Source organism: Sarcophilus harrisii, chromosome 1 (genome assembly GCF_902635505.1).
Source record: "Sarcophilus harrisii chromosome 1, mSarHar1.11, whole genome shotgun sequence".
NCBI lineage: Eukaryota > Metazoa > Chordata > Mammalia > Dasyuromorphia > Dasyuridae > Sarcophilus > Sarcophilus harrisii.
The window spans coordinates 308,466,184-308,610,362 of record NC_045426.1 but is presented as its reverse complement, the minus strand read 5'-3'; the positions used below and the strand labels follow the sequence as shown (position 1 = coordinate 308,610,362).

At 35.0% G+C, this 144,179-nt stretch overlaps 1 long non-coding RNA gene across 1 annotated transcript; it reads left to right on the top strand.

The window, feature by feature from the left end:
• Positions 1-89,461: 89,461 nt before the first annotated feature.
• Positions 89,462-135,969, top strand: LOC116420331. Its single transcript, XR_004230621.1, has 3 exons — positions 89,462-89,575; positions 128,491-128,687; positions 135,421-135,969. It is a non-coding gene; the product is annotated as an uncharacterized LOC116420331 (long non-coding RNA).
• The last annotated feature ends 8,210 nt before the right edge of the window (positions 135,970-144,179 follow it).

Genomic DNA, 144,179 nt, shown 5'->3' with positions numbered 1-144,179 from the left:
TTTAGATAACTTCTAATATTTCTTACACTTATAGGTTTTTGATTTAAATTCTGAATATCTAACTTGATTTAGAATGCCACCCTCATCAATCCCCTTACATTCCCTTTACTTCTTATTAGTAGGATTATATTAATTCTGTTGGGATCTCCAGTGCCTAGCCTAGTGACTGACACATAGTAGGTTCTTAATAAAAAGTTGGGGTTTTTTTGATTTATTGATTTATTAATCATTCTAGACAAGTAGTCATCCAGCCTCCGCTTGAGCTCTTACAGTAACAAGAAATCCATTCCAATCCAAAAGTATCTCAATTCCATTAAAAAAGCATTTTTTTTAAATAGATGTTTTTTTTCTTTACATCATAAGCATTTCCAGGGGGGGAAAAAAAAAACAACTCCCTTCCCCCCAATTCTCCTTATATACTTCCCTTATAACTAAGAAAATTAATAGGAAAAACCATCTTCTGTAGAAATGGAATGGTCTGAGAGAGTTCTCAACATTCTGACCCACTAGATCCTTGCTTCTCTGTTTTGGAGAGGGTGACATGCTTGGCCTTTTATTCCCTAGACTCACTGATTTGTTTTTCACTTACTCAGAGTTTGGTGATTTTTTTTCATTTAGTGTTGTAGTCATTGTGTAAGCACATGTGGCATCAAGAGCTGTCCATTACACTTTTGGACAGTTCTATTTGTCAGGAAGTCCTTCCTCATATTGAGATAAGATCTGGCTCCCTGTAACTTCCATTCATTGCTCCAAGTTCTGCCATCTGAAGCCATGCAGAACAAGACTAATCCCTCTTCCACATGACAGCCTTTCAAATTTACTAGCCTTCTAATCCTTAATTGGTGGAATTACAGGTTTTGTGACAAGTCTGAAATGAAGAACTTTAGGTGAGAGAGGCTAGAATCTGGGGCACATTATTTGCAGCTCTAAAATCATACCATAGACAGCTGTCTATTTCACTATAGGTAAAGTCAACTTCATTCCTTGGAGGTGTGTGGTATCACATATGTAAATAGAGTACAAATAAGCATATTAGCCAAGAGAAATCAGGAATGCTATGTGTCTCCCCCTCTGCCCATGATCATTCTTTTTTATGTATTTATTTTTTTGAAAGTTAAATCAATTAAATTTATTTAATTTTTTAAATAAATTAATTCAATCAATTTTAATTAAATAAATAACTTTAAAATAAATCAATTAAAACTGAAAAAGGAAAAAAGTCATTATCATGTGCACAGCAGAATATAAAAGAAGGTTTAAAATATGAAACAATAAGTTTCCATTTCAAGAAAGAGTATATAACAAATACTACACATTATGTTCAAAACTGTCCATCTTTGCTTCCTTGTAGTTTTCTTTTGATCTTTGCTGTATACTCTTTACTTTATTCTTTTCTTCCTCCCCTTTCCCCCAAGCAGGCTACAGTTAAATGTGTATATATATATATATATATATATATATATATATATATGAAATTTGTGTATGTGTATATATAAACATATATATTTACATATTCCTATGTATATACACAGATATCTGTAATCATGGCTGATTGATTGATTATTGTTCTTCATTCTCAAAGAGGACCAAAATGCATCACTATTTAGACAAGTTCGTGTGTTCAGCTGTGGCTGATCAGAATACTATGGGCTTGGAATGTTCTATCACAGATAGGGCAGAAATAGTCTTCATGAACATTTGGGATGGATTCTCTAACTTTGTGCATTTCACTTTTCTTCTGAGCTAATTCAGTTCTGCTTTGCATATAGAGTACATCCATAGCACCTTCTCTGATGAGGTTGCCATGCTGAGTAGTCCTGTGCCAGTGTCTCCCCTGTCATATAAACAATTCTAAAGTTCTAAACGGATACCTTGAGAGTGTCCTTGTATTGCTTTTTCTGATCACCTTATGAGATCTTGCCCTGTGTGAGTTCTCCAGAAAATAGTCTTTTTGGCAAGGGTGCATTAGACATTTAAACAATGTAGCCAGCCCAATGGAGTTGTGTTCTCTTCAGTAGAGTTTGAATGCTTGACAGTTTAGCTCCAGAAAGTACTTTAGTGTCTGGTATCTTATCCTACCAGGTAATCTTCAGAATCTTCCTAAGACAATTCAAATGGGAGTCATCCATTTTCCTGGCATGGTATATTGTCCAGATTTCACAGGCATACAACAATGAGATCAGCACACCATTTCTGTAGACTTTTAGTTTGGGGACCCATTTAATATCTCTACTCTCCCAACTTTCCTTTGGAGTCTCCCAGATACTGAGTCAGCTCTATCAATGCATGTGTCAACCTTATTATCAATGTGTACATACCTGGAAAGCATACCATCAAGATAAGTCAAATTATCTATAGTACTCAAAACTTCTCCATTTGCTATAATGATTCCATAAATGGAGAATGTGGTGATGGCTGATAAAAGCACTTGTGTTTTCTTGGGATTAATTGTTAGGCCAAAATTAGCACAAGTAGCAGAGAATCAATCTATATTTTATAATATCTCAGCTTAGGGGGCTGCATTGCACAATCATCTACAAACAAAAATCCTGCACCAACACTTCCTCCATTTTAGTTTTGGCTTGAAGGCTTTTCAAGTTGAAGAATTTACTATCATTGCAGTACCTGACTTTGATTCCATGTTTGTTCCCATTGAAGGTGTTTGACAAACATGGCTGAAAACATCATGCTAAAAATAAAAATTCACCACGCCATTGGTGACTAGGAAAGCTCAGGAGCATTATCCATTGCCCAGAATCCAGGCAAGCATAACATCATGAAATTAATATACAATACAGATGAACTTTAGGCAACCAAATTTTGACATAATTTTCCATAAGTCATCATGACTGACAGTGTTAAAGGCTTTGGTCATCTGACATTTCCACAAATGTCTCTGTTCTGTTCCTGCATTTTTTTGGAGTTGTCAGACATAAAACACTATATCAACTGTTCCTCTGCCCCTTCTGAAGCTACACTAGCTTTCAGGTAGATGACCTTCTTCCAGGTGCAGGATCAGCCTATTAAGGAGGACTTGGGCAAGAATATTGCCAGCAATAACTAAGAGAGAAATCCCTTGTGATTGTCATGGAACAATATATTCTCTTTACCTTTATAGAGATGGATAATGACAGCAACCTTGAATTTCTGGGGCATAACTTCCTGTTGCCATATAATCTGGAAAATTTCAGTCAGTTTTTATATGAGCAATGAACCACTCATCTTGTAAATCTCAAATAGAAAAAAAATCAGCACCAAGTGCTTTGCCACATGAAAGTAGCTTAATGTAATTCAAAACTTCTTCTTTAGTTGGAACTTCAGCTAGGGAATGATTGGTTTAAACTTGAGGTAAATGATCATGACTTCAGTATTGATTGATGTTGGTCTGCTGAGAACACTATGGAACTGTTCATCCCATCTCTTTAAGGTCATGTCCTCATCCCTAATCAATGTGATTCCATCAGCATTGAGTAATTGAAATGCAGTATAAGTTTTTGCCCCATAAGTAGCCGTTAGAGCATCATAAAAACACTTTGGATTGTTACTATCAGTATAAAACTGAATTTCATCTGCCTACTGGGCCATCTCTTTAAGTTTTGTTTGTACTTTACTTTTAATGGAATTGAATACTACCATCTTAGAGATGGATAAATTATACTGCTGGTATTCACTCTGTGGAGTTCTCATTTTTCATTTAACAGCTTCTGAATTTCCCCATCATTTTAGTCAGACCAGTCTTGATATTTGTGAGTGTTCTAACCCAAATGCAGTGATGTACCCCAAATCTCTGAAAGCTCCTCACTCCTTTTCTGTTCCAGTGCTGCCAACTCTGTGTTGGCTCATGCCCCAAATTAGCAACAAGCTATTCTCTTTTTTTTTTTTTTTTTTTTTTTTTTTATTTAATAGCCTTTAATTTTCCCAGGATATAATACATTTAACTTTTACAGCATTAACAATTCCAAACCTCGGTTCCAATTTTTTCACCTTTCCACCCCCACCCCTCCCTAAAATGGCGGGATGACCAGTGATGTTAAAATATTAAAATATAACTTAGATACACAATAAGTTCCATGACCAAAAATTATTTTGCTGTACAAAAAGAATCAGATTCCTGACTTATTTAAAAATTGGCTTGTGAAGGAAATCAAAAAGATGGGTTGTATAAATATAGGGACTGGGAATTTAAAATGTAAAGGTTTTAGTCATCTCCCGGGTTCTTTTTCTGGGTATAGCTAGTTCAGTTCATTACCTCCATTAGAAATGATTTGGTCCGTTTTAAGGGATGGCCTTTAACCATCAGGACTTTAATCATTAAATATTGTTGTTGAATATAATGATCCCTGGTCCTCTCATTTCCTTAGCATCAGTTCGTGTAAGTCTCCAGGCCCTTTGAAATCAACCCCGGTTGGTTTTCTTCAGAACAGTAAATATTTCCATTTTTCCATAACCACAATTTTATTCAGCCATTCTCCAACTGATGGACATCCATTTAGTTTTCCAGTTTCCTAACCACAAAAAGGGCTGCCACAAACATTGTTTAATAAGGTCCCTTTCCCTTCTTTATAATCCTTTGGGATATAATCCGTAGTAACCTGCTGGATCAAAGGGTATGCACAGTTTGGATAACCGGGCATGGTTCCAAACTACTTCTTAAAATGGTTGGGGATTCGTTCCCTCCCCAATGAATCAATGTCCCAGTTTTCCCACATCCCTCCAACAATCATCTTTTTTTCCTGTCATCTTAGCCCTCGCAGGTGTGTAGTGGTTCTTAATTGCTTAATTTTTGCATTTCCGATTAATAATGACTTGGAGCATCTTTTCATATGACTAGAAATAGTTTCCAATTTCCTTCATCGAGGGTTGTCTTTCATATCCTTTTGACCATTTTCCAATTGGAGAATGGGCCTGATTTTTATAAATTAAGTTAATTTCTTCTATATTTTTGGGAAATAGGTTTTATCCAGAACCTTGACTGTAAAAATATTTTCCCAGTTTTTGCTTCCCTTCTAATCTTTGTTCCATTAGTTTGTTTGGGCGAAAAACTTTTTGTTTGGTATAATCAAATTTTTTATTTTGTGATCGAATGATCTCAGTTCTCTTTGGTCATCCTTCCCCTTCCACAGGTCCCCAGAGGTAAACTATCCTTATGTTCCTCTAATTTTTAATAATTTATTCTTTATACCTGGGTCTGAACCCATTTTGACCTTATCTTTTTCATGCCTTAATATGGATCAAACCCTAGTTTCTGCCATATTGGTTTCCAATTTTCCCAACATTTTAATCCAAAGGTAAGTTTTATCCCGTTGGGATCTTTTTCGGTTTAAAATTGGTTGCCATTTTGTTGACTGTTTTTATCCTTGAACCTTAATCTATTCCACTGGATTCAATTTTTCCTAGCCAAAATACCAAATAAAGTTTTGGTAAACTTGCCCCTATGGTATAGTTTTTAGATCTTGGACAGCTAAGCCACCATTTTGATTTTTTTTTTTTATTAATTCCCTTGAAATTTTTGACCTTTTTGTTTTTCCATATGAACTTTTGTTTGTTTTTTTTCCTAGGTCATTAAAATAGTTTTTTGGGAATCTGATTGGTATAGCCTTTAAAAAATAGATTAGTTTTAGGGTAATATTGTCATCTTTATTATTTGCTCCGCCCTATCCAAGAGCATTTAATATTTTTCCAATTGGTTGATCAGACTTTTGGGTGGAAAAGTGGTCTGTAATTTTTGCTCATAAAGTTTCCTTGATTTTCCCTTGGCAGATAGATTCTAAAATTTTTATATTATGGTGTTACTTTAAATGGAATTTCTTTTGTAACCTACTGTTGGATTTTTTGGATATATAAGAATCCATACTTTGGGTTTTATTTTTAAAGCAAACTTTGCTAAATTGTATTAATTTCTAAAACTTTACAGAATCCTTTTCTAAGATTCCATCGTCATCGGCAAAATTTAATTTGGCTTCTCATTGCCTATTCTTTTCCTTTAATTCTTTTCAGCTCTTTTCCCTTATTAGGTTTCCAAATACAATATTAAATAAGTAACGGTGATAGTGGGGCCCTTGTTTCACTCCAGATTCCAAGGAATGGTTGCAGTTTGTCTCCATTACATATGATGCTTCTGATGGGTTTTGGGTAGATGGGTTGATTATTTTAAGGAAAAAGTCCATTTATTCCTATACTCTCAAGTTTTTAATGGAATGGATGTTGGATTTTCCAAATGCTTTTTCTCATCTAAAAGAGAATTATTGGTTTTTGTTAATTTGGTTATTCTGGCCAATTATATTGATAGTTTTTCCCTAATATTGAACCAAGCCCTCTTCCTTTTATAAATCCACTTTGATCCTGGTGTAATTATCTTGAGATGATTTTTCAGTCTTTTTTTAATATCTTATTTTAAGATTTTTGGCCATCAATATTCAAAAGGGAGATTGGTTTAATTTTTTTTCTGTTTTCCAAATACCTGGTTTGGTATCAGTACTTATGCCCGTGCAAGAAGGGGTTTTGGGTTTCCTTCATTTCCTATTTTATCAAATAATTTTAATATAGCATTTGGGCCTTGTTCTTTAAATGTTTGAAAATTACATTAAATCCATCTGGTCCCTGGGGATTTTTTCTTAGGGAGGTTTTTGGCCTGTTCTTTTCTTTTTTTCCAAATGGGACTATTCAAGCAATTTACTTCTTCCTCTGTTAGTCTGGGAAGTCTGTATTTTTGGGGTAGTCATCCATTTCATTAGGTTATCGAATTTATTGGAGTTGGACAAAATAACTCCTTATTTTTCTAATTTCCTCTTCATTTGGTGGAAAAGTTCTCCTTTCATTTTAAAGACTACTAATTTCATTTTTCCTCCCTCCTTTTCTAATCAGATTTACCAAAGGGCTTTCTATTTTATTGGCTTTTTTAAAGAACCAACTCTTAGTTTTTATTAAAGTTCAATTTGGTTTTTTTACTTTCAATATTTTTAATTTCTCCTTTTTTTTAGAATTTAATTTAGTATTTGATTGGGGGTTTTTAAATTTGGTCTTTTTTTTAGTTTTTTAGTTGCAAGCCCAATTCATTAATCTTTTTCTTTCTCTGTTTTATTCAAGTAAGCCTCTGGGAATAAAATTTTTTGTTTCTTTGGCTGCATCCCACAAATTTTGGTATGATGTCTCCATTTGGTCATTATTCCTTAGTGAAATTATTAATTGTATCTATAATTTGCTGCTTCACCCAATCATTCTTTAAAGATGAGATTGTTTGGTTTCCAATTACTTTTTTGGTCTATTTCCCCTAACTTTTGTTGAATGTAGTTTTTATTGCATCCTTGATCTGAAAAAGGGATTTACTATTTCTTGCTTTCTTGCATTTAATTTTGAGGTCTTTATGTCCTAATATTAAGGTCAATTTTGAATTGGGTTCCATGAACTGCTGGAAGAAAGTAATTTTCTAACTCCATTCAATTTTCTCCAAAGATCCAACAACCTAATTTTTCTAATATTATATTTACCTTTAATTTCTTTTCTTATTTGTTTTGTGGTTTGATTTGTCTAATTCCGAGAGTGCAAGGTTGAAGATCTCCTTTATTACAGTTTTGTTGTTATTTCTTCTTGCAACTCTCTTAACTTTCCTTTGGGTTGGGCCATAACCTTTATATATGTTTAATTATTGATATTGCTTCGTTGTTTACCTTTGGTTGGAGGATGGGGTTCCTTCCTTATCTCTTTTAATTAGATCAATTTTTACTTTTGTTGATCTGGGTTTCCTAACCCTTTTTGACTTCACCTGAAGCCTTAATAGATTTTGCTCCAGCCACTTTTACTTCCATATCATCCCCGTTTTAAATGTTTTCTTGTAAACAACATATTGTAGGGTTCTGACTTTTGATCCAGTCTGCTATCTGCCTCCTCTTTTATGGGGAGTTCATCCCTTCACATTTACAGGTTAGAATTATTAAATCTGTATTTCCTGCCATCCTAATAAACCCCGGATTTACTTTAATTCTTGCCTCCCCCCTTTTCCCTTTTAAACTTTGTCCCCTCTTGTATCCACGTCTTATCCTCTTTATAATCCCTCCCTCCCCCTTTTGAGTCTTTTCCCCTTCCTTCCCATTACTCTTTTCTTTTCCCTTTTCCTTCCCCCCTTTTAATAAGGCGAAGAATTTTTCTAAAACAAATGTCTTGTTTTTTTCTTTTGGGCCAACTCGATGAGGTAAGATTTCACACAATGTTCCTCCCCCCTCTCTTAAAATTCCCCAGATATGATAAGTTTCAAGCCCTTTGTGGGATGTGGTTTTCTTTTTTCCCCTCCTTCCCACCTTATTCTGCCATCATCCCCTTTTCCATATCTACTTCCCTTTTTTATTTTATCAATTTAAATCAAATTATACCATATTCTTTTGTATTCCACAACAAAATACAATTCCTCAAAAATTTTTCCTTTTTCTGCATCTCTTTGGTTTCATTCTTGGAATCAAATTTTTTGTTTTAGTTCTGGTTTTTTTCTTTCAGAAACAAATGGAATTCATTTGTTTCATTAAATTCCATCTTTCTTCCCTGGAAAAGAAAATGCTCAGCTTAGGCTGGGTAGTTTTATTCTTGGTGCATCTCAAGGTTCTTGTCCTTTGGAATTCATATTCCAAGGGCCCCTTTCCTTTTAATTAAAGAGGCAGCCAGATCTTGGGTGATCCTTATTTGGCACCCTTTGGTATTTAAATGGTTTTTTGGCTGTTTGTAAAATTTTTTCCTTTCTTTGGTTCAAATTTTCCCAAATATTCCTTGGGGTTTTTATTTTAGGGTTTCTTTCAAGAAGGTTTCAATGAATTCTTTTCTAACCTATTTTACCTTCTGATTTTTACACCCGGGCAGTTCTTCTTTTGATGATTTTTGTAAAATAGATTAGGCTCTTTTTTTTCATCATGGTTTTAGAAAGCCAAATAATCCCGGGTTTTCTCCTGATCTATTTTCCCAAGTCTTCGTTTTTGGAAGTAGATAATTTGGTTTTTTCCAGTTTGTCATTTTTTTGTTTTGCTTTGACTTTGATTCTTGCTTCTAAATGAATCATTAGTTTCAATTTGTTCAAATTTTTTTAAAGAATTATTTTTTCAATAGCTTTTTTACTTCTTTTTATATTCCAATTGGTTTTGAATGTATTGTTTTTGGTCTGTGGGTTTTTCCATTTCACTAATTTTTTAGTGAATTATTTTTTTTTTCCAATTCCACAGATCCTACTTTCTTGGGTGTTCTTTGTCTTTTCCAATTCAGGGATCCTCCTTTTTTGAGTTCTTTGTCTTTTTCCAATTCCACAAACTTACTTTAGTGAATTCTTTATTTTTTTCCAATTCACAATTTACCCTTTCCTGGATTTTTTTTTTTTTTCCAATTATAATTTTTGCCCACTTCCTGGAATTTTTTAACTTTTCCAATTGTATTTTGGAAGTTTTTTGCTCTCGTAAGGCTTTCTTTCCTTTCCCATTTATCTTCTAACTCTCTTTGAACTTTTAATGGTCTCTTCTATGAGAGCATTATTAAAGGAGACAAATCTGATTTTTTTTGCTGTTTGAGGTCCTCTTGGTTTGTTGACCCTCTTTTTCTGCCGAACTGTGGATTGTTCTTTTTCTCTTTTTATTCATGTTTTAAAGCCTTTGGGTAGGTCTCCTGGCAAGGGGTTCCAACTTCCTCCCAGAGCAGGGAAAGATGTAAACCTATTTCTGGCTCCAGGTATGGGAATTTCCTCTGAGTGAGGTTTCCCTTCCCCAACAGGAGGGTGGATTCAGCACTGGCCAGCTATCAAACTCTTATTAGGGCTGAGTGGATTATCGGTTGCCCCCGGCTGGGAACTAATGGTGAAAGTGTCACTGCCCAGGCCGGGAGCCCCTCTTGGGGACTGTGAGTATTTGCCCGGCTGAGCCAGACCCGGAAACCCAACCCCACAAACCTGCCCGGCGTCTCTGCCAACAAACGGTTTCCCTAAAAGCTCTATGGCCCAACCGAGCTCCCCCCTGCGAATTGGAGGTAAACCGGCTCGTCCTCCCCTGCCGCGGGATCACAACTGCCCCGGGAAAGGCCTTACTGGGGTTGGGGATCCGTTTGTGTTGAGATCTGTGCCTTCACCCTTGGTTTGAGACTCCTCGGAACCCTAATTTTTCCCAGTCTGCGCCCGATCTCCCCTGGCCCCGGAACCAACCTTTTTCAGACTCCAATTTTTTTCGGCCGGTGAGTTGTTCTCCTTTTATCTTTACAATTTAACGTCAAGATTATTTTTTGGGAAGTGAATAATTTTAAAAGAGGGGGAAAGATCTTAGGGACGCGTGTGTCTTCTCCGCCATCCTTGGCCCCCAAAACAAAACCTTTCTCAGAGACTCTAATCTGTTGACATTAATTCTTCTGGCAATCTTTTTGCCTTGGGGCAGCCACTTTTGTGGAATGTGAATATTCAGCTTGGAATGAATAAGTCTATGATCAGTCGAGCATTCTGCACCATATATTGCCTTCATTGTTCTCACATACTATTTCTTCTCCTTACAATCACATAGTCTATTATATGCCATTGTTGTTGGGAGGGTGAATTCATGAAGTTTTATTGCATTCAGATAAGCAAAATGCAGTGTTGATCATGAGATGCACAAGTTTTCAGCAGCTGTTTGTATTTCCAACTCCATTTCTTCCAAGGACTCCCTGCTGTGTCTGGTAGGCTGAGCCTACTCTAGCACTAAAGTTATCCAAAATTAATATTTTGTCCTCTTTTGGCACTTTGATGATAAATTCTCTAGGTTTTCATAAATTTTTTCTCTGACCTCATCAGTATTTATTATGGTGGGAACATAGAACTGATTATTGTGGTATGGTATTTTCCAGCAAGTGGAAATCACACCATCATGTTGCTTCTTTTAAAAGACACTGAAATTGGAGTTCCTTATTTGCAGAGGTTCCTTCAGTCTTCCCAGACTCAAATGCCAGATTCCTCATACTGTTTGAGGAGTGAAAAATTATTGGGGCGGGTGCTCTCAACTCAGCTAGTCTCAGGGCTCTCTTCTTGCTGTTTCAGAGGAACTAGCCTGGAGGTTTTTACACTCCAAGGGCCCAAACCTCCCTCCTGCTATCTTTCTTTAGAAATTGTCCCAGGAGGACCACAGCTCTACCCCAATTCTCATTCGTTTTTAACCACTCTATTTTCACATTGAGGAACAATTTTTCCTTGTTTGTGGGGAAAATCTTGAGAGTTTTAAATCTTTTGACCCACCCCACCATTTTCCCAGAATCCTTTTGCAGTCATTCTTATGATATAAACTCTGTGTGTATGCGTGTGTGTGTGTGTGTGTCTGTGTGTCTGTGTGTCTGTGTGTCTGTGTCTGTGTCTGTGTATCTGTGTGTCTGTGTAGTGACAGGGACAAGACAGAGACAGATAGAATGAGTGAGAAATAGTTGTCTCCAAATCACTTTCAAAAGAAGAATGCAGTGTACCCCTGTAGGGTTAATGTTTACTTGTCTAACAGAACTCACTAAACAGTGCCCTCAGGCTTTGCCTATCTGTTAAAAATTCAAATGAAATTTGGAAACTAAAATATGAGCTGATTTTCTTTCTCTCTTCCTCAGTGTTAATGCTTCTCCCCTTCCCCCCTTTTTTTCGGAAAAACTTGCATCTTGAAAGTGTCATGACACATTGCAGTTACTGAAAACAGTCTCAGGAATGATTTTCAAGGGTGGATTCAGTTAGGGAAGACATTGGTCTCAAAGCGTAATCCCAGACAACAATGGTTATGAAGGGATTTAGTGGAAGAAAGTTATGGGAGAGGGAGGAATCCACTTTTCAATTGAAGCCTACTTAGGTCTTAACAATATCAAATTTTTAATGACAGCATAATATAATTGAAAAGATATTGACTAGGAAGTTTGAAGTCTAGGCTTCTCCTTTCATTCTATGACAAGTAGTATAAATATATGTGACTTTTGATGAGCCATTTAACATCTGAGTCCCAGTTTCTTATTTTGTCAAATGTTATACACTGCAGAGTTGAGGGCAAAAACTAGTTGATATAAATGGAGATAGAACCATTTTGTAAAATATAGAGCTTTAAATAAATGTAAGAGATTAACTACCTTCCTATCAATGAAGTTTCTGATATTTAAAATTCCAAATTTTGTTTTTCTCTCCTTTAAGTTTTCAACTTGCTTCAATTTTAACTTTTAACTTGCTTAAGAAAGTTTTGCTATTGAACTCAAAGTATGGGAAAAATGAATAATTCCATATCAGTATATTAATGGATTCATGTTTTCATTGGTCTGGGTATTCTATCAAAAGAGGTTAAAGTCCATCTATAGTATTTTATCATATGATTCTTGTCCCAGTGTTTCTATAAACATATATTTAAAGCTAGAGGAGATTTTAGAAGCCAAACTTAGCTCCTCAGCAGTTCATTGAAATCATTCTCCTGGTGATTGTTGGCCTATATAATGCCTAGCCTTCAAGCCTAACATCTCTATCTGACTGCATTTCCAGAGAAAGACTATAGTCTTCACTGTATGGGAATACATCAACTAAGGACTCTGACAAAGAGAGACAGACAGACAGAGACAGACCCATTTTATACAAATAGATAATATTTTTTTTTCAATATTACAAAGGCTTTATTATGTTTGTTGATCTCCTGTAGCATATCTTTGCAATCCTGGTAGCTTCTTGGAACCACACAGATAGTCTATTATTTTACTGTAAACGGATAGATGATAGATAATACAGACATAGAAATAAACAAATAGACAGATCATTGACATCCATAGAAAATTGGCTAGGTGCTGTGATACATGTGATCCATATTACTACTTGGCTCTTTCCTTAATTTTGGGGATATAACTAATGATTTGAGAAGAATCTTTTAATTTTCTCAGTGGGAAAGACTGATGATAGTGTTGACTCCAAAATATGCCAGCTATGTGTCAAATAAATGATTAGATAGAACAATGTAGGTATTTATTTCTCTGACTTTCACTTATTCTCTCTGTCTTCTCCCTCTCTATCTGTCTCTCTCTCTCTTTCTGTCTCTTTGTTTCTGTCGGTCTGTCTGTCTCTGCTTCTGTCTCTATCTCTGTTTCTTTGTCTCTCCCTCCCTCCCTTCCTCCTTTCTCTCTGTGTCTCTGTCTCTCTGTCTGTCTCTGTCTGTCTCTCTGTGTCTCTGTCTCAGTCACTCCCTCTCTCTTTCACACACACACACACACACACACACACACACACACATATCCCAGAATTCCTCATAGCTTTATATCATTAGTCCAGATTGGCATACAAAGTCCCTGGGAGAAGCAAAATTTTAAACCTCTAAACTCTTCATATTAAGGTATACAAAACTTTAATAGCTCTTCATCAGTAATAAACATTTATGAGGCACCTGTTGTGGGCCAAGCATAGTTTTAAGCATGATGGTGAAAAGACAAAAAAATTGAAAAGTCCTTTTATGAAAGAGAAATTATTAGTAATCTAGTTATGCTTTAAATAGCATTATCTAAATGAAAAATATCCAAGTGTGAGATATCCCAGCAAGAATAGCTCCAATTTCCTGCCTGAATGATAACTAAGGAATAGACTCTTTAATATCATCTTGATAACATTTTTATAGGTTCATGTTGGCCCATCAGATTGCAATTTGTCACCTGCTATCTAACAATTTTCTAATTCTTCATCACTTTATAATATAAAGCAGGAGACATAGGGAATGTAAGATTTTATTTTTTTAATTAACAATAGAAAAGGAGCTCCGACTTTCTAGTCATTCCAAATGATTTTTGCCAGCTTGAATAAGAATGGGGGCAATAATCCAATATGCATCTTAGATTTACCTCATTTTATTTTTCTAACAATGCATTCATGAAAGAATAAATAAAGCAAGCTATCCAAAATCTTTTTTTTCCCACACAAATGTCAAATGATGGTAGTATTTTGATTTCTGGGCATAATAGAAAGTCTAAAATTTTGTGGAACCAGCCGTATTAATGTTGATGGAATCCTGTCTGACCTCTAGGAAATGTCCACCTTCTTACATTGTAACTTTGTCACATGTCCTTGAGATAGTCCTTCAGGAACTTCTATTTGCCAGTGATTGTTCCCAAAAGACACATAAGCCAAAAGATGCTTAACTACTTGCAATTCTCAAGGCATAGTTAACGTGGCCCTAGAGAATGAAAATCAGCCTAAAAGAGGTAGAGATTATTTATTGAGCCTCTTCTGGGATACCCCAAGTCACAGCTAAGGATCTTCCTTGGTAAGGTAATGTAGAATCACCCATCCAATTCAGACACATGAGCCATGCCTTGCTAAATTGTGAGTTTAGATATTTGGATTAAGGTCATGAAAATAAGGAAGTTAACAGTATTAACCACAGTATTTTAAACTATATAATAAACGAGTTCAAAGTATTACCATTCACCATCCCTTTGGAAGCTAACACTATCATGAATGCGATGTTCCATTGCCCACCTTGTTCCAGGTCCTGTGAGTTTGGGTTCTAAGCTGGATTTTCCTCCAACAGGCTTAGCATATCTCCTAAATTGCATGCTACTAGTCAGATTTTCTTCAGTTTATCCCAATACTTTGGTCAGAAGCAGGTAGTTGGGTCGGAATTGTTAGTGAAACAATGACATGTGAAAGCATTCAAATGAAGGCAGAAAATGTCCTGCAGCCAGTAAGTTAGAACTGCAGTTATCCTTCTAAACATTTTAGAGATTTATAGATTGTTTACTTATTGCTTCCTATATATTTTTTAAAAATTTTCTTCAATTCTGGAAATTTATTTTTGTTTTCTACCATATTTTTTTCTTTTAAAATATACATCTTATTGATGTTTTAAACATTTTGCTCTTTCTTCTCAATATCTGCTCCATTGCAAGTAGAACCCTTCTATGCAAAAACAAAAAACAAAACAAAACAAAACACAACAAACAAAACAAACAAACAAACAAACAAAAAAACCCTAAGCATTTTAATATATTAGTCATATCTTATAGCATATGTCTCAGTCCTCACCCATAGCCCATCTTTTTGCTGAGAGGAAGGGGGGACTTTCAAGGTTACTCCTCTGATATTAAGATCAGACATTGCTTTGATTAGATTTATGTTTTCCCTTTACATTATTGCAGCTATTGTGTTGTTTCTGTTTACTACATTCATGGTTTACACATGCCTTCCTAACTTTCTCTGAATCCTTAATATTTTCTTATTCTTATGGTTAAGTTGTATTCCACTGCATTCAAATATTACAATTTATTCAGTTATTACTCAAACAATGAACACCCTCTATGCTTTCAATTCTTTGCTGCTAGAAGTACTGCCATTAGTATTTTCCCAATAAGCCTTTCCTTATGCCTTTGACCTCCTAGGGAATATGTCTAATAATTCTATTGCTGCGTTATAAGAAATATAGTCTTTAGTGGCTTTTCAAGTATAGTTCTAAATTGCTTTTCAGAATTATTGGACCAATTTAGAGCCCTACCAACAGTACAATTGAGTCTTTTCACAGCCTCACTAACAATTACTATTTATGTATTTTTTCACTTAGTTTTTGGTCAGTTTGAGATATATATGAATTTTAAAATTTGTATGTCTGATATCATTAGTGATTTGGAGCATATTTCATTTGGCTTTTGATTGCACATGTTTCTTTTTTTTTCTTTTTGAAAGTTGCTTGTTTATCTCTTTTGACCACTTATGTACATTTATAGGTATGTATATGTATGTGTACTATATATAAAAATATTTTATATGTATACATATATATGTAAAATCAATACCATATATATCTCAGGAATAAGACCTTTGTTGAAAATAATTTCCATGAAAGTTATCATCTAATCCACTCCCTTTAGGTTTTAGATTTTCTTTTCATTCTAGCTACAATAACTATTTGCATAAAAACTTTTAAATTATAGTTAATATTATTTTTATTTTATTTGTTGTAATTTGTTATAATTAACCTTATTCCTCATTTGACAGAATTTTTTTTGACCATAGTTGTATAAGGTACTTCTTTGAATTCTCCTCTATTATTTTTAACAATGTTTTGATCATTTGTATTTATTTAGATTTTATTCATATATGGCACTCAATGCCATACCACTTTTATGCTATAAGATATGCTGGCTTAAAAATATCTATGACAGGGCAGTTAGATGGCACCAGCCCAGAAGTCAAAAGGACCTGTATTCAAATCCAGCCTCAGACACTTAATACTTAGTAGCTGTGTAACCCTGATCAAGTAATCTAACCCCAATTTTCTTGCCAAAATAAATAAATTTAAAAAAAAAGATCTTATGCCAAACTTCTTTTCAGTTGTCTTAATAATTTTTACTTAATAAAAAGTCATTACTCTGTAGTTTAAATTCTGTTTTGATAACCCAGTTTCTGGTGTTTGATTGCTTCTGGGTCTTGTTTATCTAATCTTTCATAAATCAACTATGCCAGAGATTTTTAAAAGCTAATGTTTCACAATATAGTTTGAGATCTGATAATTCTTGATTCTTTTCCTTTCCAATTTTGCTATTTTCCTAGGAATTCTTGACCTTAGATCTCCAAAATGAATTTTGTTATTTATTTTGTCTCATTCTATAAAGAAACACAATAATAAATTCGTTACCATTGCATTAAATCTGTAATAAATTTAAACAGTATCTTTAAATTCCATATATTTATTTGACCCAGTCATGAACGCTATATGCCTTTATAGTTGTATTCATGTGAGTGATAAGGACATCATAGAAGGATAATTCCCAGAAATTTTATACATTTTGTTGTTATTTTGTATGGAATTTTCTTTTAATTTTTTTCCTTCTAATCATGTTAGTAAAGGCTTTTAATTTTGTGGGTTTATTTCACAACCCACTACTTTACTAAAATTATAATTCTTTCAATTAGTATTTTATTTGAATCTATAATTATATAAGTAAACCTTCATATCATTTACAAATAGAGACATTTTTGCCTTTTTCTTTATTTATGATTGCTACCCTTGACTCCCCACTCTCATCTCTCATATTCAATCTTTTTACAAGTTTTATGGATTCAACCTTCACTACATTTTTCATATCTGCATTCCTTTCCCCCCAACTCTGACACTATCTCCACCCTGGTTCAGGTCCTCATCACTTCATACCTGGGCTATTATAATGGCCTGTCTTAAGTCTTACCCATTCCAATTCATTTATTCTCCTCTTGGATGTCAAAGTGATCTTAAAATACAGGTCTTACCACATCACTTCTATACTCAATAAATTTAAAAGCATCTAGGAAGAAACAATTCAAGTAGATAGAGCCATAATCAGGATAACACAAGATATAGCAGCTTCTACATTGAAGGATCAAAGGACTTGGATATGACATTCTGGAGTTAGGATTACAAGCCAGGATCATCTATACAGCAAAACTGAGTGTAATCCTTCAGGTGAAAAGTTAGATATTTAATGAAATAGAGGACTTCCAAGCATTCTTGATAAAAAGACCAGAGATGAATAGAAAATTTGATTTTCAAATACAGGTCTCAGGATAAGCATAAAGGGACAATCAGGAAAGGGAAATCATAAGCAACTTGATAATGTTAATCCATTTATATTCCTATATGGGAGGAATGTAATATATAAGAATTGTCTCATTATTAGGGGAATTAGAAGACATATATATAGACAAAGCATATAGGTAGGAGTTGAATGTGAAGGGATAATATCTTAAAAAATAAAATTAGTGAGTCAAAGTGGGTGTCTACTAGAAGAAAGAAAAAGGGAGAGGTGGAATGGTGTAAATAATCTGTCATAAAAGATACAAGAAAAAGCTTTTAAAATGAAAGGAAAGAGGTGAAGATAATGTAAATAAGTGAACTTAACTTCAACCAGAATTAGCTTAAAGAGGAAATAGCTCATATGAGTACAGAAATACATCTTAACTCTGCAGGAAAGTAAAAGGGTAAGAAGATATGAGAAGAGGGGAGAGTGAGAGAAAAAAGGAGGACATATTGGGAAGGGAGTGGTCAGAAGCAAAACACTTTTGAGGGGGATTAGGATAAAAGGAGAGAGCAAACAAAATAAATGGAGGAGGAATACAACTAGCAATTATAATTGTGAAAAGAATTTTGAAGCATGTTTATCTGATAAAGGCCTCATTTCTCAAACATATAGGAAATTGAGTCAAATTTATAAAAAATAACAGCCGTTCCCCAATTGATAAATTATCAAAAGAAACTGATCACACTATTTATAGGCATATAAAAGAAATACTCTAATTCATTACTGATTGGAGAAATGCAAATTAAAACATTTCTGATATTCGACCTCATACCTATTAGATTGACAAATGGGTCAAGGAAGGAAAATGGCAAATGTTAAAAGAAATGTGAGAAAAATGAGACATTAATGCATTGTTGATGGAATTGTGAAATGATTCAACCATTCTGTAGAAAAATTTGGAACTATGCTTAAGTCATGTACCTCTTTATCTAAAAATACCACTACTAAACATGTATCCCCAAATCATTTTTTAAAGGGAAAGGAGAAGAACTTATATGTACAAAAATATTTATAGAGACTCTTTTCTCCGGCTACAAAATTGGAAATTGAGGGGATGTCCATCAATTGGGAATGATTGAATAAGCTGTAGTATGTGATAGATTATTATTGTGATGGAATACTATTGTTCTATAAGAAATGATGAGCAGGATGCTCTTAGAAAAACCTCAGAAGTCCTCCATGAGCTTATTCAAAATGAAATGTACTGTGTGCAAAGCAACAGCAATGTTGTGGAATCATCAACTGTGAAAGACTTTGATATTCTTAGCAATACAATGATCCAAATTTACTTTGAAGGACTTAAAATGAAAAATGCTATCCAGACCCCCAAAAAAGAATTGATTGTTTCTGAATACAGATTAAAACTTTTTTTTTTGCTTTACTTTTCTTAAGAATTTTTTTTTTAATTTGGGGGGCAAGGAAGGAAGATTTATGTGTTTTTTGTTGTTTTTGTTTTTGCAACATGACATATATGGAAATGTTTTGTATAACATCAGATGTGCTTTCTTAATGAGAGAAAGGAAGAGAATCTGAAACTCAAAGTTTAAAAAAAATGTTAAAAAAATTTGTTTTATATGTGATTGGGAAAAATAAAATATTAAATAAAAACAGCAATTGCTAATGATTAGAACTCAAGTATCATTTGACCAGATAATGTCAATTAGTTTTCACAAAGATATATTTAATGAGAAGATAAAGTTAAAAAAGAAGTACCAACATTTCTGTCTACAACTAAGGGCATAATTTCCCCCTTACCACATTTGTACCTTAGGGAGAGTGGAATCAAATTTAAATCAAGTGTTGCAAATTTATTTCCAAATGTAAATTAGCTGATAGACAGTTTCTCCCTTTCTTGTAGAACCCAGAATCTTGATGATGGGATCAATCTATTGCTGAACTAGATTGCTGGATATAAACTTTGGCATGGATTCTGATTCCCCCAGCTCTGGGAGCTCATTCTGAAGCTCACAAATTTACCAGGTAGTTCATCCAATTTCCAATACTTTATCCAAAAAGATATGAAAGAAAAAAAAAAAAAACAATGGGTACACAACTAACAGTAGAGCTATGTATTTCTAGGTGATATGTAGACTTAATTGGAGAGATTTTTTTCTTTGCTTGAGTGACCTCTGGCAGAATATTCCAATATACTAAGTCTTTCTTCCCTTGAAGGTTTGAATAATCCTTATTTAATGTAATTCATGGTACTATTGTATAGAGAAAATATTTCCCTTTGTTTTTACCAGATAGTAGCTATCTAATCTCATCAATTAACATTGGCAAATGAGTTAGATTGCCCAAGTATTCATGTTTTACCCTTTTCAAGTAATACATACTTTTCTAGGAGCCTAATGTATATAGGTTTTTAACCCAAAGGAATGTTCCTAATGGTGGAATTTCATACAATAACAGGGATTTAGGGGTTGTTTGTGTGGCAACCTTCTTATTACAATGGACAGGAGATCTCCTACATTATCTATGTGCAAAGGTCCCTCTGAAAATGACCATTAGGCCACATGAGCCAAATAGCTCATTAAAACCAACACAAACATTTTCCAAGATTTTCCTTGAACAGATTTGGAGAGTTAATGCTCTGGCCATGTTACTGATAGTGCTGATTAATACATAAGTAACTTACCAATAATTTACAATGTGTTAGCACCAACCAGATCATACATTTCAATAGGATAGTTTATTAAGTGGTTGCACATCATTTAGATCTGAGTACAGCTTAGTGTGAATGGTGTGTTAGACAGTTATAATTTGTCAACAACTGCTTTCCATGTCTTTCTTTTAAATGTTGCACATTTTATTATAAATGGCCTACTAAACATATCTATAACTCTGATAACTCCATTCACTTTGTTAGTAATGGCTTCTCAAACAGTTATAACATAACAATAACCATGATGTAGATAAATATTTCATAAGGAATGCATTGTTATTTATTTATCATTTATAACATGTGTTCCCAAAGCATTACAGAATATTTATTAAACATTTATAGATAATTTTATGCTACTACTAGCACATAATATCAATACATTATTAATTCCCAGAATTACTGATGGATTAAGCTTAAAATAAAACATTGCCAACTGGGGTTTTTATATAGTCTTTCTGGGGGGGGAAAGGGAGGATAAGAAGAAAAGAGTTATTTTGAAGTTCCAAACTTTTGTGAAAGCACTAGTCCTTTGGAGAGGTTTTTATTTGTTTAAATTATGGTTTGGGGGTTTGAGCATCCTCTTAGCCATCCAGAACAAATGCACATTGATGAAAAGTGGATTAAAGAAATCCGGGCTCTTAAATCAGCTACTTCCCAGAAGCTTCTGTCTTCAGAACTGCCTGCAGTTGTACATTAACCTCATCAGACTGAATTCGTTTTTCCTTCTCCATCAGCTCTTATAGCAAGTCAGGGAGTAGCTTTTCTTGGAGTGAGAGTTTGATATCAAGGCCATCCCACCTAGTCACCATTTCTATTTGGCCTCAATTGCTTTTCTCTTCTGGCTTCTGGCATCTCTACTCTAGTGCCTTCATTACTAATGTTGTTTAAAACACACAAAGTTTCTTCTAAAACTTGAGGCTTTTTCCACCAAGGTGGCCATTTTCTCTAATGAAGTTGTCTGGGGAGGAAAACCTTTGCTCTTGAATTGTTTCGAGTGAAGGTGGGTGGGTTCTGAGATCATCTCTTATGTCTGTAGATACTGTTACAGTGGTATAAAAATAACATTCATTTTTCTTTAACTCATCATCCAACTACATCAAACCCTCCCTTGTAATAAATGAAAACATCTAACCCAACAGTTCGTGATCCATTACTTTTGTTTTTGTTACACGTTTTTAATTCAATTAAAATTATATGCAATAAATGTTGGAACATTGTGAAATTAATCTTTTGAACAGAAAATAATTTTTTTACATTTATGGAAAAAACAAGCATTTCTATAACATAGTACAATAAAAAAGATGATTATACATGAAACTCCAAATCTATTATGCACAATTTGCTATTCCTTTCAAATATATAACAAAATCGTTACGTGAAAATGATGTTATGGAAGCAGCTGTTGGCATAGGGGATATAGTGGTGGGCCTTGTTTCAGGAAGATCTGAGTTCAAATCTAGAATCCAATACTACTTACTACCTTGTGACCTTAGGCAGATCATTCTTTTTGCCTAAGTTTCCTGAACTTAAAATAGGCATAGTAGTAGCACTTACCTTACAGAGTAGTTGTGAGATTATAAAAAGTACTTACCACAGTGTCTGATACATAGTAGGTGCTATATAAATGCTTATTTTCTTTTCTGCTTGTGTCATAATCTTACAGACTAGTGAAGCTTATGGCCCCCTTCATAGAATTTTTAAAAAATAGATAAAATAAAATTATAGATGCAAACAATTATGTTGAAATACAGCTGCCAAAATGTGTTTTTAAAAATTCACCAATCCCGGTTAGATTTTCAATCCTCTTTTAATATTCTAATCAAAACCACCAAGTGCAGTGACAGTTTTTGACAGCATATAATACAGTCCATATCTATTCTATTAAAAGGAAGGAGGAATGTTTCACTAACAGTTCTCTAGGACTCAAGTTGTTCATTACAATTTATGAGAGCCTGAATACTAGCTTGGTCATGCAGAATAAGTAGCATTTGACCTAGAGTCAGAAAGATCTACATTTAAATCTAGCTTTAAACACTTAATAGCTTTGTGACCTTGGCCAAATCACTTGAATTTAGTTCCCATAATATGGAGATAATAATGTACTTACTAAAGTTATTATAAAGATTAAAAAAGGTATTTGCAAAGCACTTTGTCAATCAACACATCATCATCATCATCATCAATTATCATCACTTTTGTCCTCTAGGTTGTTATAGTAAATATAAACTTTTTTCTTGGTTCTGATTTTTTCATTTTGTATCACTTTGTGAAAATGTTTCCACATTTCTCCGAATTCTTTTTAATCCTTATTTCTTATATTAACAGCAATAGTTCATAGTAGTCATATATCACAATATTATAGTCATTTCTCTACTAAATTTCTACTGCAATGTTTTTATGTATATTTCTTTTTCTATTTGGGGTTCTCTATCACTGGCAGCATTTGCCAATAATAGATCCATCCATCACTTTTGTGACCATGCTTTATTAACTGATAGATTCTGACAGAGCACTGGATTTAAAGTTGGGAGCTATGAGTTCAAATCCTGTTTGTATTACTTCCACTATCACATAAAGAATGAAAAGAGGTTTTAGAAATCATTTAATCCAACTCTACTATTTTTTTTTCCCTATGAAACTTTCTATGAGGTAAAATGATTTGCCCAAGATCACCCAGATAGTGAATAGGGGAATAAGGGTTCCAACAAAAGTTTTCTGATTCCTAAGTCATTGCTTTTTCCATCTTCTTATCATATTAGTTCTTCTTTAATAGTGAAGCAATGCATTTTGATTCACTTTATAAATTTTGTAAAAAAACAATAACAAGCTATTCCTATTATAATTATTAGAGAAAGACTATGGGGATCAGAATCAAGTATGTTAAGAAATATACCTTGGTTTCTCCTCTTATTACTGATATTTTTTTTTCTTTAACTTTGGAGGAATTATGGGAGAGTTCCTTTTGGTGAAGGATATTATGACTTTTGGAGATGATAGCATTCAATTTAGTTTTTTGAAAAAAAAAGATTCTTTTTTTTTATTTTGCATAATTTTATTTTATTTTAAAATTGGTATCATTTGCTAAATTGGTATGAATTCTTTTCAACTCAGGCAACTATTTATCACAACAAAATATAAAAGAAAGAAAAAGAAGCTTATCTAAATTAACCAGTACATCAGTCAAGTTAAAATGCAGGCATCTCTGGGTCTAATGGCCAGCACAATGGAATATTAGACCTTTCTGGCCTTTACAACTCCTCAAATCTCTCCCAAATAGTAATTATAAACATGTACACATATGACACACACACACACACACACACACAAGCAATATCAATTGTGTTCAGTCTAAGATGCCAAGTAACCTAACAAGAAAAGCTAATAAACTCACAATTGAGAATGCTAATCCTTAACCCCTAAAATCTCCTAAATCCACTCAACACCATCTCTACTACCAGTAAATGATTTTCTGGAAGGGCTACATATGCTGAACCACAGATTCACCACAAAACTAAATGCTTCCCTCTTTCCTCCAACCCCACCCTCCCTGTTCCTGGATAGTAAAATGTAGGAGCTTGTTTCTGGTTGCTATGGCGCTGGAGGGAGCTAGGGCATGACACCAGTGATTATGGCATTCCATTAAGCCCAAGGGAAAAGGACTGCCATGGCACCAGGGCCAGTTCTAGAATATCAGAAGTCACTTAGAAAAGAGTGAAAACAGTGAGATGTGTGTTGCCCAGCATGGTAGGAGGCTGAAATAGCTCAGCCCTTGAGATAACAGACATCCTAGGAGTAATCAGAAAATGAGTATAAGGCAATAAATGGAGGGGGAGAGGACATTTTTCTCAGGAAAAAAGAAAACTCAATTAAAGTCCTTAAGCATAAGTAGAGAAACCAATGGAGAAAGTATGAATAAAAAGAGGACATAGGGCCTCCAGATTAACAAAATGATTCCAGACATCATCCAGAATATCTATTCTGGATAAATATAATAGCTGATGAGCTAAACAATCCCATGAATTCTTGAGAAAACATGGATCTACAGCATTATCATCTCTGATGGTTTAAAATAGATGTAAGTATTGTGTAGGGAAAGTTTATATGGCCTGCATTGCAGAAATAGCAGAATAGAAAAACTTTAATCCACATTGCATTCCTCACCAAAGAAATGAAAGACAGAAGAAAGGATTAGGAATTCAAATACACACAAGCCAAGAACAACCTGGAAGAAGAGAAATAAAAGCTGTCTGCTTCCTGTCTGACTTGGGGAAAATCATTTATCCTATCCAAGCTTTAATTTGAGATTGGTTAATGCTGTGATAGTGATTTTACAGATCAAGAACCTAGCCATGGAAATATATCATACCAACAATTTACACAGAATTATAAGCCATCTCTCACACTCTTTATCTCTGTCTCTTTAGTGTTTGTCTTTTTTTATGGCTAACACTATAGATCACTTTTTGACTTCTTATTTCCCCATTATTTGTCTTCTAGATATCTCAGATGTCATCCTCAACTTCTCAGTCTCTCATCCCTCATAATCAATCTGCCATGAAGTTCTTTGAATTTTATAGCCCTGATTTTTGCCCCTTATTTTCTCCAAGGAGACAAAAGTCATAGTCTTTCATCTCCCTGGTACATCTATATATAGCTCCTCAAACATAGATTATTTCAATATACTTCTGGTCTGTTTCTAGTTTCAGATCTCTCCCCATTTTAATCCTTCCTCCATCCATTTCAAGGTAATTTTCCTAAAGAACAGTTCTGACCAAGTTATCTATGTTGTTCCCTATTCAATAGATTCTAGTGACTCTAGATATTACCTTTAAGGTAAAATAAAAATCCCCTGGCTTTTAAGGCCCTTTGTACTATGTCCCATTTCTACATTTTCCAGATTATTATATCCTAATACACTTCACAATCTAGTGACAATGGTCTCCTTGCTGTTTCCCACACAGGTTACTCATCTCCCAACCATGTGCATTTTTACTGATTTTGCTCCATGATTAGAATTTTCTCCCAGTTCCTCCTCTATCTCCTGGATTCCCTGACTTTTAAATTGCATCCTCCCCAAGAAGGTTTTTTCACATTTCCCCTTTTTGCTACAGGATTCCCTTTAAGATTGTCTAAACTTATTTTTTGAGTATTTTGTTTGCATGTAATTGTTTATCTGTTATTTCTGCTGTTGTTTGTTAGCTTCATGAGTGGAAGAAGTTTGTTTATTTCTTTTGCCTTTGCATACACCACATTTAGCAAGGTACCTGGTATGGGACAGATAAGTTAATAAATACTTATTGGTTCAACTAGACTTCATAGAGCTTGAGGTCAAGGATGGATCCCTGTAGCAGTGCATTAGAGACTCTCTCCCATTACAATTCAAGATGACATACACCTGTTAAAGTCTAAAGTTTAGTTAATTAACCATTCAGATGAATCATATAATCTGGTTTAAAAAGCTATAATATTGGCCACCATCTGTTAAAAATAAATAAATAACTAGATAAACAAATAAATTGATTATTAGTCTACCATGAAGGTATCTGAATCTACTAAACTCAGTATCTTCACATATTATTTCCTTTCCCCCTATAATTTCAAAGAGAAGATAAATCTCTCTCTCTCTCTCTCTCTCTCTCTCTCTCTCTCTCTCTCTCTCTCTCTCTCTCCCTCCCTCCCTCCCTTTACTTTATTTTTCTAGAGGGTTTTTTTTTAAAGGGAATAACATCTGTATGAGAAAAACAACAGAAACAAGAAAAACACTTTCATTAATCTTGCTCCTTCATTCCAAAGTCAAACCTGCAGCTTCATTGATTATTTACTTTCTTCACTACTCACTTATACCTCAAGTCCTTGTAGCTTTCTAAAACTATACTAAAACATTTCTTTCTAAGGATATTAATGAATTCCTTATTGTTAAATCCAATGACCTTTTTTTGTTTACTTCTTTGACTTCTCTGCATCTTTGGACACTGTTGATTACCTTCTATTTTTTTCATAGCTTCTTCTTTCTTGTCTTTTGTGACATTGAACTATTGATGTCTTTTTGTAATACTCTGACTTCTTTTCTATCTCTCCTCTGCTGGATCATGCTCTTGTCCTTTCCTTTATAATAATTTAGCAGTGCCCTGTATGCTCATGATACTTCAATGTTGGTGAATTGAATTGAATGATTGTTCCCTCTCAAAAAAATTCTGTCCTTGGTCTTTTATTCTCCTTAAATTTATTTTACATTATAGTCAAAGAGACTAGCCTCTGATCCCTGTTTTCATCTTCTCCTCTTTCATGACTTTGTTAATGATTTTTTTCCTTCCTAGAATAGATTTCTTTCTTCCATCTCTTAATAGAATTATAGAGTTAGAGGTGTAAGAGACATTAGATATCATCCAGTTCCAACCTCCTGTGAACTGTTAAGGACAAGAAAGGTTATTGACTTTACCAGGGTCACACAGCTGGTGATTATCTGAAGGAGGAGACAGCTCTTGGTCTTTTTGAGTTCAGGTCATCACTCTCTCCATTGCCCCACACTCATTCTGCCTTCAAGATGGAATTTGGTTGCTATCTCCTTCATCCTTGGATTTCTCCTAGCCCCTTTTTCATATTTCTCCTGTCTTATATTTATATAATGTGTTTTTCCCTTCCTTCACCATCAGAGTATAATATTTTTAAAAACAGAATGTGTCATGTCATTCTGTAATTCCCAGGACTTACTTTACTTTACTTACTTAATTTACAAATCATATACCCTCAATATATGTTTGTTGAAATGGATCAAAAATCAAATAAAATTATAATACATGAAACTGAATCAAGGAAAATCCCAAAATAGTAAAAATCTGTTCCAAGCAGGACTACCAAATGATTGATATTAACATTTTTATGTCAAAAATGTATTCTTTTTTTGACCAAAGGCCATCATAAGACCTAAAGTGCAATAAAGGGCACATGATGTGATCTTTAGAATAAATTAAAAAGATTATAAGTGCTAACCTTCATAAAGTGGTTTTATGGTGGTAAAGCACTTTATTCTCACAACAACCCAATGAGGTTGATAATAAAAATATTATCACCTCCATTTAAAATATGATGATATTGAGACTCAGATCATTGAAGGCATTTGTCTAGCAAGATCATGAGTTGAGGAAGACCAGATCTTGTGATTACCTGGTACTTTTTTCAGTATACCACATAAGAGAACAAATTGTAAGGTTCTAAGTATGAGAAAAAATAAGAACTTTTAATTTTCTTTCATATAATAAATAATTGGGATAATGAATATTGACAGTAATCTAATTTTGATTGTACTCAAAACTGATCCAAGTAGGTGGATCCTAAGTAGATCTGCTAAGCAGATGATCCTAAGTAATTTTTGGTAGTGGTACATTATGTTTGCTAGATATATATATATATATATATATATATATATATATATTAAACCAAAAACAAAGATACCAGGAGGTAGGAAGATTATTTCCACTAGAGATCCATTCACTTCACAGTTAGCAATGAAAAAAAAAAAAAAAAAACAGGCCCTTACTTCATTCTGGATTAAAAGCCCAGGATTTAGACTTGCATTGCTGTCAAGAAAGGTTTGACAAATGGAAAGAAAACCAGTTTGAAATGGAAAAGTTACTCTCTCTCCTCCCCAGCCCTGATAGCAATAGGATATTCTCTGACAAGTGGAGAAATTTGATGGTAGGAAACATGAACACCAAGTCATCAACTCTGCAGGAAAATGGTTTGAGGCCAACACATTTCTGCCTTCACTTTGCTGATTTAAGAATACAAAGTCTGAATGAACTTTGAAAATGAAATCAAAGACCTGAGACAGCCGGTTATTCCTCGTGAGTGACTGACTCAGGCACTATTGGTGAGACAGCGGCATATCAACTCATTTAATTTTTTACTATGCATGAAAGGGAAGACAGGAGTATCAATTACTTCCTCCATCTTAGTTTGACTGACTTGACTGCTGGTGTTAATGTCAGGAAGAGGGAAATTTGACTGAACAATCAATAAAATGAGATTGGCGAAGTTTAAAATTCATTACTGTTGATTCAAGTTCCTCCCAACGAAGTTTTTAAAGCTGATAATTCGATGCTATTTCCTGGAAGGCACAGTTTAAAGGAGAAAAGGGAACCTCTGATTCATATTTAGCTAACTGTAAGGGATATCTCCAGTACTAATTCTGACATTATTGTTACCTTCATGGTGCAGTGATTATTTTTTCCCTTGAATTGTTCCAATGATATTTTATTCCAGAGTTTTGGAAGCAGAACCTTAAATTAATTAAGATTTGGCATGGAAGCTGCTTAATTTCCTGTTCTTAGAATGCAAGGAATTCAGGAGAGGGATGAAAACGAGGCAGAAATTCATGCATAATACATTCCTGGTACCCCTTGGTGAGTGACCATTACACTGATGGGTGTTATTTAGTTTAAAAAAAAATCAGTGCCTAGTGCCAAGATTCTGGCATTTTCAAATACTCATTAGTGCTATCCTCTGGGGCTTAAGATAACGGTTATTAAGGAATGAAGCCCCAAGAGACAGGCTGAAACCATGGCCGCTAACAAGTGACAGAAGTTCAGGTGTTGCCAGTTGAGTCACTTATGGAAGAGGCACATGGCTAAATTAGCTTTCAAAGTCTTAAGCTGAACATGTAAGGCCCACAAATGTCATGTGGCATATTCTCTGGAGGTTAAATTTAGGTTTTCCCCAGCTCAGGCTGCCAATTTTAAAGGAAGGGAAATGTCAACTAGTGTAGAGTTGAAGTGGAGGGTATATGTTGCTTGTGCTGATCCCACTGACACTGACATTAACTGTCTCTGGAAATAAAAACCATGGATCTGCTTCAGCTGTCCCCAAACTTCCTGGGATTGCTTGTTAGGTCTTCAGTTTGCTCCAGCACAACACCAATTTGCTCCAGTTGACTTGACAGGCCTAGGTTCACTGCCACCCATTTGCCTGATGATAATTTAGTATATTTAGATGCAACCTTGGATGTGTTGGCATATGAGAGGAGAAAGGGAGAAAGGAAGGGAGAGAGAGGTGGGGTGGAGGGAGGGAGGGGGAGCCAGAGAAACAGAGACAGAGACAAAGTAAGACAGACAGCAGAAAGAGACAAAGAGACAGAAAGAGAGAGAGAAACAGACAGAGAGAAGGAGGAAGGAAAAGAAAAGGAGGAAGAGAGGGAGGGAGGGAAGAAGAAATAGAGGAGGGGAAGTGAGAGAGAGACAGGAACAGAGAGAGAAGGAGGAAAAAAAGGGAGGAAGAGAGGGAGGGAGGAAGAAATAGAGGAGGGGAAGAGAGAGAGACAGACAGAGGAAGGGAGGGAGTAAAAGAGAAGGAAGGAGGGAGGAAGAGAGAGAAAAGGAGGGAAAGAGAGAAGAGGGAGGGGGGAGACAGACAGAAAGAGACAAAAATAGAGAGAGGGAGTGAGGAAAAGAAATGAGGGAGAGAGGGAAACAGAAAGGAAGATATAAAGGAGGGAGAGAGAGAGAGAGATACACACAGAGACAAGACAGAGAGGGAAGGAGGGAGAAAAAGAAGGAGGGAGGGAGGAGGAAGGGAGAGAGGGAGAGAGAGAGAGAGAGAGAGAGAGAGAGAGAGAGAGAGAGAAGAAAGAATTACTGCTCATTGGACCATAAGTACTGCAGGAGAATAAATATATTCAGAGCTTCTGATGCTTCAGAATATTGGAGAGTCAGAGTATAAGAATAAGCAAAGTTTGGAGCTATTTCCTCTTGCAATCTTTTTTTTTTCAAAATATGTATCTTCAATGACAAAACTGTCTTGAGATTAGGTTCCAAAATATAAACTCAATGAAAAGGCAAATTGTAGGTGATGATATTGCTTTATCCTCTGCCCCCATCAAAAGGGTGTGAGGAACCTTTCCCTGAGAAGCCAGGAATTAAATCAGATTACACTTAGTTGATTCAATAAATGGGAAATTTCTATTAACTGGATTGTCTGACTATACTTAGCTCTAGGGGAAAACTGATGACAAGGAAATAGGAGAAAAAAGTGATTTATTTGAAAGGCTAACTTCCAGAATATTCATCCTAATTTTTTACACTCTGTCCATCTCCATTTGTAGTATTGGACAATGGAGAAATGTGGATACACATTCAGTATCATTAATGAGCCAGACAGAGTAGGTTATCAGTGATTTCATTGAAGCGATAGAATTACTAAATCCCTTTGCAAGACTGGTATCCCTTTTCTTCTTGGTCAGGGTAAAAAGGGTGACTTTCTTTCAGATCTTCCTTCTTCAGAGAAAGGGTTTTCCTTTTCAAACTGCGTGCAACAAGAATGGCAGAAGATGATCTGAAAGAGAGAGTACACTATTGCATTGTTAGTGAAGTTGTGAATTAGTACAACCATTCATTAATGATGAAATTGCACAAATAAAATGAATGAAATATTCATATCTTTTGACACAGAGATTCTTCTGTGAGGCCTTTAAATAGACTTGCAGCCAACTGGAACTAAGTGGGAGAACCAGTTGTTAAATTTTCAGTATGAACATTTATAGTTTGAAAATTTTAAAAATGATACATATCAAACCTTGATTTATTGTTTTTCTGATTATCTAGACTTGCAAAGGTAATGGAGACATTTAATAAAGATTAAATTTAAAAATGTGTTGTTTGTATTTTTTCTTCTGTTTTTTTTAAAACATTTGCCATCCCTTACTTACATAATCCAAGGACATCCCTGTACACTATGTGTACACTAGAATTCTTGCAATTACAGTTTTTATGGTAGCTAGGACTTGGAAGCAAAGTAGATGCCCATTTACTGGGGAATAGTTAAACAAAATCTGACATTTGAATGTAATAAAATACTACTATTTTGTGTACATTAAAATGATGATAACTGTGATGAATACAGAGAATCATGGAAAGATTTACATGAAGTGAGGTAAACTGCGGTAAGCAGAGCCAGGAAAGCAATGTACACAGTGTCTATAACAATGCAATTGAAAGAACAACTACCTAAAATAATTCAAAATGAATGTTATAAAATTATAAGCTTAATTCCAAAAAAGAGATATAAGAAGATACCCACATTCACAGAGTGGGAGGAAGGTTCATAAATATAAAACATATTACATACATCAATGTATTGATCAATTTTGTTGATTTCTCTTTTTTCTTTTAAAGGATGGCTTTTTGTGAGGAGAAATATGAGGATAAATCCTAACTGATATAAAAACAAAAAGGTAATCACATCTATTAAAATGATTTTTAAAACTAAAGTGAAAGTATGCTTATCTACATTTTGCTCTCTTATAACCTGGGGATTTTTGTGACTTCATTGTAAGAGAAATCTGATCCCAAATGTTTCCTTTCTCCCTCTACAATGTTTATTCTCAATTAAATTTTTCCCACTCCCCCACTTAATAATACTTAATTTTTTTCAATTACATGTTAAGTTAGTTTTCAACATTTACTTTTATAAGATTTTGAGTTCCAATTTATTCCCTCCTTTTTTCCTTTCTCCCCTCCCCAATGGAACAAGCAATCTGATATGTACTATATATGTACAATCTTAATAATCATATAGTGAAAGAACAATCAGAACAACAGAGAAAAACCATAAGAAAGAAAAGAAAGAGTGAAAATAATATGCTTTGATCTGCATTTGGCCTCCATAGTTCTTTCTCTGACTGTGGGTAGCATTTTCCATTATGAGACTTTTGGAATGGTCTTTGATCAATGTATTGCTGAGAAGAACTAAGTCTATCACCATTGATCATTGCACATTACTATTATTCTGTACAATATTATACTGGTTCTTCTTACTTCACTCTGAATCAGTTCATGTGAGATTTTTCTAGGTTTTTTCTGAAATCTATCTGTTCATAACTTTTTAGGGCACCATAGTTCAATTAAATGGTTTTTTGGAATATAGCCTGTTTGAATTGATAAAGAATACAAATTGACTTTATAAAACTATAAAATCTTAAGAAAACTAAATCTATTCTGAGTTTTGTCTTTTATTCTTTTTCAATATCACTATTAGCATTCAAGTAAATAAAATTGGCACAGATTCTGATGTTCACCTAAATGTTAATGCATTGTCGCACACATATTAAGAAACACTTAAAGAATATTATTTAGAAAAATATTTTTTTAAAGGGCCACAATCTTCTGGTGAAAAAGATAGAGGGTAGGTAGGAACTAGGGCTTATTTTCCCATCTTTCTAGTTCTCCATTAAGAAAAGAGAAAAGCAAAAACAAGATGAACCAAAGGCTAATGGATCTGCATCCTCCCAAGTAAGTTTTGAGGGAAGTCTTTAAGGCCGCCTCACCAACTGCCATAGTCCTGAATGGCCACTGGCCACTGGCCAGTTCTAAAATTCAAGTTGCAGCTTTCTTAGATCTTTCCACTTTAATCCAGGGAACTACTCTGTCTGAATATAACTTAGCTCACCTGATAATGGTTGCATTCAGTATATGGTTTCTGACTAGGCTGCTATTCTAGTGTCAACATTGGTCAAAAATACCATCCGCTAAAGTCTTTCTCTCTACATTTCATTTACTTGTTTTACTTTTAGTTGTTGTTGTTGTTCATATAGTGTCCCTTCAGGGACACAACCTGATGCCCTTTAAATAATTTACCCTCAGTTCAAACTCAAAGTTTTCTTAGAATCTAGAAAATAGTGGAGAAAGGTATACTGCCCACCAGCCAAGAGCTTTGCTTCTGCCTCTCCTTGCTTATGTCCAAGCCTGTCAGGAAAAGCTCTAACAAATAGACTAGCCATGTTCAGAACAATAACCAGAAAAATCCTCAACTGTCAACAAAAATTTCATTATAATCACTGGACTCTCTTTATAATGAGAAAAAAAAAAACAAAATCAGTCATTTTAAGAAAGATTTTCTTTTTTTTTTTTTAATTTAATAGCCTTTTATTTACAGGATATATGCAAGGGTAACTTTACAGCATTAACGATTGCCAAACCTCTTGTTCCAATTTTTCACCTCTTACCCCCAACCCCCTCCCCCAGATGGCAGGATGACCAGTAGATGTTAAGTACATTAAAATAATAAATTAGATACACAATAAGTATACACGACCAAAACGTTATTTTGCTATACAAAAAGAATCAGGCTCTGACATATTGTACAATTAGCTTGTGAAGGAAAAAAAAATGCATGTGGGCATAAATATAGGGATTGGGAATTAAATGTATTGGTTTTTAGTCATCTCCCAGAGTTCTTTCTCTGGGCGTAGCTGGTTCAGTTCATTACTGCTCCATTGAAAATGATTTGGTTGATCTCGTTGCTGAGGATGGCCAGGTCCATCAGAACTGGTCATCATATAGTATTGTTGTTGAAGTATATAACGATCTCCTGGTCCTGCTCATTTCACTCATCATCAGTTCGTGTAAGTCTCTCCAGGCCTTTCTGAAATCATCCTGTTGGTCATTTCTTACAGAACAGTAATATTCCATAATATTCATATGCCACAATATATTCAGCCATTCTCCAACTGATAGACATCCATTCAGTTTCCAGTTTCTAGCCATTACAAAAAAGGCTGCCACAAACATTCGTGCACTAACAGGTCCCTTTCCCTTCTTTATAATCTCTTTGGGATATAAGCCCAGTAGTAAAACTGCTGGATCAAACGGTATGCACAGTTTGATAACTTTTTGAGCATAGTTCCAAACTACTCTCCAGAATGGTTGGATTCATTCACAACTCCACCAACAATGCATCAATGTCCCAGTTTTCCATCCCCTCCACCAATTATCATTATTTTTTCCTGTCATCTTAGCCAATCTGACAGGTGTGTAGTGGTATCTTAGAGGTGTCTTAATTTGCATTTCTCTGATTAATAATGACTTGGAGCATCTTTTCATATGACTAGAAATAGTTTCAATTTCTTCATTTGAGAATTGTCTGTTCATATCCTTTGACCATTTTTCAATTGGAGAATGGCTTGATTTTTTATAAATTAGAGTTAATTCTCTATATATTTTGGAAATGAGGCCTTTATCAGAACCTTTGACTGTAAAAATATTTTCCCAGTTTATTGCTTCCCTTCTAATCTTGTCTGCATTAGTTTTGTTTGTACAAAACTTTTCAGTTTGAGTATAATCGAAATTTTCTATTTTGTGATCAGTAATGATCTCTAGTTCTTCTTTGGTCATAAGACCTCCCCTTCCACAGGTCTGAGAGGTAAACTATCCTGTGTTCCTCTAATTTATTAATAATTTCATTCTTTATGCCTAGGTCATGAACCTATTTTGACCTTATCTTGGTGTATGGTGTTAAGTGTGGATCAATGCCTAGTTTCTGCCATATTAGTTTCCAATTTTCCCAGCAATTTTTATCAAACAGTAAGTTCTTATCCCAAAAGCTGGGGTCTTTGGGTTTGTCAAAGACTAGGTTGCTATATTTGTTTACTGTTTTATCCCTTGAACCTAACCTATTCCACTGATCAACTAATCTATTCCTTAGCCAATACCAAATAGTTTTGGTAACTGCTGCTCTATAATATAATTTTAGATCTGGTACAGCTAAGCCACCTTCATTTGATTTTTTTTCATTAATTCCTTGAAATTCTTGACCTTTTGTTTTCCATATGAATTTTGTTGTTATTTTTTCTAGGTCATTAAAATAGTTTTTTGGGAGTCTGATTGGTATAGCGCTAAATAAATAGATTAGTTTAGGTAATATTGTCATCTTTATTATATTTGCTCGCCCTATCCAAGAGCATTTAATATTTTTCCAATTGGTTAGATCAGACTTAATTTGTGTGAAAAGTGGACTGTAATTTTGCTCATAAAGTTTCTGATTTTCCCTTGGCAGATAGATTCCTAAATATTTTATATTATCAGTAGTTACTTTAAATGGAATTTCTTTTTGTAACTCTGACTGTTGGATTTTGTTAGTATAAGAATGCTGATGACTTATGTGGGTTTATTTTATAACCAGCAACTTTGCTAAAGTTGTGGATTATTTCTAATAAATTTTTAGTAGAATCTCTGGGGTTCTCCAAGTATACCATAATATCGTCGGCAAAGAGTGATAATTTGGTTTCTTCATTGCCTATTCTTATTCCTTAATCTCTTTCTCAGCTCTTATTGCCAAAGCTAGCATTTCTAATACAATATTAAATAGTAACGGTGATAGTGGGCAACCTTGTTTCACTCCAGATCTTATTGGGAATGGTTGCAGTTTGTCTCCATTACATATGATGCTTACTGATGGTTTTAAATAGATGCTGCTGATTATTTTAAGGAAAAGTCCATTTATTCCTATACTCTCAAGTGTTTTTAATAGGAATGGATGTTGAATTTTGTCAAATGCTTTTTCTGCATCTATTGAGATGAGCATATGGTTTTTGTTAGTTTGCTTATTGATATAGTCAATTATGCTAATAGTTTTCCTAATATTGAACCAGCCCTGCATTCCTGGTATAAATCCTACTTGATCATAGTATATTATCCTGGGGATGATTTTCTGTAGTCTTTTTGCTAATATCTTATTTAAGATTTTAGCATCAATATTCATTAGGGAGATTGGTCTATAATTTTCTTTCTCTGTTTTCAACCTACCTGGTTGAGGTATCAGGACCATGTCTGTGTCATAGAAGGAATTTGGTAGGACTCCTTCATTCCCTATTTTATCAAATAATTTATATAGCATTGGGGCCAATTGTTCTTTAAATGTTTGGTAGAATTCACATGTAAATCCATTTAGTCCTGGAGATTTTTTCTTAGGGAGTTGTTTAATTGCCTGTTCTATTTCTTTTTCTGAAATGGGACTATTCAAGCAATTTACTTCCTCCTCAGTTAGTCTGGGACGTCTATATTTTTGGAAGTAGTCATCCATTTCACTTAGGTTATCAAATTTATTGGCATAAAGTTGAGCAAAATAACTCTTTATTATTTCTCTAATTTCCTCTTCATTGGTGGAAAGTTCTCCCTTTTCATTTTTAAGACTACTAATTTCATTTTCCTCCCTCCTTTTTCTAATCAGATTTACCAAAGGCTTATCTATTTTATTGGCTTTTTCAGAGAACCAACTCTTAATTTTATTAATTAGTTCAATAGTTTTTTTACTTTCAATATTTTTAATTTCTCCTTTTAATTTTAGAATTTCAAATTTAGTATTTGATTGGGGTTTTTAATTTGGTCTTTTTTAGTTGCAAGCCCAATTCATTAATCTTTTCTTTCTCTGTTTTATTCAAGTAAGCCTCTAAGGATATAAAATTCCCTCTTATTACCGCTTTGGCTGCATCCCACAAATTTTGGTATGATGTCTCATCATTGTCATTATCTTAGTGAAATTATTAATTGTATCTATAATTTGCTGCTTCACCCAATCATTCTTTAAGATGAGATTGTTTAGTTTCAATTACTTTTTGGTCTATTTCCCCTAACTTTTTGTTGAATGTAGTTTTTATTGAATCATGATCTGAAAAGAAAGCATTTACTATTTCTGCTTTCTTGCATTTAATTTTGAGAGTCTTTATGTCCTAATATATGGTCAATTTTGAATAGGTTCCATGAACTGCTGAAAAGAAAGTGTATTCCCTTCTATCGCCATTCAATTTTCTCCAAAGATCCAACATACCTAATTTTTGTAATATTCTATTTACTTCTTTAATTTCTTTCTTATTTGTTTTGTGGTTTGATTTGTCTAATTCTGAGAGTGCAAGGTTGAGATCTCCTACTATTACAGTTTGTTGTCTATTTCTTCTTGCAACTCTTAACTTCTCCTTTAGGAAGTTGAGTGCCATACCACTTGGTGCATATATGTTTAATACTGATATTGCTTCGTTGTTTATGCTACCCTTTAGCAGGATGTAGTTTCCTTCCTTATCTCTTTTAATTAGATCGATTTTTACTTTTGCTTGATCTGAGATAAGGATGGCTGCACTCTTTTTGACTTCACCTGAAGCATAATAGATTTTGCTCCAACCTTTTACCTTTACTCTATATGTATCCCCTGCTTTAAATGTGTTTCTTGTAAACAACATATTGTAGGGTTCTGACTTTTGATCCAGTCTGCTATCTGCCTCCTCTTTATGGGGGAGTTCATCCCATTCACATTTATGGTTAGAATTACTAAATCTGTATTTCCTGCCATCCTAATAACCCCAGATTGTGCTTTACTTATTCTTGCCTCCCCAACCCTCTTTCCCCTTTTAAACTTATGTACCCTCTTGTATCACGATACTTATCCTCTTTATAATCCCTCCCTCCCCCTTTGAGTCTTTCCCCCTTCCTTCCCTTATTACTCTTTTTCTTTTCCCTTTTCCTCTCCCCCGTTTTTAATGAGGCGAGAGAATTTTCTCTAAAACAAATGTCAATTATTTTTTCTTTGAGCCAACTCTGATGAGAGTAAGATTCACACAGTGTTCCTCCCCCTCTCTAAATTCCCTCAGATATGATAAGTTTCCTTAGCCTCGTTATGGGATGTGGTTTCCCTCTTTTATCCCTCCTTCCCACCTTATTAAGCCATCATCCCTTTTCCATATCTACTTCCCTTTTTTATGTTATATCAGTACAATCAAATTATACATGTATTCTTTTTGTATATCCACAACAGAAATACAGTTCTCAAGAGTTATTTTTACCTTTTCTGCATCTCTTGAGTTCTCTGCTTGGAGATCAAATTTTTTGTTTAGTTCTGGTTTTTTCTTCAGAAACAAATCGAATTCATTTGTTTCATTAAATGTCCATCTTCTTCCCTGGAAGAAAATGCTCAGCTTAGCTGGGTAGTTTATTCTTGGCTGCATCTCAAGTTCTTGTGCCTTTGGAATATCATATTCAGGCCCTTCTTTCCTTTAATGTAGAGGCAGCCAGATCTTGGGTGATCCTTATTGTGGCACCTCAGTATTTAAATGTTTTTTTTTGGCTGCTTGTAAAATTTTTCCTTAATCTGAAAGTTCTGAAATTTTGCCACAATATTCCTTGGGGTTTTTATTTTAGGGTTTCTTTCAGAAGGTGTTCGATGAATTCTTTCAATGCCTCTTTTACCTTCTGATTCTATTACATCTGGGCAGTTCTCTTTGATGATTTCTTGTAAAATAGTATCTAGGCTCTTTTTTCATCATAGTTTTCAGAAAGTCAATAATCCTCAGATTATCTCTCCTAGATCTATTTTCCAAGTCTGTTGTTTTGCAAGTAGATAATTCATGGTTTTTCAGTTTGTAATTTTTTGTTTTTGCTGACTGATTCTTGCTGTCTCAATGAATCATTAGTTTCTATTTGTTCAGTTCTAATTTTTAAAAATTATTTTCTTCATTAGCTTTTTTACTTCTTTCTGTATATGTCAATTGAGTTTTGAATGTATTGTTTTGGTCTGTGGAATTTTTCCATTTCACTAATTTTTTTTTTAGTGAATTATTTTCTTTTCAATTCACAGATCCTACTTTCTTGCGTGTTCTTTGTCTTTCCAATTCACGGATCCTACTTTCTTGTGAGTTCTTTGTCTTTTCCAATTCACAAATCCTACTTTCTAGTGAATTCTTTATTTTTTCCAATTCACAATTCTTACTTTCCTGAGATTTTTTAATTTTTCCAATTCGTATTTCAGGAAGTTGTTGCTCTCTTTTAAGGCTTCTCTTTCCTTTCCCCATTTATCTTCTAACTCTCTTTTGAGACTTTTAATGGTCTCTTCTATGAGAGCATCATGTAAAGGAATGTTTTAAAGCCTTTAGGGTAGGTCTCCTAGGCAAGGGGGTTACCAGCTTCCTCTGCAGAGCAGGGAAAGATGTAAACCGATTTCCGGCTCTGAGGTATGGGAGTGCTCTGAGTGAGAGTTTTCCCTTCCCCCAACAGGAAGTGGATTCAGCCCTGGCCGAGCTATCAAACTGCTTAGTAGGGCTGAGTGGGTTAGCGATTGCCCTCGGCTAGAGACTAAGGGGTGAAAGTGTCACTGCCCCAGGCCAGAGCCTCTTGTGCTGTGAGTATTAGCAGCTAACCGCAGACCACAGACCGCAGACCACAGACCGCCCGGAACTCTGCCCCAGTGTCTCTGCCCAATGCAAATCGGCCCTGGAAAAGCTCTATGGCCCCAAGCCGAGCTCCCCACTGCGTAGATTGGAGGCTAACCGGGCTGCGTCCTCCTGCCGTGCAGGATCACAACTGCTCAAGGAAAAGCCCGTGCTGCGGGTTGGGGCTCTGCGCTTGTGCTGAGATCTGTGCCTTCACCCTCGGTTTGAGACTCTCCTCGGAACCTAATTTCTCTCCCGTCTCGCTGATCCCCCTGGCCCCAGAACCAACCTTTTGGCGAGACTGCAGATTTTCTTGGCCGGTGAGTTGTTCTACTTCTTATCTTTACGAATTGTAGCAGTCAAGACTATTTTTGAGGCTCGATATAATATTGATAAAGAGGGTAAGAGAAGAGCTTAGAAAGTCGTGTGTGTCTTCTCTGCCATCTTGCCTCCGCCCCCTCAGGGACTTTCTATGTGAATGATCTAACCACCCTCATTAAAAAGTTTATGGATATCTGTTAAGTATGTATAAGGCAATAATAACACTTCTCAGAGTAGATGTGACTTGTGGGACACTATTCATCTTACCCTCTTTCCCCTACCCTCATCTGGTATCCCTAAGGTTAGAACATATAAATTTAGATGTCTGAGATATTATGGGGAAATAAAATCAGAGGTTGGACGATCTTTGTGTGGCCTGATTTCACTCTTCAGTCACATACCACATTTCTGCCATGGAATCATGATCCATTCCATCCCTTCATCACCACTTAAGAATATACACCAAGCTTTGGAGATCCCTATATATCTGCCTCACTGTAGCCCTGGCCCTCTTAGGATGATGATGGCAGGGAAGAAGAGGTTCTTGGGGATAAGAGCAAAGACAAGTCCCAAGAAACATATTCATAGGATGATAAATACTTTAGATATCATTGAGTCCAAGTTTCTCATTTTCCAGATAAAGAAGCTAAGATTCCAAGAGGTTAGGTCACATAGTAATAAATGCTAGAGCCTGATTCAAACACAAATTCTCTTATTACAAATCTATCTTCTTTCCATTATTTAAATGTTGACAATCCAAACAATTTCTAGCACCCCTAATTTCCTTGTTCCATAGCTCAATAGTTATCCTTTTCGAAACCAGCTTCATATATCCATATTCTATAAGTCTTTGTCCTGGTCATAATGTTTCTCTCTGTAAAGGACCTGATACTCTCAATTTATTTTATATCATGGTCTATACAATTCTGAGCTACCTCCTCACACCTCACAGATTGGCTGAGATGACAGGAAAAGACAATGGTAAATATTGGAGGGAATGTGGGGAAACTGGAACACCATTGATGGTAGAGTTGTGAAATGATCCAACCAATCTGGAGAGCAATTTGGGCCTATATCCAAAGGGCTATCAAACTATGCGTACCTTTTGATTTAGCAGTCTCACTATTGTCTGTATCCTAGAGAGATCTTAAAAAAGAGAAAAGGACCCATAAGTACAAATATTTGTAGCAGCTCTCTTTGTAGTAGAAAGGAATTATTAGTTGGGAAATAGCTGAATAAGTTATGGTATATGAATGTAATAGAATATTATTATTCTATAAGAAATGATGAACAAGATCATTTCCAAAAAGTCTGAACTTACATAAACTAATGCTGCATAAAGTGAATAGATCTAAGAGACCATTGTAAACAGTAACAACAAGATTTTGTGATGATCAAGTGTGATAGACTTGGCTCTTCTCAACAATATGGGGATTCAAGGCAAATTTAAGGGACTTGTGGTGGAGAGAGTCATCTGTATTCAGAGAGCGGACTATGGGAAATGAATGTCTATCACAACATAGTATTTTCACCTTTTTTTGTTATTGTTTGCTTGTTGTTTTTTTTTCTTTCTCATTTTTCCTCTTTCAATCTGATTTCTCTTGTGCAGCGTGATAACTATGGAAATATATTTAGAAGAATGGCACATGTTTAATCTATTTTGGATTACTTGCTGTCTAGAGAAGGTAAAAGGTGGGAAATGAGGGAGAAAGATTTGGAATAAAAGGTTTTGAAAGGGTGAATGTTAAAAACTATCTTTTCATGTATTTTGAAAAATAAAAGCTAATATAAAATGGGAGTTGAAAACTATCTTCACATATATTTGAAAAAATAAAATATCATGGAGAAAAATTAAAATATTTTATGGTCTATATTTGCAATTTCATTGACACAGGGTACTATTTTGTAAAGAAAAGTATTACACAAATGTGTAAAATTCTCCACAGATATTGAAGCATAGTGTAGTGGAAAGGCAGCTAGATGGAATAGTGAATAGAGAACTGAGCCTTCAGTCAGGAAGGGTCATCTTCTGGAATTTAAATGCTGGCTCCAGCATTTATTTGATTTGTTACCCTGGGCATATCATTTAACTCTGCTTGCCTCACTTTTCTATAAAATGATCTGGAAAAGGAAATGGCAAATTACTTTAGGATCTTTGCCAAGAAAATCCTTAGTGGGGTTATGTGGACATGATTGAAACAACTGAACAAAAGTGTAGTAGAAAGACCACTGAACTTGAAATCAGGAGAGAATTAGTCCAAATCTCATGGCTGAGAGGTCTTAGTTATAAAATCACCCTCATGATGTCAATGGTCTTCTTTGAGAACAAAGAACTAACAATAACAAAGCTATGAAGCAATTCACTTAATCTTTCTATTCACTTGTAAAATAGAGATAGTAATTTCTATCTCTTTTGTTTCTTTTATATATATATATATATATATATATTATTTTCTCCAATTACATGTTAAAACACTTTTAAAAACATTTTTAAAAGTTTTCAGTTCCAAATTCTAGCCCTCTTTCTCTCCCTTTGCCTTCTCTCTGAGAAGGTAAGTAGTCAGACAAAAGTTTTATATATATATGGAATAATGTAAAAAATTTCTATATTAGTCATTTTGCATAAGAAGACTCATAAGTCCTACCTCTTAGGGGTTCTAGTGAGGATCAAAAGAGGTAACATGAGAAATAATAGCATAGCCATTGTAATAAACTATTACTATGATTTATTACTCTATTCCACTTACCTATTCCAATGACCCTGGTATAAGGACAGTACCTATTCACAGTTCGCTGAGAGCCTGCAATTATTTCCAATCATCAGTCTCCCTCCTTTTCAAGTCTAACAGATTCTGGATCTCACTATGAATGAATACTCCACATATTTCTGGGAGTTATTCATCAAGCTGGCAGTATCCCAACCAGACTCACCAATTGATTGCCTCATTCTCTGGGTATGAACTAAGCATAATGTTGCAACATATCTGGCCCCATATACAGTTCAGAATCTTGCATTCTCTGATCTTTCTTTTCCATGCACAAGTTGGTCTTATATCTGTCTTTTTTCTACATATCCAAATCTTATTCATCCTTCAAAACCAAACTTAAAAGTATCTTCTTCATGAAGTCTTCCCTGTCTTACAATCTTCACTGATTTATTACTAAGTATTTATAGTCCTTGTTCTGAATTATGTTTTTGAGGTTCTTCATTCTCTTATCCAATCTTGAATGGACCTCTCCTCAAGAAGCTTCACTGATCCAACTTGTCTCTAAAATAAAACAGCAACTCCTTTGGAGTTTAGAAGTCTATATTATCTCACTTCAGGGTATCTCTTCTGGATGATTACATGTCATTTTCTCTGATAATCCCCATGGTCTACTCAAACTGGTCTGTTTGAGGTAGACTTTATATGCAACAGTTCCTCTCCCATCTAGAAGTTAGATGGCTGGCAGAGTTGATAGAGCACTGAACCGGAGCTAGGAAGATTCAAGTTCAAATACTTACTAGATATGTGATCTTGGGCAAGTCACTTAAATCCTATTTTCCTCAGTTTTCTCAGCTCCAAAATGAGGGAAATAATAGCACTCACCTCGGAGGGTTGTGAAGATCAAATGAATTATTTGTAAAAAGCATTTAGCCTAGAGCCTAGCACATACTATGTGCTATATAATTGTTATTCCTTTCCCTTTCCCAAAAAGGGACCTTTTTCTCCCCTGCCTGGTTTCAACTCCATGGAACAAGATGTCTTTCCCAGGATAAACTCATCACTTCTAAGCGCACCACCATGTGATTTAGGGCAGTTCCAATGGCCTTGTGATGGAGAGAACCATCTGAACCTAGGGAGAGGACTGAGGGGAACTAAGTATGGATCACAACATAGCATTTTCACTCCTTCTTTTGTTATGTGCTTCCATTTTGTTTTTTTCTCTCTCTCTCTCTTTGATCTGATTTTTCTTATGGAAATGTGTATAGAAGAATTGTACATGTTTAACATATATTGGATTACTTGTTGTCTAGGGGAGAGGGTGGAAGGGAAAGGAGGGAGAAAAATATTTGGAACACAAGGTTTCACAAGGATGAATGTTGAAAACTATCTTTGCATATGTTTTGTAAATTAAAAGCTTTAATAAAGAAATAAAACACCACCATGCTGCTGACTCAATCCTCAAAGTTCTCTGCTAGGAGGTCTGGAAGACACAGGAGCAAACTTATTCTAAGTCCTTCATTGTGGAGGAAAAAAGTCAGACAGATTGTGAGATCACTCCATTTGGCATCTATTGCCCTCATTTCCACCAAATAAGATGCTCTCATGCCAGTACCTGTGGAATCCTGTCCCCTCCCCTTCCCTAATCTTGTTAATATCCTGCCTCCTTTTGTGTATTGTCTCTCTCTTTGTTATAACTTCCTTGAGACCAGAGACTCTATTTATTAGTTCTATCCTCCACCCTTAGCACAGTACCGGGCACTAAATAAATGTTTACTGAATTGTATAGGCTTGCCTTCCACTCCTGGACTGATCACTTCCTCTTGGAAACCCTCACTCGCTTAAAGGTTAAATTCAAGTACCAGCTCCTTGAAAGCTGATTTCCTTTGTCATTAATGTTCCACCAGAAACTACTTTATATTTATTTCATATATATATATATATATATATATATATATATTATTTAACTATCTTAAAATTTCCACAAGTTAAATTTATCACAAATACCTTGAACTATTTTTCATTTGAAAGACGTCAAAATTATCATTCTATTCTCCTTCCTCTGAATGTCCATGTTTCATAAATATACACATGCATGCATACACACATGTATATATGTATATTTACACATGTTTATATCCTTCACTAAAATCCTTTTGTTAAAATGTATTTTTAATTTAAATTAATATAAAATTAAAATTTTAAAATGTAAAATAATTTTTAAAATTAATTTTTAAAAAATTAATGACAATAGCATTTATAGCACTTTAAAGTTTGCAAAGTGCTTTACAAATATTATCTCCTCTTATCCTTGCAATGAGCCTAGGAGTTAAGTAATAGTATCATCATTTTACAAATGTGGAAACTGAGACAAAGTAGTTAAGTGACTTGTCCAAAATCTTACAACTAGTAACTTTCTAAGGTGGAATTTGAAGTCAGATCCTCCCAATTCCATGGCTAAGACTATCCATTGTGCCACTTAGCATTTATTTTATCTCCCATCTACAACTTGAAACGTTTGTAACAAAGTTTAAAAAAAAACGTTCCCATGTTTAACACTTCATTAAAGTCCTATTCTAACACTTCAAAATAGCACGGAAGTAACCTGGACTTCTTAGCCTCCATACTGGATGAGCTGAAGTTCTGATCCATTCTATTAATCTGCAAAAACCTTGAGCCAAGACTCCAGTGGCCAAGTGTATGTCCAACATCTGCGAATCAGTATAAATAATTCAAAGAGCCTCACCCTCCAATGAGAACCTATTTTCTTTTAAATTCCCGACTTTTAGGACATTATGAAGGCTGCCACCTAAAGTGGCTCCAGTTTGCATAGTGGAAAGGTATACCTCTAGAGCTAGATAAAATGATGGAACCTTAAAGTGTGAAATGAGTGTGTAGTGTGTGTGTGTATAAAACATGTGTGTATTAAACACATGATCATGGTTTTAGTAAATATAGGAAAAAACAAAACAGACAAACAAACAAAAACAAAACAAAACAAAAACAAACAAAAAAACAGAGAAAAAAAATTAGAAACAAAAACAAAAGACTCCTGACTTTAGTTATGGTTCAATGGAAAAGGTTCTGACTTGAAAGTTATGGAACATGAGTTCAAGTGCTGCCTTTGATACTTATGCCCTATGTGATATGGACAAATACTTAGCCTCTGAATTAAAAGTGTCTTGAGAGTAGAAACTGTTGCATTTTTGTCTTATTATTCCTGATCAACTCTAGCAAAGTGCCCAGAACATAGCAGGTAATTAATAAGAGCTTGGGGAATTGAATTGTTGCATCCCTATTCTTTTCTACTCTATTTTGTTGACTTTGTTGCAAGGACTAATGGGGATAATAGAAATGAAAGGAATCTACAAAGTTAAGTAGTTCAAGGTTTGATTATTGTTTAGAGCTAAGGAGGAAGCTAGTTTTATTAGGTGGGCCAGTAGGCATGGTCATAGTGCAGAGTTGCTGAAAGCAGAAAAGAAATCCCTATAATTCCAGGATGATGAAACTGTTCCTTAAAAGGGCAACCCCATTTTCATTTCCAGGTAAGATGTGTGGAGACTGTCCTCTTGTTTCCTGTGCTCATCCAAGGCAATGGCAATGATTAGTCAGTGAAAAAAAATCTTACATCACATTAGGTGCAGCAGCAGGCTTGGGAAGGACAATAATTTATTCCCTTAGAAACTCTTGACTATAACAGAGACAAGAGTGAGAGGAGAGCGAGTGAGAGAGGGAGAGGTTTGGAAACACCCTCTTGGAGAAGGGCACATTGTTCCACTCTTTCCTAGCATCTTTTGATTGAATTTTAGGTTTTGTGAGAAATTGGCAAGATAATGGTGACCCTGTGAATCCTTCCAGTGACAACCTTCCAGGGGAAATTCAGCACCCCTGGTGAATCCTCCTCCTGGCAGATCTTGAGGAGTCTGGGCTAGTTTTTATACTGCAGTTTGACTCTGAGTTCCTGGCTGCACAAATGCAGAGCTCTGCCAGCTCAAATATGCCAGTGAAAGCCCAAAGTTGGTGGGATCATGGATTTGATAGCAGAAGGGAACTTAGAGGTCATCTTGTCTAACTCTATCATTTTATATCCTTTGATGGGGGGACAAAGCTGTGGAAAGGTCATTGAACTTGGAAAGGGATAACTTGGGTCAGAGGACTGTCTGTGACACTAAAATGTAAGACCTTGGATGAGACTTTTAATTACAACAAGCCTTATTTTCCCTTTGTGTAAGAATGGGAATAAATGATATTTGCATGATCTGCTTTGCAGGCAAAGAATCAGAGGGACCAGTATATAGAAAGTATTTTCTAACGAGAAAGCCCTAGAAAATGTAGGGACTTATTCCATTCAAAATGTAAGGTATATCTAATTTGATATAATTGCCAGAGAGTGATTTTAACAGAGCGGAGAAGGGAGAGATAGATAGGAGCAGAGCTGCAATTAACCATTTTTTTTGTTACTTAGTCAATTATCAGAAAGAATACTTGGGATGAGTGACAGGAATCATATTCTCAGTTTGGGGGGGAGGGTGACAGAGGATGGCTCAAGCTAAAATATAGGAATTCACCCCAGTCTGCCATCTGGTAGCTCATTTAACTAATTTTTCTTGATAACTAGGCACAAAACTAGATTCCAGTTGCTCAAGAATTGCAAAAGCTGTCAGTACCCCTGAAATTGGGTGCCCTGAGGCAAAGCCCTAGGTGTCCCATCCTATTTATGGCCCAAGGCAGGGGAACATTAGATTCCTATGGGGTTGGTGGAATGAGGTACCATAGAGGAGGGGGGAAAGGTACAGAAAGGGGATACCGAAGATTCTGCACCCTGAAGACCAACTTCATCTTTTTTTTTTTTTTTTTTGCAGAGGAATGTTCTTGGCTAAGAGGCAAGTGGTAAATTTGGTTAACTTTCCTTTGGGGACAAGGAAATTGAAGCCCCCTAAAGACTCTCAACATTTAGGGGCTTATTAGGGAAAAAATCCCTGGAGGCTGATCATGCTTCTGTACTAGTTTCTCCCACAAGACCTCATTGTCTCCTGAGAACTCTTGACTATTTATCCCTTAAGCTGTAGCAATGCTGGCACCTTGATATTGAGAAAAAACACTCAAGGCCTTTAAGTTTGAGAAGGCCGGATTTCTAACTGCATCTGATGGATTGGCTGTCTTAGCTCCATGTATCCTCCTCAGGGACCTGAGCTGGCAAGCTTGTAGGGGTCACAGTGGTCCTTAACATGCTGTGAGAATTCAATGTATCCTGTGCTGATGACTCAGCTGCCAGAAGGCACTTTCTGAATGCACAATTGGTCCAGTATTTCATGCTTTTCTCCTTTCTGAAGGCTTCTGAGTTTAGAATGCCACAAAGTGAGAGTCTCATATTCATGTGACTGTGTGTTTGCATGTGTGTTTGGGTAGTAATATAGGTATTTGTGTGGAAATGTCTATTTGTATGAGTATTTGTTATATGTTTTAGGGAGTGTTTGTATACATTTTAATGCTTTTCACAGATGGGGTGGACCTTGAAAGTAGTAGGCTATAAATCTAAATGATTAAGATCACCAGGAAAAGACCTTTTCCCAGAGATCACTTCCCACCCAGGTGCCATAGTGCCAGAAATTCCACTATTATAGATTAATTCCTTTAGATTAGACTCCTCTGAGAGGACTGAACAGAGATCTAGACTTAGAATTCAGAAGGTTTGGGTTCAAATAATGTTCCTTATACTTCCTAGCTATATGACTATGGGCAAGTCACTTAAACTCTCTAAGCCTTAGATACAGAATTATAAAATGGGATATTTTACATAGGTTCTGAGGCCCCTTTTAGCTCTAGTTCAATGCTCCTACAAATTCCTTTTACTCCTGCTTAAAGATTAATGCATTATGATAATTGTGGAAAATGTATAGAAGAATAGTACATGTTTAACATATATTATATCACTTGCGGTCTACGAGAGAGGGGAGGGAAAATGGAGGGAAAAATTTGGGAAAAAAAGTTTTTCAAGGGTTAATATTGAAAATTATCTATGCATATGTTTTGAAAATGAAAAGCTTTAATAATAAAAAGATTAATGCATTATCATACTATGGTATAGATGAGTTTCAGATCATTATGAGCATGCTACCTGAGAACCAAAGGTCGAAGAATTATAGGAGTGGGATGTCACTAAGGGGAGAACAAGGAATGAAAAGCACTGACAGAAAGCAAGCATGAGTGTCAAAGACCAACTTCTCCAGCTCCACAATTTTCTGCAAGACCAGCCCTAAATATTCTGATATCTTTAAGTCTCACTATCACTTCTCTCACTGTTTTGTCCAAGATTTACAGCCCGCAACTAATATTCAGAGAGATGGGGGAGTCTATGATTAGAAGATAGGGCTGGCAAGAGCAAGAGAGATGTAAAGGCACCCTCAGCCTTACCAACACTATGTACTTAGCTCACAGTGGCCAAGGTGAATAAAGTCACTTATAATTATAATCCAGGTGGCTCTGAGACAGGTTAAGTTCTAGTGAAGGAAAAGTGACTTTTTTTTAAATTATAAATTGAGTCACAAATTCATAGATCTTTTGAGTGCTGACAAAAAGAATCTATTGGGTGTCTAAGCAATAAAGGAAGCTCACAGTGATTTTGCTCAGCCTGTGTGACATATTGTGTAGTTTGCTAGACCCATCTGTTTAGTCAGGCATTAGCCTTATGATAGGGGAGGATGGGCCATTTCAGAACTAGGTAATAAGTACTTAAATGTTGTTCTTTGCTCTGGGCTCATGGGCCCAGAGGCTTACCTAAGGGCACATTGAAAAACATAAGCGATAATCATTGTCATGTGTGTTCCCTCTCACCTTTAATATTTGAAAGATAGAAACTCAAAGTGTTGATACCATCATTGCCTTGGGGTTTTGTTTGTTGGGCTTTTGGGGAGGGGGAAGAGTATCGGTTTTTTTCCAAGAATTACCTTTTTAATGCACTTTTGGCTGCTGATAAAGATCTTTAGACCCTTTGACACAGTATTATAGATTTGATAATTTGGGATATTTAAAATATAAAGTTGCTATATGATAGCCATCCCCAAAAGTCCTCTCAGTCCTACTCTCTTCCACAAACTGATATCTGTCTTGGTGGCAGGTGACAATGACTCTCTGTGATGCCGAGGGATTTATTTAATGAATGAATGTACCTTAAATGTGGTGGCTCTCCATAAGTATTGAATTCAATTGTTTTGCACTGGACATTCACAGCCTTTCCTGAATTATAGCTGAGGGAACTCAAATTCTCCTTCCAATCAGACATTGGGGCTATGTGAAGTAATATACTTAATGGGAGCAAAAAGTGAAGTTAGAATCAGGAAAGAAGTGAGTTCAAATTCTAGTTGTGAAACATAATGCTTGTGTGACTATGGTCAAATCACTTAATCTCACTAAATGTCAGTTTCCTTATCTTTAATATAAAAGCAGTAACACCTAAAGTGCTTATTCCACAGGGTGATCATCTTTGTCATCTTAAGTAATATTTATGTAAAATACTTTGCAAATGCTAAAATATCAGCTATTTATTTTTAGAAGTTTTTTTTTTTTTTTTTGAGCCAAATTGATATTGCTAAAGCCTGGGTCCTTTTTTTCCCTCCCCCAAGGAAACAAATGTTTCTTTTTCCTTTATCTACCTCAGTTTCTTTATATGTAAAATAAGGACGTTGTACTAGATGCTCTTTAAGGTCCCTCCCAACTCTAGCTCTATGATCTATGACCTTACCTTTTCACATTGATTCCATATTAATCTCTTTCATGAACATAAACTTTTAATACAATGGGCACTTTGCTGTTCCTGGTATTATAGCATTCCATTGTCCATCTCTTTTTTCCCCCACAAGGTATCATTAATGCCTGAAAAGCCCTCCTTCCTCACTACGTCATTCCTTCATGGCATCCCTAGATCCCTTTAAAATTCAGTTTGAAAGCCACTTCCTATATGAAATCATACAGCAAAATCTGAGTTCAAATTCCACCTTAGAAACTTACTCTCTCTGATCTTAAGCAAGTCCCATGCCCAAAACCTCATTTACTTCACCTATAAAATGCTTGGTCTCTAAGATCTTTTTCAGCTCTAAAACTAGTATTTCACCACTTAAAAGGATTGTATATCTATTTTTGTATTGTATTTATTCCTCTGCATGCATGTGTATTTTTTCCATTCTATCCCTCCTCACCAATAAATGTAAGCTTCTTACAAGGACAGTTTTATTTTCATCTTTGTTTCTCTAACACATAACACAGAGCCTGGAATATAATAGGCACTTAATAAAGACTTGTTGAAAGCATGAATCCTTTGTATAGAATAAAGACATCAACAAGTTAGTAAACTACAATAAACTAATTAATAAGCATCTCTTCTATTTGCAGGCACTGTTTTAAGTACCATGAGAAATTTGACTATCTCCCTGGGGGTTGAAGATAATAGAAAACAAGGATAAACTAAATAGAATTGTTATCCTCTGTCTCTGACTCTGTTTCTGTCTTTCTATGTCTCTCTGTCTCTGTCTCTTTGTCTCTCTCCTTCTCTGTCTCTGCCTTTGTCTCGCTGCTCTGTCTTTGTCTCTGTTTCTCCTTCTATCTCTTTCTCTCTGTGTCTTTGTGCCTTTCTCTATGTGTCTCTCTCTGTCACTGTGTGTGTGTGTGTGTGTGTATGTGTGTGTGTGTGGGGTGTATGTCTTTGTGCCTTTCTCTATGTGTCTCTCTCTGTCACTGTGTGTGTGTGTGTGTGTGTATGTGTGTGTGTGGGGTGTGTGTGTGTGTGTGTGTGTGTGTGTGTGTTTCTATGTCTCTTTGAGAAGCAGAGAAACTTTCCCTGGTAGAAGTATATTGGCCATCCATGAGCCTGATTCTACTGATCTACTCCACAGAAATTTTCATCTGCTCTGCTAACATTGTCTGATTCATTCCTCCATAGGAAAACAGATAGCCCCTAGCTCTAGAAAGTACTGTATTGATGATACCTATAGTATAAGTAGTTGATTAGCTTTAGGCTTATTGTAGCCAAGAATTTCTAAGATCAAGGGATCCATCAATCTCAACCTTCTCAGCAGTGAGCAACATGCACCAAGCCTAGGTGCAGTTATTATTCTTAAATAGATTACAATCTAGTTATATAAGATAGGTTCCACTTTATATGAGGAGTGGTACATGAGTAGTCCAGACAGTAGGCTCTATAGAACTTTAGGGGAGAGAGTTCTGGCACAGAAATATAGATCACCATAGGCAAAGAAGACAGGGAAAGCCTAAGCCTTTCAAGTCAGGGAGAGGGAAAGGAGAACAATGGCAAGAAAACACAAGACATGTTCACTTTGTATTGATTCATTTTGTGTATGTTCACTTAATCCCATTAAGTCAGTTTGTCAATATTTATCAAGCACCTGTGATGTACAAGCCACTTAGTGGGTCTAAAAACAATTTCCCCTAAAAGGAAATATAATTCTCCTTTTAATTCTGTAAAGGAGAGAAAGAGAGAGAGAGAGAGAGAGAGAGAGAGAGAGAGAGAGAGAGAGAGAGAGAGAGAGAGAACAAGAACGGAAAATACCCTAAATAAACATCCTTCTAACTCTCATCTAGTCCCAGGCTCATTTACTGACAGTTTATGATGTAGGTAATATATCCCATTCTTTTTCAAATTCAGAATACTGAGCCTAGTGACTATGAGCAAGAGAATGTTCCTAATTTGTGAGGAGCTTCCTGATGTAAAAGCAGTATTATCATGCAGTGGGAGCTTGAGGAACTGGGCACCGTCATATTTTAAATAATTCTCAGTTTGAACAATAGCCCAGAAAACAGTAAGCCCTGTCTTTTAACATAAGTCAGTCAGGCAGCAAGGAATCAAGGGGGAGGTGGTCCTATAGGCTATCAGAGCTGTGCTGAGGTGGGGCATGGATCAGGGGGAGATACACCAGCTTTATCTGTATGAGCCAAATTGGCTTCCGTGGTGGGGAAATGATGTGTTCAGTTGAGCTGACAGGTCGCAAAAGAAGCCTTTTGATATGACGGGAAAATAACTCCTGTGTTTAACCTCCCTATACAGAGATGATAATACTTCAGAGCAGAATAGGCATCCTAACTGTGGCTCAGAACAAGAGTATCAGTGACATTAAGCCACCTCAAATAAAGCTGCCTAAGGTGGAACCAAATCAGGATGCTGTGCCAAGTGTGTGAGAGGCAGCTGGAGGAGGGAAGAGATCACTGACCTTACAGACACAAGACCTAATTTGGGGCAGTATTTGTAACATGACTGGGGTGTTATTTGGTGCCGGAGATCCTAGGTTCAAGATTTCAATCATTGTAATGTTGGTAAAGTCTCTAAACTTGCTTCAGCCTCATTTTTTTTCACCTATAAAATGGACTCAAGTCCTTTTAAGTTCCAGATCTATAATATTATCCTTATGCTATTTAATTTTTGGTTTAACTCTCCCCAGGGGGATTTGTATGTTAATAGGGATCAAAATGTGACTCCAACTAAAACTCTTAAACTGAAAGGTTAATTCATAATTAGTTAGGGCAATGGACTTACAATGTGTAAGGTCTGGGTTCAAATCTTACTTCTGATGTTTATTAATTATGCGACCCAAGACAAGTCATTTTACAGCTCTGTGGCTGAGTTTCCTCATATGTAAAATGAGGAAACTGGTTGATTATCTCTAAAATCCTTTCCAACTATGAGCCTAATCCTGGAATTTTAGGTCTCAGCAATCAGCTAAATTTCTTTATTTGGGGAGGTGGTGCTGAGGAGCATTGTTAAGGAAACCTTCAATGAATCCCTTTAAATCCACAACACAGACTGCTGACTGCAGTCTCTTTTGTAGTGAATGATCATTTTGTGTGTATCTCTGTGATTCTGTATGTGTTGGTATGTGTGTCCATGTAAAATATTAGGCCATTCCCAATTACAATATGGAAAAATCCAAACTTTTTTTTAAAAAATAGCTTTTTATTTTAGTTTTTAAATATTTTCTTTTTTTTTTTTTTAAAAAAAAAGCTTTTTATTTTCAAAATATATGCAAAGATAGTTTTCAACATTCATCCTTGTGAAACCTTATGTTCCAAATTTTTCTCCTTCTTCCCCCATCCTCCCTCCTAAACAGCAAGCAATCCAGTATATGTTAAACATGCAGTTCTTCTATACCTGGTTCTAAAATTATCATACTACATAAGAAAAATCAGATCAAAAAGGAGAAAGAAAAAAAATGCAAGTAAACAGTAACAAAAAAAAAAACCATAAAAATATTAGGTTGTGATCTACATTCAGTCCTCCCAGTCCTCTTTCTGGATGCTGATGGCTCATAAGTCTATTGGAAGTGGCCTGAATCACTTCATTGTTGAAAAAAGTCAAGTCCATCAGAATTGATCATCACATAATTTTGTTATTATTGTGTACAATGTTCTCATGATTCTACTCACTTTATTTAGCATATGTTTATGTAAGTCTCTCCAGGCCTCTGTGAAATCATTCTGATGGTTGTTTCTTACAAAACAATAATATTCCATTACATTCATATACCATAATTTATTCAGCCATTCTCCAATTGATGGGCATTCACTCAGTTTCCCATTTCTTGTCATTACAAAAAGAGCTGCCACAAACATTTTTGCACATGTGGATCCCTTTCCCATTTTTATGATCTCTTTGGGATACAGACCTAGTAGAAACATTGCTGGATCAAAGAGTATACATAGTTTGATAGCCCTTTGGTATAGTTCCAAATTGCTCTCCAGAATGGTTGGATCAGTTCACAACTTCACCGACAATGCATCAGTGTCCCAGTTTTCCCATATCCCCTTCAACATTTATCATTATCTTTTCCTGTCATCTTAGCAAATCTGAGAGGTATGAGGTGATACCTCAGAGTTGTCTTAATATGCATTTCTCTGGTCAATAGTGAAAATCCAAACTTTAATGGAATAAAGATTGCTTTTATGTTAGAGATTACTGAAAATAGAATACCTTTTCTAAGGTGTCACTGACCAAACTGCATGGACTTAGTATGATGTCCTCTAGAAGAGAAACTCTCCTTAATGTTTTCTGCAAATATTGATGTTGAGAACAATTCCTCTAGTAAAATGAACCCTACTTCCTTCTCTCCTACCCCATGCTCTGCACTCATCAGTCATTCAATGAGCATTTATTAATGCCTACTGTATTCTAGATATTGTGCTAATTGTTGGCAATACACAAAGACAGTCCCTGCTACCCAGGAGCTCCCAATCTAATGGGAAGACAATAAGCAAAAAGAAAGCATTAAAAAATGTAGAATAAATAGGAAAAAATTAACAAATTAAAGAATGAAGGTACTAGAATTAAGAGGGATTGAGAAATGTTTCCTGTAAAAAATGAGATTTTAGTTCTAAGGACTTGAAAGAGGCCAAAGAAACCAGTAGGCTTCTAGACCCATTATTTTAGGCATGAGAGACTGATATAGAAAATGCCTGGAGCTGAGAGATGGATGATATTGTTCATAAAATAGCAAGAAGGTCAGGGTCACTGGATCAGAGTATGTGACAGAGAGAAAGGTGTAAGAAAACTGAAAAAATGATAGGGAGGGGTAGGATGGGTAATCAAAAGGTCTGAGAAATAGAGGATTCTGTACAGAGAAAATAGGAAGCTCCTGGAATTTACTGATTATGGGATTGACAAATGATTTGACCTAGAACACAATGAGAAGTGGGGATTAGATTTGTTTTGTTTGGCCCCAAAGGGCAGATGAGGAGCCAAGTATAAAATGACTAAGTGACAAACTTAGCTTTAATGGCATGAAATATATTATAATACTATGAGCTATCTAAAAATGGCATGGGTTATCTTGAATGATTGTGGATTTCTTGTTTTTGGAGAAGCAAAAGTGTAACAATAATGGCTACATATAACGAAAATTCATTTCTTAAGTTTGGGTTGGTCTAGATGGTTGCCTAAGTTCCTTCTACTTCCCAAATTATGTGACCTGGATTCTGTGAAATGGGCAGAATCTTAGCAACAGAACTATCCCCCATGTCCTCGTCCAGTTTCCCTTTCATCCCATCATCCTGTCTGACCTGAACTGATTTCAGTAATGGAAAACATTTCCAAGAGAAGGCTATGCAAGATAATGGAGAAGATAGCCCATTTCTTACTTTTCTTCATCTCCTTGTTTGCAGGATAAATAATAACTACAGTTAGAAGTGACAATTGTGTATGCGACTCATGAGCTCACTTCTGAATGTCCTGGGAACGAAAAAGCACCACTTAAAGGTGCTCAGTGTCGGATGTGTTACTAAAACGTTGTCAGTTTGCAAGAGAAATCACATATAACATTGTTTGGGCCATTTACATTCATCTGAGGAGGGAAAGAAGGAATGCATTTGGAGTCCAATTCTGTACCTTATAAATAGACATATATAGTGCTGCATACATTATTAATATGGGGTTATTGCCTGCTTTATTGGATTCACTACTGCTCTTCTCTTGGGAAGCCATGGAAAATAGGAAGATTGCACAAATGCCCCCATTAACTAGAATCACTATATACAAAGGAAATAAGATTGTACAAATACCAATATTCACTTGAATCACTCCCTACAATTCAAATAACATAATAACCCATAATGTGTACATGTAATCCCAGTAGCTGCTATCTGAGATATTCTATACTGTCCTTATCTAAGTTTCTCATGCCACTGGAAGGGCAATGCAGAAATCAAGTTATGCTAAAAGAACCTACTTCTTAGTCCAAGGAAGAAGATATATAGTCAATTTTTGCGCAAAGGTAACACTGAATAGGTTATGCCAGTGTTGTTAAAGGGATGGCAAAATAAACTTAGGAGAGTAGCAATATTGGATTCCCAGACATTATTTTCATCAATGCCCAACATGTTTAGTGGGATGAGGTATTCTGTTTATTCAGTGCCTTGAACATAGTTGGAACTCAATAAATATTTGCTTAAATGAATGGAATCAAGGAATCTGGCTAATCTATTTTTCTTCATGCCTAGAATGCATTTCATCTGTTTCTCTGCCAGTTGAAATCCAACTAGTTCTGAAAAGGTCCAATTCAAATATCCTCCTCTCCCGTTAGCCTTCTTTGATCCCCAATTTCCCCCAGTCAGAAATATTCTCTAAGACTACTTCCTAGACATCTCAATCACTTTCTTATTCTACTGAGATCATTTCCTACTCTCTAATCTGCTCCTTATTTCCAGCCCTGGCAACTGCTTTACTGCCTGTATCAGAAACTATATCCTATGGATGTTAACCCTTTTATCTCTAGAATTCTGTCTTTAGGTCCTAATCTCAAGATTGGTGACTATGGCACAGTATATTATTTCAAGCAAGCCCTAGCCCTTCACCTTATTAACATTTTATCCAAACTCTTTGCCTCTGCATGGTTCTCTTTCCCCTTAACTTACAGAATCATGATTACCAACTTTATCTTTGTTCCTATAAGAGGTGTGAAGATCTATGTCCTTTGGCCCTCTCTTCTGTCCCTGTAACTAGAACAATGTCAATAATATACTCACACAAATGAGTACAATATCAACAGGATCATCATATTCTATTAAAATTTAAGGTCTTTGAGTACAAATATTATTTTTGCTTTTGTATTTGTATGTATAGCACTTAACGCTTTTGACCCATACTAAACACTTAAATGATTTTTCATTTATCAATTAATTCATGTATTCATTAATTTGTGTATATTTTGTGCAAAATATATGTACCCAATAAGATGATCATTTTCTTGAACACTGCATTCAAATATGATCAAATTGTTTCTATCCTACAAAACAAATAAAAACTTAATGTCACAAGCTCTTTGCCTATATCTTTCCTCTCTTTCTCAGCCAAAACCCTAGAAAAAAAATATCTACAATTATTGCATATACTTCCTCACCTCTCCCTCCCCACACAAACCTTTGCAATCTAATTCTGACCTCATTATTCAACTGAAATAGCATTCTAAAGTTATCCTCATCGTCTCTGTTGCAGTGCTCTCCAAACTGATTTCTTTCCTCAAATTTTAAGAAATGCTGAAGTAATTATCCTTAAGCACAGTCCTGACCCGACCTTACTCATTTCTCTGCTAAGTAAACTCCAGTGGTTCCCTATTGCATCTGAGATCAAATATAAACTTCTCTGTTTAGCTTTCAAAGTACATCATAACCTATCTTTCTAGCCTCATTATGAATCATTCTTCTTCCTGTATTCTCAAGTCCATCTAAATTTGTCTACTCTGTTTCTCTCATGTGACACTCCATCACCCATCTTTGTGTACTACTTACTGGTACTATCTACTTTATGTGACTGTTTATTATTTTTATTTTTGGAGGAGGAGGAGGAAATCTTTTGGGGACTTTAAAGTGCAATAGACATATGCATTATTGTTAAATATTTTTTGCTCTGTCAGATCTCATTTTGGATATTAATTTTCAGTTCTGGGAATTATGATTTAAGATTGATATTTAGAAGTTATAAAGTGTACAGAGAAACATAGCCAATATTATAAAAGACCTTAAGTCCATCTCATATGAGGAACAGATGGAGAAGTGGGTATATTTAGTCCAGAGAAATCATCACAGGATGGGCTGAAGGATTATGCTTTTGTTTCTGGTAAATATTTGAATAGTTATCTTGTGGAGAAGGAATGAGACATGTTTAGTTTGGTCCCAAAGAGTTGAACCAGAAGCAGTGGGTTAAAGGTACAAAGATGAAAATTTAGGCTTAATATGAGAGAAAACTTCCTAACAATTAAAACTCAAAGTGAAATGGGCTCTCTCAAGAGGTGCTAGGCCCCCTGGTGATGGAGATCTTTAAGAAGGGATTGATCTATCAATTTTCTAAATATACTATTGTGGGGATTTCTTTCAGAAATGTTGGAATAAATAGCTATGGAAGTTCCTTCTGACTTTCAGATTCTATGAGTGTACATATACACACAGTCCCCCCACCCCCACCCATGGATATATTTATGTCATTATAGTCTAATTCTATTCAATAAACATTTAATATGTGCTATGGACAAAGCAAGTGCTACTTCATGAAGAATATAGTGATAAAGAGGAGGGAGGGGAGTCCCTCTCTTAAGAAGTTTGGATTTTAGCACCAGCCCTGAAGTCAGGAGAAGCTGAGTTCAGTCTGGCCTCAGACACTTAACACTTCCTAGCTGTATGACCCTGGGCAAGTAACTGAACCCCAACTGCCTCAGAAGCAGCAGCAGCAGCAGCAGCAGAAGAAGAAGTAGTTTGGGCTTTACTTAATTCCTTTAAAAGTCTTTTAAAACTTATATATATATATGTATATATATATATATATAAACATACATAGATATTAGTCATGTTATACATAAGCAACACATGTGTATATCAACATAATTCGCAAGTGTATATTGCTTAATTGAGTTATACATGTGTGTATGTGTACACATGCTTGTATATATATGTATATAAATATATACATATATATATATTGTATAAGAATATATATAATATTGCATAAGAATATATATATGAACTACACAGAGCTCTGGCAGAGCGAGTACTCCTTAAATATTGCTGGGAATAAACGGTAACTCGAACTCTCTTACTCAGAACATTCAATTAACCACAATTCCTCAGCCATGCCAGATAACAGAAAATATGATTGAAAGCCTTTATAATAGTTAGAACTATTCATTCTATGTAGCTCTTTCAGCCATGTGTAGAAATGTCTAAATACTGTTAACATATGGAATTAAGCAGCAATGACATAAGTGACTCCTTCAAGAGATAATCTTGAACTTCTGAAATACTTTTTCAGCCACAAAAAAAATGTATTATTGAGTTCCATACTTATGGTAAAAATGCCTAAAGAGTTAATATGGCAGTCTTGCATATTGAATCAAACTATCAGGCCTTGATATGAATGATGGAAACAGCACTGAAAGCTACTATATCACCATCATCACAATGTAGCTGCTTCTACATCTCCTCCTCTTTCTCTTCTCCAGGAAAGTAGAATACAGCAGTTTATACTTATGAAATTTTATCATTATGAAAAAAAATTACTCGTGTTTAATGAATCGGAAGACTGGGTTAGAGTCTATTTTCATAGAGTTGTTTGGCAAGGGAAAGAGGATGAAGAGATTGTGGGGAGGAGATGCATAGCTAGTCATTGTTGGGTTTTATTGCAGAGGCTATCTTTGCCAGAAATAAATGGCTCTGAGATTATAATGCTAGATAGGAAAAAAAAGCCAATTACCAATGACCTGTTTAAAGTCATCCAAATGGTTAGATCGCTCCGAAATCTTAGTCTAAAGTAGAAAGAGTTTTGGATTTATAATCAGAGGACATGGATTCCCATCTTAGTTCTGCTCTTAAATAATTAGACTAGTTGGGGAGGCAATATGATTTAGTGGGAAGGATGCTACATTTGGAATGAGAGGATCTGGGTTTGAATACTACTCTATACACTTAGTTTCTGTGCCTCTTTTATCTCATATATAAAAGGAAGGATGATGACCTCTAAGAGATTTTTCCAACTGAGTGTATGACCTGTGAGGATCTTTTCATTTCTAAAGCTATAATCTTATGTTTCTTTTCTGTTGTTAAAATTAAAACAAAAGAAATGGTAGCTGGTAGTAAATAGGTGGAGAAATTGTTATCATTCCCCTTTTGCAGATAAGAAAACTCTTTAAAGAGGCTTATTGACTAGCTCAAAGTCATGTGATAAATCAGTCCCAGGGCTAGGTTTATGTTTTTCTGTCCTTTTCCTATTCCTTCCTCTATCCCATAGTAAGCATTGGCCCAAATATGAAGTAACTGCAAAAGAAATTAGCAGTACAGCAGGACTCTCTAGAGACAAGATAGACATGGTCTTGAAGAGGATAAATCCTTAACAATTGGACATTGAATGAAAGTTCCATGAGATTATGTTTTATTAGGAGACAACAGAGTAATACAATTCCACATCAGACAAAAAATTCATCAAGACATACAATATAAAGAATGCAGAGATTGACTATGAAACAGGATTGGGTTGAAGTACTAACTCCACTTCCACACTCATCTGTGACTTTAGGCAAGTCTGTTAATTTCTATGGGCCTCAGTGAGACCTAGACAGTGTCCAAGATTCACACCAGTTCTAAAGTGATGACCTTTTTATTCCATTGGACTGTGAACCCTAAATTCTCCCCTAGGGCCTGCTTCTATATCATCAATTTGCTTAACCTCTGCCTCAGTTCCCAAACTGTAAACTGGGGGCAATAATAGTAACTATCTCACAAGCTTATGAGGATCAAATGAGATAATTTGTAGAAAAAAATAAACCAATAAGTACTTAGCACAGTGCCTGGCATTTAGAAAGAAATATATATATGCTTATCCCACCTCATCTTTTTTTTTTTTTTTTTTGCTATATAACCTTTCCTTCTCTTAGGACATTTAGTCTCACATGTGAAATTTAGGTAATTACTCCTTTCCAGGTTTGACAGGTTACAAATCTGAACTGGGAAAGAACATCAGGACAAATTGCAGGTTTTGTTTGTCCTATAAGATGGTAGCCATTTCAAGACCATACACTGAAAAAACAAAACAAAACAAAACAAAACAAAACAAAAAAAAACTGGCTATGGAATGGTATTTTTCAGTTCCTCTGCTGCCTCAAAATTAAAAAAACAATCCTTACTCACAGACCATTGGCCCAGTTTCAGAATTTGAGATCCCAGTAACCTCTTCATAGCTGAATACTCAGAATATTCTATCCCAATCTGCAGTATGTTTCTATTTATAGTAATAATCATTAGTTCTCCATTTCCAATCCCCAGAGCCTCACCTGTTCTCCTCTCTATCCTCTGGCAGAAGTTGACTTCAGAGGGTTTTCTGAGAGCTCTTTGTAATATTAGTTAACATGTACAGGAAAGCCCCAAGGTCATGTTCTACTCTTGACACCCTTCACTTTAGATTTGAGAAATTCCCTAAAACTCTCATTAGTAGAGGCCGTCTCCTACCTATGAAAGTTTAAAAATCTCAGGCTAATCATCTGCTTTGCACACCTCTCCACATAAGGCACAGGAAGAGCCTTTGCTTCCCACCCCTTTCTCCCCCGACTCCATTCTTGGGCATCACATTTATACAGACGTGGGCTGTCAAAATCTGACATTGTATGGTATTTAAAATAAAATAAAACAACCTTCTCATGTGAAATTGGCATTAAGACTAAAGACAAAACCTGGGGCCGAGGGAATGAGGAAGGGAAGCAACAACCAAAAAACCTTAATGTATCTCCTCTTTTGGTCCATTTTATTTTATTTTTTTAAACCATGTTCTCACATCACATTTGCAGCTTAGAGCATAAGTTGAAAATCCTTTCAAAGATATAGAAATTGAACTTCTCCCAGGATGGGTATTCATTAAAATATTCTATGCAGAATTATTGTATTGTAGATATTACAGGGGGAAGGGATTTGGGGTTCACTTTGACTCCTCTTTCCACTACTCCTAAGATATTTTATATTTGACCAACTGAGCACTAAATATTAATATGGGAATCATAATCTTACTCAAAAGAAACAAGTCTTATTAACTTTGTGGACATTTCTTCCCCAGTACAAACAAGTCTATCAATCAAAAATAAACCCCTTTGTGACTTTCTTCAGATCCTCACACTTCTGTGACCACCTGGTAATTTTCAGGTTGTACTGTTTTGGGTCAGTATCTATTGAAATCACAGTTTGAGCCCCCATTCTAGTTCATTTCTAGGGCCAGATTATACCACTTACACATGAATTTTAAACAAGAAGAGAATTAATTAAAAAAGGATAGCAGGGTAAATACATGAAATTTAATTAGTCAGCAAGCTTTCTCAGCATTTAATGGCTGCTCTGCTTGATCACTTCCCACTCAATTCTGATACCACAACCTAAATAACATTGACTTCTTGAAGCATTGCACATCTAGGGAATGTTGTTGACTTTTGGTATTAAAATGTAAAGAATACTTTTGACTTCTTAGAAACCAAAGGAGAAATCTGTACTTTTCTCTCTTACTACCATGTCTCTTCATGTTTTTTGCATTCCCTCCACAATCTCAAGCCTTGTCTATGTAGTTCCCCTTTTCTTTTAAAATGGAGTTGCTAGAAGCTTAGGTCTCCAGTTCTAGTTAATGTTTTCATGTTGGGAACTTCATGCATAAGACTCCTAGGACAAGAAATCTACAAAGAATATCTACTAATGAATGGGGTTTTCCCCCTGCCTGATCCAAAGCATTGTTAAGTACACAGAGGCCACAAACATATTCATTTATATTTAAAGTTGAAAATATAACACTAAACAATAGCTCTAAAGACAGAGACATATATTTTTGCCAAAAATATAGAATTCAATTACAGATTTGTAACTGTCAGAAGACTTGTTTGGGATGACTTAAGGTCATGTAGCCTGCCAGCTCTAAACACCAAATGTAAAGAATGAAAAAGAAAAAAGGGATAACTTGAACAGCATCATTGAGCAAAAAACAAGAGAGTGATGTAAGCATAGGCCAGTGATCTGGAGAGAAAAAGAGTGAGAGAGAGAAAAAAAGAGAGAGAGAAAGAGAGAGAAAGAGAGAGAGAGAGAGAGAGAGAGAGAGAGAGAGAGAGAGAATCTGAGAATGTGTAAGAAAATCCAGAAAAACTTATCTTCTTATTCACAGATCTCTGAACATGATCATTACCTCCCCAAAATCTAAAGGTAAAATTATGCCATGCTGAACACAATCTCTAAACTAGATGAGATTTTCGGTTATAATTTGAGATCCAATATTTGAGGGAAAAGCTAATTTGAGATTAAGAAGATTCTGTGATAATAATAATAAAGATTGCTTTGTCATTCTGACTACATAGGTTATCAGTAACTTATTTTCTGAGACTCAGATCTCTTGAGAATTGAGGGGAATATGCAAGTAGCCAGAAGGAAATAAACAAACAATAAATAATTATGACATTAGGATTTCCCTAATAGTTTATAGAAATTTCCTTTAACCTTATAATTTAATTCTATATTCCAGTTTTTCTCATTTGCTTAAACTGAAAGTATTTTTTTATTATTGTATTTTATTTTTTTTATAATAGCTTGTAATATTCAACATTCAACCTTGCAGAATCTTATGTTCCAAACTTTTTCTCCCTCACCTCCTCCCCTAGACAGCAAGTAATCTAATATATCAAAACATGCAATTCTTCTATACATATTTCCACAATTACCATGCTACACAAGAAAAGTCTGATCAAAAAGGAAAAAAATGAGAAATGAAACAAAATGAAAACAAACAACAACAACAAAATGAAAATATTATGTTGTGATCCACATTCAGTCCCCCATATCCTCTTTCTGGATGCAACTGGTTCTCTCCATCACAAGTCTATTGTAATTAGCTTGAATCATTTCAGTGTTGAAAAGAGCCAAGTCTTTTAGAATTGATCATGTGTTGCCATGTACAATGTTCTCTTGGTTCTACTCAATTCACTCATCCTCTTGATCATTTCTTATAGAAAAATAATATTCTATAACATTCACATATCATAACTTATTCAGCCATTCCCCAACTGATGGGCATCCTCTTAGTTTCCAGGTCTTTGACACTACTAAAAAGGGCTGCTAGAAACATTTTTGCACATGTGGATCCTTTCTCCATTTTTATGATCTTTTTGGGATACAGGCCCAATAGAGACACTGCTGGATCAAAAGATATGCACAGTTTGAAAATTCTTTGAGCATAGTTTGTATTGTTCTCCAGAACTCAACTAACTCCATTAACTCCACTAACAATGTATTAGTGTCCCAGTTTATCCACATCTCCTCCAACACTTATCATTATCTTTTCTTGTCATCTTAGCCAATTTGAGAGGTGTATAGTGCTACCTCAGGCTTGTCTTAACTTATATTTCTCTGATCAGGAGTGATTTAGAGCATTTTTTCATATGACTAGAAATGGTTTTAATTTTTTCATTTGAAAATTGTCTGTTCATATCCTTTGACCATTTTATCAATTGGAGAATGCTTTATATTCTTATAAACATGAGTCAATTCTTTATATATTTTAGAAATGAGATCTTTATCAGAACACTAGGATGTAAAATATTTTTTCCAGTTTTCTGCTTCCCTTCTAATCTTGTCTGCATTGATTATGTTTGCACAAAATCTTTTTGACTCAATATAATCAGAATTAATGTTTTTGTATTTCATAATATACTCTAGCTGTCTTTGGCCATAAATTCCTTCCTTCTCCACAGACCTGAGAAGTACACTATCCTTTGTTTTTCTAATTTGCTTATTGTATCAACCTTTATGTTTAAATCATTAGCCTATTTCAATCTTATTGTTGTATACTATATTAGATGTGGGTTAGAGACTAGTTTCTGCCATACTAGTTTTCAATTTTCCCAATAGTTTTTGTCCAATAGTGAATTCTTGTCCCAGAGAATGGAGTCTTTGGGTTTATCAAATACTTTATTACTATAGTAATTGACTATTGTGTCTTGTGAACCTAACCTATTCCACTGATTCACTACTCGGTTTTTCATTCAGTACCAAATGGTTTTGATGACTGCTGCTTTACATGTAAGCCACCTTCATTTGCATTTTTTCACTCATTTCCTTAAAATTCTTGACCTTTTGTTCTTCCTGATGGAGTTTGTTATTATTTTTTCTAGATCTGTAAAGTAATTTATTGGCAGTTTAATTAGTATGGCAGTGAATAAATAGGTTAATTTATATAGAATTATCATTTTTATGATATTAGTTCAGCTTACCTATGAGCATTTGATGTTCTTTCAATTGTTTAAATCTAACTTTATTTGTGTGGAAAATATTTTGTAATTGTGTTGATATAGTTCCTGACTTTGTCTTGGCAGGTAGACTCCCAAATATTTCATATTATCTACAGTTATTTTAAATGGGATTTCTCTTTCTATCTCTTGCTGCCAGACTTTGTTGGTAATGTATAAAATGTCAATGATTTATGTGAGTTTGTTTTATATCTTGTAAGTTTATTAAAGTTGTTCATTGTTTCTAGCAGTTTTTTTTTAGTTGATTCTCTAGGATTTCTAAGTATACCATCATATCATCTGTATAGAATGATCATTTGGTTTCCTCATTACCTACTCTAATTCATTTAATTTCTTTTTCTTCTCTTATTGCCAAAGTTAACATTTCTAATACAATATTGAATAGTAATGGTGATAATGGGCCACCCTGTTCTACCCTGATCTTACTGGGAATCCTTCTAGTTTATCTCCATTACATATAATGCTTCCTAATCATTTTAAACGGATGCTACTGATCATTTTAAGGAAAACCCCATTTATTCCTATGCTCTCTAGTGTTTTTAATAGGAATGGGTGTTGGTTTTGTCAAATTTTTTTTTTTTGGTATCTATTGAAATAATCATATGATTTCTGTTAGTTTTGTTATTGTTATAGTCAGTCAATTATGCTAACAGTTTTTCTAATATTGAACCAGTCCTGCATTCCTAGTGTAAATCCTTGTTGGTCATGGTGTATTATCATAGTGATAACTTGCTATAATCTCTTTGATAATATTTTATTTAAAAATTTTACATTAATATTCATTAGAGAAATTGGCTTATAATTTTCTTTCTCTGTTTTGATCCCACCTGCTTTAGGTATCAGCACCATATCTGTGTCATACAAGGAATTTCATAGGACTCTTTCTATCAAGAAAAAAGTATATGTCTTTCTGTCCTCATTCAATTTTCTGCAAAGTTCTATCATACCTGACTTTTTAAAAATTCCATTTACCTATTAAACTTCTTTTTTATTTGTTGTGTGCTTTAATTTATTTAGTTCTGAAAGAGCAAGGATGAAATCCTCCACTTGTATTGTTTTACTGTCTATTTCTTCTTCTTGTAGATCTCAACTTCTCCGCTAAATATCTGGATGCTATACCACTTGGTGCATATATGTTTAGTATTTATATTATTTCATTATTTATGGTACTCTTTAGCAAAATGTAGTTTCCTTTCCTTCCTTATCTCTTTTAATTAGATCTATTTTTGCTTTTACTTGATCTGAGATCAGGATCCCTACCTCTCCTTTTTTTTTTTTTTTTTAACTTTAGCTGTAGTATAATAGATTCTGCTCTACCCTTTTGTCTTTAATCTGTACACTCTGCTTTAAATGTGTTTCTTGTAAACAAGATATTGTACGATTCTGGCTTTTAATCCAGTCTATTATCTGCTTTCATTTTGTTAGAGAGTTCATCTCATTTACATTACAGTTAAAATTACTAACTCTGTATTTCCTGTCATCTTATTTTCACCAAGTTATAATTTATTCTTTCCTTTCCCCCTTTCCCTCTTCCCCAGTGTTTTGCTCCTGACCACCACCTCAGTCTGGCCTCACCTTTTTCAGCCCTTCCCTCTTTTCCTTTCCCTTTTCCCTTTCTACTTCCCTATAGGGTGAGACAAGTTTCTCTATGAAACTACATGTCTGATATTCTTTCTTTGAGTGGAATCCAATGAGATTAAAGTTCACAAAATGGTCATGCTCCTCTCTTTTCCTCCTCAATTGTAGTAGTCTTTTTTGCCCCTTCATGAGATGTAATTTACTTCATTTTACCTCCCCTTTCCTCTTTCTTCTGTACAATTCCTTTTTTTACCCCAATTTCTTTTTTATAACATCACAATAAAGCCAAATTTTACCTACACCCTTTAAGTAGACCTCTAACAAAGGTACATTTCTGAAGAGTTAAAAAATTCCCATATAAGAATGTGAACATTTTAACCTTTAAAAAAACTTAGGTTTTTTTTCTTCCTTTTTACTTTTTTATGCTTCTCTTGAGTTCTTTGTTTGAAGATCAAATTTTCTGCTCAGTTCTGTTCTTTTCATTAAAAATAAATTAAATTAATCTATTTTGTTGAATGTCTATCTTTTCCCCTGAAAGATGATGTTTAATTTTGCTGGATAAATGATTCTTGACTGCAGTCCAAGTTCCTTTACTCACTAAAATATGATTATTACAGGACCTTCAGTTCTTGAATTGTTTCTTTCTGGCTGCTTGCAATATTTTCTTCTTGATTTGATAATTCTTGAATTTAGCTACAATATTCCTTGGAGTTTTCATTTTGGGAGCTCTTTCAGGAGGTGATCAGTGGATGATTTCAATGACTTTTTTTTTTTTTTTTTACCATCTGGTTCTAGGACATCAGGTCAGATTTTTTGGAAGATTTCTTCAAAAATGTTGTCTAGGTTCTTTTTTTTCATTGTGGTTTTTAGGTCATCCATTAATTTTTAGATTGTTTCTCCTGCATCTACTTCCAGTTCAGTTTTTTATGAGGTATTTTACAATTTCTTCTATTTTTTTCACTTTCTTTTTTTGTTTTGTTTTGTTTTATTTGACTGATTCTTGATGCCATATTGACACTTAGACTGCCATTTGTCTGATTCTAATTTTGAAGGAATTATTTTCTTCAGTTAGCTTCTTTATCTCTTTTTAAATGAATTGTTTTCTTCATTGAATTTTTTTCCCCATTTCACTAATTCTATTTTTAGGGAATTGTTCCCTGTTTCCATTTTACCAATTCTGTTTTCCAAGGAGTTGCTTTCATTTTCCATTTGCCAAATCTATTTTTAAGGAGTTATTTTTTTTTCCATTTCACCAAATCTAATTTTTAAGGAGTAATTTTCTTCAGATAATTTCTGTGTTTTCTTTTCCAAAGTTCTCATTTCCTTTCTTCATTTTTCTTTTAACTCTCTTTTAAGATCATTTTTAAAATTCTTCCAAAAGAGTCTTTTGAGGTGGAGAGCAACTCATAGCACCCTTTGAGACTTCATCTGGAAATGTTTTGCCTTTAATATCCTTAGGATATGAGGTCTGTTCTTTCCTCACTTTATAAGACTATTTATGGTTAGAGTGTGTTTTGCTTTTTTGCTCATTTTTAACGATTGAAGTCTGCTCTTAGGGCAAAGGGGGGATTACTTAAAGCTTCCTCTATAGGTTATAGTGGCTTCACACTGTCGTGGGACCTATGCTGCTTACTTCTTTGCTATGCTGGGTGGGCATGGTCAAGTTTTGTTTGTTATGCTGGGGTTCAGGGACTCATTATTTGCCTTCTCTAGTTGCATTGGAGGTCTTACAGCAAGTCTTCTGATCCACAGATTTCTGAACTAGGATGGGGTAGCCAACACAGCTGCATTTTTGCCTTAGAATCTCCCAGTAGATTCCCCCAACATGCAGAGGCCTCTTCAACCTAGGCCTCCCTGTACTGCATCCATGCTGGGCCACCTCTCCAATAAAGATGAACCTTTTCTGAAGTTCTTCTTAAATATCTCCTATTGGAAATTTGTTACACTCTAAATTGTGAGTTCTATCACTCAAAAACCCATTCAGAGGCATGATCTGGTGTTGATTCTGAGAGAAATCAGGAAGGTCTCAAAGACTTTTCTACTCTCAGCTATTTTGGCTCCACCCTTGAAAATATTTTTAATGAATATATTCTCAAAACTATAGAAAAAATCATTTTCTCTTCATTTTTCTGGTAAAAGAAAGGTAACTAAATTGTTTTTATGATAAAACAAGTATATATACTTCTGCAAGTAACATTTACTTAATCAAATAAAACTATTTACTAAGTAATCACCATATGTCTATTAATATTCTTAGCACATTATACGATGCAAAGGTATAAAATATAACCTTATCTAAAAGGACCTAAAGGACTTTTGAGGAGATGGCCCACATGAAGCTGAAGTATGCAGTAGCACAGAATATAATTATTGTAGCAGTTCTGCTGTTGGAGGCCAGAAATGAGAGAAATCAATAAAAATCAGAAGACAAGGCAATGGCGTGGTCTGGTAGTCTAATCAATTAATCAGTTATCTTGGCACACTTAAAAATAACTACTGTACTCAGGTGAGAGAATCTCCTTTGAATCAATCAATGAATCATGGGTTAGGTGTGAAAAGTCCTTGGCCATTATTAAAATAAGAAAAAACTCATTAGATGATGCTAAGAGGATATATATTCAGATGCCTTAAGGAAATTTATGCAACCAGACTAAAACTATCAGCTCAATTTGTATTCAAAGATTGGAGTATCTGATAACACAAAGGAGTAAATAGTCCAGCTAGGTTGACTTTATTATTATTATAGCTTTTTATTTACAAAATATATGCATGGGTAATTTTTCAACAATGACACTTGCAAAACCTTTTGTTCCAAATTTTCCCTTCCTTTCCCTCCACCCCCTCCCCTAGATGGCAGGTAGTCCGATACATGTTAAATATGTTATAATATATGTTAAATCCAATATATGTATACACATTTATAAAAATGCTGCACAAGAAAAATCAGATCTATAAAGAAAGAAAAAATGCTGAGAAGGAAAACAAAAATGCAAGCAAACAATAACAGAAAGAGTGAAAAAGCTATGTTGTGGTCCACACTCATTTCCCATAGTCCTCTCTCTGAATGTAGATGACTCTCTTCATTACTGAACAATTGCAACTGGTTTGAATCATCTCATTGTTAAAGAAAACCACATTCATCATAAATGATCGTTGTATCGTCTTGTTTTTGCCATGTATTAATGATCTTTTGGTTCTGCTCATTTCACTAAGCATCAATTCATGTAACTCTCTCTAGGCTTCTCTGAAATCATCCGATTGGTCATTTCTTTCTCTTTTTTTAAGCTTTTTATTTTTATTTTTTATTATAATAACTTTTTATTGACAGAACCCATGCCAGGGTAATTTTTTACAACATTATCCTTTGCACTCACTTCTGTTCCGATTTTTCCCCTCTCTCCCTCCACCCCCTCCTCTAGATGGCAAGCAGTCCTATAGATGTCAAATATGTTGCAGTATATTCAAGATACAATATATGTGTGCAGAATTGAACAGTTCTCTTGTTGCACAGGGAGAATTGGATTCAGAAGGTAGAAATAATTCAGGAAGAAAAACATAAATGCAAACAGTTTACATTCATTTCCCAGTGTTCTTTCTTTGGGTGTAGCTGCTTCTGTCCATCATTGATCAATTGAAACTGTGTTAGATCTTCTCTTTGTCAAAGAAATCCACTTCCATCAGAATACATCTTCATACAGTATCATTGTTGAGGTATATAATGATCTCCTGGTTCTGCTCATTTCACTTAGCATCAGTTCATGTAAGTCTCTCCAAGCCTCTCTGTATTCATCCTGCTGGTCATTTCTTACAGAACAATAATATTCCATAACATTCATATACCACAATTTACCCAACCATTCTCCAATTGGTGGACATCCATTAAATTTCCAGTTTCTAGCCATTACAAAAAGGGCTGCCACAAACATTTTTTGCACATGTGGGTCTCTTTTCCTCTTTGGAATATAAGCCAGTAGTAACACTGTTGGGTGAAAGGCTATGCACAGTTTGATAACTTTTTGAGCATAGTTCCAAATTGCTCTCCAGAATGGTTCAATTCGTTCACAGTTCCACCAGTGTCTCAGTGTTCCAGTTTTCCTTTGTACTCTCCAACATCTGCCATTATCTTTTCCTATCATCTTAGCCAATTTGAGAGGTATATAGTGGTATCTCAGAGTTGTCTTAATTTGAATTTCTGTGATCAATAGTGATTTAGAGCACCTTTTCATGTGACCTCTTCATCTGAAAATTGTCTAGTCATATCCCCTAACCATTTATCAATTGGAGAATGGCTTGATTTCTTATTCATTTGAGTCAATTCTCTATATTTTGGAAATAAGACCTTTATCAGAATCTTTGAATGTAAAAATGTTTTCTCAGTTTGTTGCTTTCCTTCTAAAGTTGTCTTCATTAGTTTTGTTTGTACAAAAACTTTTTAACTTAATATAATCAAAATTATCTATTTTGTGATCAGTAATGATCTCTAGTTCTTCTTTGATCACAAATCCCTTCCTCTTCCACAGGTCTCCTGGTAAACCATCCTATGTTCCTCTAATTCATTTATAATATTCTTTATGGCTAGATCATGAACCTATTTTGACCTTATCTCAGTATATGGTGTTAATTATGTGTCATTGCCTCATTTCTGTCATACTAGTTTCCTATTTTCCCAGCAATTTTTGTCAAATAGTGAATTCTTATCCCAAAACCTGGGATCTTTGGTTTTGTCAAACACTGGATTGCTATAATTATTGACTATTTTGTCTTGTGAACCTAAACTGTTCTACTGATCAACTGCTCTTTTTCTTAGTACCAAACAATTTTGATGGCTGCTGCTTTATAATATAGTTTTATATCTGGTATAGCTAAGCCATGTCCATTTGATATTTTTTTCCATTAGTTCCGTTGAAATTCTTGACCTTTTGTTCTTCTAAATGAATTTTGTTGTTATTTTTTCCTAGGTCAATAAAATAGTTTCTTGGGAGTTTGATTGGAATAGCATTAAATAAATAGATTAGTTTAGGTAGTATTGTCATCTTTATTATATTCTCTCAACCTATCCAAGAGTACTTGATACCTTTCCAATTGCTTTTATCCAACTTTATTTGTGTGGAAAGTGTTTTGTAGTATTGTTGATACAGTTCCTGACTTACCCTTGGTAGTTATATTCCCAAATATTTTATACTATCAATAGTTATTTTAAATGGAATTTCTTTTTGTATCTCTTGATGTTGGATTTTGTTAATGATGTATAAAAATGCTGGTGATTTATGTGGATTTATTTTTTATCCTACAACTTTGCTAAAGTTGTGGTTTATTTCTAATAGCTTTTTAGTTGATTCTCTGGATTTCTCTAAGTATATCATCATATCATCTGCAAAGAGTGGTAATTTGGTTTCCTCATTACCTACTCCAATTCCTTTAATCTTTTTTTAATCTCTTATTGCCAAAACTAGCATTTCTAATGCAATATTGAATAGTAATGATGATAGTGGGCAACCTTGTTTCATTCCTGATGATTTCAAATAGATGCTACTGATTATTTTAAGGAAAAGTCCATTTATTTCTATACTCTCTAGTGTTTTTAATAGTATTGGGTCTTGGATTTTATCAAATGTTTTTTTCTGCATCTATTGAGATAATCATATAATAATTTTGTTATTGATATAGTCAATTTGAAATCTTTGAAATTATCTTCTGCTGGTAATTTGTTGCACTCCCAATATTTGTGGATTCTGCCCATCCAAAGCTAATTCAGAGGTTGAATTTTGTAATTAGGGTGAGCATAGTAGGAGAAGGTCAGAATGAAAAGTGTGTCCTCTCTGCCATCTTGGCTTTGCCCCCAACTTTATTTTTGAAGAAGAATAAATTCTGAAAAAAAAATCTCTTGGTTGAGGAAAGAGATGTGTAGAGTGGTAGGAGAAAGCTTCTTTATCATTCACCTTCACTGGAAGAGGATAACCTTGTGAACTGTGGAGGATTCTAGAATTTGGAATTCTCATTGGCATTAAAACAACATCCATGGTTCAGCAGTAAGTAGTAGATGCCAGAGTCAGTAGCAGGAAGCAAGGACAGACTAGACATAATGAAAAAAAGAATTTCAAATATTCTACAAGCCTCCTAGAAAAACAAACAATAACAGTAACAAAAAACTATATCTTTCCTAAGAGGAACTTTTGAGTACTCTCACAAAAGGTATTCCAAGAGCTCCATATTGTATGTGCTAGATGAAGAAAATTTAATTAAGGATGATGACTTGAGAAAGATCTTGAAATAAGCGACTATTTTATAGATTGTGAAGAGTTTTTGGAGATGAGAAAGATGAGTCTATCTTGTATGTCTCACAACAAAAAGATGGATATTGACTATTATATCAGGAGAATAGAATCAAATATATTGATATTCTTTGTGGTACTGCACAAAGGAAATTTGAAATCCATGATGTACTTTAGAATCCCTAAGAAGATGGATATGACTAGGAAGATTAGTCCCAATATATAACACACCAGTTCTTTTCTAAAATATTTTATTGATTGATTATGTCATAGTTATTCTCAGTCTCTAAACTGAATTCTTTCTTATGAAAAGAAAGTCAATTAAATAAAAACAAGTGATATAGAAACTTTATTGGACAAAATATATAATATTCTTTTCTAAATAGTGCCAGAAATTATCCAGAAAATGCAAGTTTCTTCCATAAGGGAGAAAATATGCATTTAAAAAAATCTTGAGGACTTTCACAGGTTTTTGCATTATTCAGAATTTGACATTTCTCTCCCCCCCACTTGGATTGTTGTAGCCATACTGACTACATGTTATGTTTGCTTTGTGTATTTCAATCTATATCAGTTCATATCCATTTTCTCTGAATTACTCATATCCATAATTTTTACTGGATAATAATATTCTATTATATTTTATAGCATTTTTTCAGCCATTCTCTTAATGGCTGAAAATGGCACTGATTGTGTTTATACTTCTCAGCCACTGAAATGAATGCTTGAATTAGTTATTTTCTATGCTTTCTTTCCATCTGACTTCTTTAAAGAATATTGCATACTTGTGTGTATATTATGATGGAAGTAAAGTCTATTGTATTTGATCTATTAAACCATTTTATTTATGTATGGGTCTTTTTATGAGAACTTTCAAAGTAGATAGTTGATGGCTGATTGATCTTGGAACAATATTTAATAGTATAATGATGAAACTTGTATTCAATTTGTGGTTCAATATGATATGTCAAAAAATACAAGGTGAGTTTTGTAATGGGAATGTATATGCTGTTTTAAAAACTTCTTCTTTGAACCAGGATTGCAAAATATGTAATAGCACTGAGATTTTTTTTAGGATAATAAATGTCTATTTTTCCTAAGTAGAATGAATTATTTACTTTTGAAGTCTATGATGATCTCATTAAAATTAATGATTTTCTCTAATTTCACCAAATAACATAATTTCATAACTGAAAGTGAACTTCGTGAATTGTCATCCATCCTTTTCTTAAGTACCTTTAATGAGGGGGACCACTACCACCCATGTAAGTCCATTGCATTTTGTGTATTTCAATCTGTATCAGTTCATATCAATTTTCTCTGAATTCCTCATACCCATAATTTTTACTGGATAATAATATTCTATTATATTTGATAGAATTTTTGTCTAAATTATTAACCCATGTTGCATGTCTACATATATACTTAGAATATTTTTCCTACTACCATGCTTCAATTAACTTTTTAACTTTCCCTTACTTCCTTATTCTTTCTTCTCTGGTCAAATAGATCTAATTTAGTAAATGTTTCACATCACAAAGCCCTTCAAATCTATGACGATTGCTATTACATGCCTATCCTACCCTACTCCTACTCCCATATTGCTCTCTCACACATCTTCCTCTTCTTCTCTAGGCTAACATCACAATTTTTTTCAGCTACTCTTTATATTGTATAAACTCAAAGTCATTCACCATCCATGTTGCCCCCTTTCCAGTTTACCCATATCCTTTCTAAATTATGTTTTCCAGAACTGAGCAGAATATTTAGATATGAGGTGTGTGTGTGTGTGTGTGTGTGTGTGTGTGTGTGTTTGTGTGTGTGTGTGTGTGTGTTTTATGGATAAGGACAGTAATTTGGCAACCTGTTTTGTGGTATCTATTGCTCTGCCAGAATATACTGGGGACTGGAAGATATTGAAACTGCTGTTCCTAGGAAGCAGACAATAGTCGCTGCCTGCCTCAGAGCACTTTGGTGGGATGATTTAACACAGTAAACAAGCTTGGTTTTGGAATGTGGAAATAGGATTAAGTGGATATGAAATGCAATGCAGAATGGGATGATTTGTACTTGATAGAATTGAAAACATTCTTTATGTACACTTGGTACCCATGTATGCTTCCATGTTAATGGTGAAAGCACTTGGCATTTGCCCATTTGGTATATGCAAAAATAGAGGCATTCCCATTTTGTAAACTGCTCACAGATACATTAAATAACCCAGTGCTATATGGACATCTGGTCTGTTCAAATTCTGCCAAAACTGGATAAGATCACTGCTGTGGTCCAACTTTATGATGGGTAACTGCAGTCTTAGAAAACAAAACCAATCATTTCTCTTGCATTCCCTGCATTTTCTGGGACTAAATAAGATTCAAGTCAAATATCTAAATTCAGTATTGCTTTAGCTGTGTTTGAGTTACCTACTGGTCTGATCTGTGGATTGTTCTGCACAAACTAAAAATAAATCCTCATGAAATTCTTATTATCAATAACACTCAGCTAAGGGATCCCCAAATAGAGGAGAATAAAGTAATTTATTGAATGCCTGCATAAGGCTTGTCTCATGTAATGACTCATGTAATGGCTATGACAAGGTTTTCAGCTTGACATGTACTGACCATTGCACTAACAATCAAGAACAACATTTCCTCTCTACTTTTACCTACACTGATGACTTATTTCTTAAAACAGTAGTAAAAGAATGGGTTATACAGGGGCAAAAATGTGATATGAACACAAATATTTGTAACTTTCAATGTTTTAATTTATCTAGGAGGATTACTAGAGAATCTGGACTATATACATGCAAATTCATACATGGTATTTTAAATCTATATCCTTGTATACATAAATATAATTTTTAAAATATGTAGACATGCAAAATGGGTTAATAATTTAGACATAAAGAATTATGATATAAGCAAATTAGGAGAACAAAAGCTAGTCTACCTCTCAGATCTGTGGAGAAGGAAGGAATTTATGGCCAAAGAAGAACTGGAGTACAGTATAAAATGTAAAATGGGTAATTTTGATTATGTTGAATTAAAAAGTTTTTGTACAAGCAAAACCAATGCAGACAAGATTAGAAGGGAAGCAGAAAACTGGGGAAAATGTTTACATCCAAAGGATTAATAAAGGTCTCATTTCTAAAATATATAATTGACTCAAATTTATAAGAATACATATTATTCTCCAATTGATAAATGATCAAAGGACAAGAACAGATAATTTTCAGATGAAGAAATTAAACCTTTTTAGTCATATGAAAAAAAATCCTCTAAATCACTATTGATCAGAAAAATGCAAATTAAGACAACTCTGAGGTATCACTATATATTTCTTACATTGGCTAAAATGACAGAAAAAGATAAAGATAAATGTTAGAGGGGACATGGAAAAACTGGGACACACTAATCCAATGCTGGTGGATTTGTAAACTGATCTAACCATTCTAGAGAGCAATTCAGAAATATGCCCAAAGGGTTATCAAAGTATGCATACTCTTTAATCCTGCAGTATTTCAACAGGGCCTATATCCCAAAGAGATCATTAAAAAGTGGAAAGGATCCACATGTGCAAAAAGGTTTGCAGCAGCTCTTTTTGTAGTGGCAAGGAATTGGAAATTGAGTAAATATGCCCATCAGTGGGAGAATGGCTGAATAAGTTATGGTATATGAATGTAATGGAATATTATTATTCTATAAGAAATGATCAGCAAGATGATTTCAGAAAGATCTGGGGAGACTTACATGAACTGATGCAAAACGAAATGAGCAGAACCAAGAGAATATTGTACACAGCTACAGATGATAAGCTCTGATGGAAATGACTCTTTTCAATGATGTGATTCAGGCAAATTTGAATAGACTTGTGATGGAGAGAGCCAACTGCACCCAGAGAGAGGACTGTCAGGACTAAATATGTATCACAACGTAGTTTTTTCCTCTATTTTGTTGTTGTTTGATTATTTTTTCTCATTTTAAAATCTTTTTTGACCTGATTTTTCTTGTACAGCATGATAATTGTAGAAATATGTGTAGAAGAATTGCGCGTTTAACATATATGGGATTTCTTGCTATCTAGGGGAAGAGGGTGAGGGGAAGGAAGAAAAATCTGAAATACAAATTTTTTGCAAGAGTGAATGTTTAAAAGTATCTTTGCATATATTTTGGAAATAAAAAGCTATGTTTTTTAAAAGTTTGAAGTACCTTAAATATAAAATATGTAAATATTTACATGTATGTATGTGTATATAACAGAAAAGGCATGTCACTCACAAGGCAATAACAAGGTTCACAGTGGATGTGTATACATTGTAACACATCATAAACAAGGAATTGTGAAGGAGAAGTAAAGGTTATCATTGAATTAAATGTTTTTTTAAAAAAGCATATATATGAGTAAGAAAGAAGATAGCATGTCCAAATAGTGAGAACAAGGAATAATGGATGGCCAATCCTTTATTTCACAAGTGAAAGAATTCCTTGAAATGTAAGGTGATGTTAATAAAAGTGCCCAATATATGGCAAATTTCTGGGACAAGTTGACAAGAATTCCACCGAAAGGTAGGTATAGATGAATTATAATCTGCATGAGTGATATCACATGTATTTAAACATGTAAATATGAGTTATTTCATGTCTTTCTAAAGCAAACTAGTATACCCATATTATAAAAAGAAATGCAAAAAACAATCATGATTTTAAAAAAAGCCAAAATCATAGTCAGCTTAGATATGCACCTTTTAATTCTACCATATTTATCAAAGAAGAGGATAAGTATTTGGTGTCTCATTGGTAAGCATACCCATGGTGATAGAGGATTACAGAATGTTATGTCTGGAAGGAAACTTTAGAAATCAGTGAGCACAACTTTCTTCTTTTGCACTGAAGAAAACCAAAAACTAGAGAAGAAAATTTACTCATCTAGTTAGGGGTGCGGGGAGGGGCCGGAATATATCTTCTCTTACTATAATAGAAACTAGAGTTTACCTTTCCTTATGCTAGACTGTGAAATGTCAGGATTTATCAGCTTTGGAGATTTAGTTCTGAAAATGAAATCAAAGCCAGACTAGAAAAGACTAAGCCTTTAATCATATAGTCAAGTTGATCTCTTGCAGGTCAAGTGGATTCCTATAAATTTGCTTGTGCTTCATTAACTATGTATCCAATTCTGTGTCTATGTAATGCAGCTAACTTCAAAATGGAACTGGCTTATAATGCTTAGGCTACAGAGGACAATTCGAAACAGCATCATCTAGATACTGCCCCAAAGGTTTCTGATTAATTCATATTATATGAAAGTAGAAGGCTGTCATTATGAGAGGTTAACACTGGCCACCTCTTCTCTAGGGCCCTCTAGATGCCTAAAGAAACTCAGGTAAGATGTGTGTGTGTGTGTGTGTGTGTGTGTGTGTATCTCTTACCTGGGTTTCTTTAAGCAACTAGAGGGTTATATATATATATATATATATATATATATATACATATACATATACAAATATATATACACATATACATATGTATATATATACATATACATATATATGTGGAAATACCTTTATATATATATATGTGGAAATACCTTTATATATATATATATATATAATAGTAGACTTAAAATGTTTTTGTGTTGTGATAATATCTGTAAAATATTTTTCAAGCTGTAAAGTACTTTAAAATATCAGAAAAATAAATAGGACGTGATTAAAGAAAGTCAGCCTAGGAGTCAAGAAGACTTGAGTTTAATTCCTAAGCCCACCTGATACATACTAGCTTTGTGTCTTTTGACAAATCACTTAACTTTGCCATGACTATGGAGACTTTCACAGTTGCTAATCTGTACTGGTAACAGTCTTATTGGGAGTTTATGTGTTGGTAAATGTTTAACACTTACTCTTCAAATATGTATGTGCATGTGTACACACATAGACACACTTTTAAGTTGTTTTTTCCATTGCTTGTTTTTCTTCTTTAAATATTTTATTTTCCCCAATTATGCATTAAAACAATTTAAAACATGTTTTGCAAAGTTTTTGAATTTCAAATTTTATCCCTCCCTGAGAGGCTAAGCACTCCAATATAGGTTATAGGTGAGCAATCATATTAAACATTGCCATATTATTCATTTTATATAAGAAGATTTGAATAACAGCAAAAAAAGAAGTGAAAATAGCATGCTTCACTGTATATTCAGACAGTATCAAGTCTTTCTTGAGAGGTGGATAGCATGTTTCATTATAAGACCTTTGGGATTGTCTTGGATCATTGTATTGCTAAGAATAGCTAAGTCATTCACAGTTCTTCACTGTAAGATATTGTTGCAATCTACAATGTTTTCATTTCCTTTGCATCAGTTCATGTAAGTATTTCCAGATTTTTCTGAAATCATCCTGTCCTCATTTCTCATAGCACAATAGTGTTCCATCACAATTATATACTACACTTTGTTCAACCATTCTCCAATTGATGTGCAGCTCCATTATTTTCTTAAGGTTAAACAATCATCAAAGCAATAGACCAAGCGCTAATGAATAGCATTGTCACTTCTACAATATAAATGTTCGCTCTAAAAATTTAGCAATTAGCTCTTTCTGCAAACCTTTAAAAAGACTCCAGAACACCCCTGCCTATGTAAATAAAACCTCAAGTCCAAACAAAATGTGGCTAAAGTCCTTAAAAAGGACATCTACAATATAAAGGTTTCCACTTTTTCTTCTCAAACTCTCTTCTTAACCCCCTTCCAATCTTGCTTCTAATCTTTTCATTTTACTAAAACTGTTCTCTCCAACATTACCAGTAATCTAATTGACAAATGGTCTTTTCCCAATCATCATTCACCTTGACTTTTCTGTAGCCTTTGCCACTATTGATCCCCCTCTCCTCCTTGATACTCTCTCCTTTCTCTGTGTTCAGAATACCACTCAATCTTGATTCTTTTGCTTAGTTGAGTACTCCTGAATCTCTTTTACTGGATTATAATTCAGACTACATCCTTAATCATAAGTAATACACAGGATTCTATCATGGACTCTCTTTTCTTCTTTCTCTATTTCACTGGGTGACCTAATGAGTTCTCATTGAATTAATTACTATTTCTATGCTAATGATTCTTCAATTTGTCTATTCTTCTCTAACGTCTCAACTAACCTCCAATTTCACATCTCCAATTACTTTCAGACATTTTGAATTGGATGTTCAGTAAATATGTTAAACTCAGTATGCCCAAAACCTAACTTATCTTTTATTGTAGATCCACTCTTCTCTCCAAATGTCCATTTTACTATAAGAGAAACAACATCCTCTCAGTCCCTCAGGATCACATCATTCCCTATTCTCCTTTTCAATATATCTTCCTCTTTGCCCATATCCCATCTGTTATCAAGACTTTTTGATTTCAACTCTAATATTTCCTAAATATACTCACTTGTTTCTTCTTACACTGCTACTACTCTGTTATAGGGCCTTATCACTTAATGAATAATCTGTATAGTTTGCTGTTAGGTTTGCCTGCTTCAAGTCTCTTCAAACTCTGATCTATCCATAGCTACCAAAATAATTTCCCTAAAGTACAGGTCCGAGTATCTCACATCTCCTACTCAATAAACTTCAGTGACTCCATATCACCTTTAGAATTAAAAGTAAAATGCTCAGTTTGTTGTACAACAAGTAAACTATCCCTCTGCTACCTTTCCAGTCTTCCTTCACCTTGCTCTAGAACATATATTCTTTATTGATAATGAACTTGCTGTTCAGTGAATAAGAAAACTTATCTCTGGGTGTGAAGTTCTTGTTCTTTAAAATAATAGAAGATGGTTGGTGTTTTTTCTTCTTTAAATATAATAGTTCTCTCTGGGGGAGAGCAGGTTCCTTGGGGAGGTTTTCTGGAGGCAGCCTTAGTTTCAGTTACAAGTAAATAGTTACTCCAAAATTGCAGCCAGCTGATAAAAGTTCAGATCTTTTATTGTGTCCTTCAAAATAGCCCGGTTAGCTCAGGCCTATCTCTCTGCTTGGTTCCAAGAGCTCTTGCAACTTTGTCCTTGGCTTCTGCCTCTGCTTTCTTCAGCCTCCAGCCAGCACCAAGTTGGAAGATGCAATGAATCTCTCTTGCCTCAAAGATAGGGCTTCTGGGCTTCCTCCCAGAGTGCTCCTCTCCAACCCCTGGGAATGTTCCCAAGTAACTCCTTCAAGCTCTAAGAGCTTCCTGTATATATATGATCTCCCAAAGGTTAAGTCCTCCTTCTTGAGAGAGAGGGATTCTGGGTTATTTTCCAAAGTGCTCTCTGGCCCTAAGAACTTCAAGGGAGGTGTGAATTGGGATATCTCATACTAATCCCTGAAATCTTCCAAACGTGTGAACTCCATTGACTACTTAGATACTTATGAGCTCTCTAAAGGTGTGAACACAAACATCATTTCTATCAGTTGTACTTAGTACCTTGTTTCAAGTTCTGGCCCAAAATATCTCCTTCTAAAAAGCAAATCAATCATATTGAACCATGCTAAATTAGATAATTATTATCTATCAACTCTAATGGCTTAACACTTTGTAAAGATTCCAATATCTGGGCATTTAACCTGACTGTTTCCCATATCTAGAATACTTTCCCTCTTCATCTCAACTTATTATCTTTCTTCACTTCTCTTAATTGTTAATTTCATGTTCAGTTTTACTATTTTCCTTCTCTTATTTCCTATTTATTTTACATATAGCAAAGTTTGTACATACTTGTTTATCTGTCCAATTAAATTATGAACTCCTAGAGAGTGTGGACTCTCTTTTGACTCTTTTTGTATCCTCAGCACTAAGCCCAGTATATGTCATGCAATAGTGCTTCAAAGATGTTTAGTAACTGCCTGACTGGAATAAATATCCAGAATTATATATCCAAATACATCTTTCTCTTTAGGAATTACTGTCAGTGATAGACTATAAGCTATGTGAGAAAATGTGTTATTGATGCTAATATTTCTTCTTCCTCCTTCCAAACAGTATTGTACCATGTTAGTCACCATCTCATTCACCAGTCTTATTTCAGAATGACATTTGGGCTGATTCCAAAAATCAAAATTAATTTCTAAAGATGGAGGCATGCTACCATTGAGCATAAACAGAGCATTGTAAAATTTGAAGATAATTCCAGTAGGGAAATTCTCCAAAATATTTTGAGCCATCATATTTGAATAAGCAATAAAATCTTGAAGATGACTACTTTAAAGGGAACAACACATTAATTTGAGGTGTAAGTTTGGATGTTCATTTAAAAATATATATAAATCCACCACTCATTCTCTTACATTCACAACCATTGTACCATATTTCAAACCATGTTATAAAATGGTAATCACCAAAAACAATCTGGTACTGACTAAGAAATAATATGGTGGATCGGTGGAATAAATTATGTACACAATCTTCAGTAGTATATGACCTTAGTATTCTAATGTTTGATAAACTGAAAGATCTAATTAACAATTTGACAAAAACTGCTGGGAAAACTAGAAAACAGTTTGGTAGAAACTAGGAATAGACTAGTACCTCATACTAATAAGATAAAATGGTTAAATGATTTGGGCATAAATAATAATTCTATAAGCAAAGTATATGAGCATGCAATATTTTACCTGTCATATCTATAGAGAAGGGAAAAAAGTATTGCTCCACAAGAAATCTTTTTTAAAAGGATATAAATGGATAATTTTGATTAAATTAAAACTAATGAAATCAAGATTAGAAGGAAGACAGAAAACTGGGGAGGGGAGTTTACATTAAGTTTCTTTGATAAAAATCTCATTTCTCAACTATATAGTATATATATATATATATATATATATATATATATATATATATATATATAGTATGAATCAAATTTATAAGAATTCAAATCATTCCCCAATTGATAAATGGTCAAAGGAGATAAAATAGGCAGTTTTGGGACCAAAAAATCAATTTTTAATCATATTTTTAAAAAATATTCTCTAAATCATTATTGATTAGAAAATATAGATAAAAAGAATTCTGAAGTACCACCTCACACTTGTCAAATTAGTTAATATGACAGAAAAAAAATGACAAATGTTGGAGGGGATGTTAGAAAATTGAGTCCTACATTGATGGTGGATTGTGAACTGATCCAACTATTCTGGAGAGCAACTTGGAATGAGGTTCTCTCAAGAGTAAAAAACCGTGTATTCCTTTTGACCCAGCAAAAAACACTTCTATGTTTGTATCCCAAAAAGATTTTTTAAAGGAAAAGAACCTATATGTTACATAAAAGAAATTATAATAGCTCTTTTTTGTGGTAATCAAGAGTTGGAAATAGAAAGGAGGCTCATCAATTGGGGAGTGGCTGAAAAAATATGGTTTATTATGGTGATAGAATACTATTGTGGTATAAGAAACAATGAGCAAGATGCTTTCTGAAAAACCTGGGGAAAATTTCCATGAATTGACATAAAATGAAGTGATTAGAACACAGAAAACACTGTAAACAGAAGAAGCAATACTGTTTGATGATCAGTATTGAATTTCTTATTTATTCTCAGTAATATGATGATTTAAGATAATCCCAAAGGATTTATAATGAAAAATGCCATCTATCATCACAAAAAGTACTGATCAAGTCTGAATGCAGATCAAAGCATACTTTGTAAAATTAGGGGGGACATGGGAAGATATAGGGTCCTGTGTTTGTTTCCACAATGTGACTACTATGAAAATATGTTTGGAGCTGCTGTACACTATAACCTATAGCAAATTGCTTACCTTTTCAATTAAAGAGGAGAGAAGGAGAGAATTTAGAACTCAGAGCTTGAAAAATGAACATTTTACATGTAATTGAAAAAAAAATATTTAGAAAATGGTGAAGAGAGGAAAGGCATAAGCATTTATTAAGCACCTACTTTCTTCTAGGCAGTGTACTAAGAACTTTACAACTATCTTGTTGATGAGGAACACACATTAGAAGAAAAGCCAGGTCAAGCTGATCATGACTGTGTTTTTCTAAGATTTTATTCTATTGGACTCTGGTCCTATACTTAAATCAGGGGATGGGAGTAAGAAAGCCTGTGATTTCTCAGGTGACTGATATAGCAGATACCTCACTGATTCCCATTTCAGACAAGAAACTAAAGACTTGCAGATTGTTGGGACAGTTAACAGGGGTTTGGGGTACTATATCTTTTCCCATTCCAGCTTCAGTATCTGGAGAAGAGAGAAGATTTGCACCTTTTGGTATTCTCTTTCAGAAGTCAATTTAGAACTCATTACATTCCAAGTCACCAAAGCCAGGGACCAGTTTTGGCCTCTCAGCTTTTGTCAAAAGAAAGCAGGTGATCATGTTACAGCTTCCTTTCCTTGCCTGTAGCTAAGTAGGAGCCAGAGAGATGTGCTAGTGGGAGCTGGTTGTTAGGAAGAAGGTTGGAGCTGAGCAAGCATTTCCAATCTTCAGAGTTTTTTCCCCCAAAAAAGGGTGCTCTCTATTCACAGTATGGCTGAGCTGTCAGTAATGATAAATGATGGGCCTTTCTTTAAATTTCCTCTTTGTTCAGTACCAGGTATTGGCCAGTCTGGATGAGTGTTCTATGTGGATAAATTACTTTGGCAAATCCAGCAGCCTTTCTGCATGTGGCAACAGATGTACAGTTATGTGTGAGGCTTTATTTCTTTGTTGTGCTAATTATGTAACTTGCTTCTACCTGAGGCAATTATAATTTCATAAACAATGATGCTGCCGATGCTTTGTGTACAGGCGGCCCTTTTTAGAAAGTATAACTACAATTTACAATATGGTAAAGCAAAAAAATTAAATTCCTTGATTGTTCAGTTTTAAATGCTACTCGTCCTGGGACCCAGCATCAGTGGTGGTACTAAGGGGAACTTATGAAAAATTGAGGCAACAAGAGAATATTGACCTACTTTGATTTTGTTTGTTTGCAACTTTGTAACTCATGGGTATTTTTAAAGGTATAGGCAAGTACTAAGTAGAGTTGCTGCCAACTCTGGGGAAATATAATACATTCATAGAAGGGAAGCCATGCTATTATATTCTTAAATGCTGGGGAGAACAAGTCAACTTTAAATTTTCTCAAATATTGAATGTGAAATCTGATGCTAGTGAATTCTTAAACTAGGAGCACTATCCAAGAAAAGAAAAATGATTCCCAACAATGGATGGTTCAGATAAAACAAGGCTAGGTTTTGAATCCTACAAATAGTACCTGGTACATGTAAGACACAGAGCAAGTCATTTAGCCTCTCTGACTCTCAGTTTTCTCATCTTTAAAATGGAGATAATATTCTCTGTATTTTATGGGGTTGTTCTTGGGACCAAATAACTAAATGTGTACTCTATCAACTATAAAATCCTATGTATTAGTGTTTTTGCTATCTGTCACAACATTTTATTTTACAAGGGAAAAATATTGCAGTCTAATTTTGGGCAGACCAAATGAAATATACTTGTCAAAGGTATCTTCAGAATAGGAAAATCAAATTTTAAGATGAAGCAAGGGTTCCTAATCATCAATGCCTCAACTCAACTCAGAGGAGAAAAAGGAATAGGTCACTATTTGTACAAAATCAGACAGCAATAGAGGAATGACCAATGATAATTGATATCTGCCCTCAAAAAACAACTATCTTTTGAAGGATATGAACTTGTTGTCTTGATTAATCTCATCTATTCCCAGGCACTCATGAGTGCTGGACTTGGAATTATTAAAATTTGAGTTCAAGTCAATTAGATAATTACTATGTGATCCTTGATAATATATTTCCCTCAGTTTCCTTGTCTGTAAAATAGGAATAAACATAGTACCTAAGTCACTGGGTTGTTCTGAAGAACAAAGAAATAACATATGAAATGTACATAAAATATTAGAATGTTTTGCAAACGCCAAGTATTATTATTTTTAAAGGAACATATTATGATATTTTCAGTCATTTAGAACACACATACTTCTTGGAGGACTCACACCTTATGCCTAACATTAGCTAATATTTGCTTAGTGGTATTAGTTTACAAAATTAATTTTCAGCAGGTAAAGTTCTCTGAGAGTGAAGATATGAAGGGGAAAGACAAAGAACAGGAGACTAGAAGGAGCAGAACACCAAGAAGAATGAGGTAGATGATGAAAGAGGACACAGGAAGTCTGGACGACAAATTTAGCCACCTTATAAATTTTTCCAGCAGCTCTTCATGATTAGAAACCATAGCCAAATTGCCCTTTTCCCCAAATCTTGAGCTGCTGAGACTAAACTAACTTCCAATGAACATCTCCCAAAAGAGTACAGAGTTCAATTTGCAGTCCTGCTTGGTTTATTCTGACTGTCCCCAAAAGATTCATTCCTGACCATGCATCCCAGTGTCACCATGACACTATTCCTTCTACCTTCAGAATTCAACCTCTGGTGGCTACTCAGTAGCCCCTAGGGCCTTCAAATAGCAGGTGTAAAACGGCTTCTAAGAGCACTGCACACAGTCAAATGAGACCAGCATTCACTCTACAAAATGTTGATGTCAGTGAAGTTTGTCTTTACTCTCCCACCATTTCTTTCAGTATCTTTTTTCTCTTCCCTGAAGCATACTTTCCTGCTTCCTATTATTTCTGGAGGGGAGGTTTTGCCTTATGGATCAGTGTTATGTGCCTAAGTCTGACTGGGTATGAAAATCCAAGAGTATTTATATTTTAAGGAAATATTTTGGAGAATGGTAATATTCAATCCAAGTGACTTAAAAGGTGGAATTTCAGGCAGTTACAAAAACGTTTTCATGCAAATATACTTTCCTGTTATCTTTTAAAATGATACCAAACAAGAGAATCACTGTTGCATTGATTTTTTTTTTAAAAATGTGCATAGTCATTCTACACAGTTTTTCATTGTATTCCTATTAAAAAATGGAGAGATATGGACTGTATGATTGCATAGTTAATTAGCTTTGAAAATTTAGAATGTATTAGGGGATGATAGTTACATGTGAGCAATTAATCCCCACAGCCATTCTAAACTCCACAAAACAGAAATTATGCACCAAAGATAAACTAATGTCATCTATCTTTGTGGTCTAGGATAAGCAGAATCCAGAAGAAGGTAAAAACATAACAAACAAAGCCAAAATATGAAACTGATATCTACTGAGATTCTCACTAAGTATTCTTCCTCAACCTTCCATGCTACCTGCAGAGAAGCTGCACTAGCAGACTCAATACATGGACTTGCAACAAAATTCATTTCCAAAGTCCAGGCCTCCCTCCTTCTTTCAGGTGTGATGAAGAGCCTTGCTCCAGGTTGTAGAAGCCTGTTCCCAGCCAGAAGAGATAGTCAATACTACAGCATCAACCCCATAGCACCAGTACCAAATCAGAGAATTAAGGAACAGAAAAAAGCAAGAAAAGACCTTAGGATAAGATGCTGTGAGAATAGGCAGGAGCGGGTGGCTTGCAGCACTTTATCAAACCTGAGTGAAAGAGCTCACCACCCACCGTGGGTCAGTCCTATCTACTCAAAATTTATTTGAAGCAGATACCTTGGCTGATGAATCATGAATTAATTGCCCATTATGAGAGAACATTGAGAAGCAAGCTCTAAGAATATCACCACCAAAAAAGAGCAAGTCAGAAACTGATTAATATAGGAAATGGGGGTGAGGGAGATTGAAATTACCAAAGATCTCAGAAAGAATAATCAAAGGCTTTGAACACAGATGATTCAAGAAGAAAAATATTAATAATAGAAGAAAATGAATAATATTGCAAAACAAAGGAAAATGATCTAATGTTTGATGAAGAAAAAGACTCTGTGGAGTGTGAAAAGAACATGGAACCACAGCACCCTGTTCTTAAGCAATTCAGAAGAGTAATGAGAGTGCAAATATCAGATGGCTAAACAGCAATAAAGAAAAAAGAGGGGGGAGAGAATAGAAAAATTGGAATCTGCAATGGCAAATCTCACCAAGAAACAGAAAGCAAATTTGGGAAAGCAAATATGCAGAATTGAAAGACAATTTAGAAGAGAAACAACAATAACATAAATATGCTCATTGTGTAGGCAAAACATTCTGATATTTTGAAAATAAAAATGTATAAATACAACCTAAGGATCATGTCATAGCTTTCCCAGAAGAACATGACAAAATGGAAAACCTTGAGACCAGAATATTAATAGAAGGGAATTGCCCAGAAGTTCTGAACATAGAAGATGAAATGACAGTCAAAAGAATTCATGGTCTCCTCCAAGAAAAACAAACAAACAAAAACCAATCAACCAACCAACATCAACAAGGCTGCAAACTCCAAAATACATAGTGGTTAAATTTAATAATTCAAGACATTCAAATACTAAGGAAAGGAAATTTATACAATTATTCTGTATCCAACAGAAAATGTAGAAAAAAATGGTATGATGTATTTTGAAGACCAATGAAGCTAAGGATGAAGCCCAGGATTATCTAACCTGTGGATATAAACTTAAGTATATAAAAAAGTCAACCAATTGGGGCAGGCACATATGGTTCTTTGGATACTCACTGACAAAGACCATGATGACAGTGGGAGGTGAAACTACAATCACACTTTAATAAGGCACAGAGGGTATTGTGGCAAGTGGCCCTGGAAATACAAACAGTAAAATGGGATGCAGAGGCAGATAGTGTGGGGACAGGAGATGGGACAGTGAGGAGGAAGAGACACAGATTATCTCTCATGTAATCATGAATTCCAGTTGGGAGAACTTGGCAGCATGGATACAATGGAGATGAAAGAATGCTGGGTAAGGGAGTGGGTATAAACGTTTGAAGTCTCACTTTTTTAGGTTTTGGGGGACAAACAGATTAATTCTTGTCTGACCTCAGATAGTTCATTTACTTGGATAGATCATCTGAAACTTATCAGTAAAATCTTAAAGTCAACACATTTATCTCATCTCAAAGTTATCAGTAACATTTGGTGTTCTACTCATCTTACTGTGGATGTCTGGAGCTCATCTAGGATTTGCATATTATAAAACCAAAAATCCCTGAGAGCAAAGCCTAGATTGCTTCCCTGATATAGCACATATTACCAGGAAGTGATTTTTGGTTAATAAATTATGTGATTTGTAAATTATGCTCCTTTGATCTTTGCAGTGGTTTATACATGAATTCTAGGTTCCCCTTTGCAACCTTACTTCCTGCTATTATCACTTTATACCAGTTACTTACAACCTTATTATACTAACTAGAAAAGGGGTACAGGTGGTCAAGAGGGACAAGAACCCAACATTCAATAATAAATAGGGATTTGAAACATTTTTAGAAAGAAAACCAGAACTGAAAATATTATTCCTTTTCAAATACCTAAAACAAAAAATTCAAGGAGGAACAAATAAATGTAGCAGCCAAGGACAGTAACAGCAACAGAATGACAGCCAAGAGACTAGTAAGAAACTTCTTTTTAAATGTATACAAAGAGACAGAAGTAAAGGCAGAAATCTGGTGGAGTATTCCTGAAGAGAAACATTTTGGACTGAATCTGGCAACATGCTGCCTACAAGTGAATCAAAGTTTTGTTTTGTTCTGGTTTGGTTTAGCTCTTTGTAGGAGGCATGTGAAAAGGGGGAGGGAACAAGGGATATGGAAAGGATTGTGTGATGTGCCCAGATTTAGTTGAGAACTAGCAGTGAAGGGGAAATGATCTTGGTGGTCTTAATAAGACAAGAATTGACAAGACAGTGAGGAGGATGAAAAAAATTTGAAAAGAGCTGGGAGCAGAAGGAAGGTATGAAAAAGGCTTGTTTTTTCAGTGATAGAAGGAGTTCTGCTGTGAGTATTTTTATGGCTGAAAAGAAATGTTCTGTGAAGGATGCGAAAGGTAAAAGGTTGGAGTCTGAGGGATTAGATGCTTGAAAGTCCAATTGTCCTACCTACCTAGAGAGGTTGGGAAAGACAAAGTTGGAACTGTTTGAGGCAATGGACACCTTGAAGAGAAGAAGTACATGGACACAGGGAGAAGAGTTGGTAGTAAATGTTGGGGGAAAGGTACCAAAATGAGGAAGGACATAGATCACGGATGATGAGCTGCATAATCAAGATGAGGAGTCATCTCTTGACAGAAAAACTGGCATTGATATGAGAATAAGGTACAATGAAATGGAAAAGGGAAATGTGCAATAGATGGCAAAATGAGGATTAAAAATATCCCAATAGGCTAGTATAAGGAATCAAAGTAAACAAGATGTGATAGATATTGTAGCTCTCATCTGTAGTTTCTGCTGTTGCTGGGGAAGTTGAATCTGGTAAATTGCTTGAATTCAGGCATTCTGTGCTACAGGAGAGCTAAAACCAATTGGGTAGCCAAACTAAGTCCAACACCAACATGATGAGCTCTTGGAAGCTACCTTAAAATGAGTTTAAAATCCTAAAAAGTGTAGGCACAGAAGGACCTTTTAAAATATTATGAAAAAATCAAATTTAAACCAAAAGAAAGTATCATATGCACTAGAGATATACTAGGACATTTTCCAAGAAAAACAAAGTGAAGCAAGAATGCTCACTCTCCCTAGTAATATTTGAAATAGTTCTGGAAATGCTAGCAAAAATGAAAAAGACAAGAAAAAGAAATTAAAGGCAGATAAAGAAAAGATAGTCATCTCTATTTATTGATGATATAGTAGTTTACTTGAAAAATTCAAGAAATTAATGAAAATAATTGCAAGAATTAGTACCTTCAACAAAGTTACAGACTACAAGGTAAATCTTCAAAAATCAATAGCATTTCTATATAATAATAACCCCTCCAAAACAATAATAGTAAAGTAAATCCCATTTCAAATATCCACAAAATGCATAAAATACATGGTAATAAATCTACTAAAGACACACTCATACACACAAACATGTACCCAAAGACACTTATATAAATTCAATTAAAAAGTACTCCTTAAAAAATAAACAATTTAAATATGTGGAGAAATATTCAGGCTCATATGCTCATGTCTGTGCTAATATAATAAAAATGACAATGCTATGAAAACTAATACATTTTTAACACTTCCTAGGTGTGTGACCCTGGACAAGTCACTTAACCCCAATTGCCTCAGCAAAAAAAAAAAAATAATAATAATAATACGTTTTTTAATTCTGTAACAGACATTATCAAGGGGATATGTTCTAGACCTTGATAAAATAATAACAAAATTCCTTTAGAAAAATAAAAGTCTAGATTACCAATGAAATGATGAAAATAAAGAAGAAGGGACAATAGCACTTCTAGACCTCAATCTATATTATAAAATAGTACCACTGATTAATATAAAGCAAAATAAAGCATCTGGTATTGTTTTAAAAGCAGAAATGGATCAATGGAATATTAGGCAAAGGAGAATCAAAAGCAGTAGAGCTCAATAACCCTCTGTTTGCTAAGATTATTGGGAAAACAGAACTGATCAGTATTGTTAGTGGATCCATGAGTAGCCAGTGTATTACTACCCTGGGTAAGAGAGAGAGAACCAGTGTCCAAATAAATAAATAAATAAAATAACATTTTTAGGGATAAATTTATTAAGTTATTTATTTTGATAAGGCAATTGGGGTTAAGTGACTTGCCCAGGCTCACACAACTAGGAACTGTTAAATGTCTGAGATCGGATTTGAACTCAGGTCCTCCTGACTTCAGTGCTAGTGCTCTATTCACTGTGCCACCTAGCTACCCCTTTAAGGGCAAATTTTAAATTCAACAAAGTCAGCTGTTGGACAACAAACTTGGATATATATGGCATATCTATGTATTATATATGTATTATACCATATTTTCCAGTTAACAAAAATAAAAAAAAATCTTGAAGATTGTGGTGGATTGCATGCTTAACGAATAACCATTGTGATTTTATAACCCCAAAAGACAAATGTATCTTAAACTGCATTAATAGAATTATAGTATTCAGAGCAAGGTTTGTGTGTGTTTGTGTATTTTTTGTGTGTATGTTTGTGCACAATGGAAAATGGGGTCTCATTGTTTTATGCCCTAGTCATACAGCATTTTTGCTTTATCAACTAACAACCTAGAGCCCACTCACAAAAGGGCAACCAAGATGCCATGGGTACTTGTTATCCTGGACTTTTCACTATCTCTCGCCCTCCATATTCATTATGTTGCTAAAGATTGTTAATTTCATTGTCAAAAAATCTCTCAAATATCTCCACTTCTCTCTTCTGATACTGTGATGACTCTTGAATTATTCCAATAGTCTGTAGAGGGTCATTCTGCCTCAAGTCTCTCTCTACCCTAATTTATCTTCCATTCAGCCCCCAAACCGATTTTCCTACAGTGAAGGTCTGATCATATCATCTTCCCCTACTCAAGATTGCCTCCAGGATCAAATTCAAAATGCTCTATTTGTCATTCAAAACCCTCTATAACCTAGCCCCCCTGTTTGTTCTATAAATAAGACACATCTCTCAGTTCCAGGCTATTTGCTCTGATTGGTACCTATGTCTGGAATGTTCTCTCTCCTTCACTCTATCTACTAACCTCCCTGGTTTTAAGTTCCAACCAAAAATCTCATCTTTTACAGGAAGCCTTTCTGGACTCCTCTTAATTCTCATGCTATCCCTCTGTTAATCATTTCCTATTTACCTTATATATAGACACAGACATAATTCATCCATATGCATTTCTTGCTTCCTGATTAGATTGTAAAGATTGTATTCTGCCTCTTTTTATCTCCAGTACTTAGTATAATGCCTGTAATATAATAAGTGTTTAATAAATGTTTATTGATTTATTGAAAATCATAGCATTTGAGTATTGATTGAAACAGCTAGGGATGTTAAACTGGAAAAGAGAAGAGTAAAGTGGGTGGAAAGGTCTTCAGCTATTCAAAAGGGCCATGACACTAATTTAACTTGACCTCAGAGTAGAAATAATAAATAAAATCTGGATGAAAGCAGATTTGGACTTGATATAAGAAAGAAATCCTATAATTAATACTATCTCAAAGTGAAAGGAGCTGTCATGGGGGATAAGACCTTCATTTTTGGAGGTTTTCCAGAAGAGACTGAATGACCTATTGCTGGGACTATCTTAGAGGATTTGTGTCCACCTCCAGGTTGAGCTCAATGGCCTTTGTTTCATTCCAACTGAGATTGTGTGATTTTGTGATGCCCAGGAGACTGGCCAGAGTCTGTAATAATGCCATTCTTGGCTTTAGAAGGCCATTCAGCATCTTCAAAGAGCCATAAGCAAAAGTATAAGCTATTTCCTGCAGATTCTCCCCATGAGAAATTTCTGATTCTCTCCCAGTAACCTCTCCAGATCCCATCCCCACCTCATTCTTCTTGGATTAACTACAAAATTATAATTTAATCTTTTTGTCCCAGAGGGATGGATTCTGCTGGCAATTTACAGCTGATTCATTTTAGCTTCATTCCTGAAATCTTAGGTTGGCAGCATTATTTTTTTCCTAAGTGTCCTGCCTGAAGGCCTGTGGGAGTAAGAGTGGGTGGATGGGGGGAGATATTGCCAAACAGGGGGTGTGATAGTGATTGGATTAAGTTTTAAGAATCACAGGTGGTGGGATAGCTTTTTTCCATTATTAAACATTTAGTTAGGAGAAGAATATTTCTTTCACTGAGAGAATAAGATCTTTTACCAGACGCATGACTAGCTTCCTCCTTTTCTCTTCTTCTTCTTCCTCCTCCTATTCTTTCTTCTTCTTCTTCTTCTTCTTCTTCTTCTTCTTCTTCTTCTTCTTCTTCTTCTTCTTCTTCTTCTTCTTCTTCTTCTTCTTCTTCTTCTTCTTCTTCTTCTTCTTCTTCTTCTTCTTCTTCTTCTTCTTCTTCTTCTTCTTCTTCTTCTTCTTTTTCTTCTTCTTTTCCTTTTCTTCTTTTTTTCTTCTTCTGAGAGGGGAAGTGGAGAGAGTCCTCTTCTGTGAGATGTGGCTTTCTACCTGTAGTAAATCTGCATTCCTATAAACTTCCCTTCCTTGCTGGTACTCAACATGAAATAATACTATTGTAAATAAATGGTAAGTCTGAAAAAGACTAGATGGTGTGCAATATTAAAAAAAAAATGTAGCTTGTGGAGCAAGGCTGTTTAAAAAGATTCGGAGTCCCACATAATAAAGGTACTATCAGCAAATACCAGGCTAGTATCTCAGCTCGTGTTACTGGCTTGTGAGTTATTGCTGTGGTCAATAGATCTCTTTTCTGTAGCATTCTGCTTATGTAGGTGATAAATCTTACAGTCTTATGGGAATAGGGTCAGGCTTCTGCTACTCTACCCCATTATTTTTCTCCTACATCATTTAGAAAACTGCCGGACTGGACCATTTTTTGGTGCATAGACTTTTTTTTTTCTTGAGCTGCGTGCTAAATTTTATTGTGCATATTAAATTTTCAGCACCAAGCATGTTTTAAACCCCATCTCGGTGGAAGATGAGAGAAATAAAATCTTAAGCAAGAGACGAGAGAGCATGAAAAATGGAAAGCAAGGGCAGCTCAGTCTGGCACTTTCGGAAATGGGCTGTGCAAGGATGAAAACTACCTCTGGTGATGGTGGTTGGAAGTATGTGCTTGCTTCTTTGCCTCAATGAGAGGCCTGTTTTTTTTTTTTTTTTTTTGTTTGTTTGTTTGTTTGTTTTTGGCTGAGGGAGCCTGTAACTGGACAGACCCTGGTGCATTGTCTCAAATCCTCCTTGAAACTACACCCACTAGTTGAAATGGAGTGTCTGGCTGGTCTAACTGGAGCCCTGGTGAGGGTGACCTGGTGAGGTGAACATTCCTTTCTGGACATTCTTAACATTCTGCTGAATCATCAATAAGAACTAGAGGTCCGTTTTCATGATTAGCATTGCAATAACTATAGTCTACCATTGCCTGTGAGGGGGGCTCAGGGGATTTAAGTTTTGATGTATACTGAGAAAAAATGTCAAATTCAAAAATAAAAATAGCACTCTGGTGGGAGTAAAAAGCCCTCTTTTCTTTATCTTTAAACATAACGCTAATGCCCACCCACACAACCTCCCTCACATATAAGCTGTCAATTCAGTTTTTTTATAAGGAGAAAGGAAGGCAAGCAGGGGAAGAAAGGATTAAAGGAAAGGGGAGACACACACACACACACACACACACACACACACACACACAGACAGAGACAGAGAGAGACACAGACAGAGACAGAGACACAGAGACAGAGAGAGGGAGAGAGAAGGAGGAAGAGAAGGGGGAAGGATGAAAGAACAAGAATATAAACATCATCTGTGTATTCTAGACTAGTCTGAAAGTTTGACCTAAAATGAAATTCTGTAAAAGGTGGAGTTTGTTTTTTAACCTTCTTTCCTACCCCACCATGGTATTTCACATTCTGCATTCTTTTAACATCTCTCCACCTTCCTACATTTCCCCAGATTGGATAGTCAGTCTGATAAATGGATTCATACAAAGTCGTTGCTAGCTGGGATATGTTCTTTAGGAACAAAGTGCTCTGCAGAGCACTTGCAGCCTGTCCCCCAAACTAAATTGTAAATATGTTACCAGGAAGAGTACAATTTTTTTTGGTCACTGCTATAAGATGGAGCTTTCTAGTAATAGTAAATCTGCATTCCTATAAATTTCCCATCCTTGTTGGCCCCCAAATGCTATAATATCATTATAAAGAAATGGTGGATCTGAATAAGGAATAGTAAGGAACTAGGAAAATATAAGCATGAACGAATGTTTAGAGTTTTATGTACTTTGGTAGTGGGAATGCAACAAAGATACAAGGAATTAGTTACCAATGAATGTATTGGTATCTGAGGGATACCAATCTGAGGGATACTTGCCATCTGAGGGAAGGAGGGAAAAAGTTGGAACAAAGGGATTTGCAACTGTCAATGCTGAAAAGTTGCCTATGTATATAGCTTGTAAATAAAAAGCTATAATAATAATATAAAAAGGAATTAGTTACCATTGAGAGCAGAGGAAGAGAAGGGTCTTTCAGCCTTTTCACAAATATAGACATTATTCCACCAACATGTAGGCCTGCTCTGCTGGTTTTTCTATAGTTTATGCTATGTGTATTAGCATGTATACAAATATACAAACACACATAACACACAATCATGTACTATTCAATCCATCCACCCCTAATAGAATGTCAAGAACATCTTGAAGAATTCTTATGAATTATTATCATTATCCTTAATCTTCTTACATATATATATATTTCCAGTATAAATGTTTCCCCCCCTCCTTTTTTTTTTTTTTTTTGGTTAGTCTTCTTATTTTTGTTTTCTTTACTTTTTTGGAGGAAAAGTTGCTTATTTTTTCACATTTTTCATCATCATCATATTATAAATATATCTGACCCTATTCTTCAGGCTCTATAGAGGAATGAAACACAAAGGCTTGGACTGGCCACAGACCAAAGACTTAAATGGGCTCTTTAGCATTTCAACATGAACAGAAACTTTCGTTTTTCAGAAAAATAAGGAACAAGTATTTATTAAGCATTCACTCTATATCAGGTACTGCACTAAGGACTGAAAATAAGAAGATAAAACAAAATAGTCTCTTCTCTTAAGCAGCTTACATTCTAATGAGGGAAACATTATTTTCATAATACTCCCTTAAAGCAAGTGCTTTCCCTCTGAGATTACCTCTAATTTACCACATACATGCATCTATGTACATAGATTTTACCTGTTATGCATTCCCATTAGAATGTGAATTCCTTGAAGGCAGGGACAGCTCCTATCTTAATAAATGCTTGTTGACTTAACAGTTGCATCTATAATTATATACACAATATATTTCAAAGGAAAACAAAGATGTTTTCTATAAACATAAGCTAAGAGTGCTTATGCATGAAGCATTTATTGGACTTTGGAGAGAAAAGGATGAAAAATTATACATCCCTTACCTTTATGGTACTTATCATTGAATGGGGAGAAATGGAGACAATTGTCCAATACTCTGATTTACAACTTTGTGGATGAAAACTACAATATCTCTAACATGTACACAAAAGGACTAATTTAATATGGAATGTAAGGGTCAAGGAAGAGTCAGTCTTCATGATCTCTTCATGACAAATACTACCCAAATGTGTGTGTGTGTGTGCGCGCGCATGCATGTGTGTGAATGAACTTATACAAATAAATAACAACATTGGAGTAGAATTTCCTCCTCAGTTATGTGACTGTAAGGTTGACCTAAGTTTATTCCTGGTTATTTTAGATAAATTGTTAGATTCCTTCCACTGAATTCACTAAAAAAAGAATGTGATCATCTTATTGCTAGTTCTCTTGTTGTTTATTTTATTTCTTAAATGCTTGATCTAAAGCACTGTGTCCTTCAGAGGAAAGGACTAGTTCTTTTAAGGCAACATGCTATTTTTAGTCCTCTTGTTATCGGAACTCTACCTGTTGATTCAATTAACATATTTTCCCACTTCCATAATTTTCTATGATTCATCAATCTTGTCTTCCTTTACAAACCATTATTAGGAATTCCAACTATATATGGATCCTATTCGCTAGTAGCTGAAGAAGTTCTTGCTATCTCTAATACTGGAACTTGTAGGAAATCAATATCAGGGTCTCACATTCTTCAACATCATACTTGGTAAAAGCATATAACTCAAAAATGTTCAGAATTCCTTCCTGTCTAGTATAGTTGGCTGGGGTGAAAATCAGCACTGTATATTCAGGAATAATTCTTAGAATTGATTGAAATGTAAAATGCTCTTTTGGAGAGACCTCATTAGAAATGGGAGTCTCATCTGCAAGCACACCTTAAACAATTGACCTGAAAAGAAAATCCAAGGCTTCCTGGAATTTTTTAGTTTCATTTGTGTATTTAATAGACACCTTAGGAAGAAAATTCTCTTAGTGCCAGTGAATTACCTTAAAGTTCCTAGCCTATTATAAGTGACAATTGTCCAATAGTCTGATTTACAACTTTGTGGTTGAAAACTACAATATCTTTAAGACTGTAACAAAAAGAAAAAAAGCAAATACATTAAGGGATGAGACAGCTTTCCAGGGCTATGAAAACTTATCAAAAAAGAAATATATCACTCAAATATTTACAAAATTGCTGGTGCAATTCAGCCTTCTCAGTAGCAACTGTTTTTATGTCCTAAAGAGAGTTTGTCTACAGAGGTAATTGTGTTCGACAGCAGTTCTTAAGCATGGGCATTTACTATGGCAATTCCAGATTTATAGGAATAGAAGAAATTTCAGTGCATGATATACTGTACAAATTGTATGTAATAACCACAATAAAAAATTTCATTAGACCTGCTATCACCAACCACCAATTCCCCAGGGAGAATTTATGTGCAAACTTCAGTTCCGTTTACCATCTGGGATATTCCTTGTAGGATGGTTAGCCCCGGGTTCCTAAGAAAATACAACTGAGGCATCTGCACCGCCCCCCCTTGCCTAAGGAGTTTTGGATTTCTCTGCAGAATGTTGTTTGGAAAAAGGGGTCTGTTTTGGGATGCTGGGGTCCTAGGAGAGCAAATAAATATACATTCAGAATCTTCTATGTGGCTGCCAACCCTCTTCTCTCTTCTGTCCTCCCCTGGGTTCAAACTGGCTCTTTCCCTGATGATTTTGCTACTCTGAAAAATAAATCGCAAATCCTGTTGCATATTTTATGAAATCCGTTGCAGTGAAATGGATGCAGATTTCCATAGTTATAGAAGTGAGGACATAGCGATGGAAAAGACAAATTAGGTCATCTGATATTTCACAGCTGTGAATCTGCTTAGAGATTGCAGACTTGTAGGACCTCTAGGCTTCTCCTGACTCAATGGAGATATAATCATGATGTAGCCCAAGAATGACATTCAGCACCTTCAGTGCTCTTGGGCATGCAGCATATGTCCTCATAAAATGTCCCCTTTATGACCATAGCTTCTGTGCATATGCTATAAATGGTGACAACCTGGCGGTTGCCTTTGGTAAAGGATTGGAAGATTAAATGTATCACCTCCTTCCCTCCAAAGTGGAGCTGGCATTTAATAAGAAGGTGCTTCTCCCCTCCCCGTTCTGGGCTCTGTGTTTGTGCTCTGTCTGATTGGCAGATCTTGTCATGGTTGTGACTGGCACTCCCTAGCTGCAATGCAGATGAAGCCACGGTGTGGAGAGGCCATCAGTGCTTTGCCAGCTCTTCAGAAGATTGTACTCTCTCTTAGCTCAGTGCTTCCTTAGAAAGCCTCAATGGCTTCAACATCAATTTAGCACAGAAAGGGGAGAAGGAAGGCTGAGTGGGAAGTGGCAGAGAACCTGAATTTTGTTCAGAAGAATTTGGTGTGTTTCTGTAATTGGGCAGTGAATGACATGCCAGCTGGCAGTGTCCTTAGAGATTGGTGATGTGTAGACTTCAGAAGACTGGACAATTTTGTGTTGTGTTTATAAATTCAGACAATTCCCTGAGCCCATCTTTCCATTTTGGAAATAAAGTCGTATGTCTGATGGATGAGAAATTTTTCCTAAGATTGTTTTACAGCTCTGTTTTATACCCAGGTCCATATCTATTTTTCTGCTAGGTACAATCCATAATGCACAATGCATATTAGAATATGCCCAAAAGCTTCAGAGTGTAAATGAAGTTTGTTTGTAGGGGAGAAAGCATATGGCAATGAGACCACTCTTGTTTGGATTCTCATCTTTCTGAACCTGGGAGGTATGCAATATACTATTACTATGAAATGACTAATTCAAAAAGACAGACAGGAGACATTCTAGGAACAGATCATTTCTTTAGACAGATATAGGTGTATGTTAAAGATTCTAATAATAACCTAATCTATAGGCAAGGGATAGCATCTTTTAGAGCAGGTTTTCTTAACTTTCTTATGTGTTATGGACCCCTTTGGCAGTCTTTCTCAGAATAACATTTTTTTAAAATTCATAAAATAAAATACATAGTGTCATACATTGAAAAGTAGTTATCAAAATATTTTTAAATGTTCATAGACCCCAGTTTAAGAATCTGTCTCCTAGAAATAGAAAAGGCTTAGAAGCCTAAAAATTGATAGCTGAATCTCTTGAATAGAAAGACAATTTATTACTTTCCAGAAGCATAGCATGTAAACATCTCTATTTATAATCCAGACAAAATGGTTCAGCACCATTCACTGCCAAAAGATCTTTAAATTGGTCCATACAGTCTATAAAGGATTTTGTAATTATGCTAAGAAAGTGGTATAAATGTCTATTTTCTTTGATGCAGAAATCTTATTGAATGTATCCCAAGGAAAATAAAGATAAAAAGAAAGACTCCCATGAGCAATAAAATATAACCCTTTTTTTATTGAGTAGCAAATAATTGAAAACATAATATGTAGAGAGCAAGGTGTAAAACAATTGATCTTACAACAAGGTGTTAACTAAGTACTAAGTACATGTAAACTAGAGAATTATTAGTACATGTAAACTAGAGAATCATTATCTCTATTCCACTGAGTTAACACCTTGTTGTAAGATTACTTGTTTCAAGTACACTTGGCCCTCTACATCATGTACTTGGTATTTAGTATAATTCTATAAGTTGACACCTGGTTGTAAGGTTACTTGTTTCAAGTACACTTGGTCCGCTACAATAATAGATGTCCATTGATTAAAGAATAGATAAACAAATAGTGGCACATAAATATGACAGAATATTTTTGCATTGTGGGAAATAATGTATAAAGAAACGAAGAATACAAAGAAGCACTGGAAGACACATATAAACTGATGCAAAGTTAAGTAGAATTTTTAAAATATGCGTAATGAATATAAGTGTACATAAAAAAAATTAAAGAAACCCACAAAACATTGAAACTAAAAGCTATACAATTACATTGACCAAACTCTGCCCTGAAAAGATATGAGAATTACAAGAATGTACCTTCCTTACTTTCTTCTTTTTAGAAGAGAGGGACATTGGGATTGGAATTCTATGTATTGCTGGAACTGATTGATTTATTGGTTACTTTTGCTGAAATTAGTTTTTTTTTCCTCTTTATCTTTTATTGTTTATTATAAGGGATTTTTTTTGGAAAGGGGAAGGAAGGTGGATGAATTATTTCTTTTTAAAGAATGTGACATAAAAACTAAAAATGTCAATAATTTATAAATGTGGTATTGGAGTTCTCTAGGAATGACAAGATTCCATAAGTTCCAGAAAATATCTATGAAGATCTTCCTACTTAGGAGGAGAGTAAGGGTGGTGGCAGTGGTGGCATTTTGTGGAGGTGTGTTGTATAAGGAGAGAAAAAGTAATATTGATATTCTGAAGTGAGATGGAAATAGGGGACATGGAATTGCTTTCATTTTCATCAGCTTCATTTTCTAACTATGGCTACCTTCCAACTTAGTAATATTCTATGTATCCTAATATGAGATTATACTCATAAGATGGAAATACTGTCAAGTAATTAGAATTTTTTGACTACCTCTATTATAGAGGCACAATATTATTGTGGCAATGAGTCACCAAGGAAAAATTATTAAGCAGGGAAATTTATGCGTTCCTCAAAAAAAGTAATCACATGTTTCTCTCCACATAAAAAAAATCAAGGAGTTATTTTGACATTTCACCTATTTTGAAAAAAAAATACTCTTCCAGTCCTTTCCTTCATAACTATTTAATGCAAAGCAATTTCTGCAACACTTTGTCTAATGAAACAAATCAGCCATAGTGAAGGAAGAAGTAGAAAACTAACTTTGAAGTTTATGAAATCCTAGCATGCCTGAGTTTTTAATTGAAAATAAAACCAGCCTGGCCCTTAACCTGCTTATGACCCTGTAACTTCAATATATTTAAATATTGATGCTAATTCACCAATGGCTTTCTTTTTAGTTTGGCCCACTGAAAGTGCAAAGTTAAGAAATAGGGTGGAAAGATGAATTTTTTTAAAAGGTAGAGAGGACAAAGTGAAGATAGCAGAGTAAATTGACTTCTTTTTTTTTTTTTTTTGCAAATAGTATTCTTTCAATTACATGTAGAGATATTTTTCAACATTCTTTTTTTTATAAGATTTGAATTCCAGATTTTACTTCTTTCCTCTGTTCCCTCACCTCTTCCAAGAAAACAAGCAATCTAATATCAATCTAACATAGGTTGTACATGTGCAATCAGGGATACATATTTCCATACTAATCATGCTGCGAAAGAACAAAATAGAAAAGTTTTTAAAAATGGTGAATGAAAGTCACTGAGTTCATGAATCAGTTCATGCCAAAATATTTGGAAAATGAAAGAGAACCGAGATCTTCTTTGGATTTATATGCTTTGCCTCAATTTTCCATTTCATTTTATCCTCTTAAACCTGGTCTAGCTATCTCAAGTATTGTTTATTTCTCTCATTCTTGGTGGCAAAGATATTGAGATACAAATTCATTATATTTGGTGACTTTATTCACAGAGTCCAAGATAGTGTTTTCTGTCTCCAAAATTTTAGTGATATTTTGGGCACACATATACAAGTAAGGTGGAAATAAGCTCCTCTCCACTGTATGAAGAAGGCAGATTGTTTCACTATTGTTTCTAGTATCTGAGCTACTTGCTGAGCCACATGCACAACTTCCAAGTTTGAAACCGTTACATTCCCATCTCAATCCATTGGATTTGAAGAAATGGAAAAATGGGTTTCTGACCAACAAATGATTTATGCTTATACTTTGGAACCTATCCTTCTCTCTTCAGAAGTAATTTTCGCACAGGCCTACAATCACCAGCACAAATAGGTCCCCTTTGGGGAATAAGATTCATATGATTTTGAGAGACCGTGTCATAGTAGATAGCTTGATGATTTGAAGTCAGGAAGATTTGCATTCAAATCCAATCTCTGACACTCCTACAATTATAGGTTGTGCAGACATACTGGAAGGAAACTATAATGATATGAAAATACTTCACATTTTTATTATACTTTGTGATTTACATTATAATTTCAAATATTTTTTTAAAAATTTGATCATCATGATAATCATATTCAGGTAGATTGTGGGCCCTCATCTTTCTACAGGAGATACTGATTTCCAATTTTTACTAATTGGCATGTGAATTACATTATTGGGTTTATCTAGGATATTTGAGAAGAGACTGAGAAGGATTAAATCAAATAATCTGAGAAGGATTAAATCAAACCATCTCTGTGTAGAAGCTCTTTAGGTAAGTTACCTTCTGAGAAGAATAGTCTATTATCAATTGCTATTTGATCAACACCCTATTAATTATTTCTTTGTAGTTTGTCTTCTGATCCTATCTCTCTTCTGTGACTTCCATCTTTCCTAATAATCCCAACCGAGAGTCCTCCTTTACCTCTCATATTTTCCTGGAATACCTTGGTTTTCTCCTTTGCCTCTATTATAACCTATTTTGCATTATGCTAATCAATGTACATGTCTTATTCCTATCCTCTATTCTCCCATGTAGAATAGAAATTCTTTAAATAGAGTAACTATCTTTCTTGTTACTCTTTCTTTTCTAGAATTTAGCATAGTGCTTGAAATGCCCTAAAGAATTAATAAATATTTTCTAGAAAAAATTTAATCTCCATTAAGAATGGTGTTGAATGATGTTAAATCTTGAGACCATTAAGGCAGATGTTAGTATTTTACTGAAAACATAGATGAAGAAGGTGTAATTCTTCCAAATATGCTCAGAAATGGTTCAGGCATAGAAGAGAATTTAAAAAGTCATTTTATGAGTATAAATCTATGAAATGTAAGTTTCACAGCTAACTAGGTAGAGTTGCTCTCTGACTATAAATAGTTCACTTGTTCTTTAGATATAGTTCAGTGTATGTTTGATTTTTATATTAAAAATACAATCCCTATAATGACCCCAAACTCCTTTTAAACATACTAGTGGACCATTTAAAATGTTGAAATTGAGTTGAAATAAGACCCCAAAGTGATGAGAAGTAGGAGTTTTCAATGAACAGTTCAAGGAACTATAGGGATACTTAATTCATGAGGTGAGAAGATTGAATACAAATAACTGGAAAGGAAGTCAGTGGCCATCTAGTTCAACCCCTAATTTGATAGGTAAGAAACCTAAGGTTCATGGAGGTCAAATGACTTGCCTAATGTCACATAAGGATGCAATTTTTTGCCTATTGTAAGTTCCATCCTATGCCTTAATATTCAGAAGCACTTCTCTGACCTTTCTTATTTCTGTATTTTAATGGGAGATGTGAGCAGGGAGAATAATGGTTGATTTACAGTTTATGATTTATGCATCAGAGAGGCTATCTGTATCCTTTTGCAGCATATTAAACCACCCAACTTTTTTATAGGATGCTATGCTTTGTGGCATATCTTCTCATTAACCTATCCTTTCTTTGCCTTGATCATATCAGACATTTGCACTGGGGGTTGGTTTTATAGCAAATATTACAAAATGAAAAAAAAAAGAATAAGAACAGAGGAAAATCATACTGAGGATTTGATTGTAGCTGCTATACATTGTTTTGAAATCTAGTAAGAGGTTCGGAGGTGTGAAGGGATTCATATCAGCCAGGCAAGATAGAGATTTCAAAAATTTTCAGCATTCAGAAGGCACTGTCCCCACTGAAGTATCCTATGGATGGTTTCAGTACCAGGACAGCATCATTGTAGCAGCTGGCCCAATCTTTAAAAATCCTAAATTAAGTCTAGTGTTGTACCAGGTGTTATGAAGGCTGCAAAGAAACAAGGTATGCATGTACATTAATACTTTGAGAGCCCTGTGATCTCACTGATGCTCCTTCCAGTGATATAGAACACTACCTGTTTATGATTTAAGGCATGGAGGGGGGAATGGAGGGGGGAATGGAAGGGGGAAATGTTAAATTTGGAGTCAGAGATTAGGTTTAATCCCAGCTCTGTCATTTAATACCTCTGTGGTTTTGAGCAGGTCACTTAATCTTTCTGGACATCAGTTTCCTTATCATTAAAAGGATTCAGTTGAACTAAATGTTTTCTAGGCTCACTCCTACTTCCAAATCTATGAATCTATTGTTTTCCCATATTATTCTTTTTTATATTCTTTTGTAAATCTTTGGCATTCACCTTATTTGTTTGGAGCTTTCCTTTAGGGATCTTGACTTTGTACAGATAGCAATGGTTTGCCCAACACTTCTATTGGTCTTATCTCACTTTTGCTCATTCTTTCATCTTTTCATGTCATGCATCTCTCTGAAAACATCATTTATATTGCTTCTCTTTTATAACCCTTTATTGGTAATGTGCTGCAGCTGCCCCATGTTTCATCACTGAAGGTGTTGAAGCAGATTGGATGGTCACTGCTTATAGACATTCAGGAGAGGATGTTTGCACTGGGTACACCGTTGGACTAGATGACTTTAGAACCTATTCTAAATTGAAGATTCATAAATCTTATAAAATCAAATTAGCAGCTATAATCAAAGAATGGATCTCACATCCATAAAACACTGCCCTTACCCCATTTTGTGAAATCTGGAGAAAAAATTACTCTTAAGATATGTCTGAATTTGAAATTTTAGTCACCATTTGGGATCAGGAAACTGACAACTACCACTTATACCCTCTTCCAAAGCTAGTTTCTGCCAGCTTTAGAGTGTGAGGGGAGTTTGCAACTGTTTTATTAATCAAAAGGGGGGTAGAAGGGGAAATAGTAGTTCTCATTAAAAAATATAAAAGCTTGCAATCATTTCTCATGCTCCAGATGCTCTTTATTGCATAATGGTGATCATAAAAGGTCTTAATGTATAAGATCCTCACAGAGTTTCAACTATGTCTCAGGAGCAGAGTTGGGGAGGCCCTTGAATGTCAATGAGTGAGTAATTAGAAGCACTAGGAAAAAATAATATGTGCAGTGTATTTCATAGTTCAGCTCTTTGGGATGAGTGTGAGGACATAGGGCAGATAGGTGGTTTTAGTAGATTAGAGTTCTGGGAGTCAGAAAGACTTATCTTCCTGAGTTCAAATATGGCTTCAGATATTAACTAGCTGTGAGACCGTAGGCAAGTCATTTAACCCTGTTTACCCAAATTTCTTCATCTATAAAATGAGCTGGAGAAAGAAATGGCAAACCATTACAGTATTTTGCTGAAAAAATCCCAAATGAAGCCACAGAGGCTCAGACATGACTGAAATGTTTGAGTTTTAACTCAAACAAAAAAAAATGAGATACTGGAAAGTCCCATCTGCTTGGGAAGCAGGATGAAAGAAAGTGTGCCTTGGTGTGAGAAATTGCATTTATGATGTCACATGAGGATACAGTGTGGTTCAGTGGAAAAGTACTGCCAGTACTTTTCAGAGGACCTAAATTTTCATCCTAACTCTACCACTTATTTCCTATGGGCTCTTGGAGTAGTCAATTAATTTCCATGGACCTTAATTTCTTCCTCTCAAAAATGATAAGAGTGGGCTACATGATCTCTAAGATGTTTTCTAGCTCCGAATATATAAATTCTCTAGAATCTCTATCCCTAGTCTGTAACATTATAGTGGCACATCTCTCATGAACTACACATGACTTAGAGTTCAAAGTTCCTCCTTGCTGATTTGAAAATGTAGCCAAATAACTTTTTCTGCAAGATGCTTTTGTATACTTACCTGAAAAAAGGGCCATGGATTCAATGATTTTTCAAAGTCTTGTCCTGTCCAGTTCTAGGATTCTTTGGATCAATGAAATTTGAGCAGGGAATATAAATACTGAAAATTCTTGCTTGGACTGTCCAAAAATAATCAAGCTTAAATTCCACTGTTTGGTGACTGCATGCTGATTTTGGGTATTGGAAAAGAATTCTGAATTAATATTTGAGATGCCTGTATGGCTCATGAACTTATATTCCTTTGTAATTGTTCCCTGGAAGAGATAACCTGTCATACAGGTGTGCATATGTGGTGGTGGTGGTGGGGAGTGGGGAAGGGGTGGTAATATATTGAGTTGCCATTGGGAGGCAGACAAGACCCAGTGATAGGTTTGGCTCCACCAAAAATAGATTGCCCTTAAGTATCTGAAAGTGAACTTCACGATTCCAGTAAAATCACCATTATTTGAAGCCAATGGAAAGGACATTAGCAGAGGCCATGAGAAGTAATCACCCTTTAAGATACTCAAAGGAAACTTGCCATCTAATAATAGGAGTTCAAGCTCAAGGTCAATAGCAAAAGGTTTGTGCAGTAGATGTTAATAAGGAAATGTCTTTTGTGACCTTTTGAGGGGAATAATATGTGTAACACTGGATTATTTTTAAAACAATATGATCATTAAACAAGCAATTATTAAATACCATTTATAAAAAAATGTCAAAACATGGACTTTGGCATCAGGGAGTTCACATTCTAATGCAATAGACATGAAAAACATGTACATGTATGGAAATCTATTTTCATATACAAATATTTGTATGTATGTTTTATATATAACAGTGAACATGTGGTGTATATGTATGTATGATATATATATATACATGTGTGTGCATATGTATATATCTATATGTATGTATGCATGTGTGCAAATATATTTAAATGTAATCTCAGAAAGAAGGCATGAAGGACACAGGAAAGACTCCCTACAGGTAGTAGAATTTGAGCAGAGAGTTAAAGGAAACAGGAGAAAGAGATCATGAGAAATAGAGAGTTCCAAGCAGGGGAAAATTAGTCAATAAAAGCTATGGAGCAGAGAGACCAAATGATGCATCTGAGAAACATCAAGAAAGCTTGTATTTCTGAAATATGAAGAGGGTAGCAAAGTTTAAGAAGACCAAAAAGGTAGCAAACAGAAGGTTGTAAGAGGCGTTAAATAGTGAGCAAAAGATGGAGTTTATTAAGTAGTGAGATGACACAGATGTCTGTTTTAAGAAAATTATTTTGGCAGCTAAGTGAAGGTGAAAAGTGGATTGGTGAAGACAAAGACCTGAGGAAGAGAAATCAACTACAAGGTTATTGCAACAGATATGAGATAATGAGGGCTTTCATGGAGTCATGATTATTAAATGAACAGAAGGGAGATATAGGCGAGTTTTTGAAGAGAGTACTGACAAAAGATAGGATATATGGAGTGAATACAAGTAAGGAGTCCAGGATGACAAGAGGTTGCAATCCTGGATAATTAGAAGGATGCTGATGCTCTCAACATAACAGGAAAGTAGGACCAGAAGAATAGAAAGATGAGTTTTAAGTTATGAGTTATGATGATGAGTTGTAGGTTTGAACATATTGGGTTTAGCTATGAGACATGGAGTTTGAAATGTCTAAAGGGCAGTTGGTGACGTGAGACGAGAATTTAGGAGAAAAATTAGGACTCAAAATATAGATCTGGAAATTATCTGCATATAATTCAATTCTTCCATTTTCAAGTAAAGTAGTAGAGGAAGAAAAAGATGAAGAACAGAAATGATGGGAAATATTTTATTTACCATTATTCTTCTTGGTCCAGAAAAAAATGAAAATAGAAATCTAGCACATAGAATCAGGAGGAACTTTAAAGATTCTGTAATCCAAATCCATCATTTTATTGATGAGAAAACTCAGAATCAAAAAGATCAATTTATTTGCTCAAAGTCTTAAATTAATTAGGAGATTGATTGGGTAATACAATGACTGAAGAACCACATTTTTCACTAATGCTAATAGGAAGGTGACTGATTACAGATTCTCTAATAGCTAAAGGGGACCTAAAATAACCTTTAGTCCAATTGCCTGATTTTATAGGGACAGCTCAAAAAGTTTGGAACCAAAGAACTCCTAATTCAGTAATGAACTGTTTTAACCATTTTCAAAAGCAGCTTGAAATTACATTAAGAAGATGACTAAACTGTCCATACACTATAAATTAGTAATCTCACTGTGATTCATATATCCAGTGGAAATAAGTGACGGAAAAAGATTCAGGTTAAGCTAGTTTTTTCTTTTCTTTTCTTTCTTTTTTCTTTTTCTTTTTTTTTTTTTTTTTTGGCCTGTTTTGTTTTGTTTTCCTCTTGGCCATAGGCACTGTTGACCTAGCTTCCTACTCACAACTCACACAAGAACATAAAAGGCCCCCATAAGACCCTTCAAACTTGTTGGTTGTCCCAAAGCTCCATGAGGCACAATACTCTTTTCTGCTAACTAGAAATTTTTCATGCAGAAAAAAGAAGATGGTGGACAAGTCTAGTGACTTGGATTCTATATTTTGTTGAATATCCTTTCTATGCTATGTCTAAGTAAATCTCTTTTTATTAACTAATCTATCATTGTCACATTTTACTCTAATACTACATCCAGAACTACCAGATGACCAGCATGAGTTAGACTCAGATTACACCACTTTATATAAAAGATAATTATAACAGCACTTTTTTTTTTTTTTTTGGTAGTAGTAGCAAAGAACTGGACACAAAATTGGTATCAGTTGATTGGGGGATGTTTAAATAAATATGAATATAGAGAAGTGAAAGAAGACTCATATGAACTGATACAGAGTGAGGGAAGTAGAAATAGGAAGACAATATACCCAGAAAGCACAACAGTGTAATTAGAAAGAACAAAATTCAAATGATTAAAACATTGTAGAAGGATTCTGGGAAGATGATGGAGTAAGTGGCAAAATTTCAAGCTCTCCAGATTTCTCCCATGAAAAGAACAAATTTGTGCTGCAAGACAAATATAGATTGTTGAAAAAAAATCAAGATTTGGGGCAGTACCCTGGGTCCTTCCAATGCAACCCGAGAAGACCTGGGGGAGAGGGGGGGAACAAACAAACAAACAAACAAAAAACCTTAGATGAGATTAACCCAAGTGAAATGAAAATACCTCTGGCCTAGCTCCACTGAAACACTAAATCAGAACCCCTCAGGCTACTTAGGTGTGCTTGGAGTCTCAGCAGAAACCACAGAGACTTTCATCTCCTGGATTGTGGAGTTTGTGGATTGTTTTTGAGGCCCAGAAGATTGAGGGAATCTGGATTGATTAGGAATTCTAGGCCCAGTTGAGCTACAGGAAAATTGCCCTGGTTGAGAAGGAAACAGGGCCTGGTGAGTGTAGAAACATCAGAGCAGGGAAGCTTGTGTCTGTCCTGGTCCTACCCTGGAATTAGAGGTGCTTACCTTTATACCTCTTCTTTAAAAAAAAAAAAATGAATTAGAAAGAACTCCCCCAGAGAAACCTACTGTGGGAACAGGGAAGACCAGCATGCATCTTCAGAGATGGACACTGAAGTAAAAAATCCCACCCAAAGAATACCATGAAATAGTTCCCTGCCCAGAGAGAATTTATAGAAGAACTCAAAAAAGAATTTAAAAATCAAATGAGAAACATTGAGGAAAAACTAAACTAAACTAAACTAAAATGATCCAAGAAAAACAAGAAGATCATGAAAAAAAAGTTAACTAATTAGAAAAGGAGATACAGGCTCAAAGGTGAAAATAATTCTTTGGAAATTAGAATTGGGCAAGGGGAAGCTAGCAAAGTTATGAGAGACCAATAAATAACAAAACACATTATAAAGAATGAGAAATTAGAACAGAATGTGAAATGTCTTACAAAAAATGACAAATCTGGAAAACAGATCAAGAAGAGAAAATATAAGAATAAATGAATTGCCTGAAATAATCTTTACACAATAATGTGGGAAATAATCCAAGAAAATTGTCCTGGAATATCATAACATAAGGGGAAAGTAGAAATAGAAAAAAATCCACTAATCACCACCTCAATGATATTTTTGTGGAAAACACACAGGAATATTATTGCCAAATTTCTGAATTGCCAGATCAAGAGAAAATTTTATAAGGAACTAGAACAAAACAATTCAAATATGTTGGAGCTACAATGCAGGTAGGACTTAGCAGCAGCTACAATGAAAGACCAGAGTTCTTAGAATCATATCTACTAACAATCAAAAGAACTAGGCCTGTGATCAAAAATATGATATCCAGCAAAATTATCCATATTATTCAATGAGAAAAAATGAACATTAAGGGAACTTGCAGATTTTCAGGACTATTTATCAATCAAGCCTGAATTTAATAGAAAATTTAATATATGAACCAATATCAAAGATCACTTTCAAGGAACTCAACATGGACAAATGATTTAAGTTTTTTTTCTTTTTATATGGGAAATGTACACTATATGTTTAAATTCATATCACAATAGGGTAGCTCAAAAGGAAGATTGGCAGAGTTAAGGTAAAATAGTAATCATGTTATATAAATGACATGTAGAGAAAGAATAGACACAGAGACATTAGAAGGAGGAAGGTGTTCTGAAAAATCTATTCACATCAGGAATGAAGGGTATAGGATTTTCCAAAATCTATAAAGAAATAAGTGGGGAGGGATAGGTGCATGGGGAAAAGATATGGAAAAAAGACAGATCCATGAATGAAGAGAAGTTAAATAATAGCAAAGCAAGTTAAGGAGCAGAATTAAAGCAAAGTTAGCAGGGATATGAAAGATATGTCTCTCTGTGTGTGAGGTGTGTGTGTGTGTGTGTGTGTGTGCATGTGTATGTATCTATATGTATACATAAATATATTTTTTTCTTAAATCTAACTTGCTTGGGGTGGGATAAAAGGGGGTAAAGAATAAAATAAGTAAGGTATGCAGCAGAGAACAAAATAATAATTTACAAGGAAATAAAGTTAAAATGGACATTCTTGAATAATTTCTTCTACTAACACACACACATACTTTCTTGATCTGGTAATTTGTTGTTATAGATTTTACATTCCTCTTAATGTTCTGCTGGGCACATGACAATGTTGTCTTTTGTTTTGTATTCCTTTTCCATTTTTCTTAAAATTAAAAAATGAAGAAACCTAAATACTGCAAAGTTATAATGACCAAGTTTCATCCTAGAGAAAAAATGTCAGACTACCCCATTTCTAAATTTTTTTAATAGTAGGGGACTGTGGGTATGGTACAATGCAACTCAGATTATACTTCCCCCCCCCTTTTTATTCATTATAATGAATGACTTTCTGGAACGTGGAGGAGGAAGAATATTTTGGGAGATATAGGTGATATAAAATTAAAAATATTAATATATTTTAAAACTGCTTTGTACTTTTCATTGGTCAAGAATGTCAAGGAATCAGAAAGCCTTTTTTCTTTTTGTTTTTAACCCGAGAATGATAGGTTCTAATTCACCTGCAATGAAAACATACCTCCAAATAGACTACACCAATATTAACCCTAATATTTGGGATATTCTATTGAGGTATCAACTCTTAAAGCTGCTGATATATTTTTTTCTTGCCCTATCTCTCACAGTTGGAGACATGCACATTGGTTCAACTGGTCTGCTTTGGACCCTGTTGAGTTTATTTAATCATATTATACAGTTACAGTGTTTTACATCATCAATATATATCACCCTAAATTAACATGTCACCAAGTTTAATGACTTACCCAGGAGCAGTTTATTGGGGCTGGCAGACTCCTCTTTATAAACATGCCTGATTTCAGGGACAGAGATGATAAGCTGAGCCCCCTGTGTGGTTCTCCCCTCCCCTGCTGCCATTTTGTGGTAAATGAAATATGACAAGACAGTGCCTTCCGGTAATTGCAATAATTGACTGTAGAGAGTCCATGATTGTGTCATTAGTTGCTCTCTGAGTAAGGGATCATAACTGTGTCCATATTTTTTTTTTTTTTTTGCTTTGAGGGTCTGCCAAATGGCAGTCCATTCGGGTGGATCAAGGATGACTTCTTTGAGGTATTAACTCTTTGTTCAACTCTGCCCCCATCAGTAAAACTCGGTTAAATAGAAAATGAAAATTCAGAAGCCTAACTAGTTGTTGCTAAAGAGATTGTGTTCTTGGGCTTTGCTGGGGAGCTAGCCAAGGTAAACAGGGAAGCTGGATTCATCAGCTGAATTATGATGAAAAGACAAATTGGTTTCCAGTAGGGTATGTCATCTCAAATGATGGAGTTTGTGTTTCTGGTCATGGCTACAACCCAGCAGCATATTGTTGTGGGAGTAATCAAATAAAAGAGCTTTAGTTCTAAAGATGAGTCCATTAGCATCTAAATACCCTCTTTTTTTTTAGAAAGTAGAAAAACCCAGACCTAGTAAGGAGACTTGCCCAAAGTCACTTGGCTAGCCAATTATACAGTCTAGAATAGATTCTGGTTCTCCAGTTGCCCAGCTATCTCTTCTTTCCATTAGATCATGATGTTACCTGATCCACAAATTAGACTGCTTTATTAAGCAGAACAATTACTAGGGTAAGGTTAACTGGGGCATTGCCCCAGGATGTTGACATAAATATTAGAGTACTGTCAGCATTTCCTGTTCTGCAGCTTATAAAATGCAATTAAACTTAGCTCTTGGTGAATTAGAGTAATTAGTTAAACTTGGAGACTACAAATGGTGCACTTCTTTGTGACTGCACTAAGATTGAGCTCCTCCCTGACTCAGGGCTCAGTTCCCTTCTGCCATGATAGTCTACATCATAACAGCTTTATGGTGATCTGAATGAGGGGAGAAACCCACAGAGCCTTGTGTCTAGAAGTCCCTGAATTTATCATTAAAAGCTTAGTTAAATATGCCTTTCACACTGTTTGAACCCAGGCCTATTTTGTTGTGTATGCCCTTTCTAGTTATGGTTCTGCCAGGAAGAAATGGCTTTTGTTCTACTCTACCCAGAAGAAGTCTAAAATAAATAGGTTATAGGACCATAAAATCATCTTGTTATAGTATTAAGATTTTTCTCTCCAAAACACAAGTAAGTCATCAGTAGGATTTCAAGTTCTTCCATTGTTTTCCAATGTGTATTTTCATTGATTTACTGTGAGTTTGAGTACCGTTATGCACTATAATTTAGACAGCATCTTGTGCTTGTTTTTATGTATGCTGGTATGAGTTACATGCTGTTCAAAATATAAAAGCAGCATTTAGTCATTGTTCTCATGTTTATCTGAACTAATGATTTAGGGGAGAAGGAATCTCACTTGATTTAATTACTATCCTTTTAGCAAAACCCCAAGACACAGATATTTCCACAGAATCTGAGGGGTAAGAAAAGTGAAAGGTAATGACGACATGGTACTGAGTGAGCAAAATACTGAATTACAAGAGAGCCTTTGAGTGTTAGCTGGCTTAAATCCCAATTTTTATTAAAAAAAACTTTTTAGGAAAGAGGTTTCTGGAACTCACTCAGCTGCAGATCAGTGGCTCAGAGTAATCATGTGAGATAGGAGACATCCATATAAATATGAAATAAGTCCCATTGAAACAACTTGTCAGTTGCTTCCATTGTTTATACAATGACTCCTTGGAAATCCAGAGGGGTTTCTACTCATTGTGTTAAAATATCGTGAAGGGACTTTCAGGAGAGAGAATGAACTCTTGAGTGGTACACTCCTTCCTGGAATTAGTTTGCTTTCTAGAGACTAAGATGGCTTTTCTTTCATTTGAATATTTTTGAAGCTCTTCTCACGCTTTGCTATTTGCGCTGCCATGAATCATGGCTCATGTCTGGATGTTGCCAACTTTAGACAAAATTTTGAGTCACAAGAAGGCATATATAATAAGAACAGTTACTATTTTTTTGTCTATCTTTTATCAAGAAGACCTTATTGACTTATTACAAATTGGGCATATATTTTGAGAATAGTAGAAATAGTTTATTAGTAGGAATAGATTCATTCTGAGCCATCTATATTTTCTCAATTGGTTCCCTTTATATAAATTTTCAAGAGAGTTTGTTATGGTTAAGGAATGAGAGAAGGAAGAATGAATGGGAGAAAGAATGATTGTAATTGCCTCATAAAGATACTGAACCAGACTATTGACACCTCAGTGATGTCATACACTTAACCTAAGTTGGCTAAGATGGCTAAGCCATCACAGATACTCATACTTATTCCCCCCTCATGTTAGGTTTATTTCTACAAATTAAGGAATGCCTTATACCAAATTAATTCCTTCCACAACGATCTTCTGGATTGAGGTTACATCTACCTTTATTCAACTTTCCCCCCTTGTATCAACAGATTTATAATATTTTTGATTTGGGATTGTAAAGATCATTAGGTCCAATTTCCTCATTTTGTAAAGAGATCAAATGATTGACCAAGATGACAGCTTAGTAGAAGAACTGAGATGAGAAGCTAGGTCTCTTAATTCCTAGCCCAATTCTCTTTGCAGCAGGCCACACTATCTCCTTTTCTCTCAATAATTAGCTAATATTCCTGAGTGTATAACTCTGTATTATTGCTGTTGATTGTTACTATAAACTAATACTGCAATTACTTGAACATTTTTTGCTTCTGCTAGGGTCTCTGTCACATTCTTTATTAAGATGCTATATAGCATTTTCTTTGTGTGTACTCAGATAAAGTCCTGAATTATGTGGATTCTCAGTTAATCCTCAATGAACAATCCAAAAGAAGGATGAGAATTGGTCTTGAGTTTACAAATGAGGAAACTAAGGCATGTTAGAATGTGAGTTCCTTGATGTTTTCTTTCTTTCCTCCCAGCATGTTCCAAGTGACTAGCACATAGTAGAAACTTAATAAATATTTGTCAATTTAAAGGGGAAGAGCATTAGATTAGATGCTAAAGTAACTATCAGAATGGTGAGTTCTCCATTTTTCCTTCTGGTCAGTTTAACAAGTTGTCAGAGGATTGGCTGCTCCTTCATGTTGGAACACTTAGACATGATGACATAGCCAGCATACCTTTCAAAGAGACCCATCTATTATATTCATACTTTGTTGCATCAGATCCCCTGTACTATAAGTATGAGCTATGGAAGCCTGGGAAAGATTAGTTAGAGCAATTTCCATTTCCATCTATATGAGTGGATGAACACAACAAAGTCATTATTTCCTGTGGTTACATATTGTGTATAATTATATTATTGGGTTTTTTTTCCTCCATGAAATTATGCAGCCTGCTGGGTTTTTATGAAGAATAAGCATTTTTGCCCTTGGACATGCTGCAGATGTTATGTATCCTAACTCCTTCCAAAAACTTCTTTTACTTCCTGTAATGGCATCCAGACTCTGTGTGTGTGTGTGTGTGTGTGTGTGTGTGTGTGTGTGTGTGGTATGTAAGGGAGGTGTTATCTGTAAGTATTGGTATAGGTGTATGGGTATATATGTTTGTGTATGGGTTTCTTTCCACATATCTTATGATCTGTCTACACTGGCTTAACATCTAGTTTCTCAAACATGACACTCTATCACTTGTCGTCATGGCTCTATACTAACTGTTCCTCCAAGCTTGGAAAGCTCTTTTTTTCCTTCTCCCTTTTCCTGGTCTTTTTCCCACTCCCTTTTTCAGATTGCTTTAATCTAATACATACACATGTGTATGTATATATATATATATATATATATATACATATACATATATATGTGTATGCATATATATATATGAATACACACATATATAGCTCTTATATAAGTGAAAATTCACATGATGTCTCTCTTATTAGAATAGAAGTTGTTTGAGGGAAAAGTATTTTTCCCTTTTTTAAAAAGCTCCAACTTTAGATGTTTCAGTGGTTAGAGTGCTGGGTTGGAATCAAAACGAGTTCAAATCCAGCCTCAGAAACTTCCTAATTGTGTGACCCTGTGTATTTAATCCTGTTTGCCTCAGTTTCCTCATATGTAAAATAAGTTTGAGAAGAAAATAGCAAACCACTCCAGTATTTTTGCCAAGAAAACCCCCAAAGGGGTCATGAAATGATTAAAGCAACAACATTTCCATATTGCTTAATATATAGCAAGTACCTCATGAATGCTTGTTGACTGATTGTATGTATGTTCTGAATTGGTGAATGAGAACACATCCTTTACTGAGCCAAGGTCAGAGGTAGAGAAGCCAATTATCTTTCACCTCTTTCTTTGTCATAGCACCCTAACTTCAGCCACAAGTCCAATAAGTGTGGGTGACTTGTTAGAGAGCACTATCATAAAGAGTGTGGATAGAATTCTACAAACACAACTTCACTTCTAGAGAGACAATTCCAATTTTACATCCTATTGATGAGAACATTGGGAAGAGCTTTAGAAAAAAAAATGGAAATAGATAAAGTTTATCATTAATGTTCCCAGAATCTAATAATTCCTTGATGAAGATGTGATTTTATATATGTGGCTCCTCTTTCCAATGTAGTATATTACAACTTGGCTATCACTTCTCTTCCTTTATTAGTTAAACCAATATCTTCTTATAAACCCTCTAAAGAGAGATTACCCAGTATATTAGGTTTTGGTTTGTTTTTTGAGGCAATTAGAATTAAATGACTTTTCCAAGGTTACACAGTTATTAAGCATCAACCCTAGATTTGAACTCAAGTCCTTGTGATTCCAGGACTGGTTTATCTCTACTGTGCCACCTAGCTATTCCTGTTAAACCAATATGTTAAGGGCTTTTCTCTAAATTTCTTAAAATGGAGTAAAATCCAATGTATTACATCAGTTATTTCTGATTATCACCATCTGCTCTTTTTCATGTATCTTTTTCAATCACATACTTCACACCACTTGTCTTATCCACTTTTTTCTTTTTTTTTTTTTTTTTTTTTTTGGTTAATAAGATGTAGCCTGCTTATACCTATCATGAGTCTACCTCTTCATTGCCCTTTGGGTGAACCTTCACTTTAATTCCTTAAATAGATGGTGAACATCTAGAAAGGGAAGCAGTAATTACAAAAAGACAGCATGACTCCATCAAGAACAGGTCATGCCAGACTAACCTCATTTCCTTTTTAGATAGGATTACTAAACTAGGCGATGTAGAGAATGCTCTTGGTGTAGTTTACCTATATTTTTGAGATTAGTTGAATGCTTTAGTTAAAGTACACCATTCTATTTTTGTCAGAAGGTGAAGAAATAAGATTTAATGATAATATAGTCAGATTAAGAACTCAGATAATAGCAATCATAGAACAGTTGTTAATAGTTCATTGTCAGTATGGTATGAGGTCTGCTGTGAAATACCACATGTGTTTTATCCTATACTGTTTCACATCTTTGTTAAAAAATTTAGATAAAGGAGGAAGAGAGGAAGGGAATAAGCATTTACATAGCATACATCATGAAAAGCACTATGTTAAGCATTTTACAAAGATTGTCTCATTTGATCCTCACAACAGCCACATGAGATAGATACCATTATTCTAATTTCACAATTGAGGAAATGTGAGATAGATATTGTTATTCTCCCATTCTGCAGTTTAGGAAACTAAGGCAAGTAAAAGTTATATGATTTACGCAGTCATACAGCTAATAACCATCCAAGGCTGTGTTTGAACTCAGGCCTTCCTGACTTTAGCCCTAAAACTATCCACTACGCTACCTAGTTGCTTACAAAGTCTTATAGAACCAAGAGGAATGGTTAAAACAATCTATGATAGAACCAGAATCCTAAAATATATAAACAGGACAGAGAACTGGACTGTATCTAATAGGATAAAATTGAAATGGGTTAAGTATAAAGTCTGGTAATTATCCCATTACTGTTAAATTAGTTTCTCCAGTGTCAAAAGGACCCACACCATTTCATGCAGTGTAATTTAGTCAACAGCTTAGTAGACTTGTGTGAAAAGCCCTGGATTTGATTGCAATTCTGTGATAAGCTATGTGACTCTGGGCAAATCATTTCTATGATCCTTCATCTTTTCATCTGTAAAATGAGCATGATCATTGCTGCCTTGTTGGTTATGCAAAAAATGTGGTGCGACTTAAATAAGATATGAGAGAGGAAGAAAATGCTTTGTAAACTACAAATCACTCTAGAAATGAAAGGGAATATGGTTATTCATTTTCTATTTTGTAAACCAAGTCACTCCTGAATGCTAGTCCTCATAGTCTCAAGACAACAGTCATTTAGAAAGCAAGAAAAGATTTTTTAGGAAAGATGAGAATCAAATTTCTTGGGCTGATGAAGTATAGGGAGAATGGCTTATTTATATCTGCCTGATATCTGTGCAATTGTAGGAAAAACTCGTAAGAACTTAGTGTTCAGATTTCAGCCACTCCCATCTATCAATTCTAAGCACGAAGCCCATGCCATACTTTTGCTGATAGTCTGTAGGAAACCTTGAGTTTTTAGCTCCAGGTCTGTCAAATTCTCAACCTTGAAATGCATCCTATGACTTGTGGCTGAGGCAGCAATGCATTCCTGCAGGGAGACAAGGTGATAACTCCTCCAACAAAGTGTCTCTTCCACCCCCTATTCCCCAGGGAATAAATCTGGAAACCCCAAGGAGGCAACATGTCACCATTGCATCAATGGCTGACAGCCTAGGAAACAATCTTTTGGACAAATACCATCCTGGCTGCTGACCTGGGCAAAATTGGCAACTTAGTGAAATTTTTTTCTTCAACCCACTCAACCTCCAATTTCTAAAATGCTCTCATTTTTCCAATAGCTGCTGTTTTTCCAACTCTCTACCTCTGCATTTTTGCCCTGTGTTCTATATAAAGTCTTTCTTCTCCTCTGGTAAGCAAGTAATGTGAGCCTGTAAAGTTGGAAGTCACACAATGTTGGAAGACCTGGGGCAGAAACTGTTGGACCTTGGGTAAAGTTATTTCTCTCTTTAGAGTTCACCTTCTTTCCTTAGAGAACTAATACTACCTTTAAAACTTCATCCAGATCTGATATTAAATTCTATAATTTGCCAGATTATACTGTGAATGGGACAGGAACAGGGAAAGAAACATTTCCTGACAAACCCTTCAGAATATTTAATCCTCCAAAAGGAGTTAGGGTTGCTTGAGCATTTCTCCACACAAATCAGCTCTAAACTTTTGCTCAGAAAACCTATCTACTACCCTTCAAAGGCTAGATCAAACTCCACCTCCTTTAAAAAGAAGTCTTCTCAGATCATTCTAGCTCACAGTGAGCACTCTGTCTTTTAATTTACAGCATTCACTTTCAGTCATTTGGTATGGTAACCCCTATCCTGTTAGTTACTTTTTTTAGAAATGCCTATTCCTGCAGGTTATACAGGACTTGAAGATAGTGAATATGTTGGTAAATAAATCTTTATATCCTCCATAAACTCTAGACCAGCATGTTACATACAGATTTAAAAGAAATGAACATGAATTCAAATCTTGACTTTCCCACTTAAAACATTAAATCATTTAATTTTCACAGTCTTCAGTTTTGTAGCCTATAAAGAGTGTAGATGCAATTATTTTGAGGGTAAATAAGATAATGTTTGCCAATAATTTCCCAAGTTTAAAGTGATATATAAATATTCTCTCTCTCTCTTCTCTCTCTCTCTCTCTCTCTCTCTCTCTCTCATTCTCTCTTTCTTTCTCCCCTCTTTTTTATGATCCTAAAATTTTAGTTAATTGAAGTGATAAAAATCCCTAGAAAAATATGCAAGCAAAAGTACCCATAGATGGGTATTCAAATGATTATGAACTAAATAAATTGCCACTTCTCCCATCCCAAAGCACCCTTCCATATCAAGAGTCTTATGTAGTGATGTTTTGAGGCAGAACTTATAGGCCTTGAGAGAAGGGGAAAAAAAGAAAAATTAGAGCTGCCAGGCATTAAAATATGCTTCTATGAGATTCAGTCTGCTCATAGGATATCTGTCAATAACTTCTTAAATAAGGCAGTCTGATGACCAGCCATTAATTCACCAGTGGCCACTGCCAGATGATTTGTTCATCAATAACCAATTATCTCATGCATTGTAAATAGCTGCCATCACAGAAGAATACTATATTCTGGGAGAAATATCCTAGCACTTGCAATAGAGGGTCAGGCTCAACCCTGAGATGCATCATAAGAGAGTGTCTATCTACTCTGGTTTTAGAAAACTAAAAACTTACATATTCTGTGCAGAGGGAGTTCAGTAGGTAAAGAGCTGGTTTGAAATTATCTGAAAATGGGTAAATTCCCTGAGCCCCTGTTGAATAAGGGCAAGCTTGTCAAATACTGTTATCTATTTCAGTCCTCTGTTTTGAGTTCCAGGCATTCTCTATGAGGTAACAGTTCAGTGAAATTAGACTATTCCATAATAACAGAATCCCATAATTTTAGAATTCAAAGGAACCCCAGTGACCACTCAGTCTAACTTATAAATGAAAAGTCCCCACTAAAACATCTCCACCACTGATCATTCTCCTTCTAAATAGCAATTTCTCAAAGAAATTAGCATTTGAGTCAGGAAGACTTTTGAGCAACTTGGAGAGACTGAGTGGGAGTGCTTCCTCACAGACTGAAGGTTTTTTGTTAATTTGTTTGTTTGGAGGTTTTTGGCATTGTAGAAGGGCATGAATGAATCTCCCCATTAATAAAGCAGTAACAAAATGCAAAATGCGAGTACTCAGAAGAAGCAGGCAAGAAGAACTATAATGAATAAACCTGGGCATGGTTTTTGAATGAAATAGTCATATGGAAGTTTACCTATGAATATATGCTATGAAGATAACCAATTCATAGAGATTGACTATGGATTCAGGAAGACATTCACAATGGGGAAAAAGAATCAAGCCTCCACATCAGGATATTCTGATGGGAATTTGGTATTTTAAGCTAGAGGCAGGAGTAATCATTATCTAAAGCAATAGAACAAAACAATCCTGTTGTTCAGACTTCTAAAGAAAGGTCATAAGAAAGAAGCAGAAAACAATTCATTTTGTGAAAGTTGTAGTTCTGAATATTAAATGTGAATCACCCTCTCTAAATCACTCCACACCCCAACACACATTTACTTTACATATTCACAGAGAGTTTCAATATAGGTTCATTGTTAGATCTAAGGCAATCGGCCATAGATTTCCTGTGTCCTCCAATTTTGTGGTCAGCTTCTTGGTGGTGTCTCAGAATGCAATGAAAATCAAGTTATCTTTATCTATAGACAAAACCTATTATAACAATAAAGATAGCAGATCAACAAGATTTAAGGGCAAAAGTTGTCAGTTTGCTAGGTCTGGGATAAACCAGAGGAAGGGGAGAAAGTATAAAAGAGATAAATTTACCTGGTTGCAGTATGGCAGAAAATTCTAACTAGATAGACCACTCAGTTGCTCATGATGACATTCACTTGAGAGCAGCAATACTTTTCCCACCAAGCTGGACAGCTACATGAAACAGTGGATAGAATTCTGGACCTGGAGTGGGGAAGACTCATTTTCATGAATTCAAATCTGGCCTCAGACACTTAAGCTTTGTGATTCTAGGCAAGTTACTTATCCAATGTGCCTCAGTTTCTTCATCTGTAAAATGAGCTGGAAAAGAAAAAGCAAAGCACTCTAGTATCTTTGTCAAGAAAACCCTAAATGGGATCATGAAGAGTCAGACAACTTAAACAAGTTAGCAGCAGCAACAACAAAAGCAGTCTTGCACCTAATGACTTCTAAGTCTCTAAAGTTTCTTTATATCTCATTTAATGAACACCTTCTACTACCCATGATTTTTTAGTTCTTCCTTCAAGCTGGGAAAAACTATACTTCCTTTCAAGCCTATTGTTGGTAAAAGACTACAAATATATTGTCCATTTTATTAGCTAAGCAGTGGAAGTTGCTATTTTTTTTTCTTTCATATTAATGGGTAAGGAATTTGGGAGATAGATCTGATAAGTCCTTGAGGAAATTGAATTTGTGTCTGAGTTTACTGGCTTGAGGATTCTGATGATTTCCCCCCTTATATGATAATTCATATTGAAACTGTAAGATTGTTCAGGAAAAGAAGCTATCTACTATGGTGGATACTATTCCAAAAGCTTAGAAAAGATCTTAATAAAATAGCTAAACTACTTATAAAAGATGGTAAAGTAAGTTACCTCTTCATTTATAATCAGGAACTCATCCAATTCTCTCATTTTGTAGAATGGATAAGAAAAACAATTGCTTAGGGGTTACTAAGGCTTTGCATTGATGGCTGAGGGAAGACAATCACTGCCCTCAAAAAATTTACAATCTATTGGGAAAAGATAATACATAAAAAGAAAGTGAAAAGGCAGCAGAGGTGAGAGGAGAGGTCTGAGGGTACCAATTAGGGTAGTGATGGGAACATGAAGAACATGATAGTTTGAAACCAAGCAGAACAGCTAATGGCAAAGGGCCAAGGTCATAGAATTGATTAGCAGTGAAAGTGAGAATAGAATATAGGGCTCCCTGTGCCCCATTCAACACTCTTTTTACCATTACCACCTTGGCCCATGTTAGAATTATCTGTGTTCTGATATGTCTCCAGTGAAGAAGAGTCTATGACCTTCCCTTATAATGCTCTGGATTTTGATTAATCCTCACTCTTCCTTTGCTGGACAAGATATCAGTTTATTTGGAATCTTTAACCACTCCTAAGGTTGTCATTCCAGGTTTTGATGTTGAAAAGAATGTAAAATGTTAATAGATCTTCAACTTGTCTTGAATTAATTTCGAGGAAGCCAGGAACATCCCAAACCAATATTCATCAAACTGTTTTGGCAAGCGATTAATAAATTCCTTTGTGAGTTGCTTCAGTTCAGTTCAATAAACATATAGGCTAGTCCAAACATGAAGTGATATTACTTAGAAAGGTGTTTGGCACCCAAATGATTGAGAAATGACTATTTTGCTTTATGAATATCATGGCATATTGCCGTGCTGTAAGAAATAGTGAAAATGATGAATATGGAGAAGCATGGAAAGATTTACATGTAATACATACTGTCTAAGACATCATAATAATGTAAGTGAAAAGAACCACAAAACAAAAGAAATTATAAAGAAAAGGTTTGTCCCCAAAGAAGGGGAGACAAAGTTGAGGAGACAACTCCACCTACTTCTTTGGATAAATAGGATCTACAAGTATGGAATGTTGGTCAAAATGTCAGATTTTTTTCAATACATTAATAGCTTATCCTGAATGTTTTTCTCATCCTCTTTTTTTATTATAGCTTTTTCATTGACAGAACATATGCATGGGTAATTTTTCAACATTGTCCCTTGCACTCACTTCTGTTCCATCTTTTCCCTTGCCTCCCTCCACCCCCTCCCCTAGATGGCAGGCAGTCTCATACATGCTCATCATCTTTTTTTAAAAATAATTTATTATAAGGGATAAGTCTATGGAGGAAAAAAGAGAAAGGGAAATCTAGTCAATGTAAAAAACAAAAGTATCATTAAAAATTTACTTTAAAAAGAATGGCATGTGTCAATAAGTTGGAGAATAAACAAATTATAGTGCACAAATGTAAAGAAATATTACTGATCCATAAGAAAAACTGAATATGAAGAATACTGAGGAGCATCAGAAGACTCATATGAATTGGTACAAAGTAAAGGAGTAGAACCAGAAAAACAATATGCACAATCACGGCTATATAGTATATAGAAAAAACAAAGACAGTAAGGAAACGAAGCAATCAAAACTGAATTCTGTAAAATTATACAAGGTGTTCCCAAAGTCTAAGTGAAGCTTTAAGTCATTAAAACTTAAAATTGCACTAAGACTTTTAGGGAACAGTATGACTTGTTTGCCTCCAGTAAAGAAATTTGAGAATGAACTTCCCTCCCTACTTTACAGAAGTGGGAAATTATGGAAATGAAAGATACACACACACACACACACACACACACACACACACATATATATATATATATCAAACTTAATTGATACATTGGTTAGTAATGTTAAACTCCCCCTCTCCACACACACACACACTTTTAAAAATTCTTTCTTATAAATAGTAGCTTTCTGGAAAGGATAGATGTAAGGGGTATATTGGTAAATGTCTGATACAAAATCAAAATGTATCAATACCATTTTTTAAAAGATAAGCATTTGCTGTAAAGTTAATGAGTAGATTGGGAGTGAGAGTTTTAGAGTAAGGATTTAGGATTTTATGAGATACATGCTTTGTTTTTTGTCTTGTTTTTTCTTTTATTTGGAATAAGAGGCCACATATATAGTGGATAGAGTACTAGACCTGGAATCAAGAAAACATGGTTTCAAATCCCTTGGTTGACATTTCATTAATTTTTCTAAGATTTGGGTGATTTTCTTCTTTTTTTTCTTCTTTTCTTTTTCTAGTAAGTGTTTGAGGCCACATTTGAACTCAGGTCCTCCTGACTCCAGGGTTATGCTCTGTCCATGGTGCAGCTAGCTGCCCTCCAACTTTCTAAAACTATCAGTTATAGCAGGGCTTCTTAAAACCTTTTCTACTCACAACCCCCTTTTGCCCAAACAGTTTTTATGTTACCCTGAGTATATAGGTACATTAAATAGGTATACAAATCAAGCATTTACTGATGATAAATCATAATTTCATGACCCTCACATTCAGTTATAAAACCCCTTATGGGGTTGGGAACTATAACTTAAACAGCTGCAAATTACAGATGGATTATTCATACAAATGGATAGACAAGGACATAATTTCCAGATAAATGTAGTCAGTTCATCCTTCAGTTCTCATTCTTTTTTATTGTTTAGTTGTTTCAAACTCTTCATGAACCAATTTGAGGTTTTCCTGGCAAAGATAGTGGACTTGCCTTCTCCAGCTCACTTTGCAGATGAGGAATGGAGGCAAACAGGCTAAAGTGACTAACTTAAGTTGCAGTAAGAATCTGAGGTAAGATCTGAACACAAAAGATGAATCTTTTTGACTCCATGCCTACACTGGATCCACTGGGCCACCTCATTCCCCTTACTTCTCAAACTTTGAATAAATATGAGACTGCCCAAACTTTACTTTGAAAACTGTGTGTTGGCAACCCAGAATGAGAGAATTTTGATGAATTAAAGTCAATGCAACTTTAATAGAGCTCCAGCCTGCCCATCATCTTCCTTTAGCTCTGACAATTCTGCTAACATTTTTTGTGGTGGGGAGTGAGAAAATTGGGGTTAAATAACTTATCTGGAGTCACACAGCTAGAACATATCAAATGTTTGAGGTTATATTTTAACTCAGGATTCCATGTCTAGCACTCTTTATTATGACATTATATGCCCCTCTGCTGACTTTCAAGATATACAGTTGGTGTGCTTTCTATACTACAGTATCTAATTTTTTTTTCTTTTTTCTGTTTATCTTGACTCACAGTCAGTTTGTTTGACAATACCAAAGGTCCTGCCCACTCTTAAATCTCTATGTCAAGTATTATCTCTCTATGATGGAAATTTCCCCATTCCTCCATTTTTTTGATTTGAGCAATTCAAAGCCATTTGCTAAGATACAGAAAGCCATGGTATAGGTGAAAGAAACTAGAAAAATGAGAGTTGGATATGCATCTATTTCAGTCTCACTATTAATGGAATTATGAGCAACACAAACTTCATTTCTCACAGTTTCACTTTCATCAACTGTAAAAAAGAGGGGATTAGATAAAATGAAGCTTAAAAGTCTTTTTCATCTCTCATTCTGTGGTCTATAAAATGAAGATGATAATACTTTTCATCAATTAATCAGAAAGCAATCATTATGTGCCTATGGTGTTCCAGGCAGAGTGATAGGTGATAATTGACGCAAAGGATAAAACGAAAGGCTCCTGCTCTGAGTGTTATGATGAGACAATTGTTCTGTTATTCTTAAAGCACTGTGGAAATGTGAGTTATTGCATACATCTAACTAGAGAAAGGTAACACATTAAATTGGTATCTGCCACTAACACCTTAGCATGATTAGTCTTTCAGATTAAGTCTGGTTTAGAGTGAAACCTTGAGGGAATAGGATATTGGATGGATAAATTTAGAAGTAGAGTTGGCTTAGATTAGTCACCTCGGTAGGGAGCTCTTAGAAGCCAGTGAGGACGAGGGGCTTGGGGACTATAGAAAGTAAATGGAAATGGGGGAGGGGGAATAAAAGTAGCCTGATTTATAACTATCTCAATAGCTCTGACTCTACAGCTAATTTTAGGAACTCAGCTAAGACAACCTCTAATTAGGGTAAAAACAATGGGACATGTTTTTTTTTTAATGAGGTGATGGGTTCAAATCCTGTCTCTGATGCTCTGAAACCTCTGTGACTTTAGATAAATAATTGCCTGGGCTCTGGTTTCCTTATTTGTAAAATAAGATTAGACGATTCTGAAGACCTTTCCAGTTTTCTATATCATCTAAGTGCAATCAGCTAACAAGCAGCTAAGGGCGTCCTACATGCCATTCATTTTGATCCTGCCTCAGTGTTCCTCTATTTTGCCTCCCCAATGATAAAATATCCTGTTCTGTGTGATGCTGAATAACTCACTTCACTTCTCTTAGATTTAGTTTCCTCATCTATAAAATGGGAATAGCAAGAACATCTACCTCACTGGGTTTTGAGGATGAAATGAGACTATATTTACATTAGATACATAGTTAAAATATATGTATAGTGCTTTGCAAATGATTGCTGTGTAAATGTGAATTATTATTAATCCCCAACCTCTTCAACCTTTCTGCAATAATCTAGGCAGTTACATTTCTGGGAGTATTTTTTTTATTTCACCTAAATTATTAAATATTTGGCATAGTCATATATTTCTCCTTTTGAAAACTCTTTCCTTTCTGAGATTTCATGACATTCTTCTCTCTTTCCCTCCTACCTGTATGACCTCAGTTTCTTTTATTATGTCATCATATATACATATCATATCTACATGGGTATACCCAGAAGCTCTATTCTAGGTACTTTTCTCTCTAAAGTGTTCCCAGGTATCTGCATTTTCATATTTATTATTTAATTCCTTTATAGGCTCAACATCCATTAGGTAATTAGTAATTATTTAAGAAAGCGATGAATTATCCTTTTTTAGTGATTAGATTGTTAAGAATATTCTTAAACCATAATTGCTAATTGCCATTTCATTTGGTACAGAACAATAGGTCTTGGAATAGAGAGCAGTAGTGCCTCTTCTTACTAAATTGAAATAGCTTTTTATTATTAACATGGTTGGATCTCTTTGATTCACATCTGGCCCATTCCTTAAAAAGGTGAAATGGAAGTAATTATTTCTTTCCCTCTGTCCATTTGCTTTGGCTGGAGCGCTACTGATGGGTCATTCATGGAGCTTAGCTACTTTGGCCACTTTCAGAGGGCCAAATATGTAGGTAAAAATGCAAAATCAGATTTTCAAAATCAGATTTTCCCAAACATTTGAATCATCAATATGGAAGCTTCTCCTAGTTAGGTCTCAAGAAGAGATGATTCTGGTAGAAGGAGTGGAGTCACAGGATGATCTAGAGCAGGGCTTCTTAAACTTTTTCCACTTGTGACCTCTTTTCACCTAAGAATTTTTATTGATTGAAATTGATCTCAGGTATATAGGAAATATAGATATAGCCCTAAGCTATATGGGGTATACTGTAGTCAGTGAAATATTTTTACTGTCCCCATTACAAAAAGGTGGCCTTTCCAACAACTATTCCTAAAGCTTGGAATTCAAGAGGTACAATTTGGCCTTCAGAACTAGATGAAGATAAAGAAAGATTATAGACTTTTATCAAGTGAGCATATTTGTTTTAACTTTCTTTTTAAAAAATTTCCTTGGGTGAGCTGAGAGATAAATAAATATTCTTTCATTGAAATAAGATACAAGTTTATTTTAAAAATTCACATGTAATTATTTTTTTTTTTTTAAAAAAAGCAAAGAATGGGGAAAATATTTGGAAGGTTCCTACAGAACTCCTGCTCTTCTTTTTTCTGTAGCCATCAGGTTAACAATCCACCAATGTCTTTTTCTTTTTCTCTTTCAGAGAAATATTTTTAACTGCAGTTTTCTCTGAGTCTCAGTCAACTTATTCTTTCCTTTGCTGTTTTAATGACTAGGGTAGTCCATGCATTTATCTTGCTCTTTTTCTGCCATATCAGTGGAATGACAATCTTTGGTGTTTGAGACACGACCAAAAAGGAGAAAATGAGAAGCCAAACATCAGCTACTTGCAGATTTGTAGCAGTATTTGAGAGTGCCAAGATATAAGCTCATGGATGATGTGGTCCTGCAGAAGCTGAGCAATAACCTGGAAGCGGTGATCCAGAAAGCTGAGAAGGACAAAGTGGGTGTTGAAGTAAGAGAATTCTAATGTGTTTATGGAATGAGGTCACTGTGAGCATGATTTCACCCAACACTTTCAAGAAAATGAGGAAAATAGTGAGTTAATTCACTCAATAAGAAATATAAAGCTGCAGTTTTAAGTATGTTTGGACCTCTAAGAGAGACAACATATGGGGAGAATTCAGTGACCTGGGTCCTGATATTTCTTCTACCCAATGATATACCAGTAGTATGTGAGTGATAATTTAAAAAAATGCAAGATCAGATTATTTCTAAACGTATTTGAATCATCATTGTCAAAGTTTCTCCCATTTAGGTGTCAAGGAAAGATTAATTCTGGGAGCTACAGTATGATCGAGAGCAGAGCTTCTTAAATTTTTTCCACTTGTGACTCCTTTTCACTTAAGAAAATTTTTACATGATCTCCAGTATATAGATATGTATAGAACAAATATTTATTGATAATAAACCATAATTTCACAACCTTCACATTCAGTTATGACACCCCATGTGAATCACAATTTAAGAAGCTGGGATCTAGAATATAGAAGTTACATATAATGGATGAGAATTATGTGAAAAGTTACATCTCCAATTTCCCTCTTCCCACTCAATTTCTTCCTTGTATTTGGTGTTAGTCCTGGTAGACTAGAATAGAAAATAAGCCCAATGGAGTCCTAAAGGGACTCCTATTTGAGACTGTTGAGCCCTGCCATTAGGACTAGAAAACTGAGTTTTAAAAAAGAACCCAGGAAAAACCTTGGAGCTCAGATCACTTTTACATATCATTGTATCATAAACTCCAGGTGCATTATCTTGATCCTTGCTAGGATAATTCCCCCTCCATTTGAGTATTGCCCCTCCCCTCTCTGTCTTTTGCCCTTAACCTTCTTATCTTGACCCCTATCCTGTCAGAATTAAGTTATGATTCTTTCCTGGAATTATGGCTTGTCCATCCTTCCAGTTTCCTTACCCCTTTTAGCTATCTTTGTTCCCCTATAAGATTGTATGCCCAAGTTATTATTCTGTTTGCAAAACCTACTTAGCTAAAACCCTATATAAGTTCCTTGTCTCAGTTTATCTGCCTCGAATGCTTTGGATGAGTCCCATGCAGTCAGCTAGCTTAAAGTGCACATTAAAGATTAAAACCAATCTCTTGCTTGCCTCAGTTTCTCTGGTACTGTAAGAGATACTTTCTATCAAGTAAGTTTAGTGATTTACTAGAAAGATACCTATTTATTATCTAATTGCACCCTAATTATAAAAATGATATGAAGTTATATTACTTCTCTTAAAAATTATATTCTCAATTTATCAAAAGCATTTTTGAGAGGCACATATATTTGTATTGTACTAGACATTTTCCCAAAAGCTAAAGTACTTACCAACTCCCTCTTCTGTTTTCCCTCAAGGTTAGGGAAGTCTTTCCAGGATCAGTGTTCATAACATTGGGCCTAGTGTAACAACTCCATCTCCAAATTTGTATTTTACAGTAATCCTTTAAAACTGAACAACTTAACATTCCCACAATCTCATTCTTTTTAGCACTTCTCAATCTGGTATGTGTGTACCCTATTTTCCAAAAAAAGGATGGTGGCTAGCTCAGGCCAGGATGGACTAAAAAGAATAGGTCATTAGAAGGCAATGAAATAGAGAAAAGGAGGAGGAGGTTAGGGGGAATAAGGTAACTAGGAAAGACAAGTGGATCCCTGTTGACTTTGGAAGTAGCTAGGAAAGGGGAAAGATTAATGGAGGACTAGTTACAAAGACAATGGTAGAAAAGTATCAGCACTTCTAATTAATGACTTTGGAGTGGGACAGATATTTTGTCTATTGCTATTTTTATTTGTAAAAAATATAAAGGATACCTATCCCTTTCTCTCCCTAAGTCTAGCACTTAGATTAGTTCTTGGACTATATTAAGTTTACAAGTAACTTATTAATTGACTGACTTTATTTTTCCCGTATTCTCTACACAGTTGATTATTTCCTTTTTTCCTTCTTCCCTTTTCTATTCTTTCCTCTTTCTGATTCTCTTCCTCCCCCTTATCTTTGTTTTTCTCTCCCTTCCACTTAAACATTTTCCTTCCTCTTCTCCTATATCTTTCTGTCTGCCGCTCTGTTTCTGTTTCTGTCTCTCTTCCTTTCTGTCTCTGCCTGTATGTGTCTCTCTGTCTCTCTCCTTTTTCTCTTCTCTCTCTGTCTTTCTCTGATTGTCTGTTTCTTGTCTCTCTTCTCTATTATCTCCCTCTCTCTTGCTTTTTGCCTTTCTCACTCTTCCTTTTTCTTCTTCCCTCTTTGTGTCTTTCCCTTTTTCTCCCTTACATTTGTTTCTTCTGCTTTACTTTCATTACCTCTCTACAACCAAGCCAAAGTAGAATATCCTAACTTCATTTTATTTCAGGAGGCAAATCTGTCAATGTTTGTATAAAAATGAAAAGACTTGTCCTCAGGGTATTCTTTTAAGGCTTTGCATTCTTTCCTCTGTGTGGATGTGTGTGTTTTCAAGCCCAAATTCTCTAGAGAGAATGTTAGGTGCCAAAATGGCCATCCCCTGGGGTTACTAAGTTCAGGAAGCCAGTGAGTACTAGGAAAGACTGCAGATGTAGGAGCTTTGATGAGCGTTGCACATAGCGAGGCAAGTCAGGTACTCCATTCTCCAACCAGCTCTGAGAAAGTTCAAGTATTAAAGAAAAGTAATACAGAGGCCAGCTCCCGTTCATCATTTTTATCATTTATCAAGACTACAGAGAGGCTAGAGAAAGAAGATACTTCAGGGCAGCAAACACTTTCAGGATAAAATCATAAAGTTCAGCTGTCTTTCTCCATTATCTTTGTCTCTTTAATTTGTGCCCCACATAGTTCTAGAAATGTGCTATCTAGAAATAGTCTTTTTATTCTTATAAAAATGACCCATGGGTCCAGAAAGGATACTTTCCACTTCCACAGCTCCCTTCTTCCTCTCCTTAGAGACAATGGCAAAATAGGCACTGTGAAGTCATATCCGTCCATGCTGAATATCCATAAAATACAAAATAGAGACTGTCTTGTATGCAGAGATGAATCTTCGAGAAACATTAATTCTAAGGACACAGATATTTATTATTTTGTGCTCACTCATCAATCTCACAGATTTAGGGATGAGACCTGAAAATCCTCAAATTCCTATATTTCATTACAGACCAATAATTTAACACCTTTAGATCCTATTTATTATTACTATTAATTATTCCCTTTCCACATCTCAGATGAGCAAGTTCCTTTTTGTTTTGTTTTATTTATTTTGTTTTGCTTTTATTACCTCCTGTAAAGATGGGCAATGCATTCCTTCCATTATACTGAAACTTTTCTTTTTAGCATTGAGAGAGGAGGTACAAAAAAATGGAACTGGAAAAAAGAGACTTCAGATTCAAAATAAGGAGGCCTATCTGGAGAGAAAGGAAAAGGAGATGTAGGGGTTTTTAGCAGACTATTAAACTCAATCTGTATCAACAGTGTGATAGGACATCCCCCTTCCCAAAAAAAGCTTTATTAATGGGGACCCAACTTTCAGGAATGAGGAGGTGATAATTTTGCTTAGAAGCAATATGGTTGGCAGAATGCCTGCTTCAGGGATAAGAATATCAAGGTTCAAGGTCTGCCCTCATACCTTTGGTAAATCACTAAGACTATAGATTTACAGAACCAGAACTCTATCTGTATTGATGGAGTTTTTTCAATGAGATATGAATGAATGAAATCACGGGTTTAATTTGTCCCTCCTTTAAAAACAAAACAAAACAAAAAAACAACAACAGCATAGGATTAGATCACATTTGAAGTACTGTGTTTGATTCTGACTATCACAGTATAGTATAAAGGTGAAGGATATATGAATCAACTGATCAAATTACCCCATCCTACTTATCACTTGAATCTTTTGAGCTTAGGCTTTAGAATAGATGTCAAAAAGTCCCCACAAGTCATTGGATGACTATAGAGTTCATATAATACAATAAGTATATTCAAAATGGGTGAGGAGACTAGTCATGCCTTGTGAGGTTTATAGCAAATAGAAGACCTTTGGTATGGCCTCCTCTACATTTGCCCCCCTCAAATTCCTTCTTAAGGACTTAGCTGAAAAGCTTCCGCTGGCATAACAAGTCTCCTCAATGAATCCAAATATATTTTCCGTGTAAGGGGAAGTAATATAGTCTTCAACAAAGACTTTATCAACTTGATCTAAAACATTATGGTTGATTCTCATCTTATTAAGGTGTTAGCATCTTGACTTAAGTATTGTTGAGTCATTTTAATCATGACTGCTTCTCTGTGACTCCATTTGGAGTTTTCTTGGCAAAGGTAATTAAGTGGCTTGCGATTTCTTTCAAAGCTTGTTTTACAGATGAGGAAACTGAGGCAATTAAGCTTAAGTGACTTGCCCAGGGCCACACAGCTAGTAAGTGTCTGAAGTCAGATTTGAAATTCAGGAAGATGAGTTTTCTGAATCTAAGCCCAGTGCTCTATCCACTATTCCACTTAGTTGCCCCATACTTTAAATAGGATGGAGTGATTTGATTGATTCACTTAATCAACCCCAATTTTTAAAAAAGAAAGGAAGAAGAGAAGCTAAAGCATTTCCTGGGCTTCCTGAGGAGGATAATAACAATGGTCAAGGTCCATGTCACAAAGAAATTAGATGAAGGAAGTAGGGATGTTTAGCCTGAAGAAGAGAAACTAATAGGGTGGGAAAAGAGAGTGGGCAGGGATAATGACAAAGGTAGCTGTCTTCAAATATTGGCAGGACTGTCCAAAGCCATTTGTATTATGCTTTTTTTTTTCTTATAGAAAAGTGATTAGACTGGTTTTGCTTAGTCCCAGAGGACAGAATCAGGAATAATGGGTTATAAACAGACAAATTCAGTAACTTCCCTTATCAAGGGTTCTTAAGAGAAAGTCTATGAATTTAGATAGACAGACAGACAGATAGATAGATAGATAGAGAAACTCAAAATATTTCATTTCCTTTTTAAATTGGATGTATTGTATTTTATGCATTTAAAGTATTATTCTGAGAAGAGTACATAGCTTTTCCAGACTACACAAAAAATATCAGGAACACTTACTGTAGATTATTCTTACTAAACCCCTACTTGATATTTGATATGACTTCTTCCGTGTGTAACCTATTATACTCCCTACATGAAGCACTCTGCCAGTTTGACCCTTACCTATCCCTTACTGCAAGTTTCAACTGAAGTATGATGCCTATTAACTTTCCCAACTACTTTCTGCCCACCTCTTCCACTTCTGTGGTGCTGGGAAGCAAATAGAGTTTCAGAAAAAAAAAAAAGTCTGCATAATGAGGTAAGGAAAAACCTCCTAACAATTAGAGCAAAGCATGAGTGTGTTGAACCACATAAAAAGGGAGGAGGTTTCTTATTGTAGGTCTTCAGGTAATGGTACAGATGGCCTCTGCTCAAGTGCAATATCAAAGGAATTCTTCATATATGGATTGGAGAAGGTAGTCTATTATGTAGGAGGCCGGACTTAGAATACAGAGGCCTGGCAATCAAAATCCCACCTTAAATATTTAATAAGTATATGGTGCTGGGAAATTCACTTGTCCTATCTTAGCTTCAACTTTCTCACTAAATGTACGTATGGCTATGTAAGTCTAATAAATACTGCATAAATATTGGTGATTAGAATCATCATTATTAAAAATTATAGCTGAGTTTCTTCCCAACCTGAAATTGCAATTTTATGATTCCTCTTCTGCCACGATCCATGACTTCATATCCTTTTGCAAAAGAACAATGATAATGATAATTAATTACATAGAACTTTAATGTTTACAAAATTCATTTCATGTTATCTTATTTGATCTTTACAACAACTTTGTGAAGCAGCTACTAGTATTATTTTCATTTTACAGATGAGGAAAATGAGACCAAAGGAGGTTAATTGACATGTCCAGGATCACACAACTATTAAATACCTGAGGCAGGATTCCAATAATACTTCCACTGTATAATTCGGTGTATTTTGTAAGGGCCAACAAGATAAAGATATATAAAAGTACTTTATAACCCTAATCACTATGTGAATATAAAGTGTTATCATTATTATAATTATTCAATTATTATTATAGTTATCACTCATGGTAAAAAAAAATGAAATATTAAGGGAAATCAGTCATGTTTTAAGGACATTCCTAAATTCTTGAGGTTCATAACCCCACTTAAAGAGACAGTTTCCTGGAATGGATGAATAGACTATAGGACTGACTCACCATTATTTTAAACACATCCTTATTTCCTAGGGATATATAGGACTATTCACCCCAAACAATTCCTTTTCACTTAGCACCCTCCCTCCTTGTCTCCTGGGACAACTCCACACTCTACCTCTCCCATTAAAGATAAAGTACCTCTGCAGGGGGTGGTGATGTTTCAGCAGGATTTGGCGAGTGTTTAGTGGTTCCCTCACAGATACTGTTGCTGCAAGAGGTAAAGCTGATAGATTTCCTTTCTTTGCTCTTGCAGCTTAAGAAAGTTCAATAAGTCAGCTGTCAGAGGCTGGGTCCCTTGCAGGCTAAGGAATTTCAATTTCAAAGTACAAGAGATTGAAGTCTTGAAACACAAGATCATCAAACACTAATGATTCTTGAATGCTTCTAGAGCCGTGAATAGGGTAAGAAACAGTGGATTTCTTTAAGGGGCACTGAGTCTGACATTGCTGCTTGCTCTCAATTCCTTCTGCAGGCACTGCTAGGAGGAGATGAGTGAACTCAGACGCGAAACGAACAGACCATTTGAGGTGCCAGGAAAAGCGGCTGGACATTCACAAATTGCTTTCAAAGCAATTAGAAGGAGTCTACTCAGCTCCCAATCTCATCTCAGAGCGTCTCAGAGAGAGGGCCTCTCTTAGGCACCTTCCAAGAGGAAGGGGGAGCCAAGAAAGAAGAGATTTTGAAGTGAATTTCACACTTGACTGCTTGGGCAGTGCCTGGGGCAGGAGCCACAGGCCAAATAGTCATGGAAAACTCCAAAGAAATTACATCACCTTTGGGTCAGGAACAGAAAAGAAATACAGGTTACCTGTTCTTTGAGGAGGCTGATTTTTTTAAGCCCCTCAAATAAAAAAAAAAAATACTCATGTCTTGCTACCCTGCTCGACTTGCTCCCACTGAAATCAACACTTTCCCTTACTAGAGACTTTAAACTTTGAAATGGCATATTAAAAGAAGGATTTTCTCTTTATTTTTCCATTTTGGGGGAATTCATTGGGTAGAGGAGAGGTGGTAAACAGTTATTCCCAGCAGTTTGTGGGTGCTTTACAGATACCAGGTAACTGACTAGTAATGCTGTAGGGTAGGAGTTTTTAAAATGGAGAGTGGAGGTTAGATTTCAAAGTGGGGGTTCTATGAATGGGATTTGGAAAAAATTACAGCTTTATTTTATTAACCTCTAAATGAAATATATAATTTGTCAATTATGAATTTAGAAAAAAAAAATTGAGATCCATATACTTCACCAGGCTGCCAAGGGGGCCCATGACAAAAAAAAGATGAATAATTCCTGGAAAAGACCTTGGAATAGAAAATGGGATTTTAGGTACCAAGATTAAAATTTTCTGGACCTGGAAATACACTCAGTATTTGATCCCAGAGAAGAGGAAAGATTCTGTGGAATTAGCAATTTCTGACCTTCACTGAACTTGAAGCAAATGTCTTTCACATGTTATCCCTTTCCTAAATATCATTTATAAAGACACAAACCTAGCTAAGGTTCTTGTTAGTCTTTGTTAGTCTTAAGTCATGAAAAGAGATTTAAGTGTATTCCTAAGGTGTATTCCATACCTCTCTGAGTTAGATACTGGTTGGGAAAGAAGAATTATTTGATAGAAGTTATGACTATTTTGGGATATGTAGAAGCAATTTATTTCTCTCTATGTTCACATATCCTTCAGTGAAACCTGTGTTTGAAAATTAATTATCTTTTTTATGTCCAGCAAAAAAAAAATCTTAAGAGTAAGACCTGTTGATTCTTGTTCTACCTGTACTATTATTAGCTTAGCTGTATGTCCTTGTACAAATCATGTAACCTACTTGGGCCTCAATTTTATTGTCTATACCAGTGCTTCTCAAACATTTTTACCTTCAAGACCCCTTAAACAATTATTGAGAACTTTACCAAGAAGAGAAGTTTTATCTGAGCTATATTTAAAAATGTTTAATACATTAAAATTAAGTTATCATTACAATTATAAAAATGATTTTGATCTCATAGACTCTCTGAAAGGATATCTCTAGTTCACATTTTGATAATCTTTCTGATCTATACAAAGTACAGGTAACTAGGTTGTGCAGTGGTTAGAGCGCTGGATCTGGAGACAGGAAGACCCAAATTGAAATCTGATCTTACTCTCTTTGTGATCCTGGGCAAATCCCTTAACCCTGTTTGCCTCGGTTTTCTCATTGTAATATGAACTGGAGAAAGAAATGGAAAACCACTTCAATATCTTAAGAAAACTCCAAAAAAGCTCACCAATAGTCAGATGTGACTGAAAAACAATTGAACAACAAAAATCGTACAAGCAAGGGTTAAAGTAGCAAAGTTTCTTAACTTAAGATAAATTCATAATTTATAAAACTATATTTCAATATAATTTGAAATAATATGATTTTACATCTTTTATGAAATGAAAAGTACTATTCTTAAAAGATATCTATAGTCTTCACCAGAATGACAAAGATCTTCAGGGTGCAAAAAATGTTGGAAATATTTTGCCTGCATGACTTCTAAGATCCTTTCAGCTCTGGATTTCTATGATTCCATAGAGGACATGTCTTTTTGGAAGCTCTTCAGCAACTTCCAATGGTGAGAAATTCCCAGCATGAATTCAGTACCGTAGGGTTTGGAACTAGTTGTTTGTATGCAGTGACATAAGAGACAGATACACAGTGCTGAGGTTAAATGAAAGGAGAGGGAAGGTAATGAAGTCAATGAACTCACCTGCTGGCCCTGTTTCCCCTGACATTGGCTGAAGTCTTTTATCCTTCTCAGGTCATATGTTGGGAAGTAGAAAAACACAAAGCTCAAAGTACATCTAAAACTTTTATTTTATATGGATATATGTAGACTAAAGCCCACTGAGTAAGTGGTTTGCCCAATATCATACTGTTAGTAAGCATCACAGATGGTATTTGAACTCTAGTATTCTATATAGAATTATCTCAATCATGATGTTTTTTCTCTTTTAATTTGAGATTACTTGATCTGGAAAGCTTGAGTTGCTTTAGTGAATTAAAGCTAAGAACAAGATCTGGGAAGTTTGAGTTAATCAAAGAGAGCATGAGTTACCAGGACACTGGAGGAGGAACCAAAGAGTTCTAATCTTGAAGCTTTTCCCAGGGATTATGTTTAGAAGCCTCATCAAAACTTATGCATTATACCAAAAATGTAGTAGAAGTAGTAATAGTAGTAGTAGTAGCAGTAGAGTAGTAGTAGTAGTATATATATCATGCCTTTAAGGTATACACAGAATTTTGCATATGTTATTTAATCTGATCTGTTATTTTGATGTTCTCTCAACAGAGAGAAGACCCCTTGTTCTCCTGGATATAGAGAGGAGAAATGACCCACTTTATTCTTTACAGTTTAGAAATCACTGGAGAATAAAGTTGGGAAGATACACAATGTTCTTTCTCTGGAAAACTTGGCCATGTTGTTTATGGCCAAAGGTGTTGGGTGAGCTGGTTGAAAATGGGAGCAGTTATGTGGTACAGTGAATAGAATGCTTTGCTTTGAGTTAGGAAAACCAGAATTTAAATCCTCTCTCAATACTTATTAGTTTTGTGACTCTGGGCAAATCATCCAAAATCTCATCTTTAAAGTGAAGGGGGTTAGCTTCCAAAGAGGTTGTTCACAACTCTATATCTATGACCCTGTGATCACAGTCTCAATTATGGGTCATCAGCACACTGGATCATCAGCTCACTGGATCAAAGGGAAAATTAAAAGATTCCACTGGGATCTAGAAAAATGATATGGTAGAGAATATCTTATATGTGGGAGAAATGGGAAAAGGTCAATGACCAAAGGGTTAATTACCTTTGAAACCCAAAAAGTGATTACTGTTCTATACATGATTAATGTATTACATACATTAATTATTATCTACATTAAGATGATTCTTAATGCCAAGAAATTTCTGAGAACTTATTATGAGAGTTAGTCATTATTCAATAAGTGAAAGTTATATGAATTCTCCTAGTTTCCTGGGTCTTCTAATGACTAACCTTCCTCTAATTCTGGACTCCTTTAGTCTTTAGACTAGATTGAATATTACATCCTCTTATCATGTTGAAAGCTCATTATAAATTTTCCAAAATGGAGTTGTGAAAAGTGGACTGGAATGGACAGGACATGTTGGCATAAGGAGTTTGAGTTAATGATCAGGAAGGAACAAGGAAAATGAAATATCAAGGTGAAAAATTTGTAAAATTGGTATCACTCTTTGCCACAGCAACATTATCAGTTCCATAGGATGCAAGAAACATAGAGTATGTAGTACATAGTACTAGAGTGCCTGGCCTGAGGTAGGAAGACTTATCTTCCTGAATTCAAATCTGGTTTTGAAGACTTAGTTGTATGACCCTGGGTAAGTCACTTACCTATGTTTGCTTCAGTTTTCCCATCTGTAAGATGAACTAAAAAAGAAAACGGCAAGCCACTCCAGTTCCTCTGCCAAGAAAACCTCAAATAGGGTCACAAAGAGTTAGACACTACAGGAAAAGGACTAAGCAACAATAAAGAAATGCATAAAGTGTGAACTGGCAGACCTCAACACACAACTATGTCAGACTACTCTAATAATCTACAAGAAATTTGGTCAACCTTAATTAAGGGAGAAAGAAGAATTCCCTAATATCATTGCCAAAGGGCATCAGTATTCCAAAATTATCTGCTCTCAATGTCTGATAAAAATATTTAATACCTAATTCATTCAGTATACTTATAAGAATGAACAAATAATCTAGAATTATACCAAATATTTTTCTTATTTTTTTCTAAAGAAGCAATAATACTTTTAATCACAGCCTCAACATAACTCATACCTTCATACATCTCACACAGTATGGATAGCACAGGCCAGCCCTAAGAAGAAATTTTGGAGGTCCTAGAGATAAATATTAGTTATTCTTGATCATAAAGATATCCACAGCTATGAAAATATATCTTTTCTTTTTTTCTTATTGGTGTCTAACTATAAGTTATTATCAGTAAAGCCAGGGGTTCAGGTAGGTAGAACATCTGAATTTACAACAGCCCTGGGACAGGAAAAAAAAAGATCATAAAAGGACTTTGCTTATTTATACAAAGATGAGCTTCATCTGGTATTTGGGGTAAAATGGATAGGTCAGACAACAAACTTATATTAAGTTCCTACTATGTGCCTAGAACTATGATATTTTCTGGGAAAGAATAAATCAATCAACAGTGGAAGACTTGGTTTCCCTTAGGTCAGGGTTCCTTAACATTTTTATGTCATAGATCCCTTTGGCAGTCTGAAGAAGACTATGGATCTTTTTTCAGAATGATGTGTTTAAATGCATACTATGAAATACATAAAATTACAAAAGTTAGTGAAAATTTATTATTGTTGGGTCATTTCAGTCATGTCCAATTCTTCATGATCCTATTTGGATTTTCTTGGCAAAGGTAGTAGACTACTTTGCCTTTTCCTCTTCCAGTTCAATTTTACAGATGAGGAAACTGAGATAAACAGGATTAAGTGACTTGCCCAGGATCACAACAGACTCTGAATCAATCCACGAATTCTAGGTTAAAAACACTTAAGCTGAAGAAATCATTAAACAATATTTTTTGTTTTTATTTTTGAGGTGGTTAGGTAGTATCTGGATGGCATAGTGGATAGTGTTGGCCCCTGAATCAAGAGGATCTGAGTTTGAATCTAAACTCATCTACTTATGAGTTATTTGACCCTGTGCAATTCACATGACCTCTTAGTTTCAATGTTCTCATCTCTAAAATGAGAAATTCAAATAAGTTTCTTCCATTTGTTTTTTGTTTTCCATGTTTCTCATCAATAAAATAAAGATAACTAGATAGATTTTCATAAAATTTCAAAGCAGGAATGTTCTATAGAGATCATCTAATCTAATCTCTTCATTTTTACAAATAAGGAAACTGATATTTGGTCTTAATATACCTGAACATTGGAAGCAAGTGGAAAAATGGAGTCATTTTCTCTCATAAGTGAAAAGCTTCAACCTACTCTTGTTTTCTTTAGCAATAAGAAATTAAAAACTACTTCAGAAGGTGAATCAGTTGATGAGCTTGCCTGGATTGCAAACTTTTCACTTCAGTTTTTCATTCTGTACCTCTGTTTTATGATTACTTCAGTTTGCACTCCTGGGCCTTACATCTTAAGTACATCATCAGCTAAGAAGGAAAAAATATGTATTGAGAATTTTTATTTAATCAACATCCTGTGTTTTTTTTTTTTAAAACATTCCCTTTTTGGTGGTAATGTGAGACTATGAAACAGAAAACAGGCCATTTAGTTTTCAAGACTTCCTGGTTTCTAATGTCTTTGGAGGATTATACATCCAATTTCCCCCTCTAACAACTTACAAATTTTGACTTTGGTGTGAAAGGAAAAAGTCCCATGGCTAGGGAAGTACCCTGTGGCAAACAGTTATAAGGATGGTTATAGGCTTTGCTATATAGTCCTAGGTGGAATATGGTATTCCTGAATATGAAATAAATTTGTTATATGAGTATTGAGAGAGAGGGGGGAGAAAAGTCATCAGACTTTCTTTACTAGCTTTCCTTTTACCTCAAAAGTCTCTTTGAAACTCCACTGAAGGCTTCCCTCAAACGGAATAACACTTATTAATCTTGATAGAAAGTACTGAAATTCAGTAGAAAATCATAGATTTCTATAGATAAAAGGGATTTTGAGAGAATGGCCTCATTCAGCAACTTGATTTGGGGCAAGTGGATTTCTCTATCAATGATAAGTGATACCCATATCTTTTCTTCCAGACTCTCTCCAAAAATGGAAACTCATTATGTTTTTTGTCTTATCACCAGCACCACTTGACTAGAATGCCCCCGACTTCCCTTCTATCACTTAGATCACTGATAATGCTGTGCTACTCTGTCATGTATTCTCATAACAACAATAAAAATAATAATAATAAATCAAACATTAAATATTCATTAAACTCCTACAATGTGCCAGGTACTATGTTATATTTTAAATTTTGACCACTAGCTGTGGGCAAGTAACTTAACTCCTAATTGCCTCTGGAAGAGGAAATAGCAAATCACTTCAGTATCTTTCCCAAGAAAACCCCATAGACAACAATATTGGTGTTCAACTGTCCATAGGATCATAAAGATTCAGATGCAACTGAACAACAATTTATATACACACATTATATATAGCATATTATAATTCATATTTATATATTATATATAGTATTTTTCTTATTTTTGTTTCAAATAAGCTTGCGTGGCAGATGATATTATTATGTCATTTTACAGATGAGAACAAAAAAAAAAGTTATGGCTTCTTGCCAAGTATCACAGAGCTAGTAAATATCTGAGAAAGGATACCAGTTCTGGTCTTCCTTATTCCAAGATGGTGTCTTTTCCTGCACCAAAAACAAATCAAAAACAAGATAGTAGATGTCAATTTGTTGGCTTTATGTTTCTCCCTGACTTTGGGTTGGCAAAAAATGGCAAAATATTGCACTTTGCCCAGTTATTATTGTATCATTGGTGTCAGATAGTATTTTTGCTGGGAATATTTGTTGTGCAATAAGGTACTATCACTTTTGATTTAAGAAAGATAATAGCAGGGATGATGAATCAAGTGGATACTTCCTCCCTATTCCCTTTCCTTCCAACCAAACAGAGAAAGCATGGAAATGGGGAGGAAAGGAGGTATAATAAAATATATTGCCCTTTGCCCCTGAAAAGGCTCTAAGATTTTAGTTAAAACAAAGGGAAACCAAGCCCTATTCTATCCAAAGTGGATAACTGAATTCATTGTGAAATTGAATGATCATGAAACAGTGAGTTTGGGACCAGATATTGTGGTGGGTAGATCTTCTATGCTTATGTGTTTTACATATAGTTGTAGTCTATCAATAGTATGGAACCTGGCAAAGTAATTCAGTCGGCACTGAAGGCATGTTTACCTAGGCTAGTAAAGGCAGTGAATGAGTGGCTAATTTTAAGCTCAATGAATTTAAACCTCATGCTAATAGTATATGGGTGTAATGGTTTATCATTCCATCCCCTTCCATGGAAAGATGAAATCTGCTAGTAAGCTAAAGGTGGTGATAGAATAAACTATCTTTACAAATTGAGTCTTACCAGTATATTAGCAGGTGTGTGGCAGGGACAAACCAATAATCTCTGATACTTGAAATCACTGGATTCAAGCTCAATTCCTGACTCTAACACAGACCAGCAATATAGTCCTAGGCTGATGACAGCACCTGGAGTAGTAAAACTTTTCCCTGGATTCAGAGTTAAAGACCTTGGTACAATTCCTGGTTCTGTCATTTGATATATATATGTGACCTTGGACAAATAATTCAATTTGGGAGGGGGCTTCAGTTTGAACATCTATAAAATTAATAGATTGGGCTATGTGACTTCTAAAGCCACTGGTCCAGAGATAACTCATTTACTAACAGGATATAATAATATTTCATATGTCTCATGGAAGAATGTTAAAAGGAAAGCAATCTGCAAAACTTGGAGTGCTTTATCAGTGTGAACTATGTAAACTATAATCATAAAGTTTTGGGGACAATCATCATCCCCAAAATATTCTTCTCATCATTCTGTCAGTCAATCACAGCGCATTTGTTAAATAAGTATTATGAACGAGGCACTATTATTCTAAGTGTTAGGTATACAAAAAATCATAAAAATGATTCTGTCTTTAAGAAGCTTACAGTCTAATTGAGGAAATAGCATATGAACAAATAGGTACCAATGAGTTATATGAAAAGTATATGTAAGATAATATTAGAACACAAACTGGGAGGTATTTAATGGTGGCTCTAATGTAGAAGGTGACCTTTTTTATTTTTTTAATATAATTCTATGAATAGAAATCTAATTCTATGGGCTGAGATTTTGAAATTTCTGAGTTCCTTTTTTAGAAGTAAATACCCTGGGAAGAGGAGATGCAATAACGCACCCAACCATTAAGCATTAATTAAATGCCTTCTATAAGCTAAGTTCTGGGATAGGCATTGAGAATCTAGAGCTCCTGATCTCAAGTTATATTCTTTCCACTATCCTCCTTTAACATATGTAATTAATCACATTTGCTTCCTACCTTGATAACTCAAAGTCTTAAGGCTAAGAAATCTTGGATTAGTAACTTTTGGTAGGAGATGAAGAAAGAGTTAAGCCCCAGAACCAAAGGCATTAGTGAGGAGGGAAAGGGGAGGTGGTCAGAGGTA